Source organism: Pelobates fuscus, chromosome 6 (assembly GCF_036172605.1).
Source record: "Pelobates fuscus isolate aPelFus1 chromosome 6, aPelFus1.pri, whole genome shotgun sequence".
NCBI lineage: Eukaryota > Metazoa > Chordata > Amphibia > Anura > Pelobatidae > Pelobates > Pelobates fuscus.
Genome location: NC_086322.1, coordinates 128380168 through 128524346, shown reverse-complemented (window position 1 = coordinate 128524346; position 144179 = coordinate 128380168). Strand labels below are relative to the sequence as shown.

At 39.9% G+C, this 144179-nt stretch overlaps 3 protein-coding genes across 4 annotated transcripts; 1 reads left to right on the top strand and 2 right to left on the bottom strand.

Annotated features, from left to right (window-relative positions):
- Positions 1–34962: 34962 nt before the first annotated feature.
- Positions 34963–64532, bottom strand: BBS7 (Bardet-Biedl syndrome 7). Of its 2 annotated transcripts, none has more exons than XM_063458244.1 (20): positions 64409–64532; positions 63722–63851; positions 59294–59359; positions 58439–58501; positions 57644–57819; positions 56913–57099; positions 55761–55833; positions 54243–54359; positions 53670–53800; positions 51992–52076; positions 50774–50876; positions 48759–48951; positions 48017–48091; positions 47759–47824; positions 46807–46946; positions 45376–45540; positions 44078–44187; positions 43237–43340; positions 41799–41922; positions 34963–35964 (listed from the first exon to the last, which is right to left on the bottom strand). In XM_063458244.1, exons 2-20 carry the CDS (start codon positions 63755–63757, stop codon positions 35831–35833), a joined length of 2148 nt encoding a protein of 715 aa, XP_063314314.1. In that variant the 5' UTR covers positions 63758–63851; positions 64409–64532; the 3' UTR covers positions 34963–35830. The 2 variants fall into 2 exon arrangements, with proteins under 2 accessions (XP_063314314.1, XP_063314315.1); XM_063458245.1 differs by having other exon boundaries at positions 63722–63845.
- A 12044-nt stretch (positions 64533–76576) lies between these two features.
- Positions 76577–101508, top strand: TDO2 (tryptophan 2,3-dioxygenase). Its single transcript, XM_063458248.1, has 12 exons — positions 76577–76663; positions 76817–76925; positions 81069–81159; positions 81440–81510; positions 82004–82131; positions 83986–84172; positions 85400–85507; positions 86835–86946; positions 87910–87967; positions 88848–88927; positions 90151–90241; positions 101085–101508. The coding sequence occupies exons 1-12, from the start codon at positions 76629–76631 to the stop codon at positions 101236–101238; spliced, it is 1224 nt and encodes a 407-aa protein (XP_063314318.1). The 5' UTR covers positions 76577–76628; the 3' UTR covers positions 101239–101508.
- Positions 101509–108487: 6979 nt separating this feature from the next.
- CTSO (cathepsin O) lies at positions 108488–129808 on the bottom strand. The gene is made up of 8 exons (XM_063458243.1): positions 129454–129808; positions 128532–128646; positions 125293–125426; positions 123020–123187; positions 120385–120506; positions 117788–117951; positions 116384–116476; positions 108488–108650 (listed from the first exon to the last, which is right to left on the bottom strand). Exons 1-8 carry the CDS (start codon positions 129733–129735, stop codon positions 108616–108618), a joined length of 1113 nt encoding a protein of 370 aa, XP_063314313.1. The 5' UTR covers positions 129736–129808; the 3' UTR covers positions 108488–108615.
- Positions 129809–144179: the final 14371 nt, after the last annotated feature.

Genomic DNA, 144179 nt, shown 5'->3' with positions numbered 1-144179 from the left:
CAGTGTGAGTTACAGGGAGCTGAAGGTGTCGTCCTTCCTCCCCAGCGGCAGTCTACGGTTCAGGGAGAGGAGCCTGTTATTCCCCCTCCCCAGCGGCAGCGCAGCTCGCCAAGGGGAGACAGTAAGCCCCTCACCAGCGCAGATGGGACCGTGGTCTCTGTGCCCAAGTTACAGGGAGCTGAAGGGGCCGTCCTCCCTCCCCAGCGACAGTGTGATTTGTTGGGAATTGGGAGCCCAGTCTCCATTCCCCAGCAGCAGAGTGTCCAGCAGGGAAGAGAGAGCCCAGTCTCCTTTCCCCAGCAGCAGGACACTGTATTGGGAGTAGAGACAGTCGGTCTCCCTCCACAGAGTATAGAAGTATGTAGGGGAGAGGAGCTTGCTACCACCTCTCCCCAGCGGCGGATCAGTAAAGTGCAGGGAGAGGAGAGCAGCGTCCTCCCTCCCCAGCGGCAGGCTGAGTTACAGGGGGCAGAGGTAGTTGGTCCTACCCCCCAGCAGCAGCGTGATTTTTTGGGAATAGAGAGCCCAGTCTCCTTTCCCCCACAGCAAGACTCTGTGCTGGGAGGAGAGACAGTCGGTCTCCCTCCGCAGAGACGGGAAGTATGCATGGGAGAGGAGATTGTTACCACCTCTCCCCAGCGGCGGATCATTAATGTACAGGGAATAGAGAGCCCAGTCTCCATTCCCCAGCGGCAGAGTGTTCTAATGGGAGAGGAGCTGGTTACCACCTCTCCCCAGCGGCAGCTTAATGTACCAGGGGGAGACTGTAAGCCCCACACCTGTGCAGATGGGACCGTGGTCTCTGCACTTCCAGCACAGGGGGTAGGGACGGTCGGTCCTGCCCCCCCACAACAGGGCTGTTTAGCCAAAGGGGAGACAGTCTGTCTCCAGCAGCAGAGCTGTGTAACTAAAGGGGAGACAGTCGGTCTCCAGCAGCAGAGCGGTGTAACTCAAGGGGAGACAGTCGGTCTCCAGCAGCAGAGCGGTGTATTTAAAGGGGAGACAGTCGGTCTCCAGCAACCAGGCTCCAACCAGACTACTCCTGTGGTAGTGCTGGCAACAGGACAGAGTACCGCTGGTCTCTGCCCCCTCAGCAATCTACCAAGGCAGCCTACCAGTCCCCCACACAGCCGTGGTGAGGCACCTGAACCTGGACAAGATTCTCCCTCACCCAGGTGTAGTAACTGTTTATTGTGGGTGGGCTGCTCTGCTGTTTCTGTCTTGTGGGTGGGCTGCTGGACTAACAAGGGCACTGACCGGCAGGAGGTCAAGTACCCTGTTAGTCTGGGGGGTAAAGGGGAGAAGTGTGGCGAAACCGACCTCGCCACGTGTCCTTGGAGGGGGCTGATTGCCCGCCTCTTGCCTTTGGACTATGGACCAGACTTTATGGGAATGTGATACCCCAGATAGCCATACCATGGAGCCTATTCATATAATGAAAGACTATGGGAAAGACTTTAGTTCCATGGCAATTGTACTGTGTGAGTAGGATCTGCGCGCTATTCGGTGGTTTTGTGCGTGCAGATCCCAGCTATCTGGGGATAGGTGAAATGTCTGTGTGTTATATGTAAATGTGACTTTATGTATTTTAAAGTGTTTTATGTTGTTTTGCAACCATGTGGTTAATGGAGTCTGCCTTTAGTCCTGGGTAATTGGATTACTTCTCCAATTAACTCCAGGGCAGAAGGGAGGAAACCAAGGTGCATTGTGGGGATGTTTTTCTGCCAGCCAGAAAGGAACAAAAGATACTTTTAGTAACTTTTGAACCCCTGGTCGGATTCATGCCATTTTTTAATATGTTGTTCCCCTGAATGGATTGTGGATATGTATTTTTATGTGAATGTGATGTATGGTTTTAAAGTTATGAAAGTTGTGTAAAAGTATATTTTACACTGTATGCATAATGGGATTATGTGTCACACTAAGGGGAGGGGATGTGTGGGAGGTAACATCTATGTCATTGGTTCTTTTATGCCTCCCCCTGGGTGTGGCCTGTATGTGTGAGTTGGAAATAAAAGCTAGGCTGGATGAGCCAGTCCAGAGTTCCTGTTTTACCCTCAAAGTGATGTGTCGTCTCATTATTGGGGGAAGGATTTATTGCATGCTGTTCCAGTTGACTGCTAGGAGTACAAGCCTATTCGTATGGTTCCTATTCAATGGTCTACAGCATTCATATGCTTGGGAGAATTTAAAAGGTTTCTCGGATTCGGTGATTGTGGTGTCTGCCAGAGTGCTTGGAGTCCTCAGGAAGCACTAGGAGCATCCATTAACGGAGGTACCAAGTCGGGGTGCCAGGCGATCCGTTACAATGTTGATTATAGTGTTGTGTCTCTTTCTACCATGTTTGGTTTCATTGGTAATTAGGTCCATACAGAGTGTCATAGAGAGCACGACAGAAAGGAAAACAGCTGTGCATGTAATGGCTGTTTGCAAGTATGAACCCTTAGCCCAGAGAGAATATATTCAGGATGAGGAGTGCTGAAGGAATTTGTAATGATGCTAAGATGCTTACGAGGTCTGTTCTGATTCATGGCAACTTGAGGTGTAAGTAAGCGATGATTAGGTGATGCATCTGGAATTATTATATATATCAGAAGCATCAAAGGGGGGAATGTGGTGGAAGCTCGGTAGAAATACAATTTAGTAGGCCGAGATTTCCACGTGGCATATGTGTATGTTGGTGTATCAGTTAGTCAGTTACACGTAGCTAAGATACAATCAACCGTGTACTGAGCAAGTGCAGGAATGCAGAAACTGAAAACACTTCCCCTCCTCCATTGTTCTGGGTGAGCCATGTGGTCTAACAGGTAAGGGAAGTTAGGCTTTGTTCAGCTGATTGGGTAAAGAGTATATGTGGGTAGAGTTAACTATAGGAGGAGCTATATGTCTATATCATGCATTTACACAGTCAGTTCTGGGCTCAGATCTTGTTGTATTTTGGTGACATTAGTCCCTCTGAGCCCCGGTCGGTGAATCTAATAAAGAATCTCTTCCTTCCTGAAGAAACCTGTGTCCACTTCTCTGTGCTTGGCTTCCGTCAGTTTCTCCGGTATCAATAGTTGATTATATATTTCCTACCTGTTCTATGTTAAATTTTGTATTTATTGTGTATTAATATTGATTTTGCATTTTATTGTACCCTATTGTATCAATGCAATGTTTTGTGGACCCAGGACATACTTGAAAACGAGAGAAATCTCCATGTATCTTTCATGGTAAAATATTTTATAAATAAATAAATCTCAGAGTTACTCTTTACATACAGCATGACTTACCAGGCATTCAAAGCAAATCTCAGGCCCAAATATCCAAAGTAATGAATAAGTGTTGAATAGTTTAGTGATAAACCGCTTATTTAATTGTTGGCAACATTATATAATGATCGGCACACAAATTTGTTTCCATAAATAAAATATTTGCACTCTGAATTAGCATTTAAAACTGTCTATTGAAGGGTCATGTATGACAGCTAAAATACCTGTTGTTGCTATGTCCACAGACATGCAACCCCTGCTATAATGTAAATGTGTCTCTGACTGGGAGGTAGCTGTTAAAGTCATTGAATTATGTGACCTAATGCACAAACTATAAAACTAAGAGCCAGCTATGACAGAACAAAGCTAGGAAAACTATCTGGTATACTTGCTACTTGCTAGTCACATTTCTAGACATATCTAGCACGTACATTTAGCCGGAAATCTACCCAAAAATAGATACCTCGTTACAATATTAAATGGACACCAAGCACCATAACCACTACAGCTCATTGTAGTGGTTAATGGGCTATGAATCTTTGCGTGCTATCCTTTTGTTTTCTGTCAAACCATTTTGAAACAGTGTGAGAAATCAAGGCTTTGCCCAGCACTCTTGATCTGCCCTCTATGCAGCTGATCTGATAATGCATCATCACATGCAAATCCATCCAAACTTGGATGGCCACTATAGGCTGATTAAGGTAGGATTGTATAAAGATCTCCAGATGTGACAATAGAATGTCAACTATATTATTATTATTTATAAATCACCAACAAATTCTGCAGTGCTGTACAATAGGTGGACTAACAGATATGTATTTGCAACAACTCAAATTGGACGCACAGGAACAGAGGGTGTTGAGGGCCAGGGCTGTATCTACATTTCCCTTGGGCGGCACTTTCCAGGGGACGTCAAAAAACAACGTCCCCAAATGCCCAGGCTAATGCCCTGTTTGCCTCGTTTTATGGGGCCACCTTTGGGCCCTCCCCCTCCAAGGCAGGGGGCCAGTTGTTTCCCGGGTGGCGAGGGAGCTCTTTCCCCTGAGCTCTCCTGCTCAGCGCAACCTGTAGTGATACCTGGAGCCGGCATATAACTTCAGTCCGGCTCCCGGCATCAATCTGTGGCGTGCGAGGGAGCTGAGCAGGGAGATCACAGTTCCCCCGCTGACAGCTTAGTGCGACCGCCCGCTGGATTTAAATCTTTACAAAAAATAATAATAATTGTGAGTGTTGGGGGAACATGTGTGTGTGTGTGTGAGTGAATGTGTCAGTGAATGAGAGTGTGTGTGTGTGTGTGTCAGTGAATGTAAGTGAGTGAGTGTGTGTGTGTCAGTGAATGTAAGTATGTGTGTCAGTGAATGTGAGTGTGTGTGTCAGTGAGTGTGTGCATGTGTGTGTCAGTGAATGTGAGTGAGTGTGTGTGTGTTAGTGACATGGCTTGAGTCCTGCAGGAACACGTGGGAACGGCGTTCCTGCACTTTTTTCATGGCAGGAACGCCGTTCCCTTTGCTCCTGCAGGACCAGGGCAACTGCCTCTTGAGCCCAGCCGGTGCTCCTCCTGAGCAGAGCCTTCACTATGCAAGCGAGCGGCATCGCATAGTGAAGGAGTCAGGACTCAGGAGCGGACAGAGGACTTACTTCCGGGTTGCTCCTCCTCCGACCTCCCCTGCCCTTTGCGTACGCGGGAGTGTCGTGACATCACGCGGAGGCGGAGTCACGGCGTTGTGTTGGCAACACTAGGGTGAGACCGTGATGGTGAGAAGAAGGGAGAAGAAGCCAAGCCAGCCAGCACCCCTGAGGCCAAGCCAGCCCTGAGTCTTCAGAACTGTAAGTACATTTTATAAGGGGAGCTACTATTACTTGTTTGATGGAGGCTGGGTGATTGGAGAGGGGGGGTAGGGTGGATGGAGATGGAGGCTGGGTGGTTGGAGGGGGTAGGGTGGATGGAGATGGAGGCTGGGTGATTGGGGAGGGGGGGGAGGGTGGATGCAGATGGAGGCTGGGTGGTTGGAGAGGGGGGGGTAGGTTGGATGGAGATGGAGGCCGGGTGGTTGGAGAGGGGGGGGGTAGGGTGGATGCAGATGGAGGCTGGGTGGTTGGAGGGGGGGTAGGGTGGATGCAGATGGAGGCTGGGTGATTGGAGAGGGGGGTAGGGTGGATGCAGATGGAGGTTGGGTGATTGGAGAGGGGGAGTAGGGTGGATGCAGATGGAGGCTGGGTGATTGGAGAGGGGAGTAGGGTGGATGGAGATTGAGGCTGGGTGGTTGGAGAGGGGGGGTAGGGTGGATGGAGATGGGGCTGGGTGGTTGGAGGGGGGTAGGGTGGATGGAGATGGGGGCTGGGTGATTGGAGAGTATAATATATATAATTATATATATATTATCAAAGTACACGTACAATGATATTGATTTAAATATTTGTTTATTGCATAGCTAATTTAATTCGTTTCAACTGTTCTGTATATATTTGTTTATTGCATGTGAATTTTGCAGTTGTTTGTGTAAACTGGCACTTTACAATAAATGTTGCACTGTATTTTCTGGGGGTGTCAGTGGATCTTGGGTGAGTTCCCACACTTTTTTCCCCAGAACTTGACCCTGTGGTGGAATCTCTGTAAAAATAAATTTAGTAGGCCGAGATTACCACGTGGCATGTGTACGTGCATATGCTGACGTATCGATCAGTTGGTTGCACGAGGCAAGATACGATCAGTAGTGTACGGAGCATGTGCAAGAATACAGGATGTAGTATTCCCCTCCTCCATTGTGCTGGACAGGCCATGCGGTCAAGCAGGAAGTTAATTCTTATTTGTATTGATTGGTCAAGAGAATGTGCGGGTGGAGCTTAATATGGGAGGAGTTATGTGCCTATATAAGGAGCCTGCACTATTGTCCGGGGCTCAGAACTTGCTGTATTTTGGTGACATTAGTCCCTCTGAGTCCCGATCGGTGATCCAATAAAGAATCTCTTCCTTCCTGAAGAAACCTGTGTCCATCTCTCTGTGCTTGGCTTCCGTCAGTTTCTCCGGTATCATTTGGTGCATTGGCCAGGAAGCTCATCGTTCAACGGTAGCTGAGAGGCAGAGGCGTGAGACGGTCTATCTTTGCCCACGTTCTCTACGGCTGCACCCCTGAACTTCTGCGTGGACCTCCCTTCGTCTCGGCGCCACTGGTCTGTTGTCCAGGAGATCATCGGCCTCTACGTAAGAAGTGCTGGGGTGTCCCCGTCGATGAGTGTGAACTCAGGTTCAGGAACGAGGAGGTAAGACAACTGCTGTTTTAGACGGCAGACCCACTAGGGGTATACCGATTGTGCGGTAGGCCCATAAGGGGTTATTTGTGTATGGAATCTGCCCCCTCTGTCGGAGGGAAGGAGCGAAGGCGCACCGCTCAATCGAACGCTCTTTAGTCAGACCGTTTGATTTGGTTAGTCAGGCGGGGTTCTGGTGTAAATAGCCCTAGCCGGACACCGGTGTCTTGTCTAGACTAGCGTTCTAGGGTGTATATTTTGTTCGCTAGGTCGGAGGGACCGGGAGACTAAGCGGCGTCTGTGTAAATTCGGTTCGCTAGCTCTCAACCTATCTTGGCTAAGTGGGAAGGCGTGTAAATTTGGAACCCACTAGATTTTTGATAGTAATCGACTAAGAGGCGTCTGTGTAAATTCGGTCCTCTAGCTCGCTATATGTGGTGCTTGGGCAGTGTGGCTAACCAAAACGGATGTAGATAGTTTTAGGTAGTCCATTCAAGGTACTGGCCAATAGTTTAGTTGGGAATTGTAAATGTGTTAAAGATTGTTTAGTAAAGTGTATATCTTGTTAGATAGCGCGAGCTCAGCCGTCTAGCGAGAGTGTTAATAGTGTGTTGCTGTATCATAGTGCACGGTACCATAACCCTGTATATTTACTGACACTGTATATAAGTACTAATCATTGTCGTCTATTGCATGTTTAACACCATAACCACTAATAATTGTATTGTGACCTTAAATTGTGCTTTGACCTATGCTAACCGTACTGTAACCGCTATTTGTAAAAGACGATGTTACTGGGGTGTGTTATAGACGGGTAATTCATATATAGAGAATTATAGCGTGGGTGACTGTATAGTTTCGCCAAAGGGCATAATATTGATTATCTAGTGACTGGTGTAACAGCTGTGTGTGTACGGGAATTCCCTGAGTGTTTATTGTGTTATTGTGTACGTTTCACTTGGTAACCGTACCACGTGGTGCTGTTGCCAGAGGAAACGGGTGTGACTGTTGAATAGTACGCGTGCATAGTATTCGTTGTCAACGACGTTCCATTGATAAGTATGGGCGCGTCGTAGTCAACGATTCCGGATCCCTTAGGTTGTATGGTGAAGAATTTTAAAAAGGGATTCAAAACATGTGATTTTGGGGTTAAAATGTCTCCTGTACGTTTGGTCACTTTGTGTACTAGGGAGTGGCCTACTTTGGTTGCGGCATGGCCGCCACGTGGCAGTTTGGATCCAACTCTGGTACAGCGCGTACACGTGGCTGTATCAGGTAGGCCTGAACTTTACGGGCAGTTTCCTTATATTGATTGTTGGAGACAGGCCGTAAATGACTCGCCAAAATGGATTCAGACATGCCACGAGGAGCAATGTCACCTCATGGTGGCTAGGACTTGTTTGTCCACTAGGACTGGTGCTAGGCCCATTTTGGACACGCCCCCTGAGTCCGAGATCCCTTTGCCGCCCCCTTACTTTCCTTTAAGAGGAAGTGACGCGAATGCAGGAAGTCCTGCACCCCTTCCCCCATTACCCCCATCCACTTCCGCTTCCTCCTCCAGTACAGAATCCACCCCCTCTCGTACTAAATCTCCCCTTCCGGAACCAGAACCAACCCCCATTAGATCTGAATATCCTGATTTGGTGCCACTTCAGACTTCCGGTCAAGCTTCTTCTAGCTGGGCTCGAAGTGTTCTATTTACTAACTTTTCCCAAAACCAAGCTCCCACATCCTCATGCTTTATTACCCCCCGACCGGAACCTCTAACTGACGCCCCTCCACGTAGCCCCATACTAACCCGACAACTGACCGGTACCCAACAATTAAAACATTATCAGATGCCTCTTCGTCTGAATCCCGGATCAGCCTATATCGATGCCGCAGGTCAAATGGCACATGCTGATCCAGTCTTCGTATATGTCCCGTTCACGACTACCGATCTCTTGAATTGGAAGACCCACAATTCCTCGTACACTGAGAAACCACAAGCTATGACCGATCTGTTCACCTCGATAGTTCAGACACATAACCCGACATGGGCTGATTGCCAGCAGTTATTAATGACTTTGTTCAATAATGAGGAAAGGACAAGGATTAATCAAGCGGCCATTAAAGCGCTAGAGGATAGAGCCCGTGCTTTGAATCAAGCCAATCCAGCAGCATGGGCCGCAACACATTATCCTAACACCGATCCCGACTGGAATGTAAATGGTGCAGATATGGTTCAACTCAGAGCCTATAGAGACGCTATAATTGCTGGCATGAAAGCCGGAGGAAAGAAAGCTATTAACATGTCGAAGACAGTTGAGGTGATTCAGAAAAGTGATGAAGCGCCCAGTGTCTTTTATGACCGATTATTGGAGGCATACCGCTTGTATACCCCCTTTAATCCGAAAGACGCAGATAATTCCCGAATGGTGAACTCCGCCTTTGTCAGCCAAGCTTACGGAGATATTAAGCGCAAGCTACAGAAGTTAGAAGGGTTTGCAGGTATGTCTATCACCCAACTAATGGAGGTAGCGAATAAAGTGTATATGAATAGGGAAACAGAAAGTAAGAAAGAGGAAGAGCGCAAGATGCGTAGAAAGGCAGATATGTTAGCGGTAGCGATCGCAGGCGTAGATAGACGGGGCCCAGATAGAGGCGATAGTAAGTGGAATGAGGAACCTCTGAGTAGAAATCAGTGCGCATACTGTAGGGAAGAAGGGCATTGGAGAAATGAGTGTCCGCGAAGAGAACAGTATGAGAGAGACAGACCTAGGACAGGTTATGGAAACTTTAGAGGCAGAGCGAGAGGTAGAGGAGGCCCGGAGGGAGTAATGGTAATAGAGGGAGCAATGGGAACAGAGGAAGTGTTAGGGAAGATAGGTATTTTCCAGCAGCGCAAAGGTCCCGCGATAGAGAAGGTAGGGACTTTGTAGGATTGGCTGACACGGTCATGGAGGACTATTGATACCGACCGGGCTCCATCCCCCTTGGTCGAGCGGAGCCTATGGTCGATGTATCAATAGGGGGAAAAAGGAGTGCGTTCATGATCGACACTGGTGCTGAACATTCGGTGGTGACTGACCTAGTTGCTCCTCCATCTGGAAGAACTATTACTGTAATAGGAGCAACTGGAAGAAGTGCTGAAAAACCGGTTCTTAAAAGTCGACTCTGTACATTGGGAGGCCACGTAGTAAAACATCAATTCCTTTATATGCCTGAATGACCAGTCCAATTGCTGGGACGTGATATGCTATCTAAATTACAAGCGCAGATTACGTTCCTACCAAATGGAACAACATCCTTAAAGTTTAATGGACCTTCAGGTATTATGACATTATCCGTACCAAAGGAAGAAGAGTGGCGACTTTATACAGCGTTGACTAGCCAAAACCCTAGGAGTGATGAGTCCTTATTCAACATACCAGGAGTTTGGGCAGAGAACAACCCACCAGGACTGGCCCGCAATATTCCACCTATTAAAATCGAACTAAAACTTGGGGTTTATCCAGTGAGCCTAAGACAATATCACATCCCGCAGAAGGCTAAGAAGAACATCCAATCTTATCTGGATAAGTTCATACGGTATGGTATCCTAAAATTCTGTACTTCCCCCTGGAACACCCCATTGCTGCCTGTTCAAAAGCCCGGTACAGATGAGTATCGACCTGTGCAGGACTTGAGAGCAGTCAATGATGCGGTTGTTAGTATACATACAGTTGTACCCAATCCATATAACCTGCTTGCTTTAATTCCGGGCGGGGCTACCTATTTTACAGTCTTAGACCTCAAAGATGCCTTCTTTTGCCTCCGAATTGCCGCTGAAAGTCAATGTATCTTCGCTTTCCAATGGGAAAACGCTGTAACGGGCTCAAAACGCCAAATGACCTGGACAAGACTGCCCCAAGGGTTTAAAAATTCACCTACCCTATTTGGTTCAGCTCTAAGTCAAGATTTATTGGATTTCGAGTCCATCCCAGGAGAGTGTGTATTGTTACAATATGTAGATGACTTGTTGATAGCAGCAGTTACAAAGGAAATATGTCAGCAGGCAACGCATGATCTACTACACATTCTCTGGAAGGCAGGATACAAGGTGTCTAGAAAGAAGGCTCAGTTGTGTTTGCCAACTGTCAAATATCTGGGATTCCATATCTCTGAAGGTCAAATAATTATGGGGCCAGAGAGAAAAGAAGCTGTGTGCCAAATACCGATACCCAAGAATAGAAGACAAGTGCGAGAATTCTTGGGGGCAGCAGGCTTCTGTAGGATATGGATTCCCAGCTACGCGATACTGGCAAAACCTCTGTATGCAGCTATCAAAGGTACAGAGCACGACCCCTTCTTATGGACTCAAGAACAGCAAACGGCATTTGAAGATGTGAAGAAGGCTTTGATGAGTGCCCCAGCATTAGGTCTACCTGATCACACACGACCATTCTACCTGTATGTACATGAGCAAAGAAGAATGGCTGTGGGAGTATTGACACAGTACTTGGGATCATGGCAAAGACCTGTTGCCTACATGTCTAAGCAACTGGATGCCGTGGCCAGCGGACTTCCACCTTGTCTAAGAGCCGTAGCTGCAGCCGCCCTGCTAGTAGCTGAAGCCGATAAACTCACTCTGGGTCAAGAACTTTATGTACGAGTCCCACATGCAGTACAGACGTTGTTGGATTACAAAGGAAATCATTGGTTTAGTAATAGCCGTATGACCAAGTATCAAGCAATGTTGTGTGAAAACCCAAGAGTGCATTTAGAGACTGTAAATACCTTAAATCCAGCTACTCTTTTGCCACAACCTACTGAAAGTCAACATGATTGTTTGGAAGTAATGGATGAAGTATTTTCAAGTAGACCCGATCTTCGTGATTTTCCCATCCAGAACCCCGATGTTCAATATTACACCGACGGCAGTAGTTATGTGAAAGAAGGGATCCGCTATGCAGGATATGCAGTAACAACAATAGACAAGGTGATAGAAGCTCGGCCACTGGCAAAAGGAACATCAGCACAAAAGGCAGAATTGATAGCACTGACACGAGCGTTACAATTGGCTGAAGGTTTAAGAGTGAACATCTACACGGACTCCAAGTATGCGTTTTTAACCACTCATGCCCACGGAGCTTTGTATAAAGAAAGAGGACTATTGAATTCAGAAGGCAAAGAAATCAAGTATGCAGCTGAAATCCTACAACTATTGGAAGCAGTGTGGGAGCCGAAAGAAGTCGGTATTATACATTGTCGAGCGCATCTGAGAGGAGATAGTGATGTAACCAAAGGAAATCGGATGGCAGACAGTACAGCTAAGCGTGCCGCTGAATCGGGAAGACAGGAGTATGTGGGGCATATAGCTGCTCTTATACCAACTCCACTGTCTCAATGGACTCCAGTTTATACAGCTCAAGAAGAGGAGTGGTTAAAGACTGAACCTGGAAAGTATTTGGAGAACAAATGGTATCAGTTAGAAGACGGAAGAATAGTCATTCCAGCATCACTAGCGGTAGAAATTGTCCAAAACTATCACAACGGGACACATTCTGGGAGAGACAGCACAGAAGAATCTCTCAGAAAACATTTCTACATACCAAGATTGTCCAACTTGACTCAGGCCATTGTACGAAGATGTGTAACGTGTGCTAAAAATAATGCAAGGCAAGGACCAGTAAAGCCACCAGGAGTCCAGTTTATGAGGGGACTCCCCATGTCCGATTTACAAATTGACTATACAGTGATGCCTAAATCGGGTGGACATCGTTACCTGCTGGTAATTGTGTGTACCTATTCAGGCTGGGTAGAAGCATGTCCTACTCGTACAGAGAAAGCAGGAGAAGTTGTGAGATTCCTGTTACGAGAAATAATACCCCGATATGGACTACCCTGCTCTATAGGATCGGACAATGGTCCAGCTTTTGTTCATCAGTGCCTACAACAACTGACTCATATGCTTGGTATAAAGTGGAGGCTTCATACGGCATATAGACCCCAGAGTTCTGGTAAGGTAGAGAGAATGAATAGAACTATTAAGAATCAGTTGGCTAAAATGTGTCAGGAAACCCAACTTAAGTGGAACGTTCTCTTACCCATAGCTCTATTGCGAATCCGCAGTACACCTACCAGAAGGATGGGCCTCTCTCCTTTTGAAATCATGTATGGGCGACCACCTCCCGTACTTGGTAACTTAAGGGGGGATTTGAGTCAGTTGGGAGAAGGAATTACCCGGCAGCAGGTTGTAGAGTTGGGTAAGACTATGGAGGAGGTACAGAAATGGGTACAAGATAGATTACCTGTGAATATTTATCCCCCAGTTCATAGTTACCACCCAGGAGACCAAGTGTGGATTAAAGAGTGGAATAATGTACCGTTAGGGCCCAAGTGGAGAGGTCCTTATGTTGTTCTTTTGTCTACCCCTACAGCGATAAAAGTAGCCGAAGTGACTCCGTGGATACATCACTCCAGGGTTAAACCAGCAGCAGTCGATTCTTGGCAAGTTACAGCAGATCCAGAGAATCCCTGCAAGATCCGGTTAAAGCGCACGACTCAGTCGGAGTGACGAGGAACTTTGTGGATTACAAAATTTTATTGTTTCAGAGATTTGGTAAGTGAGTGAGAGGGCCATAATAAAGCCTGTCCGCTCACCGACGTATAGTATATAAGCCAGGAAAAGTCTCGAAGGGACTCCTGTGAAGACGAGCAGAACTCCATTCCCTGCAGCCCTTACATCCTGGAAGCTGAGGTGCCTTCGCACGGACGAAGACTGAGGATGACGACGAAAGATGTGTTCTTAATAATGTTTTTATATGTGTATTTTTATATTCAGGAAGGTAGAGGTACCGACACTCCTAGCTGTGAGGTATGCATTAAGACTACAAGAACAGGTAACCATATTTCCCAAACCCTAATTTGGCATTCACAATACGAGTGTAAAGGAGATGTATCAAGATGTAGATACCTAAATATAGAATATAGTGTGTGCCATTTAGGAGTAGGAGAACCTAAGTGCTTCAGTCCGGAGTATCAACCTCGTACAATTTGGTTGACTCTCAGGAATGGAGATCCTCAGGGGACCCTAATTAATAAGACGGTGTTAGAATCCGTACATTCTTCGGGTGTTCTGCTATTTGATGCGTGTAAGGCGATATCAAGTGGTAGAAAGCCGTGGAATGTATGTGGGGATCTTAGATGGGAGAGGACGTATGGGTCTAACGATAAATATATTTGTCCCAGTAGTAAAAATAAATATGTGAGTCCTAGATGCCCAAATAGAGATTATAACTTTTGCCCATATTGGTCTTGTGTGGGGTGGGCAACTTGGGGACAGACAGTAGACAAGGACATGATTGTGACTAAGTTGCCTACCAGCCCATATTGTAAGTCTATGGAATGCAATCCAGTCCATATACTTATAAATAACCCCGACAAGTTCTTAGATAAATATGGTAATTTATTTGGGTTTCAAATATATGGGACGGGTTTAGATCCTGGGACAGTATTGTTTATAGGGATAGAGACTGATACGGTATCCTCCCAAACTCATCAAGTATACCATTCCTTTTATGAAGAGATGAGCATAGATAATAAGATCCCCCATAATGCTAAAAACCTGTTTATTGATTTAGCCGAGAGTATTGCCGGTAGTCTTAATGTTACCAACTGCTATGTGTGTGGAGGTACTAACATGGGAGACCAATGGCCTTGGGAAGCAAAGGAGGTAATGTCCGGTTCTGAGGCAGTTGACCAATTAATATCTACACAAGCCTATTATCATATGAGTGTTAGAGGTAAATCTGAGTGGAGATTAAAGACCTCCATCATAGGTTATGTTTGCATAGCAAGGAAAGGAATGATGTATAATACTTCTGTAGGAGAATTAACTTGTCTAGGGCAAAAAGCTTATGATGATGATACGAAGAATACAACTTGGTGGTCGGCTTCAAATGTCTCAGAACCATCTAACCCGTTTGCTAGATACGCCAATTTAAAGGATGTGTGGTTTGACTTATCCATCACATCTACCTGGAGAGCCCCAGCAAATTTGTACTGGATCTGTGGTAAGAAAGCCTATTCGGAGTTGCCACAGGACTGGGAAGGGGCATGTGTGTTGGGTATGCTCAAACCATCCTTCTTCTTGTTACCTATTGAAACAGGTGAGACTTTAGGTGTTAAAGTGTATGATGTGAATCATAGGAAGAAAAGGGGACCCATAGAGATAGGCGCCTGGGAAGATAATAAATGGCCTCCCCAGCGTATTATAGATTATTATGGGCCAGCCACGTGGGCAGAATATGGTACCTTTGGTTATAGAACCCCTATTTATATGCTCAACCGTATTATAAGATTACAGGCGGTGGTTGAGATTATTACTAACGAGACATCACAAGCGCTCAATCTTCTAGCGAAGCATAATACCAGGATGAGGACAGCAGTATACCAAAATAGATTAGCCTTGGATTACCTTTTGGCAGTAGAGGGAGGTGTATGTGGGAAGTTTAACCTGAGCAATTGCTGTCTTCAAATAGATGACGAAGGGCAAGCAATAGCTGAGCTTACTAGCCATATGGTTAAACTAGCGCATGTGCCTACTCAGGTATGGAAAGGGTATAATCCAAGCAGTTGGTTTGGTAGCTGGTATGAATGGTTTGGAGGGCTTAAGGCAGTGGTAGGTGGAGTCCTACTGATTCTAATGTTGTGTCTACTCCTGCCGTGTCTTATACCCTTAGTAGTTAGGTCTGTGCAAAGCCTGATAGAAAATATAGCAGAGAGGAAGGCTGCTGCACAGATAATGGCAATTTATAAATATAAGGCTCTAGATCAGGGAGAACCAATGCAGGAAGATGAGTGTTGAAGATTCACATCATAAGATAAGTCTGGTCTGGTTCAAGGTAACTTGCGGTGTATGCAAACTAAGGTTAAGTGATGCCTCAAGTAATTGTGAAATATCAAGAGGCATCAAAGGGGGGAATGTGGTGGAATCTCGGTAAAAATAAATTTAGTAGGCCGAGATTACCACGTGGCATGTGTACGTGCATATGCTGACGTATCGATCAGTTGGTTGCACGAGGCAAGATACGATCAGTAGTGTACGGAGCATGTGCAAGAATACAGGATGTAGTATTCCCCTCCTCCATTGTGCTGGACAGGCCATGCGGTCAAGCAGGAAGTTAATTCTTATTTGTATTGATTGGTCAAGAGAATGTGCGGGTGGAGCTTAATATGGGAGGAGTTATGTGCCTATATAAGGAGCCTGCACTATTGTCCGGGGCTCAGAACTTGCTGTATTTTGGTGACATTAGTCCCTCTGAGTCCCGATCGGTGATCCAATAAAGAATCTCTTCCTTCCTGAAGAAACCTGTGTCCATCTCTCTGTGCTTGGCTTCCGTCAGTTTCTCCGGTATCAACCCCTGGTTAGTGAATTTGAGTGATTGTGTGTCAGTTAGTGTGTATGTGACATTGTATGTGAGTGTGTGTGTCAGAGATTGTGAGTGAGTGTGTGTGTGTGTGTGTGTGTCAGTGGATGTGTGTGTCATTGTGTGAGTGTGTGTTTCTGTCAGTGAATGTGTTTCTGTCAGTGAGTGTGTGTGTCTGTCTATGAGTGAGAGTGTGTGTATGTTAGTGGATGTGTGTGCCACTGTGTGAGTGTGTGTTTCTGTCAGTGAGTTTGTGTCTGTCAGTGAATGTGTGCGTGTGTCTGTCAGTGAGTGTCTGTGAGTGTGTATGTCCAGTGAATGTGTGTGTCAGTGTGTCTGAAAGATTGTATGTGTCTGTCAGATTGTGTCAAATCAGTGAGTGTGTGTGTGTTTCAGTGTATCTGAGAGTGTGTGCTGGTCCTTGAGTGGGGGTCTGTCAGTCAAAATGTGTGTTAGTTAACAGGAAGAGGTGTGGCCTTGGCAGGAAGCAGCAGGTAAATTTAAATTAGGGGGTGCCCAAGATCTGTCATCTGTCATACACCACTGTTTAGGGCCTGCTCAAACAAACAAGCTTACATTTTAGAGGGAGTGGGGTAAAATAGCAAAAAAGGTATGGATAGGATGTTTTTCATGTATTGGAAAAAAGTAGGTTGCTAGAATAGTTTACAGCAAGCATGTCAAACTCGCGGCCCATAGGCCGCATGTGGCCCATAATGAATATTTTTGCGGCCCGCGAACTTGACATGCTTACTAAAGAAGAGTAGGCACCTGCTCTCCCCACATTGCAGGTGCCTACTCTGCTCATTTACCCGGCTGGGGGAGAGGTCTATGGCGGCAGCGAGGGAGCTCAGTCTTCTTGCTCCTCACTGCTCGTCTGTAGTGATGCCGGAAGCCAGAATATGACGTCATTCTGGCACCAGGCATCACTAAATTGCGCATGCGAGGGAGCAGTGAGGAGCAAGAATGTGAGCTCTCAAGAGAATATCAGGGAGATGTCCCACACCAGCTGCCAAAGGTAGGGAGCAATAAGTAAAATGATGTGAGTGTGTGCAAGAATGTTGAAGTGTGTGTGACTGTCAGTGTGTGTGTGTGACTGTCACTGTGTGTGTGTGTTTGTGTATGTATGTGACTGTCAGTGTGTGTGTGTGTTTGTCAGTGTGTCAGTTTGTGTCTGTCAGAGAAGATGTGTGTGTATGTCAGAGAGAGTGTGTGTCTCTGTCAGTGTGTGTTGGTCAGTGTTGCGATGGCCGCGGCTGGACAGTAGAGAACCTGGCAGGGCACGCAATGCCACATTCTGACGTGATGTTAACATGCTCCACCTTCACAGGTTTTCAAGGAGTAGCAGGAGGATCCGTTTGGCACAGTGTGTGTCAGTGAGTGTGTACATGTGTGTGTCAGTGAATGTGAGTGAGTGTGTGTGTGTGTTAGTGAATTTGAGTGATTGTGTATCAGTTAGTGTGTATGTGACAGTGTATGTGAGTGTGTGTGTCAGAGATTGTGAGTGAGTGTGTGTGTGTGTGTCAGTGGATGTGTGTGTCATTGTGTGAGTGTGTGTTTCTGTCAGTGAATGTGTCTCTGTCAGTGAGTGTGTGTGTCTGTCTATGAGTGAGAGTGTGTGTGTGTCAGTGGATGTGTGTGTCATTGTGTGAGTGTGTGTTTCTGTCAGTGAGTTTGTGTCTGTCAGTGAATGTGTGCGTGTGTCTGTCAGTGAGTGTCTGTGAGTGTGTATGTCCAGTGAATGTGTGTGTTGGAGTAATTGTGCGTGTCTGTCAGTAAGTGGGCGTGTCTGTCAGTGCTTATGTGTTTCTGTCAGTGAGTGTATGTGTCTTTCAGTGTGTCTGAAAGATTGTATGTGTCTGTCAGATTGTGTCAAATCAGTGAGTGTGTGTGTGTGTGTTTCAGTGTATCTGAGAGTGTGTGCTGGTCCTTGAGTGGGGGTCTGTCAGTCAAAATGTTTGTTAGTTAACAGGAAGAGGTGTGGCCTTGGCAGGAAGCAGCAGGTAAATTTAAATTAGGGGGTGCCCAAGATCTGTCATCTGTCATACACCACTGTTTAGGGCCTGCTCAAACAAACAAGCTTACATTTTAGAGGGAGTGGGGTAAAATAGCAAAAAAGGTATGGATAGGATGTTTTTCATGTATCGGAAAAAAGTAGGTTGCTAGAATAGTTTACAGCAAGCATGTCAAACTCGCGGCCCATAGGCCGCATGTGGCCCATAATGAATATTTTTGCGGCCCGCGAGCTTGACATGCTTACTAAAGAAGAGTAGGCACCTGCTCTCCCCACATTGCAGGTGCCTACTCTGCTCATTTACCCGGCTGGGGGAGAGGTCTCTGGCGGCAGCGAGGGAGCTCAGTCTTCTTGCTCCTCACTGCTCGTCTGTAGTGATGCCGGAAGCCAGAATATGACATCATTCTGGCACCAGGCATCACTAAACTGCGCGTGCGATGGAGCAGTGAGGAGCAAGAATGCTGAGCTCTCAAGAGAATATCAGGGAGATGTCCCACACCAGCTGCCAAAGGTAGGGAGCAATAAGTAAAATGATGTGAGTGTGTGCAAGAATGTTGAAGTGTGTGTGACTGTCACTGTGTGTGTGTGTTTGTGTATGTATGTGACTGTCAGTGTGTGTGTGTGTCTGTCAGTGTGTCAGTTTGTGTCTGTCAGAGAAGATGTGTGTGTATGTCAGAGAGTGTGTGTGTCTCTGTCAGTGTGTGTTGGTCAGTGTTGCGATGGCCGCGGCTGGACAGTGGAGAACCTGGCGGGGCACGCAACGCCACATTCTGACGTGATGTTAACATGCTCCACCTTCACAGGTTTTCAAGTAGTAGCAGGAGGATCCATTTGGCACAGTGTGTGTCAGTGAGTGTGTGCATGTGCGTGTCAGTGAATGTGAGTGAGTGTGTGTGTGTTAGTGAATTTGAGTGATTGTGTATCAGTTAGTGTGTATGTGACAGTGTATGTGAGTGTGTGTGTCAGAGATTGTGAGTGAGTGTGTGTGTGTGTCAGTGGATGTGTGTGTCATTGTGTGAGTGTGTGTTTCTGTCAGTGAATGTGTCTCTGTCAGTGAGTGTGTGTGTCTGTCTATGAGTGAGAGTGTGTGTGTGTCAGTGGATGTGTGTGTCATTGTGTGAGTGTGTGTTTCTGTCAGTGAGTTTGTGTCTGTCAGTGAATGTGTGCGTGTGTCTGTCAGTGAGTGTCTGTGAGTGTGTATGCAGATGGCGCCATTGGGGGTATACCAGAGGCTGGACTCCGGATTCGCATACTGGCAGCGGCAATGTGAGTGGAGTCTGCTTGTTGGCTAACATTGTTTTTTGGTTTTTTTTAAAACAAGGGCTGGGGTTTACTAGAGGGGGGTGCTGGGATTTAGTACAGAGGGGGGGACTGTGAATTAGTACAGAGGGAGGGCTGTAAATTAGTACAGAGTGGGGGACTGGTATTTAGCACAGAGGGGGTGGGACTGATATTTAGTACAGAGGGGGGGCTGGTATTTAGTAGAGGGGGATGCTGTTTTTTTTTATACTGTACTTTTTAAAACAATTTCTATGAAAATTTAAGGTTTGTTTGTTTTTGCGACCCACCTAAACTTAAACCTTGTTTATATGGCCCGTGCTAGCCTTTGAGTTTGACATGCATGACACAGGGTTTGTTTATTGGATGACACAGTTGCAGGAAAGGAAGCAGGGTGGGTTACCAAGGTGTGGGGAGGGAAAGCGATTAACAATGTAAGTAACTTAGACTGTTTGAGAGTCCAACAGAGCATAGGAATGGTACAGCCCTTGAGAAGTCTTGAAGGTGGGAGTCAGACATCAGAAATTTTGGGGCCCCTGACAAAGCACAACGTCTGGGCCCCTCCCCCCCCCTTCCCTCCCGGGGCCGCCCACGCCCTACCTAGTCCGCTGACAATGATGCAGGACTGAATGTGGTGTGTATAGTGGAAGTGAATTAGAATGTGTGTAATGGATGTAGTGTTTGTGTGTATTAGATACTGTTTGTGCAGTGAATGCAGAGTGTGTGTTTGAGTAGTGGATGAAGTGTGTGTACAGTGATGTAGTGTGTGTTTGTGTAGTGGATGTAGTGTTTGTATGTACTAGATGAAATATGTTTAGTGGATGCAGTGTTTGTAGTGGATGTAGTGTGTGTATTAGACGCAGTGTCTGTGTATAGTGAATGCAGAGTGTTTCAATTTGTGGTGGATGTAGTGTGTGTACTGTGAATACAGGATGTTTGTGTAGTGGATGCTGTGTGTACAGTTAATGCAGAGTGTATGTTAGTGTAGTGAATGCAGAGTGTGTGTCAGTATAGTGAATCCAGAGTGTGTGCATAATTTAGTGAATGCAGAGTGTGTGTTAGTGTGTAATGAATGCAGAGTGTGTGTTAGTGTGTAGGGAATGCAGAGTGTGTCAGTGTAATGAATCTAGTGTGTGTGTTAGTGCAGTGAATGCAGAGTGTGTGTAAATGTGTAGTGAATGCAGAGTGTGTGTTAATGTGTAGTGAATGCAGAGAGTGTGTTAGTGTGTAGCGGATGCAGAGTGTGTGTTAGTGTAGTGAATGCAGAATGTGTTAATGTGTAGTGAATGCAGAGAGTGTGTTAGTGTGTAGCGGATGCAGCGTGTGTGTTAGTGTAATGTGTAGTGAATGCAGAGAGTGTGTTAGTGTGTAGCGGATGCTGAGTGTGTGTTAGTGTAGTGAATACAGAGTGTGTCAGTGTAATGAATGTTGTGTGTGTGTTAGTGCAGTGAATGCAGAGTGTGTGTAAATGTGTAGTGAATGCAGAGTGTGTGTTAATGTGCAGTGAATGCAGAGAGTGTGTTAGTGTGTAGCAGATGCAGAGTGTGTGTTAGTGTAGTGAATGCAGAATGTGTTAATGTGTAGTGAATGCAGAGAGTGTGTTAGTGTGTAGCGGATGCAGAGTGTGTGTTAGTGTAATGTGTAGTGAATGCAGAGAGTGTGTTAGTGTGTAGCGGATGCAGAGTGTGTGTTAGTGTAGTGAATGCAGAGTGTGTTAATGTGTAGCGAATGCAGAGTGTGTGTTAGTATAGTGAATGCAGAGTGTGTGTCAGTGTAGTGGATGCAATGCGTGTGTTAGTGTGTAGTGTATGCAGAGTGTATGTTATATTAGTGTATGCAGTGTGTGTGTTGTATTAGTGTATGTAGTGTGTGTGTTAGTGTATGCAGTGTGTGTGTTGTATTAGTGCATGCAGAGTGTGTGTTGTGTTAATGTATGCAGAGAGTGTGTTAGTGTGTAGCGGATGCAGAGTGTGTGTTAGTGTAGTGAATGCAGAGTGTGTGTCAGTGTAGTGGATGCAGTGAGTGTGTTAGTGTGTAATGGATGCAAAGTGTGTTGTGTTAGTGTATGCAGTGTGTGTGTTGTGTTAGTGTATGCAGTGGGTGTGTTGTGTTGTTTTAGTGTATGCAGAGTGTGTATTGTGTTAGTGTATGCAGTGTGTGTGTTGTGTTAGTGTATGCAGTGTATGTGTTGTGTTAGTGTATGCAGTGTGTGTTGTGTTAGTGTATGCAGAGTGCTGTGTTAGTGTGTGCAGTGTGTGTGTTGTGTTAGTGTATGCAGAGTGTGTGTTGTGTTAGTGTATGCAGTGTGTGTGTTGTGTTAGTGTATGCAGAGTGTGTGTTGTGTTAGTGTATGCAGTGTGTGTGTTGTGTAAGGGTATGCAGTGTGTGTGTGTAAATGTGCAAACTAGGGGGGGATGGGCATTTTCCCATAATTTTTTTAAATTTTATATTAAATTAAATTAAATGTTTCTCCCCCCTCCCTGCTTCTTACCTGTGTCCAGGGAGGGGGGAAATTCCATCCCTGGTGGTCCGGTGGCATGGGGGCCCCCCCCGGCTCCCTGTTACCACAGAGGGGGCCAAGCACACTGCGTCTTCACATTCAGTTCATTTCCTCCAATAACTCTTGCGAGACCCGCGGAGCGTTGCCATGGTAACCGGGTCTCACGAGAGTTATTAGAAGTGAGAAGAGGAGAAGCAGTGTGCTGGGCCCCCTCGGCGGTAACAGAGAGCCGGGGGCCCGCGGCTGCACACATAGCGATATTCGCTATCTATGTGTGCAGTGAAAGAAAGTGGGGCCCAGGACTGCCAGAGCAGTACGGGCCCCCCAGGACTGCCGGGCCCGTGACAACCATCATGGTTGTCACCCCCTGATGGCGGCCCTGCGAGTACGAACTGAGAACAGACACAAATCTTCGGCAGAGCGTAGGGGCCATACTTGTGTATTAATGAGGAAAGGTAGGTATCAGCAATGTTATGTGGAGATTTGTAAACAAGAACCACAATTTATTGTAACTTTTTTATATGAGATAGTTATTGCTGTAGAGTATGATGTCTAAAAATGAAACCAATCACAAACTATTTACTCGGATAGACTATAAATGAATGTAAATAGACACTATAGTTAGGGAAATGTCACTGCACTTTGGCAACTTCCAATCAGTGTCAGTGGAGTGATTTTGGAAGATTCCCTCTAACCCAGAAGCCATTACAGAAGTCCTGCGGGAAGTTTTAAAAATACCAATACTGCATATTGCAGCACAACCAAAAAAGTGTTTTAAGACTCTAATGCTCATATGGAGTATTTGCTGTATGAGTCATGAATGTATTTATTATTTTTTATTTAAATGTTCTATATTGAATTATTTTTCATTTTTGTCATTTACATACCATATATATCATGTTAACAGTATGACATATTCCACACTGTATTGCATTATAATATGTATCTCTTTTTTATTAAAAGAGGTCTGATCATTTGTATTATCATTATCATTCTCTTTTTTTCAAAAATGTTGCTGCAATTATACAAAGACACAATTATTGAACGTTTTTCAAAGAATGGATATTCAATTTCCTTGTTTTTTTAGTGTTTGGGAAAGTATCAACAGTAATGTTATGTAAGTACTGGGCGACCATTGGTCTTGAATAGCCAAATTTCATACCTGGCAATATTCCCTGCCCACCTTCCAGGACCAAAGGTTGGCAGGGAATGACACACAGACATCCCCAAAGACACTCCCCACCCAAAGTGGGAATACCAGTTTAATGTACGTTTAGGGCAGTCCACAAGCAGAGCCCTGCTGAAGAACTCTGGCATAGAGAAAATGCCCTGTATTTGTTCAGCACATGTACCTTCATGGGTTGGTCTTTGATCTCCCCTGTTTGCCTCCCCCTGTGGCCATAGCAGCCTACCAGGCATTTGCCCCGGTTTGCCCGATGGCAAATCCAGGCCTACAGATACTACATCAAACTTCAAATTTTTTGAACCTTCATAACCTCTTGGTAACTGACACCGTAAAAATGAAAAGTTAGGTTAATAGTTCCCATAGTCAACCATTTGTTATTCCTCTAGGTAGCACGCACGTTTGTAATGGACAAATTTTACCTCACAATAGTCTGCATGAAAAACCACTTCTGTCTCTAAAAAATTTAACTATTGTTTCTATTGAAAAAAATTAATTAATAAAAACAAAGCGTAGTAAAACACATAGAACTTGTGTTAGTGTTTGTTTTTATTTGTTTTCCAATAAAAGTTTTTATTTAAATTTTCCCAAGACTTATCCAACAGCCATTATTAAACACTCATGAAAAAGGAGCAATAGGGCACATTTCCACAGTATATTGCATAGACACAATGATGGTAAATCAGTTTACTAGAAAACATGATGAGTAAAAACCCTGCGTTGCCCACAGTAGTGTAATTACAGTAGAGAATTCTTCAACAGATAGACATTACATTTGTAGAAACTCTTTGCAGCTCCTTCTTAACACAATGCACCCTGACCTAGGCAAACACTATAAAAAGGAAAGATGAAGCAGCAGCAAGAGGATAGAGAAAAAAATGGTTTTAAGAAGAAAGCACAAAAGAATAGAGCTAAAGCGCATAAATAACATCCGAGAAATGTTCCTGTTTGGTCTCAGGTGTTCCATCCTCCCGTGAAGCTCCTCTTATCCTCTAGTCAGACCACCCTACATTTTTAACCCCAGATTACACGACATAGAGCAGAATTCCTCCGACAGTCCCCAAATCCTATCATAGGTTTTCAAGGTTTCTGTAACAGTGAATCGTCCTTTCCCATGTGTTATTTTGAATCAGAATGTTGAGAACTGTTGCTACAGCAGGAACTTCAACAGTCATCCAACACCTGAAAAGGGGCTTCTTAGTTGCTAAAAAGATGTGACAAATGAGTAATTTATGTACCTGAGACCAGGTGTCCCGGAAATAAGGTGTCCCATTAAGGCCGTTCCCAGGGAAGGTGGTGTGTGGGTGTTAAACACCCTTGATAGTATTGCGAAAACTGAACTCCATAGTGTTTGGACTTTTGGCCAACTCCACCAGACATGGCCATGTGAACCAACAAGAACACACTCCCTCCAATATAATACTGTTTGACCTGGGATTATATGAGCATGTGCCAGCCCAGGATGATTTTATATAAAAGTTCCAAGTGTGAGGCATTATAAGTGCGCCCCTAAGGTTCTCATGGGAGGAAGCCCACTCCTTTTCTCATTTAAGCCCTACTCTGGTAAGAGTCTCTAAGGATTTGATAGCTTATAGGGATACTCTGCCTGGCAAATGTATATTTATGCGTTAGTTATATTAAGAGAAAGAGAAGCGAGAGGTTTAAATCTGCTGCATGTGTGCTTAGAAAATGTATAATTTGCAGGTACTTATAAGTCTTGTGGTGATAGGTCATGTGATTCACATAGGTAGCATAGAATGGTTCCCATGTAAAAGTCTCATAAAGTTTGAATTCCATTGGTTTCCCAGAGTAGTGCTAACAAGCTTTTAATTCAACGCTCTAGATAGGAAATGAGGGTGAGATGAGAACAGATGCAAATGTATTATAATAGAGGCCCGAAAGGTCATCTGGGCCAGGGCATTTTCTGGGTTTTAACATTTTGATGGCAACCGTAATCTCCTCTATGAATATAGGGGCTGATAAAGTATCTAAATGTAAGTTTGAAATTTAGAGGAGATGTAAATGATCCAGAAATGCACAGATCATAGGATGAGTGGTGTGGTGTAATGTCTGTAATCTTTGAGATTGTAGAGTTTGGAGTATAAAGTTGCGAACTTCTCAGCGATGGTAGTTGGGTTATACAGGTTAGGTCCTTTCACAGAGTGTATAAATGCAATAGTGGTGTGTACCCTATAGGCCCTTAGTTTGCAGGTGAGGTATGTACCTCCTCTAGTATGGTTATAATAAATATAATATGTAAATTTAAACTTCAAAGGGTTCTTGTTCTATTTGGTGGAGATGCAGTTAGAGAACTCCTCTTCACGAGAGGCTATCAAATTCAATATGGAGTGGGTGGAAGACATTTTGCAGGTTTGGGTGTAAGAATCCAACTCTGATTCAAGTTAAGAAATATGTTTAAGATGTTCCCTTTTAAGAATTTTATGAATTCACCCTAAAAAGCAGATTTTGTCCGTGTTCCATAGCGAAGAGGCAAAAATGTCAGGGATGTATTCTTTGAGGTAGGCGGTAAAATACACCTGAGCTGGTCTGTCAGTCAAAATAGAATAATTAACCCTCCATGAATCCTTGGAATGTGTTGTGTGAAAGCAGGGCTAAGGGAATAGCATCATGGTCTGACCCATGCACCGGAGTAACTGCACACTCCATTACATTTCGCAAAAGATATCCAACAAAAAATGGTCAATTCAGGAGAAGTTATTGTGACAGGCCGAATAGAAGGTAAAATCTTTACGTGGAGTGCCATGAGAGTGACACATAATAGAATGTGTGTGGAGAGTGGACCTGGCATGGTACTCGAGGTATCCACCAATGGATCGAAGGCGATATTAAAATCACTACAAATCACAACATGTTCTTTGGCTTTAGCCTTAATTTTGTTAAAGAGTGTAGTGAGTAAATGTATTTGTTTGGTGTTAGGGTGTACAGATTAACAATTGTATACTCTTGATTATTGATTGTGTAGATCAAGATGAGATATCGCCCATGAACATCTGAGATCTTAGATTGTAATTGTAATGAAAGGAATTTATGAATTAGAATAGACACTCCTGCCGATTTAGTGGGGCCGTGGATTGATAGCCCACCGAACAACTAGGGAAGTACAGGTACAAGTGTTTTAACCTAGCGAGTTTCTTGGACACAAACCACCTGTGGCTGAGACCTGTGCATTTCACGGAAGAGTTGGTGTTGCTTGACCGGGAGGTTTAAGCCTTTAGTGTTTAGGGAGAGAATTTTAAGTGTCATTGTGATGTGGTAAAATGAAATTGTGTGGTAAACTCGCAATTCCATGCCTCTTGGTGGAACTTTGAAATAATATTCTGAGTGCCATGCCAACTCCCCTTCCCAAGCCTCCAAAGGTCCCACTGCTGTTGAAATCTGCAAGAGACTAATTCACAGTTAGCACAAAATATTGACAAAATATACATCTACAAAGGTGAGAAATAATGTTAGAGTGCATCTGTAACCTCAGCATTCTGAGGAAAATGATAAAGGGCAGTAACATGAAATTTGAAAGACAATGCAGTTTGGGCCTATAAGAAAGACTTCCATGAGCAAAAGTCAACCTATCGGGGAGAGAAGACCACTGCAAGGGCAGCCTATCAGGTACGTTGGTTTGAGAGAAGACCTTAGCATATAGATAAGGTGCAAAAGGAGAAGAAAGAGAAAGCATGAGAGCAAAGCCAGCATTAAAAGAACACTAAATTAGTGGTGGTATATCCCATGAACAAAGTGCCAGTGACCAAACAGCAAAAGCACAGTGTGGGGTAGGTAGGTAGTTACATTCAATGGGCCCTGGCATGGAGGGCCAACTCGACATATGAAATTAAATTAACAGAAGCATTACTAAGGAATGAAATTGGGTTTAAGAAGCTAGACAGAAGTCTGGGGTATCAAATAAGGGCAACAGCGACTTTTGGGAGCCTGTGCATACGGTCAAGCATAAATAGAGATGGCTGTAAAGATGGTTACAATTCTAGCAGGAAGTCTTTGACAAATTCCCCTAAATTAGAGGCCTTCATATCTTCTGGTATTGCCCTTATGCGGAGGTTGTACCTCCTTGTCCTGTCTGTAATTTTGAGTTTAAGTAAGTGTACCTCTTACCTCAGGGCTAAGTGTGCATCTGAAAATGAATTGTGGTGGACTATTATTTCACCCACTTTATCTTCCATCTTAGTAGTTCTGGAACCCAGGTCTGAAATTTCTTTCTTGATGTCTGCTGATCTAATATCTGCCTTAATGTTCTTCAGTTCCTTCCTGAAGTCTGATAGGAAGTGTGTTATGTCCTCAGCCAAGGACTTGGCTGCTCCAGCCCGATGGCGTTACTACTTGAGGTTTAATGTTTGGACCCCTCATCAGACTCGGAGGCTTCTGACACCATCTTAGGGCTTCCCTCCACATATTTCAGTGTGGTTTGGGACGAGGGTAGCGGCACAATAGCAGACCACTTCCCCGTCTGTTTAGTCTTGGACATGGTGTGAGGTTGCAGGACAGATGAACTGACTGATTGTGCCTCAAACATGGTGTTGTATTGTGGTGCGATTGCGGAGTCGATCCCAGCAGCCTCAACATGCGACCCGCTCCATCAGTGCCCAAGATGCACGCACTTAAATTTTTTTTTTTTTTGTGATGATCCATTTAAAAAAAATGTATATTAAAAATTTAGCAATTGACATCATAATCCTATTCAGTTCTGTCATAGCCTAGGCACACAATGCAAATAAAAAGGATGACAAAAATATTGTTTCATATGGTCATCTTCCACTATATTCAATGGTGGAAAACTTGGTTCCAGGTAAGAACTAAAGATAGCAGTGAGGATTTCTACATTTACTGGTAATTTTATTTCTCTACAATTCAGAAACACATAAATGATCCTTGCTTACACTCCAAGTCTTTAGCTCTCTCCTGTAGTCATGGATGGGTTTTCAAGTGGCCACCAATGTTTTTAAGCCATGGGAACCATCCAACTATGACTGTAGATACATATTTCAGGAGCTATTTTCATTTAAGCAACAAGCCAATATACAGGTAACCCAGAATATTTGCTTGTACCTCCAATTCCAATTACAGGGTTACTCCAACCAAAAACATTGTTCTAATAAAAAAATGATTTGGGTTGGAGTAAACCTTGCTGGCGGTCTCTGTACATATATCAATTCTTACTGATATGCTGCACATTCAGATTCCAAGCCAGATCAGAGCAAATAAGGAACTGAGGTAAGAGGCAAATACAATCCAACATGATATTGAGACTATCAGGATTATTTGCTAGCGTGTAAATTGTTAGAAATTAATTGTGAAGTCAAAGTCAACTAACAATATCAGGTAAAAAAGTAAAGAAAAGACAAATTGGAAAAATGTTTTTAGCTAGACAGCTATGTTTTCTATTCCCCTAATTAATGTCTGGAATTACAATACCTTTAGCCTTGTTCGAGGGCATAAAAGATGAGCCTCTTGAAAATCTTTTTTACAAGGCTAATGTGAATCCTTTTCTGAGTGCTTTACTTTACTGGGAATGAATTAGCATGAAAACAGAGCTTTACAGTCACTTACTTACTCTCCATTGAATTGCCACCTTAGAGAGGCTGGGCGCTCCCTTGAGTATTTTAGGTATCCTTGAAAAGCTTTGCTGTGATGTAGTTTGTTCCAACAGAACAACAAGACAGGCTATGAGACGGTAAACGAAGCAGCAGTATCCAGACAGCCTGATATAGAACCTGTAACAATATGCATGGATTTGAGAAATAGAAAAGTTGAGTACATACTTTTTTCTACACAAAACAGTATTTAAGTTTAGCCATGTTATCACGCTGCAGAATATCCATAAAAAGTGCAACCATGATTTCTTACGCATCTTTTTAATGGATTTCACACACATATTATACAGATTGCTCACAAAAACCATAAATGACATCCATGGATTTTTTATTTTCAGTAGCAAAAAACATGCTACATGTGTTGAATAAAGTCCAACACAATCACCTACAGCTCAAAGATGTGAGAAAAAGATTTTTTGTCCGAGTACCACATTTTTATACAATTAAGCCTAGCACGTTTGGCTGTGGATTGAAAATCAATGGCAAATTTGGTTAATCTGAATCAATTTATCTGAAAAACAAAATTAGTTTTGAGTGATTTGGGTTTTGTACATGTTCCATTTCAGTTCCGAAAATGTTTTGTTTCGCATGAACCCAAACGGGTGTAAAAATGGGCCAATCTGTGTACTACAAAATATATATATAATATATAAATGTTTGCGCCATTCTGTTTACAGATCAAGTGAGAAGTAACCAAAAGAGAGTGCAAAAAGGAGGAGCAGTGTAAAAACGAATCTATATTTATATAGCATACATTTACTAAATATATCATATATATATATGTAGATATTTTTACTGCACCTCTTTTTTTTCCCCTTTCTTTGTCTCTTTTCACTTGTCTTGTGAAAAAAAAAAAATCAACATGTACTCGCTTTCCCTAACAATCAATCATCTCTTTTTTTTTTTTTTTTTTGGAAAAAAGTAAATGATGTCCATTTCGTTTTGTGAACCGTCCACATAGCTTTTTGGAATGTTCCACAAATCACTGATTTTCCTAAATTCAGAGAAGTCACAATTAGTTTAAAACCAATGCACAAGCCTAGTACTAAGCCATGGTGCATAAAATACATTCAATTTTGACACAAAAGTCAAAATGTATTGCGTTTTTATCACCATGGCATTTTGCACAGAAATGTAGAGGACTTTGGGTGAAACCCTAAATTGCATGCAAAATTCATAAATTTTGCCAAAAACAAAAAAATGCATGTGGTGTCTGTGCCACGTGTATGTAAACTTAAAAATGCATGTACGATGCAAATTCAATGGCCTGCTTGACCTTGCTAGACCATTGGAGCTAAGAGCTATGAAACAAACCATTTGTAGTTTTTGGTAACTCAAGCATCTGTTGTGTGTCAGCAAATGTCAAAGGTAAATTATTGTGTGTACTATGAGTTAAAGTGATATTAGTGTCCTCATTGTGTCCTTGTGCCATGTGATGCAGAAGAACAGTTGGATAAACAGACAAAAGGCATTTGACAGAACAGGAAGCTGGAAGTTATCCTGCATGTAGGAGGTGCTAAAGCTACTTCTATACTCCTTAGAGATACAAGACACTTAACTGGCATCTTTGAGTTATTTTAAAGTCTTGAGTTGTTATAGAGTGCCATCGAGCACTGCAATATTCTGAACAGCTGCCTCGTAAGCCCTGTACTGATGCTGAGGGCAGTGACGTAGCCAGAGTTACAGTCACTCAGGGCTGAAAAAAGATTTGCGCCCCCAATCCATGTACCACCCCCTCTCCTTCCAGCCCTTAATTCACCCTGTCTCTCTGGTTAATTCAACACATGTAAAACATATAGTATTTGTTAATAAGAGCATTACATTTTTTATGAATAAACTCTTCTTATTGCAATAGAAAAAAAAATAACTGGTGACAAATGTAAACATGCTTTGTGTGTTTGAATGTATGTATGTATGTATGTATTTGTGTGTAGTGTTGGCATTTAAATGCAGTTGTATGTTTGTATGTACTGTTGCTCTTTGAAAGTAGTGGTGTACTTGTGTTTAAATGTGTTTGAAACACACACAGATACACACACACACTCACACAAACAGATACTCACTGACTCATACATAAACAGATACACACTAACAGATACACTCACATATACACACACAGATAACACATACATACATAATACATACACACAGACACACACAGATAATACATAAACACAGAAATATCATATATGCACACAGGTAACACATACACAGATATACACACATAAACAGACATATACACACAAAGATCACAATTTACAGATTTTTAGCCACTCCCTGATTCCATACCTTTTTGGTGCAGTGAGCTGACCTTCCTGGAGTCGATTGGCATCTGGCTGTGTCTGATGGAAGTCAGGTCCAGACTCCAGGCTCTTCCTCCTCTCTGGTCCTCTCCTTTCTTACTTTTCCACATGGTTTGTTTGTAAGCTGGGGGAAACTGACTTGTACTCACTTCCTCCACAGACCAGGGGGCTTGGTTGTGCTGTTTCTAAACGGGTCCCCTGATCACAGTTGTCCATCTTGCACTTGGGGCCACCCAATGGGTCCATTGAGCTTGCGGGAGGTTGTCCCGCCAAATGCGCCCACCCCCCGTTTATTGTGCGCAGGTCAACCACACTGTTTGGTCACTAATGTCATGCTTCCACACAACATCAATTGCCTTAATTTAATATACGCTTTTCAAATGATTTAATATTTGTGGATAAACTTTTCAAATATATGTACCACTTAAGGACCACATGACAGTCTATGCTGACATGCAGTGTAGGACTTTAACGCCGAGTGATGGCATAGACTGTCATATAGTAACGCTACCAGCAGGGGTTAAATCTTAGCTGGTACCAAGGAACTCCAGGTATCTTTTGATACATTGGTGTCCTGCTCAGCCCCAGTATTTCTTTTACTGCTCCCAACCTGCCTCTTAAAAAAGGGGACCCCAGGTATCTTTTGATACTGGGGTCACTTATGCCAGTTAGGGACACAATTAGTGGCCCTAGATTAATACAATACAATTACTGAAAAACAAAGTACAAACATTTTATTTACAGTGTTTATAATGTGCTTTTATTTAGAGTATTTTACAAATTAAGAAAAAGGACCATAGGTGAATTTACAAGCAGGAACAGAGAACCTTGTCACATAGGCTTCAATACCAAACCTACAACAAATAGAAAAAAACTGCAATGGAAGACAGCCATGAGTTAATTTATAAGCAGGCATGCTTCATACTTGGTCTACATAAGCGGTTTTAACAAATCTGCTGTGATACACTGGTATACCACAAGCTATCTCAAGAAAGGACTCCATTGCTGTAACAGTTTGAATGCATTGTATTTCTACATCCCTTCAAGTTTGCTTCTATTCTGAAGTATAATGATTTGAAAATAATCCAAAGCATTTTTTTCTTCCCTGCATATCATCATAATACTCCAGCTATGAGTGGACAGGCATACACTGTACTGAATACAGGAAATAGAGCAGGTATTCCACACACTCACAATCTAACCACCCATTTTAGATATTCAGGGACACCTCTTTAATATGATAGCAGCGCACAAGGCCTAAATTATAATAAAAGGAGGTGAAAGAAGGAGACAGAATGCTGGCAACATTTTACACCATTGGTAGCCTTGTTTTTTTTTTTATTAATAATTTTATTGAGGCAAATAGTTAAAATATATAGTAGTGTACAGTAGTGTCAGTAGCATGTAATTTCTGATCATGGCTACTTAATCCAAAACACAGTTCCAGAGCAGACTGAGGGCAAAATAGATTATCCGGAAAACATGTTTGGCAGGGCACAAAATGTGCTAATTTTGTACTACGTAGCATTCATAAATTGCAGACAGTAGGTGAGTTAATCATTGACTATTCTTATGTAATTTACTGATATCCTCCTGCTGCATATGAATGTTACATAAAAGCATGGAAGACCATAAAGTAATATGACCAAGATGTTACAGGGGACCAGTGTGCTATTTTACTTCAAAGTTATCATCTGTATTTTGAAGGAAAAGGAGTTTTTGTAGCTGGGTATTGTAAAGACAAGGGCTATTTTTTTAGAGAGTAATGTTCAGGGCTGGATTAACAGAAGGGCTAATTGAGCTGAAGCTCCAGTCCCATGCCCATGGAATCGACCCATTGATTTAAAAAACAAAACAGCAATTAAAAAAAAAAAAAACTGTTCTTAACATGCTTTTGCTATGAGCAGAGGGAATATGGGAATATAGGAGGGCTGCAGGTGACAAAATTTACGTGGACTGACTGACTATAAATTAAAGTAAAGATGATTTTGTGTACTGCACACATGCTCTTGCTGCTTCGGTATCTCCAACATTCTGGCATGTCCTCTTTCTGATATGCTCACTGCATCCACCGTTTTCTCTGTCCCAAAAGCTTTTGACTGCTAGTATAAAAGGGAAGAAGAGGAGTGGACAAGTGTGTGCTGGGGGACACCAAGGAACTGTCCGCAGGCTATGTAAAGGGAGCACACCATTAGATGCATTTGCGTCAAGCTCAAAGAGCTGAAACAGTGCTGGCCTACGCAATTGGCAGGCAGCATGGCATGCAGGCTGACCTAATTCTTTTAGCAAACCAGCCTTGGCCAGGTCCGGCTCTTTGGTTTGTGCCAGTGGTGTGATTCTCATCACTGGCACACCTCCTTTTACCCCAACCCACTGACGTGTCACTTCAGAGGATGCCTATGTTGGAAGGTATGGGTTTTAGATTACCATAGGGTATGTGTAATACATGCATTTAGGAGGTATGACTGTTTCACGGTTTTCAAATCGATAAGAATCTGTAATTAGGCCCATCGTAAATGTCCACACCAAGCCCAATATGCTCTTAATCTGGCCCGGGAATTTTCACAATACACCAAGCTTAAAAATAATGGATTTCCAAGTTATAGAGGATTTTAATTGATAAACAAAATTGTTTGCATTTGTAAACTAGTAAGAAGACTCATGGCTCATTTAGAATATCAGTGTTATTATACATGAAATTAATTCAAAGCGTTTTTTAAGCCAAAAGTTCCTCTGAGCTAGCATTCACTAATAATGTGCAAATCAGGTTGTGCTTATATAAAAGGTTAATTGTTTGGGACTCACAAGTCCAAAGTGTCCTTCCCATTATAACAAGGGTTTCTGTGGTTTTCATTCTGCATTCTAGAATCACTAATTGTTTTATAATTGAATACAATTAGAACATTTTGTGAGGGAGCAGTGGCTGCTTGTTATTTCCTATTTGTCAGAAGAACCCAGTGGGCTCCTTAGCAACTACCGATTTCTATGCAATGCAATTTCCTGTTAAACTTTGTGGAAAAAAAGCTGAAAAAGTAATTACTATGCCATACGACTTTAGGTTTTGTGTGTGTTTGTATTCATGCAGACATATATTTGCAAGGTTGCATTGTTATCTGATACGAGTGAGGAAACAAATATGTCAAACACAGGGCTGGAGACTTTGTGTGTCAAGGCAAGACTGAGGGGCAATTGGCAGGACATTTATGTTTACATGTGTTGACTACCATTTAGGCACAGTTGAAATTATTGATTGACTACACAATGCAACTGTGCTAAAATAGATTAATATAGGTAATGTGCTACTCTGGGATCAAAGAGGAATTTACAGCAGGGAACAAAAAATAAAGTAATTAAAAAACAAACAAACCAAAAAAACAGGTGCAGAGCTGGTGGCCAAACATTACTTCCCACATAAACATTTAAATGTAAATATAAAAGTGTTAGGGCCTTCAGAACTGAATGTTACCAGAGGGAATCTAGAAATTGGACCCCTTTTGTCTTCTATTGACCTATATAGGCTGAAAACCACTGAAATTGGGGTGCTCATGACCCGTTGGCAATAAAAAAAGTGGGATAGGAAGTATATTTTCCACATTGACATAGTATAAAATTTCACCCAAGGACTATTGCAGCTAACATGTTTGGGTTTGTTCTACACAGGCTATGCTGTCTGTGTTCAAAGGGACAATGTTGTGCCAAATGCAACACGGTCCCTTTTTAATGTATAAATTGTGCTAGTCGAATGGTCATTAAATGATTATTCATATTAATTTAGCAATTAGACATAATTTGAATCTTTAGGTACCTAACTCAACTAAATGTGATTTACAAAGATGTACACAACTATGGATGAGTTTGTTACAATTTTTGTAGTAGAACTAACATTCTGGTAAATATATCTTTTAACCCATGGCATTGTTTAGTTGTTGGCAGTTTTGCCACCACATTGCATAGGTTATATTTGTGTACCTAAATCACTTTATCTTTAAACTTTATCTCTACATATTTTGTGGATGACTGAGTCCCAATAAAGTGATGAGGTGTGTGAAAAGAACTGCACAAAGGTTGTTAAAACCCAAAGTCAAGTAAGACATGTCTATTATAAATACCAACGTAAAGCAAGAAACACAATTAAGCCTCTGGAATATTGTTTTGTTTATTTTTTTGAGAAATATTTTTTTCTTTAATGCATTTGATGGCTAAAAACAAAAATCAGATTTGGTGAGGGTGGGAGGGGGGAGAACCCTGCCAACTAGTGTTATAGTTACCGGTAAAAATGTCTAAATATACATTTTAGTTGATCCAACTAATTCTCTTTTCACAAAAGGATTACAGATTGCAACACAGAAAGTGCCAAAATCATTACAGAGTATCAATTACTATTACTATGTAATCAAAATAATTCATTTTATTGTTCTCTCTGAAAACTCAACAGGCTCTTAACAAATACAAACGTGCTAGATTTTACATTCTAGATAATAAAGTACATTAACAATTCTTTAAATACCTCTATTGTTAGAAACAAGAAGTGTTATACACATCAAAGCATTGTAAGGTAGATCTGTTTTTAACTCTTTATTTTGCTAATTTATTTTAATTACATGTACAAACCATCAAAACTAAAGCAGTTCTCCTAACATAGGAAATACACTGTTCAAATGTATCATCTTACAGGTGGAAATTAATAACTTTAGATAACCCCCCTTATCCTCAGCCTTCAACAAATTGTGGAAATGCCAATGCCTGAACATAAATTGTCAGCTCGTTTGAGCATCAACCTATTGTTCCTGCAACATTTTGTAATTGTCTCATTTATTGTAAAATTTTTCCCTTAATAATATTGTAAAGTGCTGTGGAATAAGTTGGCGCTACAACAAATGCCTATTATAATAATAATAATAGAAAGCTTTTAAACCGATTGTTGCCAAAGATACATAAACATCTCACAAGGCACAGACGGCCTACTGAGCACAAAATAGGATAAAATAAATACTGTACATGACTGCTTTTGTTTACAGTACTCTAGTGCAATCCAAATGATTTCATGCAGTATCGAAAAACTTCATCAATGCAGCCTGGTCATAGTTGTCCAAAATCTCCAACAAAAGAGGTACTTTTGTTTTCACATTTGTTCCTTTGAATTTGAATTTGTCAATGAAAAGATCTGTTATCATGCCTGAAAAACATTAATAATAAGGAAATAATAATATTGCCATCAATCCATACAATAGATATTACATGGAATGCCACTCATATTCATGGGTGCTCTAACACAAAACGGTGGAAAAGGCACATCTTTGACACTCTCTACATGTTATCAGACATTTGATTGTGGTCATCAGTACACTTGGGTTGAATTGGATGCTACTGATTTATCCAGCAATTTAATTTAATGCGTTGTAAAAATTTTAACACCACCTATTGGTTGTTCAGAGCATTCCCTGTGACTTTTTCTTTTTTTTCTGTCTCCATCTATTGGTTGATGCTGTAGCACATCAGTATTGTGTTACTGGAGTGTATATTTTTTGAGTAACCCTAGTAACCAATAGCAATTCTAAATCCCTTAACCCCAGAGGTGTATTATTTATGTGTTGCCTGTATCACCTTAAGTTATTAAATATTATATTTTTCATTCTTTATTTTTGTCGGCATAAGATTCATGCAGCAGAAACAATGTAGATGCCAACAATATAGCAGAAGCATACTAGTTTCATATATCACAGACAGATAGAGCCCGTTCTATATTATATACAATAGAGCCTATTGTAGGTTATATAAGTGGAGTAGAAAGAATATAGAATCATACGATAAAACACAATTCCTGGCTAAACATGGCAGCAACACTTATCGGTAAAGCTCCTCCCCAACTGGCAGGACAGGAATAATTAATTGATTAAGTAACAGACTCAATAACAGCCCCCTCCCCTCTAAGGTCCCCTGTCTTTTTTTCCTGTCCAGACTGGGATAGTGAGGTGGGCAGTCTTCTCTTGGTAAGAAGTTTGCTGAGGCATATTGTTAGAGGCGACCTTAAGGCCATTTTGCCTCCTTTTTATCTTTATTCGGCCAGTTTATGCTTTGTTCCCGGCTGTTTTGGAGAGTGCTTCCTCCTTGTCTGCTTGACTGAAAAATCTCTGCCGCAATGAGCAGCTCACAATTACTTCCTCTTCTATGCTCAAAGCTGCTGCAAATGAGAGATGTGGAAATGTAAACAAATGTTGGGGTTCAGCTGGATACTGCTTAAATCTCTCAATTAAGCTGACCGAGCTTATTATTACCTGTTCTCAAGGTCATATTTTTTTTTACAACCATTTTGATGAGATAATTTATTAATTTTATCAGATGGTTTCTTCTCCCACTTCCCCCATATGTGACCGGGTCTTCACCACTTGGTCTTCCAGACAAATATTTTCACAAACAAACAAACAGTCTCATTCCTATAGCAGCATCTCTTTAAAAAAAAAAAAAGGTGTAACTGTTGTACCATACTTTGTCAAAATCAAATCTAAAGAAAAACATTTAAATTACACTTCAGATTCTTAAAGAACATGTGTGGATGATAAACTGGAAGAAATACAATCTCATTCCATCTACAAATATCCACTTTCTGGGGCTAGAAATGGATTGCTTATCTCTGTCTCCGCATTCCGCGTCAAAATGTAACAAAAAATTAAGGACTGTGAGTAATAAACCGGCCTACTGATGCAAAGAGCCAGTCATGGTACAGTCTAGGCCAAAATAAAGTTACGATGAACGCTTAGCCAATATCTGGCCTGCATTATGGAAATCTGCATAGATGAATACCACTGAATAATTTGATTGCATTGATATTGCTGTTAGGACCTGTGTGTCCGGTTTGCTTGATGTATCTTTCACGCTTGTATTAGCTCACTTTTGAAATGCTCAATAAACAGCTTTGAATGAATGAAAGAAAAAAAGGTAACAAAGATCAGATGAGAAGGGGAATCTCAAGTATACAAAGAAATCCAGAATGTACTATCCAAAAGGCTTTGATTATTCAGGGAAATCTGACTGCTTTAATTCCAGCAGTAAAATGGGCCACAACTAGGATAAGACCGTTACAGTGGAAAATTTTACAGGGTTGAAACAAAAAACAGGAAGACTTAGAGATGATAATCATCATTCCAGAACATGTCTTAAAGGAACTAGACTGATGGATCCACTCAAATTTTCTATCTCATACCCTTATGCATCAAGTTTCCTGGAGTCACCAAAACTGAAAGCAATTTTCAAATTTCAGAGAAATGAAGGCAGTACAGAAAGCACTTCTGATCTTTCAGGATTACAACAGAGGTCACGCAGTAAGAATTCAATCATACAACCTCATCACATTAACTTATTTAAACAGACGAGGAGGCACAGAAATGAGAAGTTTGTCAGTACTTTACTCTGTAATTATCGAATAGGCAGAACATAATTTAGAAGACATCTTTGCGACATACATCGGAGGTATAAACAATACAATTGCAAACAATCTCAGCAGATCATAATAGAAGCAAACAGATTGGTCCTTAAGCAGAGAAATATTCAGAGAAATTACTGAAAGATTCGGGTTTCCTTTAATAGATCTGATAGCTATTTTGATATAAATATTCTATAAGCCATCTGGCAATTACAATCTCCAAGAAAATAATTTTTTCCTACATGGGATCTATCTTTGATTCTTGATGCAGTTTGTGATGCTCCATTTGAACCAATGGAAGACACTTGCTATCTAGAATGTTATCTTTCAAAACGGCATTTCTAACAGCAATCTCTTCTGTTAAATGAATCGTCGAAATTCAAGCATTATCTTCTCCTCCGGAGTACCTTTCATCAGGATAAAGTGGTTCTACACCCAAAACAATCTTTTTTAACCTAAATTTCTCTCCAATTTTGGACAATCCATTGTTTTACCATCGCAATGTCAGTCAACATCTCCTACAAAAGAATCTTGGCTGCACCACTTGGATGTTAAAAGAACATTATAAATTTATATACAAAGATGCCCCTTTTTCAGAAATTCAAATCATCTCTTAATTAACTTTATGCGGTTTCACAAAGGCTGGGAAGCTATTAAACAAACTATTGCTTGATGGCTTAAGGACACTATCAGTATGGCGTACAAGATAAAAGGCAAACCACTTCCAACAGGCATAACAGCTCATTATACCTGAGCTATAGCTACTTCTTGGGCCGACATTTGCAGGCAGCAACATGGTTGTATTTCTACACTTTTTTTTTTTTAATTCTTTATTTTTGCACACGATAGGCATAGCAAGAGCAATACAACTGTGCGGCTTGCGCAGAAGCCAAAATTCAAAAGAACAGTCTCGTAAACACAATATTTGACATCAGCCCATATGACAAGCCTCTTTATAAATTCTCTACCACTTGGTATTTCTACACTTTCATCCGCCATTACAGGCTAGACATCTTTCGGGAATAAGTTGTTACAAGCTGTGGTTACTTGATCTGACCCTACATTTTGTTTGGATCTTGTTACATCCCTAATGTACTACAGCTATAGGACAGGAGAAACACAAATGTTACTTACCATAAATTCTTTATTTCTTAGTATAGCAGCAGAACAGAATACCCTTCCAATTGTGTAATAATTTTTTACTTTAACAAATATATTTCGGTCTTGTGTATTTTTTCTTGCTATAACTGACCTGCAGAGCACAGGGGGCATCTTTTAATATACAAGGGAGCAATACTAAACTGTTTTTAGGAAGTAGAGAAGGGGAGAGTGTCAGTCTCCCCTAATGAGGGCGCTAATCACTAAAGTAAAAGCAAAATTGAAAGTGTAAAAAATACAAATTTATTATACAATAAATGTAAAAAATCATAAAAATCGAGCAGTGCAATTCCAAGACCAATTTGTTAAACACCAACTGCTAGCACACAAGAAAAAGGATGATGGAACGTTTCCAAATAGCCCTAGGTCGCGACTCTGAGGGCTAGGTATACTTGCGGCTTTCTAGTGGTAGAATGAACGGTCTCTGGACTGCTTTGAAGTAAAAAGGTACAGGCTCAACGCGTTTCGTCCCGCGTCTTTCGGGACTTCCTCAAGAGCTGCGGATGGGCATCCGCAGCTCTTGAGGAAGTCCCGAAAGACGCGGGACGAAACGCGTTGAGCCTGTACCTTTTTACTTCAAAGCAGTCCAGAGACCGTTCATTCTACCACTAGAAAGCCGCAAGTATACCTAGCCCTCAGAGTCGCGACCTAGGGCTATTTGGAAACGTTCCATCATCCTTTTTCTTGTGTGCTAGCAGTTGGTGTTTAACAAATTGGTCTTGGAATTGCACTGCTCGATTTTTATGATTTTTTACATTTATTGTATAATAAATTTGTATTTTTTACACTTTCAATTTTGCTTTTACTTTAGTGATTAGCGCCCTCATTAGGGGAGACTGACACTCTCCCCTTCTCTACTTCCTATTTGTTTATAGGCTTCTCTGGGGTGTGCCTATTATGAGTGGCAGCTTTTCTACTATAGTATCTTTTTAAAGCCTAGAGTCTGGATCTTTTCTCTATTTTCTAAACTGTTTTTATTTTTAGGCAGAGGCTACTTGTTCCACGGTAAGAACATGTACTGCCATTATACTAAGGAAAGAAGTTAAACATTTTATTTTACCAGATAATGTTAATTTACATAATACATATGTCTTTGTGTTTATATTTACATAATGTAGAGTTTGTTATGTAGAAGGGGCTTTGAGGCAGCATCCAAACAGTTTCGACTGTAAAGTGATAAATTACTTTTTGTAATTTCCACCTTTTTGTGCAAATATTGCCTATGATCCTAATCTGCCTGCCTTTGATTATTACTGACTAATATTTTGACTATAACCATTTTGATACTATGCTCAGGACAGCCATACTGATGCAATTCACTGTTTGGGAGATCTGTCTCCATCTCCAGTGTTTTCACTCAGTACTTTCTTGAACAGTAGTGAAGAGCTCTGTGATTGGGTCCATGCTGCAAAGGAAATATTCCAGTGTGGACCTTCAAGTAGAAGCACTAAGCCCTACCAAGATCACTGTAGATGTCGGAGTATGTTTAATTATATTGCCATGCCTTTTATTTCTTTTAGTTACCACTCTTCAAGTGATTAGGATCTAAGTAATGATGGACTATGTAGTAAAATAAAGTGATCGTTCTGTGATAAAAGGCGCTTAGATTAAATAGATTGCAGTACAATACACAACGAAGTGGTAGCAGCTCACACACCAAAAGTAGGAACTCTCCAACCTACTAACAATCAAATGTGTACAGAAAAACGCTATTGTACAAATGCATGCCAAATAGTGCAGAATGTGGAGCGCTTTAACAATAAAATAAGCACTTACTCCTGGAATTCTCAGGAGGTATAGGTGGATAATAGGGAGGTCCTTATACATCCATGATAGGTAGAAAACCTCAAGAGGGAGACAAAAACAAAGGAAACAGGGAGACAATGCTAACCCTGGTGCAGAAATACTTGGTATAATGGGTTGTCAGATATGGATAACAATTGGCTTCTCACCTTGTCAGGAGCCTATAACTGGGCTCCAAGTTTGCAGATGTAGTGTCAAATATAGAGTGACACAGCCCTTCTTTGAAGCAGAATAAATCTATCACTAGTCCACTTGAATAAAAAATATAACATTTATTGTAGCTTTAGCTTTAAAACAATAAAATCAATATACTCAAGCTTGTATAATGCTCCACATTCTGCACTATTTGGCATGCATTTGTACAATAGCGTTTTTCTGTACACATTTGATTGTTAGTAGGTTGGAGAGTTCCTACTTTTGGTGTGTGAGCTGCTACCACTTCGTTGTGTATTGTACTGCAATCTATTTAATCTAAGCGCCTTTTATCACAGAACGATTTGCACAATAATGATGGACTATGCCTGCCCAGCAACACATCACTGGCCTGGTAATTCCAAGCTAACCATGGTTACTATGACACTGATTATATCACATTACTTGTTCTCAAAAAACAGACCAGAAATCCCTACCATAAAGTCTTTCAAGATGTGCAGGTTGCTTCTTATATTCCTCCTGCAGCTTTTCTGCATCTTCTAAAATAGCACGGTATTCTGGGATCAGGAAGTCCGTGTTCCCCTCATGGATCTGCAGCTCCTTAACACAAATGTAACAAATAACATGCTGTAAATCATTATTTTCCTTCAAACATTATGGTAGAACTGCTTCTAATGGATTTCTGCACAGATGCGGCTTTTGTAAATCTGAATTTAGTCAGATATTATAATTGACATGCTTTCAATTCCTAATATGTCCAACCATTTTTAAGTAAATGATTAGAAAAGACAATAAGAATTAGAGCATCTGTGGCCCTATCTAACAATTCTGTAGGATATAACCACAACCAGCTGATTACTTGCTTGCAGAGCGGAGCATGATTATCCTAGTGAAAGACTAGTTTCATTAAATGAACTCTCCAATCACCATAAACACTACAGCACACTATAGTGAAACTGTTCTAATACGATTTGACTTCTTACCTGGGGCCTACCAGGTGAAACTCCCTGCCGCTAATACTACTGAATGAGAACCAGAAGCTCCCTCTCTGAGCAAAGCCCTGTTGCTGCTGGGCGTAGCACACTGGCCAAGAGTAGTCATCTGATGCTCTCAGCCAATGAGCTAGCCCTGCACCAAAGGGCGTAGCTCAGGACTGTTAACAGAAGCTCTACCTTAGGAGTTCTGTCTCTCCAGTGGAAGCCATGAAGGTGGGAAACAATGGTCAGTAGACTCCAAGTAAGAAGTCAAACATTTACTAATCGGTTTGACTACTTACTATGGAGGGACGCCAGGCCACTCCTGGCACCATAACCACAAAAACGCACTAAAGTGGTTGTGGTGCTTGGAGTGTTATATTTCTAGATCCAGCCGTTTCCCAGGCATTAGTACACTAACCTGTTAGAAAGGATTCCATAATGTCTGTAAAGAAGAACAAACCTGCCATAAAAATGCAGAAACCCCTGCTACATGCATATGTGTTGAGAGCCATCCACTGGACTGTCCTACTTCACTGACTGGAACTTTGATCAGCAGTGCTAGTGATTAGCGTCTTTCCGTCATATAAAAAAGGGTGAATTACCCCTTAAACATTTGTTACATAATACCAGTGAATCAAGCTATAACAAATAAACTATTACTGTTGTAGAAGGTACATTCCGGTACTATACATGGAATTTGTGGGCATGCATATTAACCAGGTTTTAAAAAAGTAATTTAAAGAATGGATGTTATACAGGGAGTCCATCATGCATCATGTACTGGTTCCAAAACAAATAGATCGAAGTTTCTTTAAAAAACAAACAAACAAACAAAAACTAATTGCCAAACCAATTAAAACCATTTAACACAGCACACAATTAGTTAATATATTGAATAAAGTAAAAATAGTATAAATATTAAGCATTATTCACATACCTTGAGGGCATCAATTAAATGAACTTTTTTTGCCAAGAGTAGCTGATACTCTAGCTTTGGGTGAATCATTTTCAGTGTGTGGCCGACAGATTCTTCTGTAATGTCTAGTCAGATTACAAAACAATTAGCTATATTGACTAGGATTAGAGATCACAGCTGAATAAACCCAATTTTAGCCTTGTTTCAGCTCTACTCAAAAGAGACTAAAATAGTAATAACAAGAGGTACATTCAACTAAGTACCACATATTTCTAACCAATGCTTTTAAAGGAGAACTGTCACCTCATTATCTTGTAATATAAAGATCCTTTCGTCAAGTTTTGAAAGGAAATGGATTCTTTGTTGAATGAAGTATACGGAAATAAAAAGTAGAAAAAACTCATCCCTAACTTTAGGATCATTCAGCCATATACATATACCTTGGGTCAGACAGTGCTTTAACCCCTTAAGGACACATGACATGTGTGACACGTCATGATTCCCTTTTATTCCAGAAGTTTGGTCATTAAGGGGTTAAATTGACAGTCTGTCTAATGATGTCACTGTGCTGTGCAGGGAGTGAAGAAGTATAGGGAGCATAGAGACTATATAGAGGATTTCAAACAGTGTCTGACCCAAGGTGTATGTATATGGATGGAAGAGTTAGCTTAAAAAACAAAAAAAAGCACATAGCATAACAAACAGTAACCTAGCCTGCACATTAGACGTGGGGCCTGAAAATGCCCCATCATTTCTGATAGTCAATATCTAATGTGCAATTCAAGTAATTGTGTTTATTGTATAATTCCCCATAATTCAAACAAAACCAGAATTAAAAAATAAATAAACAAAATGTTGTTACCATAAGATATATTGAGGTTAATCTTCCTTTTAGTGGCTTCTTTAGAGAGTACATCTTTCAATATGGAGATTGTAGAGATATTGTCAGATTTAAAAATGCCTTCTCCTTTTCTGAAAATAAAAACAAGAAGAATTAATTGTTTACAGTATTGCCTTTATATTTTGCAATCCTATGGGTAAGTATGATTGTTTTATGTTGTTATACTAAGCTCAGCGACTGCCATAATGATAGAAACAAAACAAATCCATTTATATTGTTTTTTGGGGGGTAAACGGAATTTTAATCTAAGATAGTAAAAGCAAACTGATAATTAGACAGTTGTTGACAAATGATATAAATTGGAGTGGATCAACACAGACATTATCAAGCTAGAATTCAATGTCTTAGTCTCTCATCTGACTTAAACCTATAAGGGTCATTGCAGTCAATACTGACTAATGATATCTTCCAAATAATAGCAAAATGCAAACAGAGACAGAGATAAATATGTAGCAACGATAGGGGTCTAACTTGACTCACTAACCAATACTTTTTTCAGAGACTTATGTAAGTACAATATCGTCGCTACACATTTCTCTCTCTATAATTGCATTATCCTATTATTTGGAAGTTAGCATTAGTCAATATTGACTGCAGTGACCCCTATAGGATTCAGATGAGCATTACTTCTTTTCTAGCCAACGTTAGAAATAAATTAGTTAGACTGTAGCTAATTGTTATAGACTACAGACTGCCTCCTTCAGGACATTGATAGTATTTTCAATTACATTTTTAACCCCTTTCTTTCATTATGTATTGACAAATTTTAGGATCTTATCTTAATAAAAGTTATGCTTTAGACATCACAACATTATATTTGCTTACTTGGCACCAATGAGAACTGTTGTATAAAATTGTAACCTGAAAGACACTAGAGGGAAATGCCTTGTAGTACATACTATGACAACTGCTACCTCCTAACTTTCACAGCACACAGGTTTTATTTAAAGGAACACTGCAAACACCATAACCACTGCAGCACAATAGAGTGGTGATGGTGCCAGAAGAACCGTTGATTAGAACATAAGGTGAAAAAGCCTCAGGGTGATGTTCAGTCCAGTTGTATACATGTCTGTTAGGAAACAGTAGGCTTTCTCCTTTTACTTAGTTGAACCATATTAACCTTCTGTTAGTCAGTGGCTGGTGTAACATGACAGTAGTTGATTCTATTAACTATTAGACAGCCTAGGTTACCCACTAGAATTGTGTCCCTTTTCATCTCACTAAATTATTCCTTGACACACACTGGAAATATTTACCTGTAGGAGCACTCGAGTTGTGTATCCAGGAATGTATTCTGAAAATAAAAAGTTATGTTCTCTCCCACTGGAGTTTTCTCTGGAACTTCGGGCAGGCAAAATACCACCCAGGAATGTATTTCAGCAAAGCTGAACTGGCCAGTGAGGCTCAGAGTGTTCATGGGTCTGAAATGATAAGGTTAATCATCAGTTGTCCCTCACAATTTCATAATGACAGTTAGGCGTTTATACCTAGTGCTGTGTTAACCATATCCTTTTTAAACACAGTGTTAAATTATTTAATCTTAAATGTATTATTGAAGTAGTAGTGACATGAAGTAGTCTGGGTGCCTTTACTGGACCTATAACCTTAATTAATTCCCACGGTTAACACAATCACTATTCATAATTTGTCCACGTAATTCATATTCCAACTTGAATCAACAGCTTTAATGAAGTGTTAATGGTTGCTATGCCTTTTATTATAGTGTGAAAGTTTATTAAAGGGACACTGTAGGCACCCAGCCCACTTCAGCTTATTGAAGTGTCTGGGTGCAGGGTCCCTATTGCACCAAGTGCTGCAATGTTAAACATTGCAGTTCCAGAGAAACTGCAATGTTTACATTGAAGCACGGTCAGCCTCTAGTGGCTTTTTACTAGACGCTGGATGTCCTCACGCGAGTGCGGCATGCGCATTAGCACCCCCTTGTCGTGGGACATTGAAGGGGGCGGAGCGTCGACCCAGCGCCGAGGGACATTATGCTGGAATCAGGAAAGTAAATACATTTTGTAATAATTTTTAACCCTTTATTCACCAACTTGGGGGCGGGGGGGAGAAGAGCGTGAGGTAGAGGAGAGGCAGCGGGAGTGATAGTGCCAGGAATATAGCTTTGTATTCCTGCCACTATAGTATCCCTTTAAGGAGAGTTTATTTTAAGCTGCAGTTTGCCAGTTCCAGATTTCAAAATACAGAGCTGAATACTGAATTTCTACAAATAGCTTACAATACAATTACAATTACAATTACAGGAAAGCCAGCCAAAAATGTTAATTAAAGGGACACTTCAAGTATCATAACCAATTTGACCCATTGTATAGTCTATGGTCTTTAAGCTATTGATGCAGAAATATGTAAATTTAACTGCAGCTATATGCCCACCTCCAATCTTTGTGACATAAGATGTCAATGTTGTACTCGGAAAATTGCAGAACATAGAAACCAGAAATGTCTTTGTTTTGGTATTTGTTACACGTTATTTCAACAGTGCAAGAAGTAAGAGGGATCAATGTAAGCCTGTAGTGTCCCTTTAAGAAAAACAATATTCTAACATGCTCCTCTGTTTCCTTTGTGATGTGAATCTTCATTTTGAGGCCATTCTTATGATAACTCACCCCTTAATGATAAAAAAAAAAAAAGAGCACAATTGAATATCCTTTATCTTAGTAGTGTACCTGCTTTCATCAATTACATGAGTCCTTTGATGTAAAGAAAGCGGTTTGATTTGGTACTGGCGGATTTGGCAGGCTTTGGGTTGAATTCGAGGCGTTATATATGCTTGCAGGGTTCCATATTGTCCTTCTATGGATCGCAACTGTATAAACAATGAACAGCATAGCAGATCAGCTTATATGGAGCAACAATATGTTTGCTTGAAATGTGCATGCAATGCAAAGGTCTGTTTCTGTGCTTGGAAATATAAATATACTTCTTCCTTTCACTGCTTACAATTAAATCTCCCTTACAAGTAATGTAATTATTTTACTAAGGTAAACCAGTGAATGGAAAGTGGAATAAGTTTATTTCAGTTTATTTAATAATATGGCAGATTTGCTGTTGCATGTATGTAAGATACTTATATATAAATGTAGTTTATGTACTTATAATGCAGACGCAATTCCAAATATATACACACATGTTGCAAGAATAAATAATAGGTATCTGTGTAAATATAAATTTGTCTGTGCATGCACATATCTGAACTGCCACACAAGAAATCAGAGAATATTACAATCTATTGTATGATATTTTATTGCTAATGAGCTGTTGTTGAATGATGATGAAATTATCACAAACCTAACATTCTGTTACATTTCAACAATAATTTTGCCATTTTCTGTTTAGTGGAAAACCTTACTTTTATTTTCAGGAAGATGGCAATAGCTCAGCACACTGTCAAGAAGTGTCAGGCATAGGAAAAATGCTGATAAAAAGCAGTCCCTACTTTGTCTCATATCTTTTGACTGTGTTGGAATTTCAGTGAATATAAATATTTCATAAAGATTCTATCTTCATGAAATACCTATTTTGCAGGGGGTGTGACAGTGCTGCTTTGCATGCATAGCTGTAATACAGATAAGGCAAACTGGATTATCAAAGAAATAAGGTATTGTTTTTTTTTTTTACCTTCAATTCCATCCAAGTTGTGTTTGCCTGGCAGCGATAGGTAGCAAGAAGGAAGTTACCGTTTGTCTACAAATGAAAAGGAACATGTTACATACATAATATATGCAACTGTTATCCTGTCCAAGTTACTCAATTGTAAAATATAATAGCAAAGTTTTAACTTTAAAGTTAACCAATCACAAAGAACTAATGATTGAACCCTTGGCCTAAGTCATTGTGTCACATATAGTATGAATATACAAAAATAAATATTCTCACCTCTGTATCACAATTGCTGAAACTGACAATAGCAGAATTTTTATCCACGTCTAGCAGATCCACAGGGACATCACTCTGCAAAAATGAAGACCAAAAATGAACACATGGTGCAGTTAATGGAACAGGTATGAAAATGTCCACAAAGCCATCAGGCTATATTTACGCATGCAGACGTATTCAATCAACACTGATGTTTCCATTTGAATTTAACTCACCAAAACGCGGTGTCTAGTCTAGTGAATAAATCTGATGGAATCGTAACTTCTGCATTTGCTTCCCTATATGTCTCTCCTCATCTTGATTACTTTTGTCATTCACACAATTCTGACCACTGCATCCCATATTCTGAGACTGACTTTACATTCATTTTTCCAACAGTTTACACCTTAGTAACCATGTTAACATTACATATAGGTTATACTGAATGTGCTGGTTGTTCTGTCACAATTAAAACATTGCAAGTAAAACGGCATTACAGCTATAATGCCACTATGGAAGGAATACTTGAATATGTGCCTGGAGCAAGAGACTGATTATGTCGCTCTAAACTGCATTTTAACTTACATCCGCTATTCAATAATATAGTAGTGAAGGGTATGAAAATATTCAAATAGAGTTTCTTGGTGTGAAAGTACATGAAACAAGACACCACAGTTCCACTTTCCTGCTAGCTAATAATTTGGACGTATCAGATTGTCAAACATATTTTTTATAGTAAAGCTTAACTTCTGGTAGCACCAACCTGTATCAATACATTGTCAATGGCCATCTGGACTTCGAGAATAAGGCTGTAGCTGGCATCATCACGGTTCAATGTAAACTTATCATTAACACTAAACACAGGCACAGCTGAGACTGCAGTGGAAGACTGTGAAGACTGCTGGTACCTTTCACGTTCCTGTAGAACCTTAAACTGTAGTTGTTCCAATTCAGACCTAAGAACATAAAACAAAGAAAAGAAAATGTCTGTATCATATCTAACTTCAACTTTAAAATATATGTTTATAATGGTGTTTTTTTTTTTTTATTATCTGAGCCTTGATAACTGCATGTGTAGTGTTTTCTTTATCCATGATGACCCCTGTCCACTACTGAATGGGGACGAGAGTGTCAGAACTGGAGCAATAGAAGAAGGAGACCTGGTCTTATGAATCACACTTTCTTTTAGATCAGGTGGATGGCTGGGTGTGTGCGTTGTTTACCTGGGGAAGAGGCCTTGGCCTCCAAATTCCAGAGATTTCAGCATCTGTGGAAAGTATTGGAACAACAAATCCAGGACTTAAAAGATCTGCTGCTAATATATTGGTGCCATATACCACATGACAAGTTCAGACGTCTTGTGGAGTCCCTACCTCGACGCATCAGACAAGTTCTGGAAGCCCGAGGGGGACCTACATAATGTTACGCAGGTTGCGTTTAATGTTGTGGGTGATCAGCTTATATGCTCCTATTATAGCCAAAAGCTAACCATTTGATGATGGATTAATCCATCTAGATAATACGGAACATTACAAAGCACTCATCACCTCACGTTCGCGCTACAAATGACAATCTTCATTTCTCAATCCAACAGAACACCTTTTGGACGAGGTGAGATAACATTCAGTAAAGGTTTCCAACATCTTCCAACAAAGGTAATGTTTCCAACATCTTGCTGACTACATTCTGCAAAATGGTCAGACTGTAATGGGGAAGAATTGGGTTCAGCCTGGCACAAACTGGAACACCCAGGGCCGCCTTAGGGCGCACCGGCTCCGGGGGCGCAAGATTTCAGTGACCGGCAGGAGTGAAGCTATCCCTCCTGCTGGCCACCATCTCCGCCCCCGGCGCCGCAGTGCTGCGATCAGGCGCGGCGAGGGAGCTCTAACCTCTCTGCTCCCCCGCGCGCTGTCTAGTTATGCCGCAGAGGCCGGAATATGACGTCATATTCCGGCTCCCGCGGCATCAGCAGACAGCCCGCGAGGGAGCAGAGCAGAGAGGTTAGAGCTCCCTCGCCGCGCCTGATCGCAGCACTGCCGCACGCCGCCCAGCAGCCCCACTGGACCCCAGGGAAGTATCCACACCAGCTCTCCAGGTAGGGAGGCTGGGTGGATATTATTTATTTATTAAAATAATTTGTGAATGTATGTGATGTGTCTGTGCGCGAGTGTCTGTGCGTGATTGTATGAGTGTTGCATGTGAGTGTGTCAGTGTATGTGTGTGTCTGTCAAATCAGTGAGAGTATCTTTGTCATTGAGTCTGTGTGTGACTATCAGTGTGTCTGTCAATGAGTGTCAATCGGTGTGTGTGTGTGTGTCAGATCAGTGAGTCTCTGTGTTTGTGTGTGTGTCAGATCAGTGAGTCTCTGTGTTTGTGTGTGTGTCAGATCAGTGAGTCTCTGTGTTTGTCATTGAGTGTGTGTGACTGTCAGAAGAACACTAAGGGACAGGGAAGGGAGGGGACCAATAATGGACGGGGAGAGGGGCTGGTTAAGAGGCACATAGGTGAAGATGTTATTTTTGAATGGGGGGGGGGGGGCGGAAAAATACATCTTCGCCTATGTACCCAAAAATCCTTGCACCGGCCCTGGGAACACCTTAGAAAAAATGGTAACCCATGACACAATAGATATATTTAACATGTTTGAGATGGGTCCTAATTCCATGGCAGATATCCATTTCTTGACACCATAAAACCGCGCTGAGCGTGTGCATATATAGGTAAATGGATTTACTACTCCATTAAATACAGAGAAAGAGAACATTAAACAAAACTAACCTGAGAGAAGCTATCTTGTTTTGCATTTCTTGGCTTATTTTTATATCTTCACCAGGGCCGGCCTCCTTATATACAGGCTCTGTGGTAAGTCCAGTAACCCATCCTGAATAACACAAAATGCAAAGACCAATCTTGAAGATTACCATTATGATATACAGCCTGATGAACACCGTAGATACGCATAACAATTCACTAATAAAAAATCTTTTTAATTATAACGGTCTTTTTTTCTAGGAAGTTAAAAACACAAACAAATGAAAGTGATTCACACACTATTTACCTTCTAAAGCAGTGCTCAGAGATGCTGTAATATGAAACTAAAACAGCTCATAATAGTACATAGTGTTAAGTACAAAGATCTACAGAACACGAACCTTTAACAATCTATCAACTGGAATAGTGAAGATACAAAATAGAGAATTGGTTGATAAAACTGGGCTGAAAAGAAAGCAGTGGTGGTTTGTGGAACAATCTCTAAATAGATTTCAAAAGCACAGTGCAGAGAAACGCTTAGGATATGGAGCAAGTATTTCCGCTGCAGCATATACCACTCTCTCACATAATCCACACACACACACAAAAAAAGAGAAAATATTAAAAGTAGATTAATAAAAAGATCAAAGATTCTTTGAAAAATATATATTGTAGAATTTATCTTAATATAAAACCTTGCAAAGGAAAATCAAGATATATTGCACAGAAATGCACAAGTCAAAGATCAGGTCTCTATGCATGAGCTTTGTGACAGCAATGTGAGGTCAGATTCACTGAATGCAATTTTGCAAGACTGTTGATTTTTGCCTTGATGTAATATTTTTGGATAAGCTTTAAAAATGATTTGCACGGTTATTTACCAAGTGAGAATTCAAAGCACATTTCAAATTTAAGGTCAGGGTAGCTGAACTGAGAGCATAGCAGTATAGCTGACTTAAATCATTTTTCCAGTTCGCCTATATTAACTTTAAATTTGAAATTCACTTTGAATTTACCTTGAAAACTCAGTTCAGTGAATAACTCTGTTAATATTATGAATATTTTAAATATATATATATTTTTCAACAATATTAAATAATTTGAAAAGCTTATCCAAAAATATTTAATTGAGGCTGTAGTTTAGTACAGAAATACTATAAATTAATGTTGAATACAATGTTCACGTGTTAATAATATCTGTGCTTAGAAAACTAATCCCCTATGACATGTATTTCTTTAACTCACCAGAATAAGTGGCTAGCACAATTTCATCATAGCCATCCTTCCCAACACATCCTCCTTGGATTGAAGTGATGCTTTCGGTCAAAGCCTGAAAAATGCATAATCTTCATTATCATAGCTCCACGTTATTGAATAAATTATAAAAACTCACTTAGGAGGAGATCCCAGTGACTTTGAAATAAAATAACATGCAAAACAATTTTAACAATGAGGCATAAAACAAATCTTATATTGTGTTTCTCCAAACATTTTACCAGTTTTTAAAATATTTTTGATAACCCTTCTTTCATGTTAATCTTTAGAAGTGGAGAAGAAAGAAGTATGTAGAATGAAGTGCTGAAATAGCCTGATTGACAATATATAATAAGTTTAAAAGCACATAAAACTGAAAAACATTAATAAAACATATATTAAATCTGCTGTAATTGTAAAATAAAACATAATATGTAGACTTATTGTGCTCTATCAATCTATTTTTTCAAGTGTGATGTAATCTGAAATAACTGCTATGGATGAAAATATAGATAAGGCACTATTTTCTCAGTGTTGCATGCCAGTCTAAAGGTGGACCTGCCAGGTAAACAGAGTTTATTTCCATGCATACTAATCAGATTTACATATGGCGCATGACATAAGATCTGACCACAGAGGTACATTACATTGCACTCCTGAGACCTCCATTATCATTATGGAATGTATGGACCACAGATCATTTACTATATAGACTATTGATCTACATAGTGACACTATGTGTCTTCTGGTAGTACATTTCTGCTGTCCATCTATGATCGTAAGAAGTGGGCATATGTTTAGACATTTTACAGCCTCTTTTAAATTGCTGAACAGATGTTGCAAAAAAAAAAAAAAAAAAAGTGCTCAATTTACATTATAAAAAATATAAATTTATAAAAAAAGATGTGCACATTCTATTTGAACTGTTGTGTGACTAGTATATAAATTACTAGACATGAATTTGTTGCATTCATTTTAAAACAAATCGATCCGTTCAGAGAATTTTTTTGCCTTGCTTGTAAATAACCTGATGAATCATCAATCAAATGAAAAACGAATAATAGTTTTTGTTTGAATCAATTTATTGAAAGACGAATGCAACAAATGCACAGGCCTATCATTTACCACTTCTGGGTAAGGTCTACCTCCATCTAGTGGACACTTATATGTAAACCAGAAGCAGTGTGTTAGTCTAAACAAGGTCTGCAATAATTTAGTTTGTGTCTGACTACTTACTTATTAAACAAGAGTGTCTGACATATGTTGGAACTTTAAAGTAAACAATTACACTCGCAAAATTATATTGCATTTCTGGCACACTTGAATGACCTCAGGATCCATTTGTATTTACTTTATCGACATCAGAATGATAAAAGTTACAGAGTGAGAGCTGTGACAGAATGAATCAGAATGGAAGTAGGATACACATTTTTTTTTTTTTTTTTTTTAAGATGTAGAATTCCAATTTATATATTATGTTTACATTATTATTATTCAATTTGTCCTGGTTATATGAAGTGCCAAGGTTTGGATAATCAAAAAGTTCAGAGGACTTTTATAGATCTATGCAGTGGTGTTTTTTTTCTTATCACAATATTTCTTAATAACACATTAAAATAAGTAGATTTTTTTATTGCACTTCTGCAAAATTTTACAACAGTAAACTTACATGTTCAAAGTGAAGAACAGGCTCATTTGCACTATCATATCCATATACCTCCACGGAGCCGTCATCACGACCAATTAGTAAGTCCTTCACTCCATCGCCCAAAATATCAAAGTTATCAATGCACAAGACACCTGGAACAACAGAATACAATAATAAGTCACTGGACTGGTTAATAATTTATTTGTTTGAATATACATATGGAGTGGAGATTATTTTATTATTCCTACTGCTTTTTCGGGTGAGTTGCAAGGGATAGCAAGGGGGTACCCATATTACTATGCAAACGTGTCAGAAAAGCATCATAATTTAGAATCCTATAAAATCTAATTCCTTTACATCCTTAAATCCTCCTTGTTCATAAAACAAACCTATCAAAAGCAAAAAGTAATGTCACAAAGGACAGGTTAATAAAATAATATGTAATAAAAAGTCTAGGCTTGCAATACATATACAACAATCTATCTCTATTAAAGCCACCAATGTATGGTTACATGTAAAATACATTAAAGAATACAAAAATACCTTCACCTAGAAGGACAGCACATAAAAGTAACACAAATTTCGTGCACAGACCTCCTCTTTTTTTCTCATTGAATATTTCCCACTTGGGTACTGGCAAATTCTTTGTAATTTGAATTAATCCAATCTTTCCATCCGATGTTCCATAGAGAATTTCCTCTCCACTTTCACCTATATAAAAAAAAAAACAATTGTGTTGTATAAAGTGTTAATGGCAAGAAAGCGCTTTACATGTGGTTGTATATTGGTGTTACAATCTCCCTCAAAATAAATCCACCACTGTGTATCTTCTGGTAGTGGAAATCAATAAACGTAATAATGCTATTTCATCACTGTTGAGTTCTGTATGTTCTTAATAAATAACATATATTTCAAAGTGACAGAGTCTTGTTTTGAAGCTGAAATAAATACTAAAACTGTTCTAAAACAATCGCAATGAAGTGGTTATGGTAAAAGGAGGTACCAGGCACCATCTTACCTGAAGTGGTTAAACTGTTAAAAAAATCCTGTCATATACTAAAGGTAAGGATAAGTTTTTACTCATTTTGTTTTTACATATACAAAGGATTATGTTATAAAGATCTTTGAGGTGACCGTAGTCCTTTAACGTCACAGTAACCCAACTGAAAGCATGGTTGGCTTAGAGAATTTTTACATTTCCAATATTCGGACTATAAATTTTAAATTAACTTTGAATTCTCACTTTAGAAAAAAGGAAAATACACAGATTGAGAGAAAGTTCAGGGCAGAGCAATCAGGTGCTGACTTAAAACTGTTAACTGTTCATTAACAGTTTACCCCCTTCAAGTAAGACCTCATCGCACCATAACAACTTGTTATGATGCCGCTCTGAGTGGTTATTTAGAAGCTTTAGCCAGTTTCTGATTACAATTACAATGCAAGTGTCGATATTAAATAAAATAATTTTCATAATAATAACAACATTAATAATAACAACAGTAATATAAAAAATATTTAGAAGGGTGAACTTAACTTTTTGCAAATTTTAAAATATGTTCTTTGGAATTATTATCATTACTACCAAAGTTAATAGTAATCATTTTATTAACTTTAGAAAGATAAATGTAATTGAGAAAAGCTGTGACATTGTTTAAAGGGACACTCCACTGCTCAAATACAAATAAAAAAGCCACTGTTTAGTAGCTCTGCTTCTAACCCAGACCAGATTTTCTGTGGCTATCCAATCATACTTCCCTATGAAGCTCACTTAGAAAATTGTCCTGCCTTTTGAGTTTAGCTCTACTGAATAAAATAGCCAGAAAGAAAAAGGACTGTTTTTCTCATTGACAGCCAGGGGGTTGCAATAAGGTTAATTTATAAAAGTGCCAATTTCTATTAAAAACTGATTTTTTTGTAAAATAAATGTTGTGATTGTGAGTCTGGAGAGTATCTTTAATAAAGGGGAAGTGCTAGGAAGAAGACAGCATAACATAAATCAAAGTCTGCCATAATAAAACTTTATGTACAGTGCACATGATTAATGTGTGAAATGTCAAAGTTCCGAAATCCCTATATTAGCCAGCATTCTATACATGTCTCCAACTCACTTACCTCCATTTCCATCATTCAAAGTCAAAACAGAAGGTGCACCTGGAACTTCAACTTCATACAACAATTCAGAACCCTAAAAAAAAAGTTAAAAAGTCATTCAACAGTAATATTAATAATATTATAATTAACTCTGTATATGCTTAATGGATGATTAGAGAGCTAACTGCCTCTTTGCTGACTACAATTAGTGTGTGTTCATATTGCCATGGAAAATATATTTCAGAATTATTGATAGACCGACTGCATTAAAATAATTACATCTTAGATTCAAGGCTTACTCCAACCACTATGACCACTTCAGTGATTCGAAAAACTGCCCATACTGAGACATTTGTAATTGTGTGTGTTGGGGGCTAGTTGCACCCCCAGCACAAGTGACAACTGGCGGCCCGGAAGTGCACCTGCAAGGTGGATCTAGCTCTCTCCTCCCACCCTTTCCTCCCCAAGGGTGCTCCCTCCGCACCACATTTGTTTTTTAAATTTAAAAAAAACCTGCCCTTCCCTCACTGGCCTGGAGTGAGAAGCCTGTAAATCGAATGTGTGCGGCCCCAGTGATGACATGGGGGAGTGCCCGCAGCTTCCCCTGGCCCTTGTTCCAGGTAAAAGCTTTTGAATTTTTTTTTTTTTTAAGATTTTACTATGAATTGAGAGGAGGGGCATTCTCCACAGTGCCCAATAGGGCATATTACAACGGAAAGGTCCCCCCACTCAAAAGGGTATAAAAGCCTATTAACAAAAAACAAAAGCCTCAAATATATTATCATATATTAACCTTTCGTAGATTTAAACACAGATTGCAAAGTGTTTAAATAAATATTGCAGGTTGGATTTGACCCAGCATGTGAATGCATAATATAGTTAATGCATTAACAATGTGCAAAAATCTAAAAACAAATTGAACCCCCCACCCCCTTAAAAATGCTACCCTGGACAGGAAGAACCTAAAAAGCTTTCAGATAATCCTGGATTTGCCCATAACTAGGGAATGCTGAATATCTATCTTAAAGCCCTGCACAACACAATTTATGGGATGCACAGTTCAGCACTTTCATTCATGAAAAGAAACACATGACAATGTTTCAAAACGTGAGGTGAAAGAAAATTATAATGAAAATAACACAGAAGGTATAAAAGTGTAAAACGTAAAAATACCTGTAAAGCACGAAGTACTCGATCCTGACATGCCAGAATAGGAGTAATGCGTTCTAATTTTTCCACTGGCAAACAGATTACATCACTGATTTTATCTCCAGACAAGTAATAGTGTTGGTCTTTACAATCACAATAATGGTTGTAGATATAACTGGCACACAGAAAGAGGTCAGAACCAGAAATATGCCTAATGAGAAAAAAAAAATCAGAACAAGTTAAAAATTCATTAATTGCAACTGAAAAACAACCAGGCTTTTGAAAGCTAACTGTTCTCAGCTTTGTTTTATTTTTACACTGCTGCAATAAATAATTTGCACAATGACATGTATACGTTTTCTTTATTAATATGTCATTAATGACATATTTCCTCTCTTAGGATGAATCACATACATGAGATTGGGAAACAAAAAACTATAAAGTTACTGCCAAGGGTAAGGAATAGTTACAGTATCTTTAAAATATTGTTGTTTCTGTAATGCACAATTCACAACACAGCGCACGTAACCTGACTATTTATAGGTCATCAATAAAGTAGCTCTGTTGCGGATTAGCATTTTTTTTATAGCATAAACAATGTTTTACAGAATGAAAATGCAATATTAACTTCATGCTCATGCAGAAGAAAAACTATGTTTGCATTAGAAGAGGTTTATTTAAAATAAAAGTGATCACAGAAGGACATAGAAAGAAATGATATACTAAAATATTGATACAACTAAATTTGTACTTACATAGCTTTGATGCTTTCAGTTAAGTTAGTCTCAAAAGATAGAAACTGTTTCCCTCTCTTAGTGAAACCTCGAACTTCAGATCCAGCTGCAACAAAAATTTTCTCCTGAACTGTACCAAGAGCTCCTCCAAGTTCCAGCCGTGAAATCTTTTGCCCTGGCAGTGTCTTGAAAACTGGCTACGAAGAAATAAAGTAAAAAAAATAAAATATTAAACATATATATCGGCACATATATGTCCTTCTTCCCATCAGTTTCTGAAGGTTATTTACAAAGGTGAAAGCAAAAGAGTTCCACATTATTCTGTCAGCCCTTCCATTATGCCAGAGTTGTTAGAGTAGATTCAACTATAGCATGTGTATTAGTAAATAGATTTTACTATATGCCAACAACTGAAACGACGATCTGAATAAATGAACTGATAATTGTTTTAATATAATATCCTCATGATGAAGGCATAGAAGTAAAATTTGCAACAACATAATGTATTCGTCAGTGGCATGGTTTTCAGCATCAAGAGTTACAATATACTTTTTTAGGAACTCAAAAGTGGGGAATAAAGGCACATATCTGTAACAGCCATTCCATGTTTCACTCTCCCAATGAACCTCTTAGTTTCAGCTTTCAACATTGATAATTTTTATATGCATTGTATAGTAGGGAGTCCAGTTAGGTTCTTTGTTATAGTTGCACAAAAAAGACCGTTAGCTAATGGTGAGAACATTAACCACTGACAGTCACCTAATTGCACTTTGCTGATTGGCTGCATGTCTTTGCTGATCAGTTTTTGTATCTTACCACAGCTTCACTCTTCTTGATACCAAAGCATGTAACAATTCCATCTTGGTCCCCAATCACCACCTGAAGGAAATGTAAAAAAGATTCATTACAAACATGTGTAATGCACCTCAAATTTCTAACAATGTTATTCTTGGGAATTATTGCAAACTTTTTAAAGTTTCTCAAAAGGATGTAAAAAAGCCTAAAATCAAAATGTCAAATTTAAAACTGAAATTGAATAAATATAACAATGTAATTGTTAAAAGTAATAACAAAATATGTTAAGGATACACACGACGCACATTTCTGCAGCTAAGGGATCTATCTGAACAGAAATCATAGCAAATTACTGCAGTAGTGCAAATCAGGTTTATGAATTCCATAGCAAAAAATGCAACATAATGTCTGAATGTGTTAAAAAAAAAAAGTGTGAAATTTTGGCAAAGACTAGTGTTATAATGGCTGCATAAAAAGTGTCAAAATCCCCCTAAAAAAAAAAAAATCCCCCTAGTGTGTAAATCTCTAAAAATATATAGTGCAGTTTAGAAAGTTTGGTTCATTGTGACAACGGTTTGATGCCCAATAGAGCAAAACTTGAAAATGTCTTGGTAAATTTTGAGCAACTAGAAAACAATATATGAAAAGCATAGGCATGTGAGATATTACCAAAATCAATCTTGTCCTTAAGGTACACAAACTGTCATAAAGGAATTAAGGTGCAAAACGGTATGAGCACAAGTGTGATAAGTAAAAATCACAGTAAACAGTAACATGGATTTTAAAACATTTTCTGTATGCCCTATCGTCTGCTACAAGTGTGTTACATGTGTATAGTAATTTAAATAATAGGACATTTCTTGTACAACCCAGTACCTTTTGAGTTGCACGCCGCCCAGAAGCAGGGAGCAATTTCATTGTTTTCTGCGACGTTACTCCTACCTGGTAAATGGATGGGTGTTAAGTACATTGTTAAAATGTCACATAGTGATAGTTATTTAGGATATAGTTACAAAGTCAAATAGTCACAAACATAAAAACTAAATGTGATCTGAAATTCCCTCATATAATGAAAATCTGCAGCTTATAGATAGTCTTGGTAATTCTGTGTGCACATCCCATTATGCAGATGTTTATGGAACATGTAGTTAGTACTGATCAGTAGTTTCGTTACTGAAATTACATGAATGAAATTACTCTGTAAGGGAATAAGTGCCTCTACTAGCTTGCTCAAAGCTCTAGTCAGGTTCCATCATACACTGCTGCGTACGTATGTGCTTTTTTTTTTTTTTTTATTTTATTTATTTATTTATTTTTATTCTTTATTTTTGTTGTGCAGATATAGACAGTTAACATTTTCTTTCCGTGCCACAACAGCATTAGAAAGGTGAGCATAAACATTTGGTTTGAAATGGCATACGGATTAACAGCACATTATTTTTGTTAATATTAGGCTAAGTCCAGAAGAGTTGTGTCGCTAAGAGTGTTACAGGATTAAACTAGATAAGAAAACTACAGCTGTAGTAGTAAGTATGGTGGATACGTAGGGTACAGTCCTGCCGGCCATGTGGCTTGGTTAACTAAAAAGTAAACTATGAAGCCCAGAGGAGAATGTAGAGGGTTAGGGCTGGGTAGAGACTGTGCCCTGTGTGTTGAGTTACCTGAGGGGCCTAATGCTAGGTGTCCTCCGACCCAGTTCCTGGCTTCGTGTCTGAGTAGCAAGTCGAGAGTCAGGTCGTGCAGGTCGGTGTGATTGGGTGACTAAGTGCGTCTCCGCTGTGAGTGGGGGGGGCCTAGGTAGGCTATAGCTCTAGATGAGGTTCTTGTCTAAGCGAGTTCGCCTGCGCGGTTTTGGATGACTCTGACTGTGTCAGCATAAGTCGTCCCATTAGTGCGGGTGAAGCGCCCGTCAGAGGGAAAAACATAAGAACATATAACAATCGCTAGTTACAAAACCATAAGTGATCTGGCCAAATAAGTAATATAGACTGCAAAGCAGCTCCGAACATAACATGAGTAACCGAGAAAATTATTAGCGGAAGATAAGCAGGAGAGTGTCCCGGTCATGGTGAAGTCCCATCAGGGAGCCTCAGGGGGCTTCATGTGGTTGCCGCCATAGACGGTTCTGCCGTGGGACTTCGTGGGATGAACGGTGTGACCCTACTCGGGTCCCAGGCATGTGTGGGTCTGGTGTTGGGTTGCGGTTGCGACTGTGACAGGTAGTCCTGTGAGAGTCCCAAGTCCTGCAAAAGAGCGGTTGCATCGCTCAGGCTCTGGATAGAGTAAGCAGTCTCCCCGTGTGTTAGCTGGAGCATGCGAGGTGAACGCCAGCGGTATCCGATGTTGTGTTGGCGGAGCAATAAGGTAAGGGGTCTGAGTGACCGTCTCCAGGCCATGGTGCTGCCCGACAAGTCACTGTAAAATTCTAGCGCCATATTTTCAAACCTGTAGTTTGGCTTGCCCCTGAGTGCCCTCAGTATCGCCGTCTTGTCAGCTCCATTGCGGAATTGAATGATCAGGTCACTCGTGGCGGTTGCAGGGGCCTTGGCCGGCTTAGGGATTCGGAAGAGACTGTCCAGTGGAGTGGCTTTGGCCTGTTTTGGCGGCAGTAAGTCTCCTATCATCCTCCTGATCAGGTGCGGCAACTCCGTTTCAGGGACCGCGTCGGGTACCCCCCTGATTTTCAGATTATTTCTTCGGCGCAGGTCTTCTTGGGCCGCAAAGCGGCGTTCGTGGGCCTGATTCTGTTTTTGGAGGTCCCGCACTATCCCCTCCAGCGCCTGTATCCGCTGGGAGTCTCTTTGGGCGTTTGCTTCCATGTTCCCCATGCGGTCTGTTAGGCCCTGTAGGCCCCCTTTGATCGTGGCTATGTCTGCCTGTAGGGTGGTCTGTAAATCCGCTAGGAGCCCCTTCAGTGCCGATATGGTGACCGGAGACGTGTCCGGATCTGTTCGTTTTGGCCTGGGTTTCGTCGGTGTGGGTAAGAAGGTCTCGTCCTCCTCTGAGGCTGGGTCCTCTGAGAAATCGGAACAGCCGCCAGATAACGTGGCCATCTTGGGCCCAGTCACGCCCTGCGCCTGGCGCCATAGTTCGCCAATATTCATTCCCAGATTGGGACGATCTGGTTTGGCTTTTTTAGTTTTACGCCCCATGCTGGTTTAGTATGCGGGTGTGCTGTCCTGGCTCTCGATATCGCCGGTTATTGCCCGTGAAAAAGGCTGTTTTTAGCCGTTTTGTGTCCGGAGCTGCAGAGGCTTGCGTCCGTCCGCTTTGGCAGTTAGGCTCCGCCATGTGCTTTTTTTTATGAGAGATTCTGCAAAGGTCAGTTGCTGTTCATGTCTCCAAGCACTCAATGAGTTCAAACCATAGGCAGATCTATTCGGTAAAAAAAGTGACAGAGCAGCAACATTTCGACTATTACGAGGTTTTATTACGCTATTAGCTTGAGTACCTGGAGACTCTTTCCTGTTTGCCTTACTGTTGTGGGATTTGCTGGTCCTGCTTCAGTGCAACGGTGTTGACTGGAAGTGAGTGCAGTTCCTCCCTTGATTTTGATAACACAGTTGGTGCTTATATAGCATGCACACTATACTGGTTGCCAGAGTTAATCTTTATACTATTGCTGTTACATTATACAGTTATGGGTATGTTCATGTCAAACTCTCACAGAGTGAATGAGAGATATTTGAGCATGGCAGTAAAAAGGTTAACAATATGGAGATCCACAATGTTGATGGATACGTCTTGACATTATTATTATTATTATTTTTTATTTTTTTTTAGAAATAAAGACTTATTTAATGACAAAATATAAACCATCCAAGAATAAAAAAACAAAAAACAAACACCCAGCCCCTCCCTCCAGACCGCAACACGTCTTAATCACATACTTACTAACTGCTGCCAACCTACTTATCCCTATAAACTGATAAAGCACAACAGCACCGTCCATTAGGAAATGGATCAGAAAGGAAAATACTCTTAGAAAAATTTAAGAATTCCAGGCCATTTTAACTCACAAATACCCCTTATTTCTCTCTAACTGGGAAGTCAGGCAAAATGTTATATAACGAAAGCAGAGTATTCTCTCCCCCTCTAGGATATACTAGTGCAGTTTGAGCTGCATCATGAATAACTCTGCTTCTAACCGACCTTAACCGGTATATACCTCTCAGAAATTTGTGTTCTAATTAAGTAGTACTCGAGTGTTGTCTAAAAGCTATCAATGTGCAATATTGTATGGGTGCTGCATTATCCTGTAATAGAATAATTTCCCACCTCCCCTCCCAACTACTCGGGTTTCCCACAATCGACAGTAAGGGACTCCACAAGAGGTTCCTAGGACGTACTGGGTTCATAGCTGTTGTACTCACTGACCTGTTAAATGGTTAAAATACTCTGATATTGAATTTTATGTACCATATAAATGGCAGACCTAGCTATTTAAGCCCCTCCCCTCCACTATACAATCCATTGATTGGTGGACAGAAAAACAATGCTCACGACAAATGACATACTAGGCATTTGGTCTAAACCCCGTGGCGGTCCGACTTGCAGTGGAAATGCTCACCTGAATAGGCTGGACCATTCTAACCCTTCCGAACAGTATCACTTATGCCTCGTTTCCACTGAGCGGATCGGTTCGGGTCGGTACAGTTTGGAAGGTTTAGAATGGACCAGCCCATTCTGGTGAGCGTTTCCACTGCAAGTCAGACCTTCAGGGCCATGCGGGGTTTAGAAAAAATGCTCTTCCTGTCCACCAATCAATGGATTGTACAGTAGCTCCGCCCTAACCGAACCGTTCCATTTTCTATGGCCCTACATCTGAAGCAGGACCCTGAATGGATCGGTACGGTTCGCTTATATGGACCACTTTCATAAGGGAAACACCCAAAATAGCGAACTGTACCGTACCGAACCGATCCGCTCAGTGGAAACGAGGCATAAAGTGGAAACAGATAAAACTGTTTTATTATTGACAAGATTACTGTATCACCTGATCTCACAATAACTGTACTAATTACCAACTTTGTAACTACATGCATGGTATTGTAACTGCCTGAGAATATACAATAAAAACATATAAAATCCCCCCCCCCCCCCCCCCCCCAAAAAAAAAACCATGATTGTGCTATCTTTATTCTATACATGCTTCCATGAATAAACAAGGTATTTAAAGTGTGCATTTTTATATGTGGCAGATTAAAACTAATTTAATGCAGCTTAACAGTAAGGAGGAAATTGCCTCTGTATACCAACTATCCTTCTCCTTGACAACAGGACATGGATTAGTTAGCGCTGTACCTGGAGGTAATCCATGCGGTTTAATTGTAGATCCATGTTGCAGAGAATCTGCTGATCTTCTGGTCAGAACGAAAATTAGGCACTTCTTTTTTAGTTCATTTCTTTTTGTTAAATATTTTTTAATCTGCAGCTAAAGCAATAAGAATTAGTTTAAAAAAAATACAATGGATAAAAAAAATAAATTGCATTTCAACATGGTTTTAAAATACAGAGCAATACAATGAAAAAAAAAGAAACTTTATAAAAATATGACATTTCTACGCTAACAGTATCCAAGCACCGGATTAGGCAATAATCAGTACCTCCAAATCAACTGGGATATTTAATCAATCTAATTCTGAATCTCACGGTGAGTTATCGGCCACTCCAACATTTTGCTTAAAAATCAATAAATTACAACTTGTATTCCTTTGACTTTTAATCCTTCCCGTAGGAGAATATGGTCAATCTGTGTGCGCTGTGAGAGACTGGCCACTTTCTCCATACAGTAATAGTGTTTATACAGAAAGCGGCTATTGGCCAATTAACCCAATGGCTCACTTCTGGCACTAAACCTGTTCCAATTCCCACAATGTGCTGCGCGTCTAATACAAGGATTACTACAGCGAGCGATTACACAGCCTGGCACAATGTAAACAGGCGGCAGCGCGATACGGAGACCCGGTTACTACAGCCCTAGATATTTACCAGCCGGTGACGTCAGCGCTCCGGTGTCCGCCTGGCATACCCGCGAGAACGCGCACACTGGAACCGGGAACGCGCCGACCGAAACCGTGCCTAGCAACCGCCACCAGGGCAACCGGCGCGTCGTGGGAGGGGATCCGAGGCGCGCTGACGTCACTTATCACGTGACCAAGTAGCTGGGCGTTCTGAACATAGACATGTTATATGCCTATGGTTCTGAAGGCTGGTCACGTGAGGAGCATAAACAAACATAAGCAAGCTGTCAATGAATGCCACGGGCAGGGATGGCTCCTGGTGAGCAGACCCTGTGTGTGCCTCGCTGCAGGGTTTATTCACTAAACAGTGAATTGAAAGACCTATTACTAAACAAATCTGGTTAAAGTAGCCAAGATGTGATAGTGGAAGATATGGCCCACTTTGGCCTACAGTTTCTGACATGAAAGGTTCCTATAGAGACCATGAATATACACTAGTTTATTGTACAGATAGAGTGAGTGGAAAATGTTGGTTTATTAACCCACCTTAGACCCAGTGTCACTATACCAGCTGCTTCATGGGTGCAGGACTCCCAACAGTCATGATTTCAGGGTCCTGTCCCACAGTCCTGAATGTGTTCCCTGGGATCTCGTTTATGGGGATACCAGGAAATGTCCCCAGAAAACGTAATGCCTGCACATCTAAGATTCAGGACCACGAGGAGACCACTAAAACAGTGCTCCTTGTATGGTCTGTCCTTAGTGCTTGATTGGCAGGCAGCATGGCATGCATTTAAGCCAGGCACACCATTGTTTTTGGACCTGTCACCTATCTGTTCCCACTTCTTACAACCTCCGATCCAGTACCAACACTTTACTTAGTCTACCTCAATATAAAAAGAAAGCAGCCCGATCCTCCTACAGAGCACCGCATTTGTGGAACGACCTCCCGCACAAATTAAAATCTTCCCTAAGCTTAAAGTCCTTTAAGAGATCCCTCTCTACATACCTCAAAACAGAATGTACCTGTCATGGTTGATTATAAATTTCCTACCTGTTCTATGTTACATTTTGTATATATTGTATATTAACATTGTATTTGTATTTTATTGTACACTAACTGTAACAATGCAATGATTTGTGGACCCAGGACATACTTGAAAATGAGAGAAATCTCAATGTATCTTTCCTGGTAAAATATTTTATAAATAAATAAATAAATAAATCTGGGAGTGTCACCCTCTTTGGGCAACATTACTGACTATTCTGTGTTCTCCTTCTCTTTGACTCTGCTTGTTAATTCGCTGTCCTGTTTTCTGGCTCCCTTGACCTCGGCTTGTCCCTGACTATTCTCTGTCCTTTCCTACGTGATGTGAAAAAAAAAAAGCATTTTAAACCATTGTAGCATAAGGCTGCAAAATAAGAAATGTAAAATAATGTCTATATCTGAGGCATACTTAAATTGTGTTGTTTTTATTATTATTATTATTATTATTATTATTATTATTGCAATTTATATAGCGCCAACAGATTTCGTAGCGCTTTACAATATTATGAGAAGGGATTTTTAAAGTCATGTTCATAGTTCTGTTAATAATGGCTAGCCTATTGGCTATTTATACTTAACCCCAGTATGTTTAAATGTGGAAGTCGATGGAATGTAGATTTTGGATCAAAATCAGGGAGTCAATCAGATTTCCATATTGGCCTCGGTTGAAACATTAGTACTTACATTGGTCATTACCATAAAGCTGGGCATATTCCTATACCTTACGCAGTGCTAACATTTATTAGAAACATGTCCAACTGACGTGCTGTGAAGAATCATCACATGACTTTATGAGGGTCATATTGAAGCCATCTACAAAAAAATACCCAGACACCCGAATTTACTATTAAAAAAGCCAATAATTGTTTTGTCCTTATATAAGCTTATTATATCTGAGCTTGAAAGGTGTTCATGAGTCTGCTTGGTACCTATGGCAATAAAGTACTCTCGAAATAGTTTTTAATTCCCAACCTTGATAAACATTCATGCTAGACATTAAATGAATGCAAACTAGCAGTCACTTGCATTATCCTAACGTGGATAGCACACACCATTTGGATGTTTTTGCTTTTGAAAATGCATAAAGATCTACAATGGGATCCAACATGTGTACTGTTCTACATTTCCTCCACTCGTCTGTCTCTTTAACATTTCTTTCACTTTTTTATCTGCTCCCACTTGTATCTGCTTACCCCTTCTGTCCCCCATTTGTATATCTCTCCTCTTCTGACTTAACTTTTGTCTCCCCACAACTCTCCTCAATTTGTCTCCCACCCCATCTTTTTGTCATTTTTGTCCTTATTCATCTCTACCCATTTGTGTTTTTACCTCTGTTTTTGCCTCTTATCCTTTGTGACCCCAACTACTTATGCCTCTGACCCTGACGACTAGTGTCTTTTTTTTTTCCTTACTTTTGGTTCCTCATCCTTAATGCCTAACCCTTATGTGACTTTCTCCACACCACACCACTCACCATTTGCAAGCTTTTCACACCCTCCCTCCCATGTGTTTTTTTCAATTTCCACCCCCTTGTTTGACTCTTCATCTCCTACCCCCTTGTTGCATGCCATAACCCTAACTAACTGGATTGTAGAGTGCCCACGCATAACTGTGACACACTATGCATGTTCCTCTGCCCAGGCTCTCAGTGGAGTTCTGCTAGAAACAACAGTTGTATGCCGTGAAATAAATACTTGCCTGCATTTTAGAATGTATATAAAGCTCTTTCAGGAAGGTGGAGTAATTTCAAATAGAAGGAGCAACTAATGTAGAAAGATTGTGTGGAGTCAATGTAAAGATAAAGTAGAGCTTTATAAGGAAGGGGCAATAATAACATATGCATTGTAATGTGAAAAGTAATCAGTCAAGTTTAGCAGGAGAGGATAAACAAAAATAGGCACTTTATGTTGCCGAAAATGGGCATTTCACATTCTATTACTTGAATTCTTCAGAAAATAAGGCACTTAGGCTAAATTAAATACATTTGTGATCACTACAATTGAACAATCCTGTGCATTTGCTGACCTTTTAAAGCATGCCATTTTTGAGATTGTAGTTTCTTTTTAAGATATATCCACATGGGTAACTGTTGGGATATTTCATTTATATAAACAAGTCTGAATAAAACCTAATGAAAATTTGAAAATTGTAGAAAAGGCTAGAATATTTTTACGAATGTTAGTATTATGAAATTCTGATGCAATGTGAACTGACCTCACCAATCAATGACGAGTGTGAGTGGGTGGACTAAAGTACAATGACTTTTCAGCCATCACATGATGGTCAGATATAGAAAGTACTGTTTAACTGAAAATAGTGTTTTGTAAACATAGAAATCATTGTGACGATCTAGTATTCTATCTTCTGAAGAAGACTGGAGCAAGCCCAAGTTATGTATTTATTTCTGTGGGCCTTCAGATCACAGCTAATAAACAGTTAAACTAAAGTATTGCCCCAAGTATGCTTCTCTAGAAGGGCAACATTAATTAATCTGTCATTAAGACTTATCAAGAGCTGATGAATATTACTTCAAATAAAATCAATTTTTTTAAATATTAAGAAATGGATTTTATACTTTGAATCAGATAAAGCATATTGAGGATATAATCCTCAATAAATTGCCTTGAAAATATAGTCAGCAAAAATGCTTTTTTTGACTATATGACCACTAGCAACACTAACAGCCAGTGGGCAAATATTTAAAAAACAAAAACTGGGGGATGAGGGGGTTCAGTGTCGCCCAACATTAGTATAAGGAAGGTTTAAAACCTCCCCCCATGCCACCATTCTTCATGCTGCAACTGGGGGCATGTCTGCTAAACACTGGGTGCTCGAGGTAATAACAGACTAACGACTGGGCAGCTATGACACATATATAACACAGTACAACCATACAACAAAGCCACGTGAAACGTTGTCATAAAGTAAACATGATTTTGTTCACATCTGAGGTCAAGTTCAAACATCCCATAGAACAAGGAAAGTAAACAGTTTCCAAATGTGGCTCGCCAGGAATAGATAAAGACAATATCATGGACATAATCCACCTTCGGCAGTAGCAGAGTAGACTCATGGGAACATCAATATTTTGGTGAAGTACGACGCCACCAAGTTCACATGAAGAGTCCTATATAGGTGGGTGTCAGGTTAATTATGTGAAGATACTTAATTAAGGTTTCTAATCTATCTGTACTGAGGCTGTACTTACCATTATCTGATGTCTGGAGGATAAATTAACTTATTTGTGTTTTGCAAAGGTTAAAATTGCAATTTCATTCTTTTTTTTTTTTTTTTTTAAATCTGACAAAAAAATGCAAATATGGCACCCAGTAATGAGAGGTGTTAACCAGCACAATATATGCTTTAGCAAAATACACAGTGAACTAGGTGTACAACCTAAACAAGAAAACTTGCATTGATTCCACATTTCTACCATAACCTAAGGCCCTCTCCTCACTCATAGCCCCTCCTTAAGGACACCTCCCTGGAATGCAGATAGCTTTTTCTCTTGGTGCAGGTCAAAGTTTTATGCAAGCATGTGATGGAAAAATGTCTGAAACAAGATGGAGTCAACATTTAACCAAAAGTTCCTCAGTTCGTAGTTTGTAGCACAGCATATAAAGAACAACTGTTTAGACTCTTAGCCTTAGTCTTGGAAAATCAAATTAAAGGGACTCTCCAGTGCCAGGAAAACAAACCATTTTCCCCTCTTCTTCTTACTCCCCCTCCTCTTCTTCTTACTCCCCCTCCACCCCTCTTCCTCTTATTCCCCCTCTTTTCTTCTTACTCCCCCTCTTTTCTTCTTACTCCCCCCTCTTCTTCTTACTTCCCCCCTCCCCTTGTTTTCTTCTTACTCCCATCCTCCCCTTGTTTTCTTCTTAAACCCCTCCCCCCTCTTCTTCTTACCCCCCACCTTCCCTCAGTTCTTCTTACTCCCCCCCCTCCCCTCCCTGTGTTCTTCTCCTAACCTCACCTCCCCTTCCCTGTAGCGTGGCTGAACTCCTCTCCGGTCTGCGGTACAAGAATTTCTGTTTCCTGTACCTGGCCAGACTGACAGGAAGTGCTGACTGAGTGTGCACTTCCTATCAGTCCGGCCGGATCGCGGACCGGAGAGGAGCTCGGCCACGCTACATCGAAGGGGAGGTGAGAGTGCTCAGGCAGCTGCAGCATTTAAAGGGCCGGAGATGGGGGCTGCCTAGTTCGCCTTATAGGAAGCGCCGGCCCTGGCTGGCTCTGCCCCTGATCTGCCTCCTTGACAGTCTCAGCCAATCCTATAGGGAAGCATTGTGATTGGATCAGGCTACCACTTCTGATGATGTCAGCAGACTGCTTGTTATTCTGAGTCAGACAGGGCAGAGTTAGCAGCTTCAGGCTTGAATACAGTAAGATTTTTACTATATTTATGGAGGCATGGGCCCAGGGGGGCTAGATGGTGGTTTTAACACTATAGGGTCAGGAATACATGTTTGTGTTCCTGACCCTATAGTGATCCTTTAAGCCCTGAGACACCCTTGGAGTGTCTCACTGGTGTACAGGCTACGTGGAAGGATATATACATATATATATGTGTGTGTGTGTATTTTTTGTTGTTTTGCGTTTTCAGTCTGGAAGTATACTGCATACGCAGGCCTAGGTTTTTATTTTATGCTCAACATGCCAATATTTTTGTAGTCCCAGCCAGAAATTAATACTCTTATCCCTAAAGCTCCAGCAAACAGCACAGATGTAATAGTTGCCTACCTGGGTACACGCTTTAGAGATAGGGGTCTTACCTATCTTTCTCCCTGAGAGGATGACCGCAGTCCACTGGATAAATGAGGCCAAGCCAGCACTAAGCCTCTTTCCCCAAAGACCCAGTAAGTAGCATTTACATAAGGTGACTACCTGGGCAGGGGCAGCTTAGGCAGTCTTAGGTTTCAATGTCCAAGTGACCAACAGGAGGGGAGCGCACAGTGCTCTTCTACTGCCAGTCAATTCATTTAGCATGACCAAGCTCCACCAGCACCACCGGCCTACAGGCTCTGGAGCATGCTGCAGGCTGTATGAAGGAGGCGGGGATATAAATCACATCATATCCCTGTATTCCTCACAGTGCGGCTGGCATGCCAGTGCCTTAGTGATGAGGCGAGTTGCAAGATTATTTTTGGTGTGTTTTGAGAGGGATGGCAAACTCAGGGACTGTCCCAAGTGGCAAAAGTATGTCCAACCAAGGCCTGTTTTAAACCTTCCCTTCAGGATGTCATTTGTTGAAATCCCTTTTGCTGCTGAAATACAGGCATGCAGGAGTTCATCTGTCTTCATGATTGTTTAGTTTGGTTTCCCACCAAAGGTAAGTACGTTAGTAGTTTAGATTAAAGATTACTATAAATACCTTGATTTCTGTGCTATCACTCCCTTCCAGTTGCTTACAATGGGCTTCCTTCTAACAAATAGGTTACTTTTAATAGGTTTTTGTTAATCATTTAGGTAAGTGCATAGTTGATGCATTTTACAAAATAGTGCTGATAATGGATATCCTGGCTCCATAAAGTCTGCCTGAATACCACAGTTCTAAAGACAGAGAAGAGGCCAATACCCTCGGTAAGAGAAATCTTCCTGAGTGACTTGCTTATCTAAATCAGCATATGAGACCATGTTAGCTTTTCTGTATGAGTTGGTGTGAAGACACAGCCTTAGTATATATGACTGATATTATCTCTGTATATGAGTTGATATGAAGCACAGGATCAGTGTATGTCCATTATATGCTCTATGTACGAGTTACTGTGAGGACTCCGCCTAAGTACATGTATCCACTCAGTGGCGGAACTAATGTAGAGTGGGTTTTTGTGCTTGTAAGTTATGTTGGCTTTTAAATGCAGGTGTGTTTTTTTTATCTGTAGTGTTGGTGTTTGCCTAGAACATTTGGACATTTCCACTTAGGGGTGTACTCACTTTTGTTGCCAACAGTTTAGACATTAATGGCTGTGTGTTGAGTTATTTTGAGGGGCCAGCAAATTTACACTGTTATACAGGCATTGTAGCAGAGTGTAATTTCTTCAGTGTTGTCACATGAAAAATTATAATAAAATATTTACAAAAAGGTGATATGTGTGTATTCACTTTGTGAGATACTGTATATCTACAATATGCTCTATGTATAAGTTGGTGTGAAGACAAAGCTACAGTAGATGTGAATAAAAGTCAAATTAGAGACTAAAATTAAATCCTTAACGGGTGTAACATGTACTTCTCTCAGCTTTGATTATATTTCATGAAATTTCTCTTCTATGAAATTTCCCTAATTTCCCTTTGGAATGCCTTTGTACAATCGAGAGAAACACTCACTCTATATAAATACTTGATTGAACAGGATGGGTACTAAAACACTTTCTCGAGCAAGTGACGAACTGACAAAATCTATATACATAATCTTAACATACACATATGGGGATAATTCCCAATAAAACTCTGTTCCTAAACTTAAAACTTGATTTGATAATCTCAATTAATTACTTTAATAATCCCATATAATTCAATACTCTTGGATTAACACCCAAAACTATATATAAAATATTAAAAACATGAACCATCTAATTCAGAATTACTCAAAAAATATTAATATCTTACTATAGAATCCTAACTTATGGTCTTTGAGATGCTTACTTATGAGGACATAACCTTTTTATGCAAGAACCTGGAAAGTCCTGAAGGTGCAGTGCTGTCTAATGCCGCTGGTTCTGTACTAACCCTTACATCATTTGGGGTGATGCACAGAGCATTGTGGTGAACATCCAGCAAACAAAAAAAGAACTAAGAACTATGTGGAAGCTGACATTGTCTTGTTGTCAGCCATATGGCTACCCTTAGCTATTTTATGGAACAAAATGTATGGTGTCCAAACTGATTTCTTTATACTCCTTGAAAGACTTATTCTATTTTTCTGAACTATGCTGAACTACACTTCCTCCCAGCATCCTCCAGGGAGGCAGCGCGGGAGGAGGCAGCCGCAGCATGAGGGGAAAGGAGCCTGAAGAGCTCCAGACCCCTCACTCCCACCAACAGCAGGACTCCAAGCCACCCTCCTGTCACATAAGGTAAGCCGACAGGAGGGTGGCTGGAGATATTGAAAAATAAATCACTTGTGTGTGTGTATGAGTTTGAGCGTGTGTGAGTATGAGTGTGTGTGTGTAAGTATTAGTGTGTGTGTGTGTGTATGAGTTTGAGTGTGTGTGAGTATTAGTGTGTGTGTGTGTATATATGTGTGTGTATGAGTTTAAATGTGTGTGTGAGTATTGGTGTGTGTGTGTGTATGTGTGTGTATGAGTTTGAGTGTGTGTGAGTATTAGTGTGCGTATGTGTGTGTGTGAGTATTAGTGTGTGTGTATGAGTTTGAGTGTGTGTGAGTATTAGTGTGTGTGTGTATGTGTGTGTATGAGTTTGAGTGTGTGTGAGTATTAGTGTGCGTGTGTATGTGTGTGTATGAGTTTGAGTGTGTGTGAGTATTAGTGTGCGTATGTGTGTGTGTGAGTATTAGTGTGTGTGTATGAGTTTGAGTGTGTGTGAGTATTAGTGTGTGTGTGTATGTGTGTGTATGAGTTTGAGTGTGTGTGAGTATTAGTGTGCGTATGTGTGTGTATGAGTTTGAGTGTGTGTGAGTATTAGTGTGTGTGTATGTGTGTGAGTATTAGTGTATGTATGAGTTTTAGTGTGTGTGAGTATGAGTGTGTGTATGTGTATGAGTGCGTGTGTATGTCGAAGGTTTGAGTTTTATTTTGCCAATAAAGGTGCGCATTAGATTTGAGTAAATATTGTGACCAACTGACCCTATCAAAGGCCTTCTATGTGTCTAAAGAGAGCAATAACATAGGAATTTGTTTCTCTGTTGTTATCTAATTTAAGTCCATGACTTTCATAGTATTACCATTTGCCTTATGGCCTTTAACAAATACTATTTGATCTTTAACAATCAGACAAGGAATTATCTGCTTAAGTCATTCCACTCATATAGCTGAATCCATTTTTGTATGGACATTTATCAAAGAAACTGGTCTAAAATTTGTACCTTTAGTATTATCATTACCCTGCTTCGGAACAGGGAGAATCACAGGCTGTAGTCTCTTTAGGAAAACTCTTGTTATCTTGAATTTCGTTAATCACATTTGTAAGATAAGGAACCAGAACAATTGCCATTTTATAATAAAATACCATCCGGTCCTGGGGATTTATTTAATTTGAATTACTTAATTACATTTCCAACTTCAAAATCCTCTAATGGAGTTTCCATATCTTCTATCTGTTGATCTGTTAAACCCTTTACATTGAATATTGCTGAATAATTTCTTATCATTTCTATGTTATTGTTCTGTTCTAGAATAAAGAGAGAAAATATACAACTATCTGAAGGAGGCACCAATTTCTTTGGAACTTACACACACCTTATTTATTTTCATTAACAATTCTAAATATTATTGAATTCAAATTCAGTTTTTTTATGCTGATTTGATATTATACCCACGCTTCAATAATACTAGAACACCGAGCAAATTATTATAAGTAAAAACATTTTGCAATTTGCTGTATAGTGTCTCTGGTCTTGCAACACATTTCCAGTCTCCTCCTCCTTGTAAATACAGTTCATTGCCATTAGCAATGCAATACCCAGCACTTCTTAAAATATTGTCTAAATTTATTACATTTTTAGAAAAATAGAATCTTTGCACATGTGCAATATTGCACCTGAATCAATATAATTTCTGATAACTGTATCTCCCTTTTCTTGAACAATCAAAGCATTTTAACTGTGTTCTCTACTGCTGCGTATAGTTTTTATTTTTTATTTTTTTTTATTAAAGGATCACTATAGTGTCAGGAAAACAAACTCATTTTCCTGACACTATATACTCTGTAGGGCCCCCCCCCCCCCCCCCCAGGCGCTTGGCACTTCCCCCGCCAACGTCAGCTCCCGAGTGGAGCGGAATGCACATGCACGGCAAGAGCCGCGCGTGCATTCAAACAATCCATAGAAAAACATTTCTCAATGCTTTCCTATGGACGTTCTGCACGCTGGATGCGATTTTCGCAACTAGTGTCGCAGAAGAGCCTCTAGCGGCTGTCAGGAAGACAGCCACTAGAGGCTGGATTAACACTAGAGGCTGGGTTAAAATCTGGGGGACCTGGCACCCAGAAAACTTCATTGAGCTGAAGTGTTCTGGGTGACTATAGTGTCCCTTTAATGCTTTAATGGTAAAAACACACAATTGGGTCAGCACTTAGTAACAGAGAAAAAGAGACAACAAGGCTGCAACACTAAGAAGGGGATCCCTCTCAACCCTTCAAAATAATACAGGAAAAAGACAGAAGGGCTGTGCCACATAAAATTAAACAAATAGTACTGTGAGTCTCGTTCCAGCAGTGCAAATGGTCACATATAGAAGTTTCTCTTTATCAAGAAGTAGATGCAACTGTGGTTTCTAAGCTCTTTATGCTTGGGGGATTTGGAAGACCTTAGTGTCTTTAATCTAACAAAGGGATCTTTTAATATTCCCTTTGTTAATAACTTATCTAGCTACTTATCATTGTGCCTTTTATAATCTCTCTTTTATAATCATCGTCTATTAAGCATTTTAAAGTATTTTAAACATTTATAATATGACAGTAAGGATATTCCCCTCTAAATATGGCCACTACGCTCTCTCTCTATATATGCTCATTTATTTATTATTGCCCTATATTATTCTATTTTATCCTCATTAAGGAGCACAAATATGGCTGCTTAGCACTCCTTGCCCTTTTTCTTTTGGCTTCTTATGCTTTTCACTAACGACCGCACTAGCAGTTTTTGGATGTCTTGCATCCAGTTTTCTAAGTCCTGTTTAGTAGCAAGGGCAGTATCGTCTTGGTCCGCTTTGGCTGGAAGGTTCAGCTATGGTGTGTGTGTGCAAGTGAGTGGGCTGGAGATTGAGGTGGTGATGGGGGCTATAATAATAAAAAGATGTATAATACAAAATATCTATTGTAACACTCCAGCCCTTATCCATAGGTGAGGGTTCCAATATTAATAAGTGCGGGACCTAATTTACAACCAAAACCCCTACCTATTGGCCACGGTTGGGTGCTTCAAATAGATATAGAAGAGGGCCCAGACAATAGCTAAAAAGAAGTATGTTGTGCACGGGTAAAAAGTATGGGCAAAGGTCAGAGCCACTACCATAAAAAAACAAAACCTTGCCTAACTCCCTCCCTTTACGAATACAGAAGGGGGCAATTAGATGGGAATTTTCCCACACAAGTCTCGAGGTAAGTGAAATTTGCCTGTCAGAGCACTGGATTACGAACAAACAAATCAGAGCACTCTGACTAAATTTGCATAGTGTGAAGAAAGCCCTTTAAAAGTTCTTTGCCCTCTACGCAAGCTCATTCTGTGTGGAGTCCTCGATTGGGGAAGTTGGATTATTTTTTTTGCTCGCACTTTGTTTTTGTTCTTTGAACCATTTAAAAAAAAAAAAATTAAGTTGTAATGTGATTTTTTGTGTGTCCTTTTTTGTTTTAAAAAGAAAGAAGAAAGACGTTATATAAAGAAAGAAGACATCTATATACAACAGAGCCACATGAAATGTTGTCATAAAGTAAACAAGATTATATTAACATCTGTGGCTCCAGTTGAAATATCCTGTAGGACCAGAAAAGTAAAACAGTTTACAAATGTGACTCATCAGGAATAGATAAAGACAACATCATGGACATAATACACCTTTGTGAGCAGCAGAGGAGACTCCAGGGAACAAAGGTATTTAGGTGTACCCAAATACCTTCATGTGAGCCACCAAGTTCACATGAAGAGTTGATTATAGATGGGTGTCTGATTAATTATGTGAACATACATAATTTGGATCTCTAATCTATGTGTACAGAGGCTATATTTACCATTACCTGATGCTTACTTTTATACTTAACTTTTTTTAGTGTCATTCGCAAAATGTGTATTAAAATACTATTATGGGTATCACAGGTATTTTAGCTTTGAGAACATGAACAGTAGGTGAACAGGCGATCTGAGATAATAATCAGTCTTTGCCTAATAATTATTTACATATGTGGGCAGGAAAAAGGAAATAGCTAAGTGATTGGCTGACACAATGCGAGCACATGATATAAAAGCAAAGCACAAAACAAAGTAAGGTCATGTATATTGATCATCCCAGTGAACTATCATACAACAATGAGTGGCTGTCCGTATATGGGGAAAAAGTTCAAGTAAGTTGAAAGTTTTCATGCAAACCAAAGATAGCAATAAATGCTTTAAAATAAGTGTGGGGTTTCTGACGCCTTCACTTTAAAATATACTTAATATCATTTGTTTACAATGATCTAATACCATTGATTGATAATATTTTATTTATTTTTAAGTTTTACTTTTAATGAACTGTCTCTGGATGAGAGTAAAAATGGAGACCGCTCCCAAGAAGGCCTGAATAAAGCAAGCAGAGGTGGATTGATATATGGCGACTATCTACAAGTAAGTCATAAGAACATCTTGGTAAATTGCACCAGGGGTCTCCAATTCCCTCCCGCTCCCCCCAAGTTCTTGCTGGACTATGATTTTCAAAACTGTTTGCCAGCCAAGCACACAATGCAAACAATGTGATAAGAATCTAAAAAGACAGGGGGGGGTTATTCATAAACACTGCATTGTGGTGCATTTAATATGGAATTGCACAATTCAAAATAAAAAAAGCTTATCTGGGAAAAAATGTAGCATTTTAGTTAGAATCACATCTTCACATATACACAAAGCTGAAATAGTTTGACGTCTGTTTACATCTATTTTCCAAACAGTGAATTATGCAAAACTGAGTTTGTCGTAAATTCTTCCACTCAAGTATATTTTAACTAAGCTATTTTGACACAAATTTTGCAAGTTTCTAATTTAGTTTACAATTTTACTATTTCCACACCATTCTTTATTCAATGCCACTATTTCCATAATGAATTCATAACTCCTATAGTGAATAGACTTTACCTCCAGTGTTTTAGATCTATGCAAGAAACCAAACAGTGAATTGCAATATGAGTATGCGTATTACACTCTATGAGCTTGTTTTGGTGCACCTTTACAAATCTGCTTATGGGTGGCTGACATGTGGAGTGTTTTTCTAACCCAGCAATTAGAGTGTTATGCTGTAACATTTTGCAGTGAGCTGGTGGCATAAAATTCTATTTCTTTTAGTGTAGAGGGAATGGGTGCCCCACAGAGGGAGATGTTATATTTTATGGAGTTTGGAATCTATGAGTATATAATATTTATATTTAGGAGACTTGTCTTAATATAAGTCTTTGGATTGGAAAATGTTTTACAGTTCATTGGCTGTTGTTTGCATTACGTAGTATAATATTCTACGTATATATTTCAATTCATGCTTTATAATGTCCTATTTTTATGTGTATTTCTATTATGGTGGATGGGAAATGTTTCTCTCTTTTCCTTTTTTATTCTTGCCCTAGTGGGGCCCAAATGGGGTATGTCCAGTCTTTTTTAGTAGCCATTTGGTCACAAACAATGGCCAAAGTTAGCGTTAGTATTTGTTTGTGTGTGAAAAATGCAAAAAACGCCAATTTTGGCTAGTGTTTGTGACTAAGTGGCTACTATAAAGACTGGACATACCCCGTTTGCAATACCTTGGGTTGTCTACTATTGCAAATGGTATGCCATCATAGGGGTAATTTTCATTCTTGGGCTACCATAGGGTCTCAAAGGCAAGGTATCCAATCTGGCAAATTTTAATGTGAAAAAAATGAAACACAAGCCTTATATTTGACGCTGTATCTTTTGAAAAACACCATAAAACCTGTACATGTGGGGTACTGTTGTACTCGGGAGACTTCGCTGAACACAAATATTTGTGTTTAAAAACAGTAAAAAGTATCGCAGCAATAATATCGTCCGTGTAAGTGAATAGACTTTTGGCTAGTGTTTGTGACTAAGTGGCTACTATAAAGACTGGACATACCCCGTTTGCAATACCTTGGGTTGTCTACTATTGCAAATGGTATGCCATCATAGGGGTAATTTTCATTCTTGGGCTACCATAGGGTCTCAAAGGCAAGGTATCCAATCTGGCAAATTTTAATGTGAAAAAAATGAAACACAAGCCTTATATTTGACGCTGTATCTTTTGAAAAACACCATAAAACCTGTACATGTGGGGTACTGTTGTACTCGGGAGACTTCGCTGAACACAAATATTTGTGTTTAAAAACAGTAAAAAGTATCGCAGCAATAATATCGTCCGTGTAAGTGCTGTTTGTGCGTGAAAAATGCAAAAAACGTCATTTTTACTGGTGATATCATCATTGTAATACATTTTACTGTTTTGAAACACTAATATTTGTGTTCAGCGAAGTCCCCCGAGTAGAACAGTACCCCCCCATGTACAGGTTTTATGATGTCTTGGAAAGTTATAGGGTTAAATATTGTGCTAGCAAATTAAATTCCCTTTACTTTCGGCATGGGTTGTCAGGCAGGTCTTGCTAATTGTAATTAATTAAGATACCCAATTATGTAAAAATATTACATAAATATATATGTAGAATTAATATATGTATATATATATATATACGTATGTGAATATATATGTATATATATATATATATATATATCATATTTTTTCAATATTTGTATTTATATATAGGTATATATATAGTGATATTTACGTATATATTTATGTATATAGATATATATATTATTTCGTTCTACGTGTTTTTTGATATAAATATATATATATATTAATATCACAATACAGTTAGAACGAAATAACACACATCTATATATTTTTTCATGATTTTTTAATTATTTTATTTATTTTATTTTTTAACGTATTTACATATTTAATTTTTTATATTATATATAAATATATATATAACAATAATTATACATATATTTAATCAGTATCAGTCTACGTGTAATTTGACATAAATATATATATATATATATATATATATAAAATTATATATATATTAATAGTAAAATACACCTATACAGTGTACGTGTGTGTATGTATATGTGTGTATATATACACTTAGATCATATATATAATATATATATATATATATATATATATGATCTAAGTATATATTATTATTATTTTACACTTTTAACATTTATTTTATATTATTTTCATCCAGCAGGGGGACCACCTGTCATTACAGGCAGTCCCCCTGCTGGCAATACAGAAGCCAGCTATCCCGGCCATGTGATTGTGAGGTCCTCGCAAGGACCTCACTCTCACATGGCCGGGGGGGACCGGAGGAGGAAGATCTGCCGCGGGGGGGCTCCCTGGGAGTCCCCCCAACCGCGATCGCCGGCGTGGGACTGCCGGCGACCGGGTAAGTAAGGAAAGACCGGAGGGCGTACTATTACGCCCTGCGGCGTTTAGAGCCGCTTTAAAAAGGACGTAATAGTACGCCCTCTGGTCTTAAGGGGTTAAATAATTGTATCTCAATCTCTAAATTGAACTTTAATCACATACAGGAGGCTCTTGCAGGGTCTAGCAAGCCATTAACATAGCAGGGGATAAGAAAATCTAAATTAAACAGAACTTGCAATAAAGAAAGCCTAAATAGGTCTCTCTTTACAGGAAGTGTTTATGGAAGGCTGTGCAAGTCACATGCAGGGAGGTGTGACTAGGGTTAATAAACAAAGGGATTTAACTCCTAAATGGCAGAGGATTGAGCAGTGAGGTTGCAGGGGCATGTTTTATACACCAAAACTGCTTCATTAAGCTAAAGTTGTTCAGGTGACTATAGTGTCCCTTTAAGAAAAATTATTTGAAAAGCATATTATGCTGTGCAGCTTTAAGTGCATGGTATAGAGCTGCAATTAGTTTATAACAGCGATTGTCCATTTGTTAAGTATGATGGCAAATTTAACTGTAGTAATCATTTGTATCAATGAGCAATGGCAACAGTCATAGAATGTATTTTTTTTAAATGGCAGTGTCTGATTGTAATTGGACTTACCCTTTCACCCGTCCAAAGTTGACAAGAGGTGATCCATTAACCTGTTTCATATTGTTTCAATCTCTATACACTGGTTATGATTATTTACTGGGGAAAGCATTGGATTGGCTAAAATTGACAAGGGGTCGGGGCCAAACACAATTTTGGCCAATCAACACCTCCTCATAGAGATGCGTTGAATCAATGCATTTCTATGAGGAAAATTCAGCGTCCCCATGCAAAACGTGGAGATGCTGAACGGCACTGCTGCCTACTGTGCAGCACTGAGCCAGGAAACACCTCCCGTGGCCATCTGAGGAGTGGCCACTTGGAGGTGTCCCTAGGAGCAATGTAAACATTTACATTCTCTGAAAAGGCAGTGTTTGCATTAAAATGCCTAAAGGCAATGATTATACTTGCCAGAACAACTACATTAAGCTGTAGTTGTTCTGGTGAATATAGTGTCCCTTTAAGAGTAACCTGGTCCTGGACAAACGCACAGAATTTCTGTATAAACGTATCGAAAGCATAAGAAGAAGCATTTCTTGGAAAGGTTGGATTGGATTTGAGTTTTTATTAGTCACATACATGTATTATATGCATTGGTCAGTAATTGTTGTGTTGGTTTTTCTACATTTTATTATAGTTTGATATTCTATTATAGCTAGATAAAGTGTTGGATGCCCAAGAACTGCAGAGTGAAAAATATGGGAATAAAATCCACGATGAACATCTTTTTATTGTCACTCACCAAGGTAAGCTGAGAGTTTAAACTTTTATTTTTTTAGTTTTTTTTATTTCTCATTTTTATGTGTAGCTATGTAGATATGTATTAATATTAGTACTGCACGAGTGAACTGAATGATGTATTTTCTTCCTTTTATTTATTGATTTTATTATTTAAGTACATTCCCTTCTGGTAATATTCTTCAAAGATGATAAATAAACTCATATATTTTAAGGCAGGCTTTTTTTGTTTTGTTTTTTTATCACACATGTCTTAACATTGACAAATGTCGGTTGGTTGATTTGCAGCATACGAACTGTGGTTCAAGCAAATCCTGTGGGAATTAGATTCTGTTAGAGAAATCTTTCAAAATGAAAAAGTGAGTACAACTAATTGAATAGTTACTTGTAATGAATGTATTACAGAATGTTTTTTTTTTTTTAAATATTATTTGTTTTATTTATTGGTAATATTTTATTATTTATAAGTATATACTTAGGGATTCAGTGTTAAAATGATTCTGTGATTCTAAATACTTTGAAGTTCTTAGTAATAGTTTATTTAGCAAGGAGATGATATATGATGCCACTGATTTAAAATATAGTTTAATTACCTAGATCTGCATATTGCATGGAGTCTCCGGGTGTTCTGGTATTATGTCAAAACATGTTATCTCATGATTTAAAGTGATTTGCTGGAAATGCATTTCTGATTCTTTAATACAGCTTACATTTTCTTGAATACAACTTGCAGAAAATAGAGACTAATAGATATTTTACAGCATACATGGTGTTTAATGCATTCTGCAATTTGGCAATCAAGGAATAGTGATATAATTTTTTTGTATGAATGTATTCTTGTTGATTTTGTAGGTACGAGATGAAAGGAATATGCTGAAGGTTGTAACACGAATTCATCGTATTACAATGATTCTTAAACTACTGGCGGAACAGTTCTCCGTTCTAGAAACAATGACTGCTCTTGACTTCTTTGAATTCAGGTAGGTATCTATGGGGCTACCATCCTCTGTAGCTTTGTGACTCATATCATGGGCCTCTTCATCACAAAGGAGTTATTTTTTTATAGTTGTGTCTTCCCTCTTCCACTCACACACTGATAATCTGTGAACACTATTTAGTGATAAAAAAAAAACCAAAACAAAACAAAAAAAGATATTTCCTCAACCTATTTGCAGGAAGGAATGAGATTAACTTGGGCCCTTCTGCAAATTGAATATGTGATGGCCCTGAGTGTGGATGGAGTATTTACAAAATGAGACTGTGCCAGGTGCTTTACATTTTCTATCTCTATGGATATTTGTGTAATTATACAAAAACATATTTATGCACATAGACTGACAGGCTTGGTTCAAATACAAATTAAAAAAATTATTGCAAAGTTTCTGGCACACTGTCTAGGCCACTGGAATTAAAGGGACACTGTAGTCACTATAACCATTTCATCTCTTTGAATTGGTTATAGTGCCTGGAATTCCCCTGGCACTGTCCCTCCATTCAGTGTTGCACCATGTTTGTGCAGGATGTCCCTGGCCACCCACAGTCCAGCCCCTTCTGTATGTGTAGCTAAGGCTGTCATACCCATTCATACTGTCAGATGGAGCTCTGACAGGCTAAAAACAGTCAGTTGACACTCTCAGCCAATCACAGCTGCCCCTTGCTGCTCAGCCTAATACTTCCTTATTAGCCAAAGTAGCACAGATGGGATGGACTGCCGGGGACTCTCGTTTAGCATTAAAAAATGAAGCAGATACAGTGCCTATGGTGTCCCTTTAAGACTGTCTCCCAACTACCTAATTGTTGTGGGAAACACAAACACTTTTGTTTAGCACAAGCATTTATTATCATAAAAACATTTATTATCAGCTGACACCATGTTGTGTAGGCTGCAGAGAAGAGAAAGAAAGATCACGCAGACAAGAAACTTTGTAACAAAAAGATAAAGCTGAGAAGGGGCTTAGTAACCAGTTTAAAGCTTCTCCTTTGTTTGATATTATCTTATTTATCTCGATAACCATGGAAATGAAGTTGCCAAGTTTATACTGACCCCACCTCACATGGATGATGACATTCCATGAAGTAAGCAAAATAACGCCTATAAAGAGCTGAATTTGTAAACTTGTAAACATGATCTGTCTATTGAAATAAATAATAGATACTGTTGCGAGTGTAACATTCCCCATTCTTACATATCACCAACCATTTGTAATTACCAGTCACCCTTACATCATACAGCATGGTCCAATCATGCAAATTGGAGCTTGCTATCCGAGTAATGGGTGCCATTTTGGAACTGTGTTATGTGGGTGACCAGTGAGTGTCCCATTTAATATAGATGCCATATGGCTGCTGTGTGGTATATTACTTACTGGTAGTTCTATTTCTGTGATACTGGTGTTCTGTAAATAACTGGTTAGTGGTGTGGAATATTGGAGTTATGTGGGTGACTGGTTGGCGCTGTTGGCACAGCAGAGTGGTGTTCTGTGTGTAATACTGGTGTCATTTTGACTTCTAATTTTAAATATTTAATCAGCTGGAGACAACAACCACACCTTGATGCTCTTACATAAAACAATCAGAGGATAATGAAATAGGTGACTTTCTTTTAAAGTCTAGGTTCCTTGGACTATGTCTAAATGCCTTACCGAGGATCATGAGTTGGAAGTTTTACTTTTATCTATGTGAGTACTATTAGATTGTCAGCACAAGATATACTTCTAAAAAGTAGTCAACATTCAACACGTGTGTGTGTGTGTGTGTGTATATATATATATATATATATATATATATATAGTAATGAGGTGCCTTTAAATACATTGTGGTTTTTCTTTTGAAAGGGACTATCTATCTCCTGCCTCTGGGTTTCAAAGTTTGCAGTTCCGGCTGTTAGAAAATAAGATTGGTGTTCCAGAAATTTTGAGAGTTCCATATAACAGGAGACATTACCGTGACAACTTCAAAGGAAAAGAGAATGAGTTACTCCTGAAATCAGAGGAAGAGCCAACACTTCTTGGACTAGTGGAGGTAATTGACCTAATGAACAGCAAACTCTGCTTATTTTCATACACTATAAATAGTAATCGAAAAATAACACTTTCACTGTCCATCCATCCCCCTGAATAGCACTTATAGCCCATTTATAGTCTGAACTAGAATTCCTGTATTAAAAAAAAAAAGACTAAAATAGTTTAATTTTCTTACAGTACTATGGAAATGCCTAGTTATGGTTAAATTGTGGCTTTGTTTCTCAGACAGATATATATATATATTTAAGTTAACCCCCACATTCATAGACGTGCACAGCACATTTTATTAGGGCGTGCATTGGGGATTTTTTTTAGTATTTATTGTAAGTCTGCTGAAGACTTACGTCTATGTTCTGTCCGTACTCCCACCTCTGATGCTCGCCTTCAAGATTTCTGGAGGGCTGCACCGTTCCTGTGGAACTCGCTTCCCTCCTCCATTAGATGCTCACCCAGTCTAAACTCCTTCAAAAAATCGTTAAAAACCCATTTCTTCATAAAAGCGTATCAGTTAAACTGTTAATGGCTCATGACTGATTCCTCTTCTGCAACTGTCACTAGTCTAATACTATCCTTACCTTTTTGTCATTTTACCCCACTCCCTCTAGCATGTAAACTCATTGAGCAGGGCCCTCAATCCCTCTGTTCCTGTGTGTCCAACTTGTCTGGTTACAACTACATATCTGTTCGTTAACCCATTGTAAAGCGCTGCGGAATTTGATGGCGCTCTATAAATAACATAATAATAAAGTTCAACCATCATAAGAATAATTTTTATTCACCAAGGCAGCTAATACTTAGCTAAATTATTTTTCTCATTATATATTTTAAAACACTTATAATAACCCCCGCAAGTGCTTCCATTTGCAACTGTGCAGCACTTGCACCTGCTTTCAGCAACCTGTTTCCTATTGCATGCAAATCTCACAGGGTTATTCACTGACGGGAAAAATCCTGGGAAATAAAGTGTGCTCAGAATGAATTTAAACATTGAATCAGAAAAATATGCTCCAAATCAATTCTGTTTTCAGTTTGACTAGTTTAGCCTTAAATTTAAAGCTCATTTTAAATTCACTTTAAATTCCCATCAATGTGATTACTTTCAGAATATATGACTGTTTTGGCACGACCCGAGTAACGTAATACAATCTCAAATTACCCACAGTGCATTGTGTTAATAAAAAAATATATTGATGCCCTACAACATGATGTCTTTAATTCATTTAAGGCATGGCTAGAGAGAACCCCTGGATTGGAGGAAGAAGGCTTTAATTTCTGGGGAAAGCTGCAAGTAAATATATATCAAGGCTTAGAGGAATCTCTCCGGTCCACAAAGGTATGGTTTTTATATGGTGGATAATGGTAAATAAAATAAATAATTAGGACTTGTGCAGCTATATTTATTCTCTTTTATGCTAGATTGTTGCAAATGTATAGAACTAATAAAATTCTATTAAAAGGGCTACTCCAACCAAAAAACAGTATTTTCATAAAACACTGGTTTACGTTAGAGTAACCATTGTGTGCTAGTCCACCCCTCTAAATTAAAAGGAAAAAAAAAGAGCTAAAAATCACCTCTGGTTAGCGCTGTGGCTACCGTAAGTTTCCTTGAGGTCTGATCCTCTATGGCTGACTTCTCAGTAGATTGAAGGGAGGACATAGACGACATGGAGTGGGTGGTTGTCGCCATTGGCCGTCTGGCGCCAGCAAGCTGTGCATGCAGGAGTAGGTTTGCCAAATTTGAATAGAATTTATATTAGCTACCTGGAAATCTAGTTGCAGGCTGGATAATGACGCCCCAATGATGTGGCCAGAGTTACACAGTGAAACTGTGCACATACAGACTCCAGTACATACTCCATGAATACACTGCTTAGTGTAACCCCTTAATTATATGTAACTTTACAAAAAAGTCATGTATTAAAATACAGTGCTTTAACAATATTAGAAGGTTGCATTGGAAACCTTACCAACACTTATTGACAATTGGAAGAACTGTTAGAAAAACGTTCCAAATTATTTGTCAGCAAAAATTTTCAGATTTCAGTAGTTAAATAAAATTGGAAACATCTTCTAGCAGTATTGAATCATTTGAAAAGCCTGTTAAATCGAGGCCATAGTATGAAACATTTATTTTCACTGCAGTTCCTAAACGTGCACTATAAGGCCAATTTGAGCAGTACACAGGTACACGGTAAATGTTGAACTGAAAAGGCCTAATCGCTTCTTCCTAGCTCCCCAAATATCGGCACTTGTACCTGTAGATCATTTAGAGTTAAAAATAATGTTTAATGTTTTGCCTTACATTTCCAAGTATGCATTTTTATATATAGTTTAATTGGCAATTATTGAGCTTCAGTTTGATAAATAGACACGCCGACTGTTATTAACAAGGTTGTTCACTAAACAATGAATTGTTGGGAATTTCAAAGAGAATTTAAAATTTTAGGTAAAGATAGGTGAACGGAAACCACAGCTGATTTGTAAAATGGTTTAAATTTCAGCTTTCTTTCTGAATTCCTACCCCTTTATTTTAGTGAATAATTATTCCATAAATGGTCACCTCCTATAAAACTTTCCCTGAGGCACACACTAGTGAAATGTACTGATATTTAAATATAACTACTATTTAAATAAAATGTTTCTTTCTATGATTTTGATAGAGTAAGCCAGATTCAGAAGACAAGGAAGAACAATTGGCGGAGCTTCAGAAGCAAAAGGAAATGTTTATTGCATTATTTGATGAGAAAAGACACGAACATCTTCTTAGTAAAGGTAATACATAATTAAATCATCTCAATAACAACCATTTACCTGATATTTACAAGGTGCTAATTATGTACATGGTTTTCTGTAGCATATAGTGGGAGCAATTGTTTACGCAATAAATTATACTTCTTGCTGTACATTCCAATTTTGTTTATATGCATTTTTAGCATCGTTATTAACCTTCCAATCAACAGAACTGTAAGGAAAATGAAACACAATATTTACAAAAGATATTGTTTCATTAATTACATTAATTACATAATCATGGTTTACCTTAATTCTCACTACCTCTTCTTGTAAGATGAGATGAGTCCATTGTGTGCTTAAAATATACCAAAATTACAGACGCTTAATACAAATGCGTCTGAAATATTATAATCATTCCTTATTATGAAGACTGCTGTTACAATAACCACTACAATACGCTGAAGTGGTTATAGTGAATGAATATAAGTAAACAGTCTTCACTTGTAATGTATTTAAAATAAAAGCCTCTGTGTGTATAATTTCATAAGGCATACCTATCAGTTCTAATAGAGACACATATCGTTAAATTTGACAAAGTACTCTTCAGCAATATTACACAAGTCCTGAAGGACTACATGTCCCCAAGTGAGGTGTCAAACCATTCAAAAGTGGTTTGTAAAGTCTTGTTGTAAAAAAAACGTTACAATTGAACTGAAAAAAATCACTGTAAAATGTATTTCTATAAATGTATTAAATGTTTTAATGAATATAGTTAATTGGAGCCAAGTTAAATTAAAACATAATTTGTGTGTCTCCTAATGTCTCCTATGTATCCATAATGTTTTTTCCCAACATAAATGATAAATATAACACTTGTATAAGCATTTAGTAGAGAAAATATATTTTTCTGCATTGCTCCTTAATGAATGATACTTTGCATATAAAGTGAAAAGGAGAATATGTATAAACTGATTAAACAAACCTCCTAAATATGTTTTGCAGGGGACAGAAGATTGTCATATAAAGCACTCAAAGGGGCTCTGTTGATCTACTTTTACAGGTATGTTGATTGAATCACTACATTCACTTAGCTGATTATTGGTTTGTGTTTAAAATTTACTGTGCATGCCTTCATATGCAAACAATGTAATCTACATGATGGTAAAGAGAAGGTGAGCTGTCTTCCACCCCTTGGCTACCACATGCAATGCCAAGATTACATGCATGTGAATATTTGAATTTGTCTTGACAATGCAACACAAAATCTGATGTTTGTGAGTGTCTGGCTCTGCTGCCTAGCAGCCCAGGCTTTGTAAGACCCTTCCAACCAACTATTGTTGCCGCAGTGTGACTCACAATTGCTTGTCCCCCGTCTTCTAACAGGTTTGTTCACAAAATTTGGAAGTTTGGATAATTGCCAAGGGAATTACAGCATATAGGATAGTTCAGACAAATTGTAAAACAATCACAATCAAAACTTACTTTTCCAACTTGGCTATTTTGACTAACAATATCGAGTTCTCTTGCCAACCTCCTCAGTTCCTCAGAAAAAGCAAACTGAGTGTTGCATATTTGGAGCCTACTACAGTGTGACCACTTGTAACTATAGTTTTGGTGTTCTGGTTATCCACATAGGGTAAAGGCTGTTTTAAAAGAAGGACCCACACTGGGACATAGAAATTAAAGGGGAACTGTTACTTGTCAGTATATTACAGCTCATGAAAGTATAACACCTGTGATTCAAAACCCTATATCTCAATTCAAATTCAGTTCAAGTAACTGGTGTGTGAATTTTGGACTGACCACTGAATCTCTGAACTTTATTTCTGCCTGTCACCATGTCGAAATGATTGCAAAAAATTATAATTATGTGGACTTTGAACTGAATATAAAAACCTTCTCCAGAAATCTTACACAATTTATTTTCATTTATTTGGAAGGGAGGAACCCCGATTCCAGGTTCCATTTCAGCTCCTTACTTCTTTGATGGATATTGACATATTAATGACCAAGTGGAGATGTAAGTTACTGTCTAAAAAGTATACTAAAAAGTGTTTGATTTTCTCTACCTAAATTCTACTACTATTTATTGCCAAAAAATCAATTTGTGTACAGACCACCAACATTTAGAAAGGTGTAACGACAAGACCTGAAACAGAACACTTGTTTCTGATGGGGAAAAGTGACTTAAAGATCGATAAATACATTGTGTCACCAAAAATGTGTACATTCAAAAATTATGGTTAGTGTGCAGAAGAAGCCAGAGGCACAAAAATGAGAGATTTCAATACATTATACAAAAGAAATGCAAAAAAACAAAATAAAAAACTGTCTCCAACATTTTGTTAACCCCCCCCCACCCATTGTGCACACCAAGAAGAGTGAACTACGAAGGATCTATATTGTCTTGCAAAACTATTATTTAGACTCTTTTTAGACGCTTTTTTAGATCTGAGTGGAATCATTTCCATCGGCTGATGCCATATTGTCAGTTTATCCCTTTACAATAACGTATGTATGTTGTTTAGCATTTTTAGGTATGATTTGAACAATAGTGCATTGTGTTAAATTTAGAAGTTGTAACTTTTAAACTAAATTATATAAGAGAACTACATGTTCATAAAGCGTGGCCAGTCATATGATGACCTGCACATTGAATTTATTATTGGTGAATACTGTATAGTGTGGCATTTTGCTAAATATTTTATATTGAATACTAATCAAATGAGAACAATGTGATTAAGAAACGCTGCACCACCACCATCTCCCCTGAACTCCCCCCTGTAATGGATATATATATAAAAAAAGTATTTTTAAAAGACATATACAAAATTCTATAGTTCTTAATAACCCTGCACGTGTATGTTAAACCCACCATGATGCCCAGTGCAGTGGTTGCAATGCAATAATACTAATTTGCCTCTCATATAAGCAAACAATACATTATTCCTGTTGCTACAGAGAGAATAGGATCACTTATTAGATAAGCACACTGATTTTGTTGTCAGTAATGTGTATTTTCAATCAATGATCAGAAGCACTCTGTGCTGACGAAAATATTTGTATGTGTGCAATTAGTTTTACTAAATGGGAAAAGGTAAGGTTAGGATATTATCAATAAAAGAACAAAAATCTATGTAACATAACATGAAGATATTAAAATATATATATATCTTAAGAGGGCTATATTAGACATGTTATGTTTAATGTTATTTTTTTGTCTACAATATCTTATATTCCTAGATAATCATGTATGTATGGTGCACAGAATGATAGGTAGTAAAGCAGGCACGGGAGGATCATCTGGCTACCACTACTTACGTTCCACTGTGAGGTAGGTTATAGCAATGTACTGATAATTACTGGTTGTATATACACATCAATAATTTTTAGATAAGCGTTAGCAGCGCTGTATCTAGCGCAAGGCTGACAAGGCATTTGCCTTGGGCGGCACTTTCAGGGGGGCGGCAAAAAAAACGTCCCCAAACGCCCTAGCAGATGCCTTGTCAGCCTCTTGTCCTGGGGGCCCAGTGTCAGTACCCCAGAGAGAAAATAGAAAAATGTATACCGGACCTTAGAGTGGCCATATTCTACGTTAGACAGATAGAGACTAGTCAAAAACAAGCCAAGGTCGAGGGAGCCAGAAATCACGAAAACGAGGTAAACAAGCCGTGTCAGGAAACCAGATATTAGGATAGTCAAGGTACATGAGCTGAGTCAATATTAGGAGAATGGAGAGTAGTCAGTTAGCCGAAGTCAAAATACCAAATAGAAAAAACAGATATAAACCACTATTGGGAACTAACAAAAGAACCACAACAAGGCAAAGTCCTATGTATCAACCAGCCTTTTATAGGATTGCTCTTTAAATTGGAAGCCACGCGCCCAAAACGTTCAAGTCCGGACGTTTTGGCCGGCCGCAACATCATCTGCGTCATGATGGCGGCACACATGTGACGTGATGACGTTGGTGTGCGCGTGCCGCATCCTAAAAGAGGGCAGAGTTACAGCGTCCAGTGTTGGAACCGCTCAGTGGAGACTGGAAGAAGGAATATGGCCAGAAATGTGAGTGAACATGACACCCAGGAGCTGGCTGGCTGGCCACCTTAGGGCCCCCCGAGGCTGGCATCTGATTGTGATGGAGGCAGGAGGAAGCACTCTCCCCTGAACTCCCCCCTGTTCAACTCCCTTGCGTGCATCGGAATGATGCCGGAGCCGGAATATGACGTCACCCTTGCCCCGGCATCACAGATCAGAGCTCCCAGCCACTCAGCACAGCAGCCCCATTGGACCCCAGGGACCGCACGCCCAGCTGCTCAGCCCAGAAGCTCCAAGGAAATAGACTCCATGCCAGCACTCCCAAAGGTAGAGAGGCTGGGTGGAGTGAATTTTTTTTTCTAATTTGTATGTTTGTCTGTTAGTGAGTTTGTATGTGTGTTTGTCAGAAAGTGTATATGTGTTTGTCAGTAAGTGTATATGTGTTTGTCAGTAAGTGAGTATGTGTGTTTGTCAGTGAATGTATATGTGTGTTTGTCAGTGAATGTATATGTGTGTTTGTCAGTGAGAGTGGATATGTATTTGTCAATGAGAGTGTATATGTGTTTGTCAGTGAGTTTGTATGTGTGTCTGTCAAAGAGTGTGTGTGTTTGTCAGTGAGAGTGTATGTGTATCTGTCAGTGAGTGTGTATGTGTGTCTGTCAGTGAATGTGCGTGTGTGTGTTTGTCTGTCACTAAGAGTGTGTATATGTGTCTGCCAGTGAATGTGTATGTCTGTTAGTTAATGTGTATGTCTGTCAGTGTGTGTGTTTCTGTCATTGAGCGTGTCTGTCAGTGCATGTGCATCTGTCAGTGAATGTGTGTCTGTCAGTGAGTGTGTATGTGTGTTTGTCAGTGTGTGTTTATCAGTGAGTATATGTGTATCCCAGTGTGTGTATCTGATTCTGATTTGGTTTGTTTCTGACACTGAGTGAGTGTGCGTGTGTCAGTGAATGTGCATGTGTGTCTGTGAGTGTGTGTATGTGTGTCTTTCAGTGAGAGTATGTGTGTCTGTTGGTGAATGTGTGTGATAGGCAGTAAATGTGTGAGTGTGTGTATCTGTCAGTGAGTGTGTGTAACTGTGAATGAATGAGTGTTTATATCTGTCAGTGAGTGTGTGTGTGTGTTTCAGCGAAAGTGTGTGTTGGTTAAACAGTGTTTGTGCCAATGACTGTGTATCTGTCAGTGCATGTTTCAGTGAGGGTGTGTCTGTCAGGCAAACAGTGTGTTGGTTCTCAATATGAAGAGACATTTAGATAGGGGGGGTGTCTGAGTTTTGTCATGCCTAGGGCAGCACAAAACCAAAATACACCACTGAAAGCTAGATGTTATAAAATAGCAAATGGGGTAGTCAGGTTGCTGTTGGTTCCTGACATGGAGGTAGATGATGCTGTAATAAACTGAAACAAAGAAATAACGACAGGTGCTTCACTCTTTGAGGTATGTAGAAACACATATGGTACAATAAAAAATAAAATAGAAACACATAACCTAATATATGTAAATAAAAACACATTTATCATGCTATGTGCCCAATTATGTCTTTATGTAAGCATGTGCAATGTCCTAAGTCCTGCTAGACCCCAACTTTTATATTTAATATATAAAAAATTATGAAAAACTCCCATTTATACAGTTCCAAAATACCATCTGCTGTCTCCCAGTTGTAAATCCATTTCCTCGTAATCAGTTAGTGTGTGTTAAAGGGACACTGGAGGCACCAAACCAACTTTAGCTTAATGGAGCAGTTTCTGGTGTATAGTTCATGCTACTGCAGTCTTACTACTTAATTCTCTGCTATTTGGAGTTAAATCACTTTACTTTTCCTAGTCCAGTGGCGGCTGGTGACATTTCATGAAAACTAATGCTTATATGGCACTACTAACGTCAAAATATATGGACAATCCCATATTCTTATTATTGAGTTAACCCCTTAAGGACCAAACTTAATAAAAGGGAATAATGACATGTCACGCATGTCATGTGTCCTTAAGGGATTTTTAAATAAGTTGGCCATTTTGAGGCTAAATTTAAATTACAAGTGTTATTCAGAATTTAGCCACAAGATGCTGCCAAAGGATTACGTTTCAAATCATAATTGACATTAAAATGCTAGACTAATCGAATTTTACTAGAATTTTTTTTTTATGTATATAAATTACAAGATGTATATAAATATATATATATATATATATATATATATATATTTCCTAATAGTAAGATAGGAGTGTAAGTGAAATAATAATTTAGGGGAATAAAGTGCATGCAATGCCTGGAGCCATGCAGGGGCGGACTGACCGGTCGGGCACTTCGGACATGGTCCGAGGGCCCGGCCGGGAGGGGGGCCCGCCATCAGGGGGCCCGGCCGCCCCTTTAAATGCTGCAGCCGCCTGAGCGCTCTCTTAAGAGCGCTCAGGCGGCTGCAGCTTCTCACCTCCCCTCCCCTGTAGCGTGGCCGAGCTGCTTTCCGGTCCGCGGTGCCGGCCGGAGTGATAGGAAGGTGCACACTGAGTGTGCACCTTCCTGTCAGTCCGGCCTGGTACAGGAAACAGAAACTCCTGTTCCGCGCGGAACAGGAGTTTCTGTTTCCTGTACCCGGCCGGACTGACAGGAAGGTGCACACTGAATGTGCACCTTCCTATCACTCCGGCCAGCACCGCGGACCGGAGTGCAGCTCGGCCACGCTACAGGTGGGGGTGGGGGTGGGGCAAAAAGAGAAGGGGAGGGGGGCAAAAAGAGAAGGGGAGGGGGGCAAAAAGAGAAGGGGAGGGGAGCAAAAAGAGAAGGGGAGGGGGGCAAAATGGGGAGGGGAGGGGGGCAAAAAGAGAAGGGGAGGGGGGGCAAAAAGAGAAAGGGAGGGGAGGGGGGGCAAAAAGAGGAGGGGAGGGGGGGCAAAAAGAGGAGGGGAGGGGGGCAAAAAGAGGAGGGGGGCAAAAGAGGAGGGGAGGGGGGCAAAAAGAGGAGGGGAGGGGGGCAAAAGAGGAGGGGAGGGGGGCAAAAAGAGAAAAGGAGGGGAGGGGGGGGCAAGAAGGGGAGGGGAGGCGGGGGCAAAAAGAGAAGGGGAGGGGAGGGGGGGGGGGCAAAAAGAGGAGGGGAGGGGGGGGCAAAAAGAGGAGGGATGGGGGGGCAAAAAGAGAAAGGGAGGGGAGGGGGGGGCAAAAAGAGAAAGAGAGGGGGGCAAAAAGAGAAAAGGAGGGGAGGGGAGGGAGTAAAAAGAAAGGGGGGGTAAAAAGAGAGAGGGGGTAAGAAGAGAGAGGGAGGGGGGTAAGAATAGGGGGGGTAAGAAGAGAGGAGGGGTAAGAAGAGAGGGGGGTAAGAAGAGAGGGGGGTAAGAAGAGAGGGGGTAAGAAGAGAGGGAGGGGTAAGAAGAGAGGGAGGGGGTAAGAAGAGAGGGAGGGGGGTAAAAAGAGAGGGAGGGGGAGTAAGAAGAGAGAGAGGGGGGTAAGAAGAGAGGAGGGGGGAGTAAGAAGAGGGGTGGAGTAAGAAGGGGGTAAGAAGAGGGGAAGGGGGGAGTAAGAAGAGGGGGGAGGGAAGAGTAAGAAGAGGGGAAGGGGGGTAAGAAGAGGGGGGAGGGGGGTAAGAAGAGAGGGGGCGGGAGTAAGAAGGGGGTAAGAAGAGGGGGAGGGGGGAGTGAGAAGAGGGGGAGGGGGGAGTAAGAAAAGGGGGAGGGGGTAAGAAGAGGGGGGAGTAAGAAGAGGGAGGAGTAAGAAGAGGTGGGAGTAAGAAGAGGGGGAGGGGGGGTAAGAAGAGGGGTAGGGGGGGAGTAAGAGGAGGGCAATTGCCCCCTCCCCTGTCCGCAGGCACCATGCGGGCAGCCGGCAGGGGAGGGAGGAAGAGAGGACCCGGGAGCTCTGGGTCCTTCTTGCACGAGCACACGGCAACGTTACGGCTCTGGCGAAAGTAAACTCTAGCCCTGGAGCTACGGGCTAGAGTTCACTCTCAACACTGTGACCACCAGGGATTCCTGGTGGTTGCAGTGGTGAGAGTGAACTCTAGCCCCATAAACACACTACCCCCACACACCATACACATTCACACACTGCCCCCCATACACACACACTGCCCCTACACACACCATACACATTTACACACATTGCCTCACACACACACACACACTGCCCACCCATACACACACAGCCCCCCATACTAACATTGCCACACACATACACAGACCCCTCATACACACATTGCCCCACACACCCTACACATTCACACACTACACCCCCTCACACACACTACACCCCCTCACACACACTGAACCTTTCACACACACTGCACCCCTTACACATTGCACCACTGCTCCTATACCCTACAACAGCCTCATATCCCAGCAGACCCCAGGTAAGTTGTCAAACTGTTCTTAAACGGTTGTTCTACTTACTCTGGGAGGGGGCCCCGGCCCTCCTGGCACCATAACGACTACACAGAGCAGTAGTGGTTATTGTGCATGGATTATTTATTTAAATAATCTCCAAGTGCCCCAGTAGCCAGCAAGCCAGCCAGCCCACAGGCCAGTCAGCCAGCCCACAGGCCGGCCAGCCAGCCCACAGGCTGGCCAGTAGCCAGCCAGCCAGCCCACAGGCCACCAGTTAGGCTTACAGCCAGCAAGCCCACAGCCTGCCAACCGCAGCCAGCAAACCACAGCCTGCCAGCCAGCAAGCCACAGCCAGCAAGCCAACAGCCTGCTAGCCGCAGCCAGCAAGCCCACAGCCTGCTGGCAGTAGCCAGCAAGCCCACAGCCTGTCAGCAAGCCCACAGCCTGCCAGCCGCAGCCAGTAAGCCCACAGCCTTCCAGCAAGCCCACAGACTGCCAGCCAACAACAGTAATTAAGGTAAGAGGAGCCAACTTGGCCTAGGTATCAGCGAGCTATGTTGTGTTGCTATATTGTGAATAGGAACCAGAGTGTTGGAGATACCCCCCTCCAGGCCCCATTAGACTCCATTGTAGTCTCTAACGGGACCTGGAGGAAATTATTTCTAACACACTATCTAAAGGACACTGAGATAGCCTCTGCTAGAATACTCCCCCCCCCTCCATGGCCCATTAGCCCTCAATTGTAGTCTCTACTGGGGCCTGGAGGCGACTGTTTCCAGCAGGGACACTGAGATGGCCTCTGTTAGAAAGAACCCCTTCCAAGCCTATTAGACTCCATTGTAGTCTCTAATAGGGCCTGGAGGGGATTCTTTCTAACACACTCTCTAAAGGACACTGAGCCTCTGCTAGAAAGACCCCCCTCCATGGCCCATTAGCCCTCAATTGTAGTCTCTACTGGGGCCTTGAAGGGATTATTGCACTTTTGTTCCTTGTGTCTAAAGATTGTGTAGGGTGTGGCTGGAGGCGGTGCATGGAGGCGGGACATGGGTGGCGCTTGCTGCGGAGTATGGGTGGGGCCTGTAAGGGGGCCCTTGATTTATTTTGCCCGGGGGCCCTGAGGGTTCTCAGTCCGCCCCTGGAGCCATGTATAGCAGTATTGCAGGATGATGTATTAAAATAGCTTAAGGTCATGCATAAAACCTTAAAGTGACTGTGCTTAAAAAAAGAGTGAAGATAAAACAAATAAACATAAAGTGCTGGCAAACGTGTGCTGCAAATCCGAATAAACTATATACAAAATACATATCAATGTTTGCAGCACACGTTTTCCAGCACTTTATGTTTATTTGTTTTATCTTCACTCTTTTTTATATTTGGATATTGAGTGATCAGCTTAGAGCACCCGGCAATAAAACGTGGAGCCAGAGTGTAAGGAATTTCAAGGATTATTTTATATATATATATATATACTAATATAAAATAAAATATAAAATGGCCTTGCATGGTGATTTTTAGTTAGGAAATATTCCCTTCTCAGGAGAAATTAATAAGAAACAACCTAATAAAATAAATAAACAGTTTTCCAGTGGCCAGACTGCTTTAGGGGCAAGCAGCTGTTGTTACAGTGGTGCCTATTATTGTGTGGCTGGGATGCTGCTCTAACTCTAAAGTAAGGCAGGCACCTCTTCAAACACTGGATGCCTGTCTTATATTAGAGTACATGGTGGAGATGGGGGGTGTCTGTGCGGTGCCTGTTTTACTAACATGGGGGAGCCATATGGCAAGCAGACAGACGCCGCTGTCTGTGGGGTGCCTGCCTATATTGTGATGGGAAGCTGGGGAATAAAGTGGCAGGCACCACTGTTCATGTGGTGCCTGCCTGAATATCAGGGTATGGAGCTGACAATCACACACTCTGATGTGGATTTCAGTAAAGATGACAGGCACGGTTGTCACATTAAGTGCCTGCCGCTGATCTGCTAACTGTGCGCTCCCTGGCCAGGTCCCACGTGTCTCTCTGAGCTTATTATGGCAGGCACCGCTTCATAGTCCATCTTTGAAAGCGCGCTGTCTTGGCGTCATACTTGACTTTTGGCCTCACCTTTGAGCCTCACATCCAGTATGTTGCCAAATCCTGTAGATTCCATCTTAGAAACATAGCCCGCATCCACCCCTTTCTTACACAAGATGCAATCAAGGAGCTTGTCCATGCTCTAGTAATTTCCTGCATGGATTATTGTAACCGTCTACTAATGGGTCTTCCTAAAAGCCGTATTGCCCCGCTAAAGTCTGTAATGAATGCTGCCACCAGACTTATTTTCCTCTGTAGTCGGTCCTCTCATCCCTCACCCCTCTGTCAGTCCTTACATTGGCTTCCTGTATCCTTTAGGAGTCAATTCAAAGTGCTAACCCATACCTATAAAACACTGAACAATTCTAGCCCCTCTTATATCTCTCTGCCTGTGACCTTCTCCTGTACGTTACTTGCACCTGTACGGCCAACTCACGCTTGCAGGACTTCTCGCGGGCGGCTCTCTTCCTATGGAATAGCCTGCCTACCGCCACCAGACTTTCCCTTATTATTATTATTGCCATTTATATAGCGCCAACAGATTCCGTAGCGCTTAACAATATTATTAGAGGGGGGATTTAACTATAAATAGGACAATTACAAGAAAACTTACAGGAACAATAGGTTGAAGAGGGCCCTGCTGAAACGAGTTTACAGTCTATTGGAGGTGGGGTACAAGACACATTAGGACAGGAAATTGCAGTCAAATTAGGTGGGAGTGAAGCAGAGCTGGAGGAGAGAGTAGAGTGCTGCTCTTTAGGAGAGGGCAAGAGACAGGTATGTGAGGTAAAGGTTAGTCTGGGAGGCCATAGGCTTTCCTAAAGAAGTGGGTTTTAAGGCCCTTCTTAAATGATTGAAGACTAGGGGAGAGTCTGATGGCAGTAGGTAGGCAATTCCATCGGAAGGGAGCCGCCCGCGTGAAGTCCTGCAAGTGTGAGTTGGCCGTACGGATGCGAGCAGCGGACAGAAGGTGGTCACGGGCAGAGCGGAGAGACTGAGAAGGGGCATACCTATGGATCTGTGAGGAGATATAAGAGGGACTAAGATTATTTAGTGCTTTAAAGGTATGGGTTAGCACTTTGAATTGACTCCTATACAGGAAGCCAATGTAAGGACTGACAGAGGGGTGAGTAGTCTTCAATTGTTTAAGAAGTGCCTTAAAACCCATCTCTTTAGGAAAACTTATGGCCTCCCAGAGTAACCTCTACCTTACATACCTGTCCCTTGCTCTCTTCTAAAGGGCAGCACTCTACTCTCTCCTCCAGCTCTGCTTCACTCCCACCTTATTTAATTGCTATTTACTGTCCTAATGTGTTTTATACTCACATCCTATAGACTGTAAGCTCGTTTGGGCAGGGTCCTCTTCAACCAATCATTCCTGTAAGTTTTCTTGTAATTGTCCTATGTATAGTTAAATCCCTCCTCTCATAATATTGTAAAGCGCTACGGAATCTGTTGGCGATATATAAATGACAATATTAATAATAATAATGCATCAGGTGCCTGCCTAAGATGTAGAATCAGGCAGCACAGGATGGAGGCGGCCTGGGAAATCACAGGGAGGCAGATCAGTGGCAGGCATGGCTTTAACATGAGATGACTGCCGTCAATCTGCCTCTCTGTGCATTCCCTGGCCTGGATGACTGATATTCACACAGGAGTAAGAATGCCCTGTGGTTGCGATGCTTGGAGGAGCAGAAGGACTGTTTGTGGGAGGTCTTTTCTTTTTAAAATATTTTTCTCCCAATCTATACGTTAAAATAAGAGGAAATCTCATGCTCTTTCAAAACAGCATAAATAGTTTGGGGCATGGCAGGTCCCTCTTACAAAGACACTTTAGCCGCTATAACCAGTTAATCTAATTGAAATGGTTCTAGTGCCTGGAGTCCTTTGACACTGCCCCTTCAATAATTGTTAAACCATTTTGAGCAGTTTAAAACTAAATATGGATCCCTGGTCACCCACAGCCTGGCCTCTAGTAGGGGTATGGTTAAGGCAGAGATTACAACACCTACTGCAAGCCACAATAGTTCATATGAACATTTGGCATGGTAACAGGCTGGAAGCGGTCTGCTGATACTCTCAACCAATCACAGCCACCCATTTCTGTTTAGGCTAATACTTCCTCAATAGTCCAAGCAGCACAGAGGGGGTTGGTTGCTGGGGAGACTATTTAGCATTAAGAACTGTTTAACGTTGAATGGAAGCATGGTCCCATGGGGACTCAACTATAACTACTTCAGTGAGACAAAGCAGTTAAGGTGCCTACAGTATCCCTTTAACCCCTTAAACTTCTGGAATAAAAGGGAATCATGACATGTCACACATGTCGTGTGTCCTTAAGGGGTTAAGTTATCATGAGAAGTACCGTATATACTCGAGTATAAGCCGAGTTTTTCAGCACATTTTTTGTGCTGAAAAACCCCAACTCGGCTTATACTCGAGTCAATTGTCTGTATTATGGCAATTTGCATTGCCATAATACAGACTGGGGGCTGTGGGGGCTGCAGAGAGCATTACTTACCTTTCCTGCAGCTCCTGTCAGCTCTCTCCTCCTCTGCCGGTCCGTTCAGCTCTTCTGTCAGCTCACAGTGTAAATCTCGCGAGAGCCACGGCTCTCGCGAGATTTACACTGGGAGCTGACCGAGGTGCTGAACGGACCGGCGGAGGAGGAGAGAGCTGACAGGAGCTGCAGGAGAGGTAAGTAACATCTCTCTGCAGCCCCCACAGCCCCCTCCTACACAGTGCCCATCCACTGGACCACCAGGGAAGGAGAGCCCCCCTCCCTGGCCAGCTAGCAAGCAGGGAGGGGGGACGAAAAAATTTATATATATTAATAATAATAAAAAAATAAAAATAATAAAATAAAAAAAATAATAATAAAAAAATGTAATGAAACAAAAAAAAATATTAAAATAATAATAAAAAAATAAAAATGCCCACCCCCCACCAAGGCAATGCATCACACTCTGCATTACACACACACACATACACACACTGCATTCATACACACACACTGCACTCATACACACACACACTGCATTCATACACACACACACTGCACTCATACACACAGCATTCATACACACACACTGCACTCATACACACACTGCACTCATACACACACAGCATTCATACACACACACACACAGCATTCATACACACACACAGCATTCATACACACACAGCATTCATACACACACACAGCATTCATACACACACACTGCATTCATACACACACACACTGCATTCATACACACACACTGCATTCATACACAGCATTCTCATACACACACACTGCACTCATACACACAGCATTCTCATACACACACTGCATTCATATACACACACTGCATTCATATACACACTGCATTCATATACACACTGCACTCATACACACACTGCATTCTCATACACACACACTGCATTCTCATACACACACACTGCATTCATTATATACACACACTGTAAATAAATATTCAATTAATATAATTTTTTAAGGATCTAATTTTATTTAGAAATTTACCAGCAGCTGCTGCATTTCCCACCCTAGTCTTATACTCGAGTCAATAAGTTTTCCCAGTTTTTTGGGGTAAAATTAGGGGCCTCGGCTTATATTCGGGTCGGCTTATACTCGAGTATATACGGTACTATAGGCATGCAGATCTCAGAAGTTGCTTCCCTGTACAGCTTCAAAAGAAATATTTCAAGCAACATTCCAACAATTTCATGTTTCTTTTTAAATTTTTTTTACAGTGACAGATACAAGGTGTTTGTGGATCTTTTCAACCTTTCAACATTCCTAGTTCCAAGACACTGGATACCTCGTTTAAACCCAAGCATCCATAAATTTCTTTATACAGCTGATCGCTGTGACAGCTCTTACTTTAGCAGTGATGATTCTGATTAAAAAAGGTTTATTTGCACAGTAAGAATTTTCACTAATAATATACTATCACGAATCGTAAAGTAAATGGGCATACTAACAACAAAACACTAATTATGAGCCTCAGGACTAAAGACTAATTTAAACAAGGACTTATTCAAACAAACTACCGGTACTTTATGTGTTTTTCTAAACCTCATGCATCTATTTTGACTACTATGAATCAATATTCTTATACCTCATTATTGAGGTATATGCAGGACAAGAAACTATATACATATATAATGTACATTTTATATACAAATAAATATATATATTGATTTCTTCAATACTGAGTGTTTTTCTTTACACACAAAATATAACACAAACTGCTATTTTGTTTGGAGACTGCCAACTAGGGAAGAAAAAAATTGATTATGTAAATTTACAATATTAAAGAAATAGAAAGCATTAAACATTTTTCGGTATCCCTTACTGGAATATTAGCATGTAAATACACACGATTTGGGATTTTTGGTCACATAAAAGTAAGTGTAACAAAAAAAAGTGAATTGGTCAAATACACTGCTTATGGGATGTTTGAAAAGTGTTAAGCCCAAAATACCATCAGAATATTAACTTTATGACTGTATATAGGAACAATGTTCCAAATAATACTACGATACATAACAGCGTGGAAATAGATTTGCCCCCCCTTCACCCCCAAGGAATTAAGTAATTGGTCAGAAATCTGTGAATCTACTGAATCGCTAACTATTTGTGTCACACACAGGGTGCAAGCTTTTAAGATTTTTTTTTAGATGGTACTTAAAACCTGTTAGACTTAACATATTGAATCTTTGTGGGAAACTATGCAGGGAGATGGGCACCTTCCTACACTATTGATGGACTTGCCATAAACTAAAACCTTTTTGTAACAAGTCCAAGCACTACTCTAACAAGTATTGGGAAAACCGTTCCTACTTGAACCTTGTCTTACTGAGAGGGTAGTGGATGCATGGAATAGCCTTCCAGCTGAAGTGGTAGAGGTTAACACAGTAAAGGAGTTTAAGCATGCGTGGGATAGGCATAAGGCTATTCTAACTATAAGATAAGGCCAGAGACTAATGAAAGTATTTAGAAAATTGGGCAGACTAGATGGGCCGAATGGTTCTTATCTGCCGTCACATTCTATGTTTCTATGTTTCTATGTTTAACCTTGGGCTCTTTTACTCTCAAAGCCTTGAGACCAGCTCACCAGAAATAAAAATAAATTAGCAGTTAGGATAGCACTGACAGCATGAAGAACAATAGGAGAACTATGGGCAAAAAGTCGAGTACCCTCCTCCACCACAGCAATCCGCATGATTAAAGAAGCACTAGACATGGACAGACTGCTCAACTGAATGACACCCCTAAATCATTCATTTTGGACCCATGGCTACCCAATGGAATCTGACCCCCCTCAGGTTATATTCCATGTAGAACTTTTCATAGACCCACCATCACCCAACACCATTTGAGACAAGTTGTTTCCTTTCCTAGCCCCTCCCTTCTCTCCTTCATCCTATCTCTACACCTTCCAATCGTCAAACTTCTCTAACCTTTCGCATCCCACATTCTTCCCACTACCTTCCCCAATGTCCAGGTTCAATATATATATTTCTAATTCTCAAACCCGGACTATTAACTAGCCAGCATTATTAGAATCTGTCAGATTTCGGTTAGCAACTCTCCAACCTGTTTATTGTCCTTATTCAATTACAATCCCTCCCCCCTACCGTACCACAAAACTTGAGCAGAATACCATACAAACTGTTGATATGACCCTCCAAGGCACAGCATGTTCAGATTAGCAATAAGCACTGAGTGCATCACGAGCGAGTGTCAGCTGTTTTAACCATAAAAGGTAACTCATTATGTTACTCAAGTCCCCTCCACTTTTTCATGTATCACTTATGTAAGTACATTGTATTCAAATCTTTGCAAATTTGGTAAACCCTTTATTGTAAATTTCATGCTTCCTTATTGTTATACACCTACTTTTTTTACAAAACGTAAACATTTTTTGTTAAATATATAAAAGAAAATATTGCTCATCAGTGTTGAATATAGTTGCTTAATTAAAACCAGTCATATATACTTTGTTGGTCATTACAAGCAGTTTGTATGTAAGCCCTGGGGTGTGCTCAGAAATGCAGTCTTGCATTTTTGAGTATTCTGCTAAAACACAAGGTCTGACTACAGCCCCAGTAAATATTTCATTACATATTTATTTAATTTGTACAATAAATCAATGTGTTTATTGTATATTGTTTTAGAGATGTCCAGTTATTTGGAATAAAACCAATTGGTGTACAACCTGCACAGCCAAGTACCTGTCAAAAACCTGCATTCTTTCCTTTATAACCCTATATAATACACTGAACAAAATTATAAACGCAACACTTTTGTTTTTGTCCTCATTTTACATGAGCTGAACTTAAAGACTTTAAGTTTTCTTTGAGTTCAGCTCATGAAAAATGGAGGCAAAAACAAGTGTTGCGTTTTTAATTTTGTTCAGTGTAATTGCTTTTTCTGCGTATTTGAAGTATATGGGGTTCTATCAAGTGAAATTACACATGAAATACACCTACTTGCAATGATTGTTTTCCTTTTATCTTACCAATGTGAAGTCATTTGCTAATGATTGGTGAAGTTATAGTAAAGGTTTGGTCAGTAGATAAACACTTTTTTTTTTTTTTTTTCGCTTTATTTGAAAGCCATTTAGTAAAGCATACAACAGCTGAAAATGTCACGTAAAATCAGTCTATTGGAAACATTAATGTTGCATGCATTACTAAATGATATATATTACATACATTAGTTTTTATATTTATAAAATATTCATCAACCATAATTATTTACCTTGTTAAGATGCAATACTGTAATGTTATTAAAAAAGATATATCAATGTTTCTAATGCTCAGTAGATGATAATATATACTGTAATGGTAATACAAAAATACATACTTTTTTTTTTAATGCTCAGTAGATGATAATATAATCTGAAGATATATAACCTCCAACTCTGAATAGCAAATGTGTCATTTGGAATATGTACACAAATATGTAAACATGTGAAAATGAAAAATGTTGTTACTGGATATGGTAAAATCTGTGACAAGCTCCCCATTAATGAACTGTCTTAAATAAATATTACACATTTCTTTGATAATGAAATATATCTAATCTACATTTATTTACACAATTTCCAATGCCAGAGAAATCATAGAAACTGAAACGTCAATGCAAAGAAACAAAAGACACGTATACTGTGGATGTATAAGAAGAACAAACCCATTTTATTAATTTATTTTAAAACATTTTTGTTTGTTTTTTAACCAAAAAGAATATGAGATTTTAATAATATCCTGGAAAACAGTATTATTCCCTTGTGGTAAGGTTGCATATTTAAAAAAATAAACAAAAACATAAATTATTCTACATGAACAAATATTACATTTACATGACTTGGATTTGATATTTCTGAAAGTTTATTCCTCAATTGTGGAGTTCTGTAGAAGTCATCCTAATCTACTTCATTGATGTAATGTGGAATAGTAAATGAAGTGCTAAAACAGATTGCATCAAACAGGATGTGCAGAGCATGCAAACTAGAAGTGAATCTGTACAAGACTAGCAAGAACAAGGGTAAGCCTAGATTAAATCCAATTGAGGTTAACATGACATTTTAAATTTTACTACGACCACCTGTTTGTGCCCATGATTCATTTACCTCATCCTTTTAGCCTATAGACGCCAATGTCATTTGTCACACTATCCATTATCTTACCAGTAGATTTTAAAAAGAATTTGTCTTGGAATAGAGCATGTTTCGTCAGTATTCTAATGCCAATTTGTAAATAAGAGGACAAAGTGAGAGATGTTTTTAAGATAGATTCAGGATTATTGCTATCCATCCATGTGTTTGGGAAAATTGGTCTCTCTTATTAACGAATAATACTGTGTACCATCAACTGATTAGTGTTGAAAATCCAATAAAAATAAAAAAAACGATTAAAATACAAGATATATTTATCTGGAATCAATTTAAAATTAGAATTTGCTTTTGTGTTTAACTTTGACCTGTTTACTTTAAGCAAGGTAAATGGTACTATGCCCTCGACCTCACTGAAACCACATTGTGAGCTTCAGAGATAAAATAAAGTGCAATTGACTTTTAGTTATCCACAGTCTCAAGATATGATTATAATTTACAGCAAGCATGTCAAACTCAAAGGCTAACACAGGCCAAATAAGCAAGGTTTAAGTTTATGTGGGCCGCAAAAAAAACAAAAACGTCAGTTTTCATAGAAAAGTAGGTTTATTTAGAAAAGTACAGTATAAATAAAGTTGCCTTACTGACAATTGATGTCCTCACGCTTGTAGGGCTTCAACGTAAACAAAAGTGCAAATGTATTTTAACCCCTTAAGGACCAAACTTCTGGAATTAAATGGAATCATGACATGTCACACATGTCATGTGTCCTTAAGTGGTTAAGGAAATGTGTATTTGCATATAACCAATGTGTCACTCCAACTACCTTGACATATTAAGAAAAGTTTGGTAATAGGACTGAAATGGTGAATGTATGCTGTTGCACAGCTGTAAAAAGCAAATGACTTTATCTTGTTGAATTTGAAGTCATATGAGTGTGTTCTTCACTTTGGCTGAGATCATCAAACCCATAGGAAAGAATTGAGAGGCTATTGTGCATGTGTGGCAAAAAACTGTGCGGCCAATCAGTATCTCCATGGAGAGCGTTCAATGCCTCCATGCAGACCCAATTTAATACACTGCCTCTCCCCCCATTCTAATACAGTGCCCACAAATCCAATACACTGCCCCCTCCTCCCATTCTAATACAGTGCCCACAAATCCAATACACTGCCCCCCTCCATCCACAGACGCTCTTCTGGTACTGCGAGCAGGAGGCAAGGGGGAGTGGCTGGCCTGCGGGAGAACGCGATCAGTCGTGGGAGGGAAGACAAGAATCCGACAGGAAATATCTTTCCTGACTTGTGGCTGGTCACAGCCACAACTCAAAGTGACCCCAGGGCAGGTGGGCCGCAAACATAATCATTGTGGGTCACATGCGGCCCGTGGGACACAAACTTGACATGCTTGTTTTGCAGGGATATTAAGTGAATTCTAAATTACAGGGTGTAGATACGAATATCCATTTTGCTATCTATCCTAGCTGTTCATATAAGGGTTAATTTGAACCAAGAATAAATTTGGCATTTTATCTCCTATTCTCGGAAATAGGATTTATATAAAATCCTAGTTACGGGAAAAGTACTGATTTCGAAATAACTTGTTAATTATCCAAGATATCGGTATTTGTAAATATCTGGTTTTAATCAAATGTGTAATGCGTTATATAACGAAAGATTATAACTAGAAACAACCGACATGAAAATGGGGTATAAATGCTACTGACGTATAATTAAAATTTGAATTGGTTATTGAACACGTCTCTGCTATCCATTTCCAATTTCCAGAGCTCTGAATGAGTTGGCAAATATCCATCATCCACAAAGGGCCCGGGCTGATTTTATCCCCAACACAGGGAATTTAAATCTAAATGCAAAATTTTAAACTTTTTCCAGATTAGCTATTTTTGTCTAAATTATGCAATCTTGATTTTAATTCAGTGTTTACATAATAAGTGAATGTTATTTTGAGTGGTAACATTTACACAGATGGAAAAGATAGATCATAGCATGGCAATAACAGTTTAGTGTAGATTATAGTGTAGTTTAATATAATACAATATAAGAAAAGTGAACAGATGGGTGCCATGATTGGAGCTTCCAAAACGTTACCAATATTATGAGGAATGCAGAAAACAAGTAGGCAATAAAAACAAACTGAGTTCTTTTTGATAATTATTAGCAAAACTAGGTTAGTGAATGGTCACTTACATATACATTTAAAAATATGGAGCCCTGATTGTCTGCCATGTCCAATAACGAAGGGCAGACAAACATTGATCTAATATATGTATATATTATATCATGTCAATATAGTGGATCTCTATGTAGATAATTCAGGTTATCGGCTCTTGTAATTTTCTCGCTTTGAGTAGTTTGCACAGTTTTTTTTTCAATACAGTGGTACCTCGGTTTACAAACGCCTCGGTTAACATAACTTTCGGTTTACAAATAAAAAAATCCAGTGAAAATAATGCGTTGGTGTACGATTTTTTTTTGCAATACAAAGCACGTTTCCTCAGGATGCATTGCGACTGGGAGGTTTATAGCACCGCCCCCGTGCATGTTGGAGCCTGTGGGTAGCACGTGGCTTTGAGTGTTGAGGTGTTGGAACAGCTTTTGCACCGGGTTTTGGAGCCATTCTGGATTTTGGGACTTTTTTGGTGCATTTCTCAAACGATGGAAAGGTAGGGAGCTGAGCTTTGTCATTTGCATGCCTTTTACTGTGTGTTCTGCATTGTGGGTTGGTTTCCATGCCAGCTCATTTTGACTTTTTTCTGATCTCCAGAACGGATTAATTTGTTTTCAATGCATTCATATGGGAAACCGCGTTTCGGTTTGCACATTTTTCGCAATAGAAAACGTCCCGGAAAACGCATTAAATTCGTAAACCGAGGTACCACTGTAATTAGTACAACATTTTCATACGAGCATTGCAAGGGCTGGTCAATTCTGTGCTAACTAAAAAAGTGAGATAAAGTAAAAAGGACAGGATTGTATTTGCAAATTGAACAAGTTCTGAAGAGCACAGTGCAGAATGTTACTTGGAGAGTTTGGCTCATGTGATAAGTGTGGCTCAGGAGCACTGAGAGGGTATCCCAGCTAGGTTGTTGCATTGTGAAGCAGACTTTTTTTTGGCTCTTGACAGCTATATATCAACTGAATTAAGTTTAAAATGTGCAGCTGCAGAGAAAGACCCATTGTTGAACGTTACCAGCAATAATACATCATTTTGGATTGGATGAACATAGATTCTTGGTTCCACAGTAATAGCTCTTTTGGTAAAAGATAATTCTTTCATATTATATGTGAAATATATATTTTGTTAAGTCTTTGAGTCCTGAGTCTTTGCATATCGAAGTCTATATTAAGTGGGTTTATAACTTCTATAAAGACTGTGTATCTATAAATAAAGTATTTTTGCTGCGTAGATTCCAATGCAGATGACTCAATGCAAAAAGCAAAAAAACAAAAACTCAGCAATTATGTTGTTTAACCCCTTAAAGACATGTCATGTCATGATTCCCTTTTATTCCAGAAGTTTGGTCCTTAAGTGGTTAAGAAGATTCCCTTTTGTATATAGTTTCAAATGGAATGGGGCCTTTAAGATGCATACACCGATGAATACGGATGTTTGTGATCCGCAAGTAAAGGAAACAGGAATTACATCAGTGGAAAAGACACAAAATCCGCCATTCCTATAAACACAATAATGACAGTGTCAGACATTTTTTTCTTAATTTAGGTCTTTATTCAGTATACAGTGAGTCTAACTTAATGTTACAAAATGTTTGCAAAAATAAAGGATCTATAAAAAACAAAAACAAAAAACTCCAAGTAACATTTTTTCCCAATTTAATTTTCCATTTTAAACATCTAAATGTGAATACATCACTTAAATAATCTTAATGAACAATACACTACAAATACACTACAATACACTACAAAGCCAGCTTGCTCACTACCCTAATAGGGACATAATTGTAATTGGCAACCTGCAACCTGCAACCAGGTATTCCAAGCTGCCTGGCTGACATCCATGTTATGGGTCTTATTGCGGCATTCATATAAGTCACTCTCAGCAATGACAGGGTGCAAAACGTACCATGGACTTTGCAATAATACAACATAACTATGGCACTTACCCTAACCGTTTAAGATATGCAAAAAATATAAAACAAAATAAAGAAACGGTTCTCTCTTGTAGGGTTTGCAGCTTTCTGCTGCGAGCTCTGCCCAGCCTACAAAGTAGATGAAATAAAACACTTGCTAGCCAATCATAGTCTTTGTGAGGCTTTAAATTGGACATTAAAGGGACACTATACTCACCAAAATAGCTTTAGCGTAATGAATAAGTTTTGATGTACACATCGTGACCCTGCAGTCTCACTTCTTAATTCTCTGACATTTAGGACTTAAATCATTTTGTTTATGCAGCCCTAGTACAACCTCTGTGTGTGTGGCTTACACAGCCCTCCTAAACACTTCCTGTAAAGAGTCATCTAATGTTTTTAGTCCCTTTGTTGCAACTTCTGTTTAATTTTTCTTTCTTATTTCCTGCACAGTTAATAGACCTTGCAGGAACCTCCTGTATGTGATTAAAGTTTAATTTACACAGCAAGAGATAAACACATTTAAAGTAGGTTAACATCTGATTGAAAATGAAACCTTTTTTTTGCATGCAGGCTGTGTCAGTCATAGCGAGGGGAGATATGGCTAGTTCTACATAAACAGAAACAAAAGTAATTTCACTCCTAAATGGTAGAGAATTGAGCAGTGAGACTGCAGGAGCATGGTCTAGATATCAAAACTGCTTCATTAAGCTAATGTTGTTTTGGTGACTATAGTATCCTTTAAGAAAAGAACAGCCCAGGGGCGTGGCCTGACCGCGAACGCGAATGGACGTGTGAGCGACGGGCTCTGAGAACATTTCCCCATACACAGCGAATATATAAGCGATTATTGAGAAAATATCCTCTAATTTCAAGCTACCTGACGGAGGAATCACCCGACAGCATGGCGCACCGATCAGTGTCGAAAAAGAAGGTAAAAGATGTATTCCCCCTCCAAGTCGCGGCTATGTCCTCGCCGCAGCGAGAAAATAAAGATGGCGCCGATAGGCCCAACTCACCGGCCTCGAGTTCCGGCAGGAGCGATGTCACATCCATCTCCCTTAGGGACACCCCAGCCACTGAAGCTGCTATCCAAAAGATGCTTAATACCCTCCAGACATCAATCCAGGCTGACTTCGCCAAATTAGCTAAGGATATCAGAGCGGAGGTAAAGGCATTAGGAGACCGCACGGATTACCTAGAAACCAAGACGGAAGAGATAATCTCGGCGCACAATAATGCAGTGGCGTCATTCGAAAACATGGACTCTAAATTATCTTACATTCTTACAAAATTAACTGACCATGAAGATAGAGACCGGAGAAATAATATCCGCTTACGCGGGATCCCTGAAGAGGTCAGCCCGGGTGAACTCAGCGCTTATGTTACTACTTTATTCCGCCACATAACACCTAATCTGCCTGAGCCAACTTTGTTGCTGGATAGGACCCACCGTCTACCCAGACCTAAACATCTACCGGCTTCCATACCTCGTGATACTATTACACGACTTCACTATTATACAACCAAGGAATTGATCATGGCAGCCTCAAGGATGAAGCCGGCTCTCCCTGATGCGTACAGTAAGGTCCAACTGTACACAGACCTCTCGGCAACCACACTCGCTGCAAGGAGGTCTCTCGCCCCCATCACCCGAGCTCTGCGTGCAGCTGAGGTCCCTTATAAATGGGGATTCCCGACAAAGCTCATCATAAGAAAAAATGGCATGGAAAAACATATTCTCTCCTTAGAAGATGGGAAACACACCTTGGCAGAATGGAACATCTCGCTACAAGAAGACGCAACGGCTTACCCAGACGTCCAAAACCCGACCAGTTCACCTCCACGACTAGCCCCTGGATGGGAGAAAATTACACCTGCTAAGTGACTATAAAGTTTATCTATTTCTTACCAGAATTTTTCTTTTTTTTTTGAAATATGGACACTGAGACCTACAAGTCGGAGCCCAGATACCCTGGAAACTAACATGGCGGGTGGTAATGTACTTCTCATGTGTGAGCAGAGATGGGAATAGGATGTATTAACATGTCATGTGTCAGGTTGCTGGGTACCTAGGGTAATACCGGAGTACCAGACCAAATGGCTGATACACGTAAGATCAGTACACACTATCTACCATTTACCCCGTGAGTGCTCAGAGCTTAGATATTACCGCACTAAATGTTAAGACAAAGAAAAAAAAAAAAATAATTAATTATAAAAATAAATAAACAATAGGCTCATAGTACCCACTGAACTCCATAATGGGCACAATGTCAATAGCCAAACATGCAGATGATACAAGATTAGACACCACATGCATTCCCAAATGGGGATGCCTTCATCTCCTCCCTCACTCGTAAGACCACTACTAAAATTCAGGGGACAAGAGCATTCGTGATCGCTCAGTGGCCATGAACACATGTAGCGTTAAGGATAGTCTCTCTCTTTCTCGGCTACCGGGGGATTCTCTACCCCCAATAAGGGCCCCAGCGCCCAGGTAATTTAGTCTTAAAGGTCCCATCTCAAGGACCTCACCCCTTGTACATACTCGGCTCAGCCGAATCAAAATTCAGCCTCACCTAAGAGGCGCATTGTTTATTGTATATAGTTTATGTTTGTTTTTGGTTCCTTGTTTTTCCTTCCCCCCCCCTCCTATCCCCACAGGACCACAAGCACATCGAGGGACCACGCTCCAAGATACATATCTTCATACCAAGAAACCTCATCATACCTATATTGCACAGGAAAATGAACAGCGACAGAAACTACGAAAGCCAAGCGATATCAAAGCCATTATCGCCCGTGTCACTAGCGCTAACCTGCAACCAGCGACTCACATAGGCTCTCCCAAGCATTTACTGACAGAAAAGAGTACTGCAAAACCAAATCCCAATCGACATGACGCTTAATATCTTCTCTTTAAACGCCAAAGGGCTGAATACACCTCACAAAAGAAGAATGGCCCTCACAGACGCGAAAACAAATCAAGCGCACATCGCATTTTATCAGGAAACACACTTCCAGACAAACAACCAACCTAAATTCACCTCCAAACACTTCCCTTTCGGATTCCACAGCACGTACAAATCAAAGAAGCGAGGTGTGTCTATTTTGATAAGCAAGACAGTGTCCTTTCAATTAATTAAACAAATCAGAGATAAAGAAGGTAGATATCTCCTTATTCAGTGCATCGTCAACAACGTCCAGTTGACCCTAGTTAATATCTACGGTCCTCATAGTGATCAACACAACTTCCTAGACAAAGTCCTCACTCTAGCAGAGGCCCACAAATTCGGAGATATCATCCTGGGCGGGGATTCAAATTGTCTTCTCGACCCTACTCTAGACACAACATCCACAAACACAGTGGACTTGAGGACAACGCAAAAGAGAATACGGTCCACCGCCTTGATCGACCAGATACTGGCAAACCACAGCGTCTCAGACGTCTGGAGAGTTCTCAATCCAACTGCTCGAGATTATACCTTTCACTCGGCAGCTCATGCCTCATATTCAAGAATCGATAGATTCTTGCTACCTACCGCACTACTAGCAAAGGTAGCTACCGCTCGCATAGGCGACATCATATGGTCTGACCATGCCCCCATCACCTTAGCGCTTGTCACACAACACCCCACGACTGGCAGGAGAACCTGGAGACTCAACGACACACTGCTAACAGAACCCAAATTAGTCACACAAATTAAAGAAGAACTGGAAACTTACTTTGCCATAAATAAAGATGGCGAGGTCGGAACAGAAAGCTTATGGCAAGCGCATAAAGCCGTTCTTAGAGGCCAGTTCATCAAACATTCTAGTTATCAAAAGAAACAAAGGCTTTTGCAATATACCAACACATTAACGGAACTTCATGCTCTGACACGAAAGAACAAACAAACTCCATCTCATGCCACCACTTCGAAGATCCTTCAGCTACAAACACGACTTAATGACCTAGAGACAGCAAAGACAACCTATTATCTCATGAGAATGAAACACAAATTTTTCAAAGAGGGCAACAGAGCTGGGAAGATTCTAGCTGCTCAACTCAAAACCAGGATGGCGGCTTCAAAAATAGCATACCTCCAAGCAAAAGGAGGCCACAAAATAACGAATCCACAAAGCATAGTAGAAGAATTTAGCAAATATTATAGCAAACTATATAATTTAAGCTCAGAAGATCCCTCCTCTCAACCGACACAAAAAGACATTGATGACTTTCTACGAGATGTCGATTTACCGCAATTAACAAGAGAAGAAGGCCTTACCCTAACTCGTCCTATATCTATAGATGAAACACTTCAAACTATTGCACAATTACCACCGCACAAGTCCCCGGGACCTGACGGCTTCTCGAACATGTACTACCGCACCTTCGGTTCTATTCTAGCACCATATATGACAGACCTATATAATCACTGCTTTAGTGAAGGCAAAATGCCACCCGACATGCTCCAGGCACATATCTCTACACTACCAAAGCCAGGAAAACCCCCTACCCAATGCTCTAACTTTAGACCTATATCCTTGCTTAATTGTGATACAAAAATTTATGCTAAAATCATAGCAAATAGGCTAGCACCGATCCTCCCCAGAATTGTACACTCAGATCAGTCGGGGTTTATTAGGGGCAGACAAGGCTGCGACAACACAAGGAAGATTTTAAACATCTTATCACACATGGAGGAACATAACTCAGAAGGTCTTCTGTTGGCTTTAGACGCAGAGAAAGCCTTTGACCGCCTAAACTGGTCTTACATGACGACAGTGCTAGAAAAATATAACTTCCCTGCAGAACTAATAAAAGGCATAATGACGCTATATGGCAAACCAAATGCACAAGTCTCCAATGGTGGTTTCATATCTGCCCCCTTTAACCTTACCAACGGCACAAGACAAGGGTGTCCGCTATCCCCCCTCCTATTTATCCTATCCCTAGAGCCTCTAGCCTATAAAATAAGAACCGACCCACTGATTACAGGCATTCAGATACATTCCCACGACTACCGCTTAGCTATGTTTGCAGATGACATCCTCCTATCTCTCAGCAATCCAGAATCATCACTGCCACGACTCATGAGCTTACTTCACACATACGGCCTAGTATCATTTTACAAATTGAACACATCAAAAACGCAGGCTTACTCGATAAACATACCTCAACACCGACTACACATTATGCAGACCACTTACCAATATGACTGGAGACGTGATTATGTTACATATTTAGGAATCAAATTAGCTCTACACAAACAGAAAACGATCTCATTAAACTATAAACCACTCATTAACATGTGCTACACGAATTTTCAAAAATGGAAAGATGTCCATATCTCATGGTTAGGGAAAATACAAACCATCAAGATGATGATACTGCCAAAAATTCTCTATGTGTTTAGGATGCTACCGTTACATGTTCCGGTGCTGTGGTTCCAGACCACGCAACGGATACTGAATAAATTTGTCTGGGGTAGAATGAACCCGCGCTTGCCTCTATCTTTGCTACAAATGTCACCTAAAGCAGGAGGAATGGGCTTACCCAAACTTCTTACATACTACAGGGCGGCCCTACTGGAAGCAGCAGTCCGCCTCCACGCGCCTGCAAATACCCTCCAATGGGTAGATATGGAACAAGAAGCGATACACCCACACTCTTTGCGGTCTGTCCTATGGACCCCAAAACCATATAGGCACCTAGAAACCACACCCTATCCCACGACTGCCCTCACTTTGCGAGTCTGGGACCTTCTCCACACAGATTCCGCTAAAAGCAAACGCTTCGACTCTCGAGCTCCCCTCATGGCATTAGAAGCGATCTCTCCATGGATCTCATTTAAATCATGGACTGAAAGGGGTATCTATCACATCAAAGACGTATGCGGCAAAGATCACATTCTACCATTCCCCGACCTACAAAAGCAGTTCAACCTGCCAAATTCCTTTATATTCTCATACCTTCAACTGAAGGGCATTATCAACACTAAGGTTGCATTTTCATACCACGGACGAGAATACCGACAAAATTACAAGACAAACCTCATCAATAGATGCTTGTTGGCCCCGTCGAAACCTAAAACTCTATCTCTATGTTATAAAACACTGCTGGACAGCAGCCCACCACAACACTTTAAATACACCTCACAATGGGAAAAAGAGGGTATACCCAAGTTAACGACAGAACAATGGCTCAAATCGCTAGATGCCTTACGAGGCACTACAACTTGTTTCTCCCATATAGAAGCGCACAAGAAAATTGTATTTCGCTGGTATCTCACGCCACACCGCCTACATCAAATCTACCCAACAGTAGCACCCGTGTGTTGGAGATGCCAGAGCACACCAGGACACATGACTCATATTTGGTGGGAATGCAAAGTAATCAGCCCACTGTGGTCACATGTCAAAGCCCTGATTACCCTAGGCACAGGGGGATGCCCCACACTTACTCCCAAAACTGGCTTATTACTATTGTTCTCAGATGCGTGGACACGACATTCTAGACAAATAGCTACCATAATAATTCTAGCTGCTAGACATCTCTTGGCACTTCACTGGAAAACCACATATTGCCCAACTAATAAAGATCTAACCAGAAAAGTATATCAATATTACAGATACGAATTACTCTCCTCTGAGACACATATCAAAGCAGAAAAATTAGAGTCCCAGTGGAATCCCTGGCTGACAGCCACAAACCTGGTTACCCCTAACAACACGTCGTGCCCGCAACGAACAGAAGTCCTTCCTTGTAACAACAATGAAGGTGACAGAGCACCTAATTAGTCATCACGCATACACCAAACACCGAAACTGAATTCCTCGCAATATCTTCAACCTCTTCAATATACGATTCTGCAGGATAATGGATTTAAGAAGATAGGAGAAGAGCTCTGAGCTGTGGTCCTTCCTCCCTCCTTCCTTCCTCCTTCCCCTCTTTCCCTTTTTCCCTCTCACTTCCTTCTCCCTCCCCCCCTCCCCCACTCTTACTCGACATATAACTATAGCAAACATCAACCGGCTAAGTTGTAACTTAAGAGTGACTGTATGACTCATTGAATTTGAATAACATATGTCTTAAGACCTACTGCCTTTCTGTATGAGCAACGCTGAATGTCAAGCATACTCTGAACTAATTGTTACTAATTGTTACTCATTGCAATTACCCTTCTTCCTTTCTGTATCCCCATATCACCCCTTTGATTACTGAAAATAAAAATCATATATTTCAAAAAAGAAAAGAACAGCCCCAATAACCAAGATGGTAGCCACCACTGTAAGTATAATAATAATACACACACAACCTCGAGAAAACTTACCACACATATCTTCACCCATCTTGATATACACATATCCCTTTGCACCCCATGTGGTACCCCAAGAGTTTTGCACTATCCAATAAGGGATGTCACCTGAAGAAAAAATAATCACACAAAGATAAGACAAAAGTGTTGTTCAAGTGGCAAAAAAGTCACAAAGCTATATATCTACCAAGACACCAATGGATTCCATTCTTAACATAGTTTGTGGTTTATGTTACATAACTTCACAAGAGTGTTACAATGTGAAAAGAAGGTCAAAATTCTAACATTGGAGCAATCAACGTGGAAACAAATAAAATATTCTTGCTGATTCCATTGTATTTCCCAACACCTCCTACGTAATCCAAAAGGATGAGAAGAGGCATGCATGGCTCCAAGCCACAGTAAAGAAAAGGAAGGACTCCAAGTGACCAGGAAAAGTTGACTGAAGAAAAACATAATGTTATAACAGAAAGGGAACTGAGAATGAGTTAAAGCTACTAGAGAAATGGGAAGGAATCCAAACCAATGCATATTTATTTTTCAACCTTATAGATCTATTTTCCTAATTCTTGTAGACAAAGGTCTATGTAGCCCACATCCCAAACAGAAAGCATTGTTTTCAAAAGGTAATAATACACTTTTTCATGAAGCACTTCTCCCTCCAAGAGTACTCTGGGTGCTTTAGAAAGCACACTATGATTTTAATGAATTAGGCTAATAATACCAGAATTAATTGCGTTTATGTTGTTAACCACAGAAGAATGAACGGCCAAGTTAACACTCCCAGGCGACCCAATGTCCCATTTTTTAATTTTTAAATAAGCTTTACAAATGATCCCAATCTGTTAGAAAAACTTTTCAAATGATTTATCTACATAAGTCATCATTAGAGTATATGGGTGTCTTGTAGGTAAATCATTTGAAAAGTTAATTTTCCTAACAGATTGAAATAATTAAACAATGAGTTCTCTCAGCTGTGTTCACAATCACAGATCTCCTTTTTAGTGAGTTATCAGTGTGTAATTATATATTTTTCCTTTGAGCAATTTCAAGAATGACAAAAGCCATGTCAATCACACTCTAACAGATTATAGATCCATCCATATATTTCCATAAGAGAATGGATCACTTTTTCATCACATATTAAACAGAGTTAATGGTTTACATACTAAACAGTGATTTTTATTGAACTCACAATAGAATTCCAAGATTCCGTCCAAAGTAACAGAGTTGCAAAAATCCTCAAATTCAGTTATTTTTCCAACTCTATTGCTCATTTTGCATATGTTTTGTAATTTACTGTTTATTTAAAAAACAACAACACTTTTTTCTGAATAAATCCATAAACAGTGCATACCCATCAATAAATAACATTTAACATAGTGAATATATAACATAATATAAGTATTACATAGTTACCTGTTTTATCATAACCAATGATTAGTACTGCATGATTTGCATGTCCACTGGAACAGTGATGCTGTATAACACCACCAAGGTAATCCTGCCAACTGACAGCATCAACTATTGCTGTGAGTGGACCGTAATTAATAAGAGTCTTCATCATTTCTTCTTCACAGCAACTAAATAAAAGGATAATACTTAATGTCTGAAAATAGTTGTATTATCTTTCATTCAATGGAGCACTTACTATTTTAGTAGAAACACCAATTTTTATTGCTATATACCGTATATACTTGAGTATAAGCCGACCCGAATATAAGCCGAGGCCCCTAATTTTACCCCCAAAAACTGGGAAAACTTGTTGACTCGAGTATAAGACTAGGGTGGGAAATGCAGCAGCTACTGGTAAATTTCTAAATAAAATTAGATCCTAAAAAAGTTATATTAATGTAATATTTATTTACAGTGTGTGTATATAATGAATGCAGTGTGTTTGTATGGAGGCAGTGTGTGTGTATGAGTGCAGTGTGTGTATGAATGCAGTGTGTGTGTATGAGTGCAGTGTGTGTGTATGAGTGCAGTGTGTGTATGAGTGCAGTGTGTATGAGTGCAGTGTGTGTATGAGTGCAGTGTGTGTGAATGTAGTGTGTGTATGAGTGCAGTGTGTATATGAGTGCAGTGTATGAGTGCAGTGTGTGTATGCGTGCAGTGTGTGTATGAGTGCAGTGTGTATGAGTGCAGTGTGTGTGTATGAATGCATAGAGTGTGTGTATGAGTGCAGTGTGTGTGTATGAGTGCAGTGTGTGTATGAGTGCAGTGTGTGTGTATGAGTGCAGTGTGTGTATGAGTGCAGTGTGTGTGTGTGAATGCAGTGTGTGTGTGTATGAATGCAGTGTGTGTGTATGAGTGCAGTGTGTGTGTGTATGAATGCAGTGTGTGTGTGTGAATGCAGTGTGTGTGTATGAGTGCAGTGTGTGTGTGTATGCGGAGGAGGAGAGAGCTGACAGGAGCAGCAGGAGAGGTAAGCGCTCGCTGCCAGCCCCCAGTCTGTATTATGGCAATGTAAATTGCCATAATACAGACACTGACTCGAGTATAAGCCGAGTTGGGGTTTTTCAGCACAAAAAATGTGCTGAAAAACTCGGCTTATACTCGAGTATATACGGTACATATTATTTTTCCTTGGGAGAGACTTTATTTGATGGGTTACACATCTATTAGGGTTATTCACTAAACTATGAATTTTCACAAATAAAATTCAAATGGCAAAATAGAGGCTAAGATAACTGATTTGGAAAAAAACCTCCAAGTCAGCTATGCTCATAGCTTGGCAAGGTGCCATTTTACCTTCCAGTGTTAAAGGACCACTATAGTGCCAGGAAAACAAACTTGTTTTCCTGGCACTATAGGGTCTTTAGGTCCCCCCCCACCCTCAGGGTCCCACACCCGCCGGGCTGAAGGGGGAGGAAGGGGTTAATCACTTACCTTTCTCCAGCACCGGGCTCACTCGGCCCTGGGGAAATCTCCCTCTTCCGGCGTCAGCGCTGAATGCGCATGTGCGGCAAGAGCCACGCTCTCATTCAATCAGTCCATAGGAATGCATTTCTCAGTGCTTTCCTATGGACGTCAGTGTCTTCTCACTGTGATTTTCACAGTGAGAAGCGTGGAAGCGCCTCTAGCGGCTGTCAATGAGACAGCCACTAGAGGCTGGATAAACCCTAATGTAAACATAGCAGTTTCTCTGAAACTGCTATGTTTACAGCTGCAGTGTTAATCCTAGATGGACCTGGCACCCAGACCACTTCATTGAGCTGAAGTGGTCTGGGTGCCTATAGTGGTCCTTTAAGCCATTTTGAACTGCCCATTGCACAGCTTAGAAAATGTACATAACTTCACTTGCGTTGGGTGGCCAGTGACAGGCTTGATGTGTCAGCTGATGCTCTCAGCCTATCACTGCCTCCCACTGGTGCCCAAGCAAATGCATCCACTTTAACCCAAGCACTGTAGGAGAGGCTGCAAGGCAGATGCCTGGAGACACTACTTCTATGTTAAACTATGAAAAAAAATGTAAAACTCGAAGGGAACCTATTTGCCTGTACAGATGTTTTGGATGAATGAGAATATGGAACTTGACATAGAGTCATAACCTCGGACATTACCTGGTATTGCAATAATCTCAATAAACATTTTATTTACAAAAGCAGTTTGACAGAAAGCAGAGGGTCTGTACGCACAGTCTCCTTGCTCCATCACAACTACAAGAAGCTGTAATGATTATAGTACTTGGGAATAATTTGCAAAGTTAGTGAAAATCATTCTGATGCAAAATTTTGGAGATAATTCATTCACTAAATGAATCAGTCTTTGATTTTAGTATGATCATCTGAATAATGACTGCCTTGAATAATACTACTAAATAATTAGTACTAATCCAAAATTAAATGGAATGCCCCAACATTTTCTCTTGAATGCCTCTCATTAAAGTTCCATTAACCCCTCCCAGAGTTACTCTGAAATGAGCACAGAAATATCCTGTAAGCAACAATTAGCCTGATACATACATAGTACAAAATTTGAACCCTGCCATTATAAGAACACTGATACACACTCACCTGAAATCATATGCTTTATATCCCTTAATTGAAACACCAAACTCCGTTGGAGGAAAATAATGACATATCCCACTATGTGCTTTGAAAGGGTATTCAGACGCTCTTACTAACTTTGTTTGCGTCTAAAATAATGCAAGCAAAAAGTGTTTCTTTAGTTTGCTACACAGCATTGGAAGACACTTCTAAATATCCTCTGCCTCCCACAAGTATATACTGTTGTCTTGTTCTATGCAATCTAGTATTCTATAATTTACTATAACCTATTATCTGTAAATCACATTTATAAAATCCTAATGTTCTGTAATATATTTACAACTTAATTAGCAATTATTGTTGAAATCAAATGTAAAGTACTCTGGATAAAAGTGAAACATAAGAGTTGTTCAATAAACAGCAAAAACAACTAACAAGTAAATAAATGACAGATCAAATATGCAAACAGGCATATACTTAAATTTATAAATTTTAGGTGATTATTCTAGCAAACGTTCAAATTATCCTGCATACCTACCTAACACAGGCTCTGCCATTCATGTGTTTTATCAACCCAAGTCTTTAGCTTATTGGAAAATTAACAAATCACTAGTATTTGATGGGTTACACCAGAACCAGGGTTTTCATTTAACTTATTATGTGATACAATGCCCAAATATTTTGTTGTGGTGAGTGATTTATGCACAGTCAAATTTATTGAGCAATAATATCCTTAAAAGGACAGATCTAATTTTTTTAGCCTAAAAAAATCAATTTAAATATTATAAAACTAACCTGAAATCCAGCGACAGGCCAAGTTCTCCCAGTGCACTTTACACCTCTTCATTTGTGGCGCCTTGTCATCTTCTTCATGCCTTTTGGCCAGTCAAATGATGCTCATAGTGTAGCATTGATTGACAAGCACCAGTGGGTGGGTACAAGGAGAGGGAACCTCATGGATGGAGGTTGGGAGGGAGAATACAAAGACTAGCACAGTTGCATAGGGAGGTAATATTTTAAATGAAAAGCAGACACTGGTGAAGAGAGCATGATAAGGAGGCAGTGCTAATTCAGGAACATCAAGAAAACTGTGTTCGCATGAGTCGCACACACAATCCAGAGGCTTCATTTGCAGGAGCACTCACAAATTACTTCTGTTGCTAGCGTGTAGTGTGTTCTGACAACAGATGTTATTTCTTCACATAGTTGACATCTGGCAGTACGGAACAGAGTTCTGGGTGTAACTATCCCCCAGCACGCAAGTTCAAATATCTTTGGATATGCAATATTTAAAGCAGAAACATTGCAAATGCAGATTCCTTCCTCCATGACCACTTCAATAAGCAGAAATGTTCATGGATGTTGGAGTAACCCCTTAATAGGTTATTTTTTATATATATTTTTTATATATTACATTTTATATTTCATTGTTTAATATATATTCTTTTCATTCTTTCCACCTCCTTTCTATGCTATATGTATGTTTTAAATATTTATTACCTATTGGGGACATTTGTAATGGTTGTCTGGACTTCAATTACTCCCTGGATGCACTGAGAGCTTGCTAATATATTGTGAAGCATAAAGGCTAGCCGATCTGTTATCTAGGACCTCATCCATCACTAGGGCGTCAATTTCCAAAATGGCCGCCGGGAGAATGGAAGACAAAAAATGGCCACTGGAATGCAAGAACACGGAAGTGACGCGGTACACTCTCGCAAGCACCAACATCGAGGGATACCGATATGGAGAGACACACAGGTTGACACAAAGTTGATTTAAAAGGTGGACATCTATCATACCTTTGTTCCTGAGGAAGACGTTAATCCGTTTAAACGCATTGTGCTGCTTGTGGATACCATATGGTGACAGTTTATGTACCTTAATGTAAGGCTTTATTACTTTTGTTTTAAGAAATGTTTATGATACTATTGTGATGTATCCTGCATTTCTTCTGCTTTGTCTCTGAGGAGATAGCTGCTGCTTACTTTGCCTCCAGACTCCAGTGTCACATGCAAGTTTTTTTTTTACCTGAGCCAGTTAAAGGAACAGGCTCAATAAAATGTGAATGTAATACCAACTATTATTATACTTACCTGTTTATAGTAAGAGCTCGCTGTGCTACCCTATGAGAGTTCTCCTTACTCTCTCTACCTACAGAAATATATGATCCTCCATCAGGGTATATTTATATCCATTATTTTCTCACTTTATACACATGGTGTATGTGACTGATATTTAAAGCTTATTAATTATGTGTTTTCTGATATTTTGCACTGTTCACTTTTTCTATTTTTTGTGTGTAACCCTTTAATAGAGCTGCATTGGTCACATGTCACTCATGCGCCCATATCTGGAAATTTGCTGCTATAAACTCACTCATTGTAAGCTTGTTTAAGTAGGGCTTTCTATACCACTTGTGTCTGTTTGCAGTAAATATATAATAATCAATGAATAGTATTCCTTCTAAGGAGTTTGTGTGAGAGCTCCATACATGCTAATTTTTGATATATTAATAATGTAATCTGCACCTTTTCAATGATGAAGCTGTAAGACTAAGTTTAGGAAGACTTTAACCCATAAATGTATTATAAATAATAAATATACAGACAGACACACAAACATATCTCTATGCATATAAATTGTAACAAGAATGTACAACCTGATTTAACCACTTTAACGCACTGACAGTGGATCCACCGTTGCAGCCTCCATCCATGTAAGAACAGTCAATGACCTGCTGTACACTGAGATCCTCAGGCTGATGACCTTGGATTGCATAAGCAGACTGCACGGCCCCAACGACACTAAAAGCCCAACAGCCTCCGCACTAGAAAAACAACAACAAACAATAAGAATGACACTGTAATCATCACATACAACCCTCGTTGACAACTTATTTCGGGTGAAGTATACACATCAGTTTAATAGATACAATTGAGACATTTAATAGATACGATTGAGAACATTACACAAGAGAGCGTTTAGCATTAGTAAAACGTTGTATGGCTCTTTGCTGCCATCTCATGTATAAATGGGATACTACCAGTAAGTTTCCAATTGAATGCATTTTTTTTTTTTTGTCAATCTTTATTTTATTGAGGCATATGGTTAAGGTGGTACAGAATAAAGAGAGGGAGACATGCAGAGGTTATACAAGTTGTACACATCGTGGTAAATTGCAATATCTCCTGGTATTAACGGCCTCATTTGACTTGAATGCATTTTTTAAGTTCTCTCAGAATTGTTAGATACAGATTTAAAGGACCACTCTAGTGCCAGGAAAGCATACTCGTTTTCCTGGCACTAGAGTGCCCTGAGGGTGCCCCCACCCTCAGGGACCCCCTCCCGCCCGGATCTGGAAAGGGGAAAGGGGTTAAATCTTACCTTTTTCCAGCGCTGGGCGGAGAGCTCTCCTCCTGCTCTCCTCCTCCGATCCGCCTCTTCTCCTCCCCGTCGGCTGAATGCGCACGCGCGGCAAGAGCTGCGCGCGCATTCAGCCGGTCACATAGGAAAGCATTCATAAAGCTTTCCTATGGACGCTTGCGTGCTCTCACTGTGATTTTCACAGTGAGAATCACGCAAGCGCCTCTAGTGGCTGTCAGTGAGACAGCCACTAGAGGAAAAAGGGGAAGGCTTAACTAATTGATAAACATAGCAGTTTCTCTGAAACTGCTATGTTTATAAAACAATTAGTTAACCCTAGCTGGACCTGGCACCCAGACCACTTCATTAAGCTGAAGTGGTCTGGGTGCCTAGAGTGGTCCTTTAACATTTATCCAAATCAAATGCCAATAAATTTGCTATACGTGAATCTCAAAATACATTTAACCTCTCTTTACCAATTCTGGCCAGCTCATACTACCTACACTCAGTATCAATCAAGTGTGCAGACCATCAACAAATACCTAAAACTCAATTAATTCATTATCCATCTAAATGATTTGATAACTACCCATGCATGATCACTTAACCCAAATTGCCATTCCACTGTCCATGCCAGTGGTTGCGTGCATAGGCTGAGACTCAGAAATAATTGTATTCAGTTGATCTACACTTTCTGTAGAGACAGATTATATTTATCAGTCAACTGCAATATACCATATTAGCCAACAATATTTTTATTATTACAGTATGTTATCTACAAGACACCATGGGGTCAGCCAATACGATATTTAGGAGTCTCACAGAATTATATGATAGCTTAAAAATCAATAAAATATAGGAATAAAAACAATGCATTGGCATGCAGTAATTTTAGAATAATTTTTTTTTCCAAGAAAGAACCCATCAATAAATATTAAAGGACCACTCTAGGCACCCAGGCCACTTCAGCTTAATGAAGTGGTCTGGGTGCCAGGTCCAGCTAGGGTTAACTAATTGTTTTATAAACATAGCAGTTTCAGAGAAACTGCTATGTTTATCAATTAGTTAAGCCTTCCCCCTAATCCTCTAGTGGCTGTCTCACTGACAGCCGCTAGAGGCGCTTGCGTGATTCTCACTGTGAAAATCACAGTGAGAGCACGCAAGCGTCCATAGGAAAGCATTATGAATGCTTTCCTATGTGACTGGCTGAATGCGCGCGCAGCTCTTGCCGCGCGTGCGCATTCAGCCGACAGGGAGGAACGGAGGCGGAGAGGAGGAGGAGAGCTCCCCGCCCAGCGCTGGAAAAAGGTAAGTTTTTACCCCTTTCCCCTTTCCAGAGCCGGGCGGGAGTGGGTCCCTGAGGGTGGGGGCACCCTCAGGGCACTCTAGTGCCAGGAAAACGAGTATGCTTTCCTGGCACTAGAGTGGTCCTTTAACTCTTTTCTCCAATATGAAAACTGGTAGCAACCAAATGGTTCTAACATACTATGTATGTACCTAGGTATTTATTAAGGAAAAATTTTAATAAGCAAATACATAAGTAAGAATAAGTATTTTATAATTACTTACATTCAATTGATTTTTCACTTCCATAATAACCTTCTTGTCTCTCCAGTCAAACCGCAATGGTAGAGAGCTTTCTGATGAAGAAGATTTGGCAGACTTTATGTAATTCCCAGTGGAATGGCTTTTCAAATATGTATCTAAATGGAAATATGAATATAATGTAGTTACATTCTAATGTATTCATACATGTAGAAATAATTTGCAGTTCCCAAAAGAAAACAGATGGGAAATGCTACCTGGTATAGAAAGTAGAACATAAAGTAACCTTGTGATGATTAACCAGTACTAATAAAATACATTGTCAGTGGAAAATTATAATGTAAAAAAAGGCATTACTGATCTGTGTAGTGATCACTTAAACTCCCAGATATCAATGAAATATGAGGAGTAGAAAAAGACTTTATTAAAGTGTTTGCCAACTAGCCCATCCTATAGTATTATTAATATTATATACTGGTAAGCATATATAAGCGAGTCAGCAAAAGGGAGATAGCAGGCAAGTATCCTAAATAAACATTATATACCGGTAGCAGTTAAAGTAACCACCAGTTTCCAAGATCAACAGTGATAAGGGATACAAAATAATGTCTCATATGATTATCCTTAAAGAGAAACTATAGTGCCAGGAAAACAAACTCATTTTCCTGGCACTGTAGCTTCACCTTCTGTCAAGGCCCCCTCCTGCGACACTGAAGGGGTTAATAACCCCTTCAGTCACTTACCTTGGCCCAATGCCGATGTCCCTCAGTTCTGGCTCAGCTCCGCCCACACTCCTCCCCCGGGAGACCTAATACGCATGTGGGGCAATGGCCGCGCTCGCATTATTCAATGCTTTCCTCCAATGCTCATGCAGAGCGTGAGGATGTCGAGCGTCGTTTAGATGACCAGAAGTCGTTTAAGAACCCGGAAGTCCCTCTAGTGGCTGTCTGGTAGACAGCCACTAGAGGAGGAGTTAAGCCTGCAAGGTAATGATTGCAGTTTATAAAAAGCTGCAATAATTACATACTCAGGGTTAAGGGTAATGGGAGTTGGCACCCAGACCACTTCAATGGGCTGAAGTGGTCTGGGTGCCTAAGGTGTCCCTTTAAGTGGTTTGGAAAAAACAAACTGTAAATGTACAAAAAAGGCTACTGCATTTAAAAAAAAAAAACATGTAGAGTAAATTTCGGAAACTGCAAATTATTTCTATAGTTGACTTAAAGTTTAAGCCCTGGACCAATACACCTGGTAGGTCCAACTGGTGTATTCCTTTTTCTTTTTGTTTGCATGTAGGCATGTTCATACTGCATTCAGGGTTATTCACTAAACACCAATTTTTTCCTACTGCCAGAGATATCAGAGGTGCAAGGGGTAAACATGTGGCAGCTGGCCAGCGCTTGCTAACCAGCCACCACTTTTAAAAAGTGAAAAAATAAAAAACTGGGGGAGTTTGTAAAATAACAGGGAGGGCGTAATTTGGTGTGGGCCCTAAAATTAAATATTGTGGGCGGACATATGGCAGTGGGATAGGGCTACGTATTAAAATACAGGTGGGGGCCTATTGTCACCCTAGCCTGCACCCTTAATTGGCTATTAATTTATTATCCAAGGGGGAATCTAATGTCCTTTTATAAAGGATTCCCCACACTTTAACATTTCTATAGAGTGTAAGCCAATCTGACAGGTAAGTCCCACTTCCCAATACACTTGTCAATGTCACTTGGAATATTTCATTTATTTAAAAGCCACACCTGAAAGCCACAGGCAAGCCCCCTTATTTAATTTAAAGCACTCACCCGATGCCCACGGGTAGTGGCCCAGGGGTAACCTGCTTCTGGTCTGGAATGGGGCAGTTTTAAAGTTACAGTCAGTGCCACTGGCTGCTTACTGTTTATTAGATACGGCATGGCAGGTAGTTTTAAACTCACTTAAGGTAATATGGGGTCATATTGACCCATAGCCTTTTTTTTTTTTTTTTTTAAATGTGATGGGTGGCTAGCAAGCGCTGTCCTACTGCCACATAGTTAACACGGAGATATTTATATTGAAATTATATTCCTGCGTGCCAGGTTTTTAACAATCCGAGTCTAGATTTCAGCAATCCTGCGGCTTTCTGTATGGCTGAAATCCTGACCAAATTTAGGCTTGTGCTCAGCCTGCTCTGCAAAATCCGGACAGTTAATTAGTGTGAAGAGTGTCTGAATTTTGAAGTTCCGAATGGTCCCAGATGGATTTTTGCCATTCGTTACTGGACCATTTGAACTTTAGAGAATAACCTTGATAGCCTGAGAAGTAATTATATTGTACCAATATATTTCAACATGCACTTTGTTAATTTTTAATCTTTTGCATACCTACAAAAACAAAAATATTTTTTTACAGATAATTTCCACAATGATTAAAATATACACAATGCCAGTTTTAATTCAAAGTAAAACAATCCCATGAAATGCCATATACAGCGTAATGATAGAAAGATGTTAGAACAATAGGCGTCAAGAAGAGGGCCATTGTGATCGTTTTTCATTATGCATGCCAAAAACATGTAAAAGACAAAGGCAGGAGAGATTGTATTACAGGAAAATTAAGCATTGATAGAGAAAAAGAAAGGCTACAATAATTACAGCTTTATACAAAAGATAAAAACACCATCAGGCCAGGAATAAAATCACAGCGGTGTGTAAACATTAATGATTGAGTAACTCAGGTTTTAACTGGATATTCCACAGAATGTAGAAGATGGAGTTTGACATGACAAATGTTTATCATATTAATTTGGTGCTAGTTTCTGATCTGTCTGAGAACTTTCAATGTTGAGCGATATCCATGAATCTATACCTGTCAAAATTGGTGAACTAAAATAATTTAATTTTGAAATGATCATTTTAATAACAAATTAAAATAAACTTTTAAATAATTATATACAAGGGTCACTAAGTTGTGACACCTCTGTGTTAAAACATTTTGCAGATAATGCAAAAAAAATAAAAAAAATAACCAACAACAGAGAAAGGACATACATGCAAAACATGCAAAACATGCAAAAAAGGAAGTGGCTGAATAATTTCAGCAAAAGAGTTACCTCGTATAGGAGTAGACTGTACATGCATGCTTCATATGTCATGAACACGCATGTTACATCTCAACACTTTCCTATGTGTATACACACACACACACAATGCATATGGTTAACCATGTGCTCAGTATAATAGTAATTAATTAAGTACATTTACTTAAAATTGTAATATTTCAATATAACTTACTAGTGAACTCTTCAACAGATAAATCGGAAAATTGATTTACGCCATAATATGCTGCACTGATTTCATTTGAAGAGTAAGAAAATGTGTTCAGTTGCTTTTGCCTCTCTAAACTTTTCTAGAAGAAAAGAAAAAGATGAAAGTTAGTAACATGCAAACATTTTTGGATAAAAAGAACACAAAATATCAGCAAATCTATGGCATCCAGGGGCATCCTGGCACCATAACAACTTCATTTAGATGAAGTTGTCTTGGTGCCTAGAGTGCTCCTTTAAAACACATGACATAGATGGATAAAACTTTGCAATTATGGGGCAGAGTTCAAAAGTGGAGCATTCACAGGCACATGAGGGGTTTTGTGCCTGATCTGAAAAGTGTGGGATATATGGAAAAGGGGCACACACCAAAGCAATGTGCCTGAAGATTCCACTGATTTCCATGGTGACTACCACACAACACGTTTTATACATAACCCCCTTTAAATTCTTTAATAAATGGGACAACAGACAATAATTTTACGGACATTTGTGGAATTTGTAAGAACTCTTCTGTATACTTAATTAGCAATATTTGAATTAATTTTGTCCTTGTTTATCTGTGGCAATATTTATCTATGATAGTATAGCTATTTAGTGATACTCTGTGGTCAGAAAAACTAACAAAATATGGAGCAAATACAAACAATACATATTGCATTCAAACATACATACATCTGGAGAGATTATGGCAAGCTTTATATCAAAATCTCTGACTTACTTGATCCAGCTCTACCATGCAGAATTAAAGCTGAGTAAAGCATATAACTGTATTACTTACTGTAACATTTATGAGTTAAAACAAAGGGGAAGATCATGTATCACTGCACTGATAGAATACACTATCACACATGGGAAGTAAAGGGTTAAAATTCTCTGTAGGTCACTACCATGAATACTTTGAATCTGTCCTGGAATAGCAGGCTCCCCGGGAGGTACTTCCTGTGATAGCTCTCCATGAATTCCAGAAAAGTGGTGTTGTGGTTGGTGTTGTTGATGCAGAGAGGTAGCTGTCTGACTGTGTCTCTGGTGCTGGCTGCTGTGCTGTGTCCATCATTGTGCAGGCTGTGTGAGGACTGCTCCTGGCAGGATACTGGGAGAGGTTCGGTTATAGAACACAGCCCTGCAATGCAGCACACCAGGCTGAATCTCATGTTAATTAATGCCTGCATGGCACGTCATGTCGCCATGTTAGCTGCACATACAGGGGAGGTAGCAGATGAGGAAGTGAATTGGGAGCTGAGCTGAGAGACAGTCACCGCGAGATGCAGACACAATAACACTGTTTCACTTTCACTTTCTGTATAGTGCATTGACAGGGAGTCCCTAAAACAAGCCTTACCAAAGATTTACTGTCATTTTCAGTACCTAAAAAGTTAAAAAGTAAAGGAAGCTGTCAGGATTATTTGCGACATTTTAAGGACATGTTCATTAAATAGGGAACACCTCTCAAACCAGGCTGAAGCAATTTACTAACGCATCAATTTTTGCCTACAAGAATTCACTATGTAGTGAATCATTACTTAGTTCATTACAGTTTGGATATAATAGGCCACTCCATGTAAGACCTGAGTCAAACTTTTTTTTTGAAGTATTCTGTTAGTCCAATAAAAAAAAGGTATCACTGAATACTGCAATACTCTGGTATTTTGACATTTTGTCTATTGCTATACAAATTAATCTGCAACTGCTTTATATTTTGTTACAGCTCACCTAAAAATAAGGTTTAGTCTGGGAGTATCTAACTCACTTTAGGTAAGGCTTAGATGTAGCATTTGTGGAGATGTCATAGAAGTAGAATTTAAATAAAATTGTGTGAATTCCATAATATTGTGGGAGATTTCAGAAATGTATTTTTTATTAGTTGAAGACAGATTTCATAATATAATTGTTAATTAATGCATTTGCACAATTTTATAGATAATTTCTACTATTAAGATTCAAGTTTTAATTTTCTCTGCACCTACTGTGTAGTAAATTTACCAAGGGCTTACCCCCCAATTTTGTGGTGTTAGAGCAACTGAGCCCTTTTGCAGGTCTTGACTTACTACATTTATTATTTTTTACTTTTTACATACACATTCTAATTTTGCAGTTTATTTCTAAAATTTCATGTGTGCCACTAAAATGATCCTAACTGTACTCAGCAACATTAGTACAACAAAATGTATGTATGCCTTAGTAGAGTTTCAATCTTAAAGTGACACTATAGTCACTAAAACAACTTCATCTAAATTATGTTGTTATGGTGCAAGGAGGACCCTGGAGGCACTCTTATCTCAAGGGCTTAAAGCGTTGTTGAATGGTTTAATCTCAAAGTTGCCTCCAGCAGTGATGTCAACTACCCCTGCCGGCATCTGGCTTCTGAATTTTCAGATTCAGGAAGCATAAAGTGCCGCTGATAGGCTGAGAGCAACCTATTGTGGGGGCCCTAAATTACAATAAAGGGGGAGCTACTGCCTCCCCCCAACCCCCACACATAAGGGGCAGGTAGGGTCCCTAAATGACAATGGGGAGGACCTATTGTCATCCCCCGGCCCCCACCTATGAGCGGCATTCGGGCCCTAAGCTATAATGGAGGGGGACCTATTGTCCCATCCCCCTTACGCCCCATCCATGAGCAGTGGGTGCCGTAAGTTGCAATAGGGGGGACCTACTGCCTCCCCGCAGCCCCCACCCATGAGCGGCAGATGGGGGCCCTAAGTTACAATGGAGGGGGACCTATTGTCCCATCCCTCCTGGGCCCCACCCATGAGCAGTGGGTGGGGGTCCTAAGTTACAATAGGGGGGGACCTACTGCCTCCCCCAGGCCTTAATTATGAGCGGCGGGTGGGGGCCCTAAATGACAGTGTGGGGGGGGGCATCTCTTGTGTTCTCCCCGGCCCCCACCCATGGGCTACGGGCGGATGTTAAAACCCCCTCCCTCCCAAGGTGACTAAGGTCCCTAAAAATAGTGATGGGGTAGCAATTAAATTAAATACCTGTAAAAAAAAATTATTTTTTCTAAAACCTTCCTTTTTCAGTCCCCTAAAATTCATAATTGCCATCGAACTTATTAAATAAAAAAAACCTAAGCGCAAAAAAAACCCCAAAATGCAGAAAAATAAATAAATAAATCACAATGCTAAAAAAAATAATCCATCCTCACCCAGCGAGGGCATCGCCCAGCCTTCCCATGCCCTGCAACTTGACTCAGAGCGCTGTGATTGTTTTAAGCCAACCAATAAGAGTGCTTTGATCTAAAGCTAAATCTTGAGCCTTGCAAGTAACCAATAGGGTAAGGCTCAAGATTTTCGTGTCACAGCACTCTTATTGATTGACTTAAACCAATATGAAGTTAGCAAGTATGGTTTTATTTTTTTTACGGGTATTTAGTTTTATTGCTTCCCCCTTGACTATTTTTAGGGTGATGGGGGTAGGTAGGTTTTTATTTTATTTTAGGGGGGGAGGGGAGGTGAGTAGGGGCTTGAAGACCCCTAGTCACCTTGGCCCTTTGGGGGTATTTTTCCCCCCTATTGGCGCTTGGGGCCCCCACCTGCGGCTGATGGGTGGGGGCTGGGGGATGCTGAGAATAGACAAGGGGATTCTGAGCTAAACTAGCATGTTGCTGCCATCTACTGGCTGTTTTCAGTATGAAAGTCCCCTTTCATACTAAAAAATAACCAATGCTGTTACACTATGATCGGTGCTGTTTAGACCCTCTGGTTTAACCCCTTCAGGACCGCTGACGGTTCAGGACCGTCAGCGGTAAAACGTGCGTTTGGACCGCTGACGGTCCTGAACCCTCATAACGGTCTGGGGCTACTTACCTGATCGCCGTCGGTCCCACGGCGGCGATCAGTGCTCCACCCGGTCCAGGGGGGTTGCCTGTCTGCCCGGGCAGTCCCCCCTCGGCAGATCAGGACCCCACGGCCATGTGATCACTCGATCACATGACCGCAATAGGTGTCTGTGTATCTGCCTGCAGGGGGACTGTCTGTGCTGACAGGCAGTCTCCCTGCAAGTGAAAAATAAAAAAAAAAAAGTAAAAAAAAAAACCAGTGTAAAATCAGTGTAAAAAATAATAATAATATGTGTATATATATATATATATGATATATATACATGTATTATATCTATATATAATATATGTATATGTATCATATATATAATGTCATATTAAGTGTATTTTTATATTTATATATACGTATATTAATATAAAAATACACTTATATTTAAATTACACACGAATATATACAATATATATAATTGCTATATATATGGTATATATATTATTATAAAATACAAATAATATGTTAATAAAATAAATAACAAAAAAATAAAAATATTTTTTAATAATTATAAAAAAATATTTATATATGCAATTTTATTCTAACAGTATTTTGATATATATATATATATATATTTATATCAAAATACACTTAGAATGTAATGATATATATATATCTATGTATAAATAAATAAATAAAAACAATACGAAATATACATATGTCCATATACATAATTACATAAATAATTTCATAAATATACACGTAGACGTCAAATATATAAATATGTATATATATTAAAATTCTACATGTGTATTTATGTAATATTTTTACCTAATTAAGTAATTTTAATGATTGCAATTTGAGGGACCTGCCTGCCAACCCAGGCCGAAAGTCCAGATAATTTAATTTGCTAGCACTGTGTTTAACCCTGTAACTTTCTATGACACCCTAAAACCTGTACATGGGGGTACTGTTTTACTCGGGAGACTTCGCTGAACACAAATATTAGTGTTTCAAAACAGTAAAACATATCACAGCGATGATATTGTCAGTGAAACTGAAGTTTTTTGCATTTTTCACAGACAAACAGCACTTTCACTGAGGATATTATTGCTGTGATACATTTTACTGTTCTGATACACTAATATTTGTGTTCAGCGAAGTCTCCTGAGTATAACAGTACCCCACATGTAGAGGTTTTATAGTGTTTGTGAAAGTTACAGGGTCAAATATAAGGCTTGATTTTACTTTTTTTTTAATTGAAATTTGTCGGATTGGTTAGGTTGCCTTTGAGAGCGTATGGTAGCCAAGGAATGAGAATTAGTCCCATGATGGCATACCATTTGCAAAAGAAGACAACCCAAGGTATTGCAAATGGGGTATGTTCAGCCTTTTTTAGTAGCCACTTAGTCACAAACACCGGCCAAAGTTAGCGTTTCTTGCATTTTTAACACACAAACAAATATAAATGCTAACTTTGGCCAGTGTTTGTGACTAGGTGGCTACTAAAAAAAACTGGACATACCCAATTTTGAATACCCTGGGTTGTCTACTTTAAAAAAATATATACATGTTAGGTGTGTTTCAGGGATTTATGACAGATAACGATGTTACAAGGTCACTATTGATACATTTAAAATATATATATATTGAAACAGCAATTTCCTACTTGTATTTATAGGCCTATAACTTGCAAAAAAAAGCAATAAAGCATGTAAACACTGGGTGTTTTTAAACTCGGGACAACATTTTGAATCTATTTAGCAGTTTTTTTCATTAGCTTTTGTAGATAAGTAAAAGATTTTTCAAGTAAAAGTCCAAAAACATGTTTTTTTTTTAAATTTTTCACCATATTTTATTATTTATTTTAAATACAATATATGACATAATACAAATAATGGTATGTAAAGAAAGCCCCTTTTGTCCTGAAAAAAACAATATATAACTTGTATGGGAACCGTAAATGAGAGAGCGGAAAATTTCAGCTAAACACAAACACCACAAAAGTGTTAAAACTGCTCTGGTCCTTAACGTACAAACATCGCAAAAACAGGCCGGTCCTTAAGGGGTTAATGGGACAAGCTATTCACAGAGAATCACCATCAGCTCAGCCATGTTACTCTCAATCAGTTTAAATGGCTGTGTGCTGTGTTCATGTTGAGCATTACATACAGCTTATTTGTCCGTCTGGGGCCATTGATAACCTGGGTCTCCCTTGTTTCAGTTGGGATTTAACCCTTCTAACGCCATATTGCTGTCAATGGCACTTGGTACCAAGAGCTGAGTGACAACTTTAAACACTCATTTTAAGCACAGTCCACAGAGGGGAGCCACTGGTATCATTAGGTACCAGCAGTGAAAGAATCCCTGCTGGTAAAATACCGCATGATGTAATTATTCCGTCATGGTTCTTTGAGGAAAATGTTAATTTATTCATGCATCCCTAAGAGGTTAAAGTGTAGCGGGAGAGGCTGATCAGTAGATTTCTAAGCTTTTAGTGCACATCCTCAAATCAAATCATGGATTTCTAAGATTTATATTTCAGGTATTAGCTTTCTACTTATGCTGAACTCTACCATATTTCACGATGACACATAAAACTGTGTTTCAGGATCGTGCAGGTTAAGAGGGAAGGACAAAAAGTGAGTTATACATAGTGTGGTAAACTGTTCAAAAATGCATGAACTTGCCCAGGAATTTTAAGAAATACACAGCCCTGTATGATAAGGAAAAACAGGTTTGCTACTTGGTCTGGTTTGCAAGGCCTTCTGGCCTGTTTATTTCCAGTAGAATTACAGCAAAGAAACCCACTAAAAAACAGCAATTATGTCAGCACCCAGTAGACTTAGCCATCTTCCTTATACCAAACCATAAAACCAGTTCTCAGTCTCCCATTCAGATCAAAGCACCACAGAAATAGTTTAGAACAGTTACAGACAGGTTTGCATATAAATAACCAACTGAAAGACTTGCCCTTTTACACAATCATTATAATGCTCTAAAACTCCACCCAAACAACCCAAAATTCATAATAGGAGAAAGAACCAAGGCTAGTTTACGATGCAACGCATTTGTGACCAAGGCCTTTATGGCACTTTTGCCATGGGTTCATTCTACCAAAATTTCACCCATACATATATATAATTTGTATAGGGCTTTTTTTATATCCTATATGTATGCATAACACAGTATTAAATAGCCATAAAATATTTTTTAAAAATAGAAAACAAATGAACAAAGAAACCTATTTTTTCTCAGTTTTGCATTTAAAGGGTTAATCCAGTCTCTTTTAAATGTTGCATTGTGTATTTTATTTTTTACTTTGTCTTGTAGTGTACTTCTTATTTAGTACCCTATGTTTTTTGCTTAATTTTTTTTAAATTATAAAAAACTTGTGGTATGTAGCGACTCACCTAAGAAGGCGGACAACACTTGACATCCCAAACTCATCAACGAAAAGCTTGATATCTTGTCCAGGCTGGGCAGAAATTGCCAGTCGACCTGGTCAAAAGCCTTTTCTTTGTGCGTGGAGAGAAGCGTCTGTTGTTGGCGGGATTGCACTAAGTGAACTGCATTAAGAACTCTGATGGTGTTATCCTTAGCTTCGTGCCTCAGGAGAAAGAATCATTGACCTGATTGGACTAGCAATGGAGCCATTTTTTTAAGACTGGCTGCCAACATCTTTGCATACACCCTTATGTCAGCATTGAGGAGCGATATTGGATGATAGCTAGAGCAGATCCTGTGTCTCTCCCTTCTTTGGGTAGGATGGTTATATGGTGTGGTGAAAGTAACCTCGCGGTAGGAGGTGTAATATATGCATTAGGGGTCTAGTAGAAGCAGAGCAGAGAGTCAATACCTGACATTCTACATAACCTTTCTAATATGGTCTTACACAATGAAGTTTCAGATGACTTTATGTTCGAGAGGGCACAAAGGACCTATTGTCCCACCCCCTAGCCCCCACCCATGAACGGTGGGTGGGAGCCCTAATGAAAATAGGACCTTGTGAAGAAATTACCCTTTTATTCGGTATTTCTTCATGTTTCCCTTCGTTAGATGGAACTACAGAACAAAGACCACCCCTTGGCTCATTTAACTTCAAAGCCCGCATCAATTAAACCCTCTACGTATGCGGCCAGCATTCGTACTACCGAACGCCACGTGGCTGAGAAAACCGCGGCCATCTTTTTTCATGCGAACAAAGGCAGCGGGACTTAGTCGTCGAGTGTCTGGAACTAAAATCGGACACTCGACTTCCCGAACACCGGTCTCAAACACACGAACGCTGGATCTATATGTACCGATTAGCTAGAAGAGCGCTATTCGGTACGGTTGTGCATACGAATGAGGGGAACAATCGCTGCTAGTAGCCAGGGGAATCCATTCGGTACTTTTGTTCATTTTTCTCCTTTTTCTAAAGTGACCGGCAAAACCACCCAAACTTGTAGAACTATTTTGGGCAGCCCACCCACGGTGAACCGGTCACAAAGGACTTCTATGGTTTTTGAGAACCCCTGAACCGATCTGGGTGAAATTTGAATATGTTGGTCACCCAGATCGGGGCTATCAGGGGACACTCCATGTATAAAGGGGTGTTCCAGGTATTGGGGCAAATAGTGATTTTTCTGCCTGGAGATAATCAAGTTATTACTTTATCAGACTTGATTATCTCCAGGGCTAGGGGAGGGAATTATATGTTGTGCTGGGTGTGTTTTATGTTTTTACTGTACGGGATTGGTTACATGTTGTCCCTCCCTGTGGGATGTCCCCTTGCATGGGGACTTGCATAAAAGCCTGTGTGTGTTAATTAAAGCCAGTTCATCTTGTAAAGCTATTGGTATTTCATATGGATTTCGTCTATTGCAACTACCGAACCGAGAGCTATATATACTAGGCTCTGGTGGTTCGGGAGTAAACTACCTAAGGAGGTTTAAATATATCTGGTTTCCTTACAGACCTATTGTCCCCCTCCTGGCCCCCACATTAGCGGTGGGTGGGGGCCCTCACATACAATGGGAGGGGACCTACTGCCTCCCCCGGCCCCTGCCCATGAATGGTGGGTGGGGCCATAAGATACAATAGGGGGGGACCTACTGCCTGCCCCAGCCCCCACCCTTGAGCTGTGGGTGGGGGCTCTAGTGCAAATAGGGGGAGTGGACCTATTGTCCCCCCCCATGGTCCACACCCATGAGTAGTGTGTGGGGGCCCTAGTGAAAATAGGGGGGGGGGAAGGATCTATTGTCCCCCAGTCCCCACCCATGAGAAGTGGGTGGGGGCCCAAAATAACAATAGGAGGGACCTATTTTCTTGCCCCCACTCATGGGCGGCGGGTGGGGGTTAAATGTAAAAGTAATCCACCACCTCCTAAGGTGACAAGGGGTCCCCAAGCCCCTATTTACCCCACCTCAAATAAAATTAATTCCTACCTACTCCCCTCATCCTAAAAATAGTGAGGGTGGAATAAAAAGCTAAATACCTGTAAATAAAAAAAATCATACTAACCATTAGATGTCTTCTTTTTTCTAAACCTTCGTTTTTCAGCCCCAAAAATAAATAATCCATAGTTCCCATGGACTTGTGGACCGTGAGTAGGGGCATGCAGGAGGATTTAACCTCCCTTTTATTAATATGGGGGCCATAGTGACCCCCATAGGTTTTACCCCCATAGGTTTTACTGCAATAGGGAGGTAGAAATTGTTAATATTTATTACAAGGAGTTTTTTTTACAGAATTTGAGAATGGACAAATAAAAACTTTATTTAGTATAAATTCATTCGTGTGAAACGAAAATTTCACTTGTGCACATGTCTAATGCGGAGCTTGATCACAGCACTTCCTGCTCGGCCACAATCCAGACCACATCTCCACATTTATTTATTTTAAATTTGTTTAATAATGTACATATTGATAGGCATTGCTTATTTATTTTTTAAAAAAACTGTACTAACAAAAATATATATCCAATTACTGTATATTTTAAACTATAACATTTATTTAAAACAGTGTTCTAATGGTTAGAATATCCCTTCCAGGGGTGATTTTTTTAGGGATCTCCAATATTTATACTTGTTTTAGGTTTGTCTGGCTTCAGTTTTTTTAGTTTTGCGGCCCATGGTAAGTGGTGCTTCGTGAGTGGGTTTTCCGAGTGTTAATATTGCCAAAATCCGCTGTTTTATCTTTATTTGGTACGGAGCCCATCGAGTGTGCGTCCGGCTTGTTCAGTGGCTAAGCTCCCCCCCAATTTGACAATTTTTATTGTTTCAGAGATATCAGGATTGAGATAACAGACATGCATGCTTGTAACACAAGAGATGTACTTCATGGGCTGGTATTTTGTTATTTATTTACAATGATGCATTATCTTATATATACATACAAAACAACATAGCATAGTCTAACGTGATGATATAATGTAGTTTTCCACAGGTTTATTACTGCACAATCAATCTGTTGTGTGCCATGGAGTAAGCAATGACAACCTGAGCTCCTATGTACAAACATTTTACTCATATTGAGGTTGAAGGTGTGATTTATTTTAGATTTTTAAGTATAGCCTTATTTTTATACTGCATCCATTTGGTCTATTCAAACCATAATTCATATCTCCAACACATGAACTTGTATGTATGCATTTAGAAGATTGAAAACTAATTAAAAGGATCTCAAACACTAAACTAAACGAATTCAAAATGATCTCAAACACAATACTAGGTCCAGAAAGATATGAAGGTAGCAACTGTTGTCAGAAATCTGGTGGAATAATATATCCCATTGGAGTTTTAAAGAACAGCTGTGCTTGTATATCTGCTCCAAATGAATTATGAAAATATTATAACATCAACATTAATTTTGTAAATTATCAGTGGAAAATGCTTGTTTATTACTTTGCTCTGAATCTATTAGACATGTGCAATTCGTTTCAGTCCGAATATGAATTCGGACAAAATTCGGACATTCGGGTACTTCCGAATGTCCGAATTGCCGAAGTGCCGAATTGCCGAAGTGCCGAATTGCGGAGGTCCCGAAGTTCCGAAGTTACAGAATATCCGAAGTGTTGAAGTGCCGAAGTGCCGAAGTTCCGAAGTGCTGAAGTGCCGAAGTTGCCGAAGTTCTGAAGTGTCAAAGTGCCGAAGTGCCGAAGTTCCGAAGCACAGTATTGCCTAAGTACTAATATACTTACCCAGTGAAAGAAGAAGAATGTTAAATTTTAAACAATTTTAAATAAAAAGTATACAAACATAGCCAGGATTCAGCTGTAAGCATTTGCAACACTTACAACAATCAAGTAACATACATTCATATAAAATGTAAGTTACTTGGCCAGTCAGTGTAATGACAGGAATGAATAAGTAGATAACTCCCTAATTCCCACGGTATTAGGGAGCTATCTACTAAAAGGCTGAAAGACCTAAATTGGTCTTTCAGCTAAATTTACTAATACTAAGTAAAGATTACTTAGTATTAGTAAATTATGCCCCTACTCGCTATACCGCGAGTAGGGGCATGTCTATTAAACAGTGAGCAGCCTTAGTAGGGGGGTGGGGGCCAGGGGGGAGGACAATAGGCACTTTTTTTTAAACAGTGAGCAGTCACAGGCTGCTCACTGTTTAATAGACATGCCCCTACTCGCTATACCTATGATTTTTACTTAGTATTAGTAAATTTGGCTGAAAGACCAATTTAGGTCTTTCAGCCTTTTGGTAGATAACTCCCTAATACCGTGGAAATTAGGGAGTTATCTACCAAGCAGCTGCAAGAGAAGTCCCGAGGTGCTCAAGTCCCGAAAATTCCGAAGTTCCGAAATTCTGAAGTGTCGAAGTGCCGAAGTTGCCGAAGTGCTGAAGTGCCGAAGTTCCGAAGTTGCCGAATTTCCGAAGTGCCGAAGTACTGAAGTGCCGAAGTTCCGAAGTTGCCGAAGTTCCAAAGTCTTGACATGCCGAATTGCCGAAGTCCCGAATTGCGAAAATCCCGAATTTCGGAATGCCGAACCGATCCGAAAATTTTCCCCATGCACATGCCTAGAATCTATTTCTTGAAAAAAGTTCCCTATATTTATTACAGATTTTAAATATTCTTTAGCCACATTTTTTAGTGATTTGTAAAACTTCAATGTTTATTGCAGATTAAGTGATTATACATGTAAATAGATGTAATATAGAATAATATAAATAATAATATACTGAAATTTCAGTTTAGCTTTAGTTATAGTCTTTTGACTAAAAAGCCGGTTTAGTTTTAGTTGTATTTTAGTCATTTGAATTGCTTAAGCTTTAGTCTAGTTTTAGTTGACTAAATCTCAAAAATGTTAGTTGACTAAAATCTGACTAAAATTGTTAGTTGACAAAATAAACATTCAACATTTTTTTTCTTTTTATTTACTTGTTTCATATTTTCGTGTTCTCAACATTTGAATACAGTATATTCCCAATTCAAACAAACGCATATAAATAAATCAGAAACGTGTCAAAAAGTTATAACACTTAAAGGAGCACTATACAGGGAGTGCAGAATTATTAGGCAAGTTGTATTTTTGAGGATTAATTTTATTATTGAACAACAACCATGTTCTCAATGAACCCAAAAAACTCATTAATATCAAAGCTGAATATTTTTGGAAGTAGTTTTTAGTTTTAGCTATTTTAGGGGGATATCTGTATGTGCAGGTGACTATTACTGTGCATAATTATTAGGCAACTTAACAAAAAACAAATATATACCCATTTCAATTATTTATTTTTACCAGTGAAACCAATATAACATCTCAACATTCACAAATATACATTACTGACATTCAAAAACAAAACAAAAACAAATCAGTGACCAATATAGCCACCTTTCTTTGCAAGGACACTCAAAAGCCTGCCATCCATGGATTATGTCAGTGTTTTGATCTGTTCACCATCAACATTGCGTGCAGCAGCAACCACAGCCTCCCAGACACTGTTCAGAGAGGTGTACTGTTTTCCCTCCTTGTAAATCTCACATTTGATGATGGACCACAGGTTCTCAATGGGGTTCAGATCAGGTGAACAAGGAGGCCATGTCATTAGATTTTCTTCTTTTATACCCATTCTTGCCAGCCACGCTGTGGAGTACTTGGACGCGTGTGATGGAGCATTGTCCTGTATGAAAATCATGTTTTTCTTGAAGGATGCAGACTTCTTCCTGTACCACTGCTTGAAGAAGGTGTCTTCCAGAAACTGGCAGTAGGACTGGGAGTTGAGCTTGACTCCATCCTCAACCCGAAAAGGCCCCACAAGCTCATCTTTGATGATACCAGCCCAAACCAGTACTCCACCTCCACCTTGCTGGCGTCTGAGTCGGACTGGAGCTCTCTGTCCTTTACCAATCCAGCCACGGGCCCATCCATCTGGCCCATCAAGACTCACTCTCATTTCATCAGTCCATAAAACCTTAGAAAAATCAGTCTTGAGATATTTCTTGGCCCAGTCTTGACGTTTCAGCTTGTGTGTCTTGTTCAGTGGTGGTCGTCTTTCAGCCTTTCTTACCTTGGCATGTCTCTGAGTATTGCACACCTTGTGCTTTTGGGCACTCCAGTGATGTTGCAGCTCTGAAATATGGCCAAACTGGTGGCAAGTGGCATCTTGGCAGCTGCACGCTTGACTTTTCTCCGTTCATGGGCAGTTATTTTGCGCCTTGGTTTCTCCACACGCTTCTTGCGACCCTGTTGACTATTTTGAATGAAACGCTTGATTGTACGATGATCACGCTTCGGAAGCGTTGCAATTTTAAGAGTGCTGCATCCCTCTGCACGATATCTCACTATTTTTGACTTTTCTGAGCCTGTCAAGTCCTTCTTTTGACCCATTTTGCCAAAGGAAAGGAAGTTGCCTAATAATTATGCACACCTGATATAGGGTGTTGATGTCATTAGACCACACCCCTTCTCATTACAGAGATGCACATCACCTAATATGCTTAATTGGTAGTAGGCTTTCGAGCTTATACAGCTTGGAGTAAGACAACATGCATAAAGAGGATGATGTGGTCAAAATACTCATTTGCCTAATAATTCTGCACTCCCTGTAGAATCAGGAACACAAACATGTAGTCCTGACCCTATAGTGTTAAAACCACCATTTAGGTGGCATGCCCCCGTTCAAAAGTAAGAAAACTTACCTTATTTCCAGCACCACAGCAGTCCACCAGCAATGGCCCTGCTTCCGATCCGTCTCCTTGGCTGACATCAAAATTGATGATCTCTGCCAATCCAGTGCTTTCCCGTAGGAAAAGTATTGGATTGGCTGAGATCGTCAAAAAGGCAGGGCGGGTCCAAAGGCTGACTTGGCCAATCAGCATCTCCTTATAGAGATGCATTGAATCAATGCATCTCTATGGGGAAAGTCCAACATCTCCATACAGAGCGTGGAGACACTAAACGTCAGTGCTGCACACTGTGCAGCATTGACCCAGGAAGCACCTCTGAGGAGTGTTCACAGCAAAAAGCCTGAAGGGACTGACTATATTCACCAGAACAACTACATTAACCCCTTGATGACCGATGACGGTTCAGGACCGTCATCGGAAACATCCCCTTGAGGACCGATGACGGTCCTGAACCGTCATAACTTCTTGGGGGTACTTACCTGATCGTCGTCGGTCCCCCGGTGGCGATCAGCGCTCCGCCGGGTCCAGGTCTGCCCAGGCAGTCTCCCCGCGGCAGATCAGGACCCCGCGGTCACGTGATCGCTCTATCACATGACTGCAATAGGTGTCTGTCTATCTGCCTGCAGGGGGACTGTCTGTGCTGACAGGCAGTCTCCCTGCAAGTAGAAAATCATAAAATAAAGTAAAAAAAAAATTAAATCTGTGTAAAAAAGACATGTATTATATCTATATTATATATATAAATATATATTATATATATATAAGGTTATACTAAGTATATTTTTATATTTATATATACATATATTAATATAAAAATACACATATAATTAAATTACACACGTATATATATATTTATAATAACTATATATATTGTATATATACATATATTATTATAAAATATAAATAATATGTATATAAAAATACATTAAAAAATGTAAAAATAATTTGTAATAATTTGAAAATAATTATATATATATATATATGTAATTTTATTCTAACGGTATTTTGATATTAACATATATATATATTTATATCAAAATACACTTAGAATGAAATTAAATATATATCTATGTATAAAAAAATGAATAAAAATAATACGAAATATACATATGTCTATATACATAATTACATATTTCATCAATATACACGTAGACTTCAAATATATAAATATGTATATATATTTAAATTCTACGTGCATATTTATGTAATATTATTACATAATGAAATAATTTTATTGATTGCAATTTGAGGGACATCCCTGAGAACCCAGGCCGAAAGTCCAGAGAATTTAATTTGCTAGCACTATGTTTAACCCTGTAACTTTCTATGACACCCTAAAACCTGTAAATGGGGGTATTGTTTTACTCGGGAGACTTCGCTGAACACAAAAATTAGTCTTTCAAAACAGTAAAACATATCACAGCGATGAAAAAGGGAAGGAAACCGCGCCTTAAACGAAAAGATATATACAAATATATATATATATATATATACGTACACAGAGGTTGTAGTTTATAGTCTTCTTTACACAGTAGACCTCAAAAAAAGCATAAAACATAAAAGACAATGATAGTGTAGTATATTTAAATATGGTGGGTGGATAAATAGTTGTAGATATTCCACACTCACATGGCCCAGAGCTAACTCAGAGCTCAGCTGTTATCTCGCCTGGACGGAACAATCCCCGTCTAAGGATATATGGGGTCCTCACACTC

Bases quoted from the DNA above. Each gene is read 5' to 3' on its own strand.
- BBS7 (XM_063458244.1), bottom strand. From the start codon at position 63,757: ATGGATCTACAATTAAACCGCATGGATTACCTCCAG. The intron at 52,077-53,669 runs GTAAGTTTACTG...TGCATTTTTCAG, and splicing joins CTGTTCTTCACTTTGAACAT to GCTTTGACCGAAAGCATCAC. The intron at 46,947-47,758 runs GTAAAAAAAAAA...TTGTTTATACAG, and splicing joins CAACTTGGATGGAATTGAAG to TTGCGATCCATAGAAGGACA.
- TDO2 (XM_063458248.1), top strand. From the start codon at position 76,629: ATGAGTGGCTGTCCGTATATGGGGAAAAAGTTCAA. The intron at 81,511-82,003 runs GTGAGTACAACT...TTGATTTTGTAG, and splicing joins AAATCTTTCAAAATGAAAAA to GTACGAGATGAAAGGAATAT. The intron at 82,132-83,985 runs GTAGGTATCTAT...TTCTTTTGAAAG, and splicing joins CTTGACTTCTTTGAATTCAG to GGACTATCTATCTCCTGCCT.
- CTSO (XM_063458243.1), bottom strand. From the start codon at position 129,735: ATGCAGGCATTAATTAACATGAGATTCAGCCTGGTGTGCTGCATTGCA. The intron at 125,427-128,531 runs GTAAGTTATATT...ATTTCCATTTAG, and splicing joins ATCTGTTGAAGAGTTCACTA to ATACATATTTGAAAAGCCAT. The intron at 108,651-116,383 runs GTAAGTTTTCTC...TTGTGTTTATAG, and splicing joins GATGGGTGAAGATATGTGTG to GAATGGCGGATTTTGTGTCT.